The sequence below is a fragment of the Gallinula chloropus genome (genome assembly GCF_964237585.1).
Source record: "Gallinula chloropus genome assembly, chromosome: 2".
Lineage (NCBI taxonomy): Eukaryota > Metazoa > Chordata > Aves > Gruiformes > Rallidae > Gallinula > Gallinula chloropus.
The window spans coordinates 140,954,347-141,065,483 of record NC_140086.1 but is presented as its reverse complement, the minus strand read 5'-3'; the positions used below and the strand labels follow the sequence as shown (position 1 = coordinate 141,065,483).

General features: G+C 42.0%; 1 protein-coding gene across 1 annotated transcript; it reads left to right on the top strand.

Moving 5' to 3' along the window:
- Positions 1-20,950: 20,950 nt before the first annotated feature.
- On the top strand, positions 20,951-107,519 carry FAM171A1 (family with sequence similarity 171 member A1; the record flags this gene model as incomplete). Its single annotated transcript, XM_084279986.1, has 8 exons — positions 20,951-21,044; positions 73,058-73,285; positions 78,613-78,705; positions 83,811-83,969; positions 88,909-89,085; positions 102,509-102,625; positions 105,099-105,213; positions 105,818-107,519. The coding sequence occupies 8 exons, from the start codon at positions 20,951-20,953 to the stop codon at positions 107,517-107,519; spliced, it is 2,685 nt and encodes an 894-aa protein (XP_084136112.1).
- Between the last annotated feature and the right edge of the window lie 3,618 nt (positions 107,520-111,137).

Genomic DNA, 111,137 nt, shown 5'->3' with positions numbered 1-111,137 from the left:
CAAAGTCAGGCTTGATGGGGCTCCGAGCAACCTGATCTAGTTAAAAGTGTCCCTGTGTATTGCTGGGGGGTTGGACTAGATGGCTTTTAATGGTCTCCTCCAACCTAACACATTCTATGATTCTATGAAATGGTGTTTGTGGAGGGGAGTCTGTTCTGCCACTGACTTGCTCCAGATAATGCAGCATACGGTTTTCTGTGGAAATTAAACTAAGACACAATTCAAAGGTCTGTCCAAGGTCTAGGTTTAGTTGTTGGTTTGGGTTTTTTTATAATTTGTATGCTTAAAAAGAGAGTAGGCTTATTAAATTCACAGATGACACCAGGCTAGGAGAAACAGAAGAGTTGAGGAGGACAGGACTAGAAGTCAGAATGATCTTGACAAATTTAAAAAGTGTTCTGATAAGAAAAAGATCAAGTTCAGTAAAGGCAAGGTACTTAGGTAATCAGGTATTACTTAGGTAATCTTGCATCAAAAAAATGCAAGACAGAGCATGACTGTCCAGATAGCATTTTGGAAAGGAGGAAACATCATAGAGAATGACAAGTTAAACGTAAGTTACGGACCTAAAATTTCATCTCCTGAGCTGTATGAACAAAAGCATTGCTCCCAAAACATATGAATATTTCTTCTCTTACTATGTTGATGAGTCCTTGGCAAGGACAATTATGTCTGTTGTGAGGCAGCATATGAGAGCTGCTGAATTTTAAAACACAGATGACAGGCCTTTCTGGTGCTTCAGGGTGTGCATTGCCATTCAGACCTCCACAGACCTTTAGGGATGCTCTGACTTCCACTTTTGTCACAGCCACATCCAAATTGTGGCTCTATGCTGCTAAATGTGGCTCTGAAGAATGGGTCAGGAAAGCACCTGCAGGGTTTTCTATGTTTCAACCTCAAAACCCATGTCCCCCATTAAAATAAAGAGGAAACACAAGAGCAGGCAATATATCACGTGTCTTTAATAAGGCATGTGAGATTTTAGGCTTGAATATGGGAAATCCCACATTATAAGGCATGTCTGGCAACCCCGGTTACTTTAAGAATAATGTGGGTCATCTGGAAGGGATCCAAAGGAGGGCAGTAAGAATGATTAGCTGTCTGGAAAGATTGACAGCTGGAAGAAGACTGAGGAAGGAGACAGCAATAAGCTTCAAACATGTAAAAAGTCGCTGCTGCAGAGAGGAAGCAATCTGTTTGCCATGTTCATGTTGGATAGCACACAAATAGGAGGTTTATATGTCACTAAGGGAGATGTAGGTTAGATATTAGAAAGTGTCTGTGAACAGGCAGGGCAGCAAAGAACTGAAATCAGGTTGCCTGGGGAGTGATCTGGGACATACAGACCTCATCACCAGGGTGGCTGAGAACGGGCTGCAGAGACTGAGCGGAGCGTAAGGCAGAAGAATGGCGAGAGCGACCTCACAGGGTCCTTCCCAGCACTGGAAGCATTCCCAGTACTGTTTGTAAGTCTATCAACAGCAGCAGAAAGAGGTGTCAGCTGAGAGTCCATGGTGGTGTCTTGAAAAATTCATTAGCTCTTCAGGCAACAGGGAAGTTCCCACAGTGCCTCTTGGAAAGTACAAAATTTACCTGTAATACTCCGTGTTGCTTTCTTTGAAACAGGCTCAGTTTGGGAACAGTCTGAGCAAAATCAGTTACCAAATTCAAGTTAAAGACCAAATTTTGGCTTTTATTGTCCACCTTTCTTTGCAGATATTCATTATCTACCACATCAGGGAGCGCAGATTGCGCCTGATAACATGGTAAGGAACAGAGACAGCTTGGTATTTTTTACTGCAGTGTTGACAGTGATATTTTTTCTTTAGGTAGTGCCTTGTCCCTGGATTCTTTGTCATACATCTGCCCAAGAAAACAAGATTTCATTATAAATGGATAGGTATGATAACCAGCGTTCAGACTTCACCAAATGTATATATGTAACTGGAGACACTTTAATTTAGACAGGTACATTTCCTTCAGTCTTTGTAGGGTTAGAAATCCCATTTGCATAAAAAACCATGTGCCTCCATATGGAGGTTCTAGGGCCAAATTACCAAGAGTTCATTACTCTAAAATTGAAAACCACCAGACTATAAGAATAATATACATTCATCAAGAAGGTACTGTCATGACTATAATTATCATTTTAATTATACTGCATGATGAAACAGCTATATTAAATAACTTTACTAATGACTAAGCTGTACAGTACAAGCTATGGTACGATTTTTCTTTAAGACATTAATTTTATCTTAAGACTTGATTTTTTTCTTCTGACTCAGGTAATGTTTCTGCACTGACATCTTCATAGTGCAACATTAATTATATCTGGGCAATCAGAGATGAGTTTCTGAATTTCTTTGAATTTTATTATATTCCCTTTTTAATATTTGAAGGGACCATGAAAAATTATTTAAATTTCTCACTCTTTCACTGCTTTGTTTCCTTTTAAAGCAATACACATTTTTTCCAGGACCTAATAAAGGAGAAACTGTTCGTAAAAGACTATTTATATGCTTTTCCATTTTCTGTATTCAGTCATATAAAGGTGATATCATTACCCTGTGGGGATTATGTTTTTTGTTTGCAGTGGCACCCCAGGGACAGTACAAGGATGCATTTACATAGCCATTGCCCTCAGAAATGTCATATTATCAAGTTTAACTTACCAAGCAATAAATTCTTACCAGCTTTCAAATCCAAAAGGGGTAACCTGGGAATTACTTTTTATATTACATCTTTAAACAAGAATTTCTTATATTTTCTAGGTGATAGAAAAATTACAGTGATGTAGGGAGGGAGGAAAAGGGAAAAAAACAATAATCTGACTCATGGCTGAAAAATTTGAAAGGGTCATTTCATGTTTCAGGCCTGCTAGCCTCAGGGCATGTATTTTCTCTGCTTTACTTTTACTGGTGCTTTTGAGATAAGGCAAAGATTCATCCACCTTTACAATGCAGTTCTGTTTCTGGATGAAGATAGGACTTCTGAACAGGAATAAATACTGTGGGAAGATGCTTTCAGCCAAGTCCTCCAGACTTCCTCCTTCCATTCTCTTTTCTGACACCAGATTCTTCTTCTGACACCAGATGCTTGGGGAGAGGAACAGTTTGGATCAGTTTCCTCACCCTGTTCTCAACAGCTAGTTAAACCTTGACTGGCGCCTGGTTTTACCTCACCAATAGATTTTATGCACAGCCCAAAGGAAATCGACATTTTAGCTTTGTCTGTTCAGACACATAACCTGTCCTGTGGTCAGCTTCTCTCTCTCCTTCTTAGTGTGACTTTCGATGGCAAATGTGCACCCAAAAATTAAAGGTGTGAGTATGGACCTGTCACTGCTCAGTTCTGGAGTAATTACATTTAAAATTTTAAGCACTCAAAAGCCTAGAAATATTCAAATATAGCCTACTGTTGATCTGCGCTTTCTACATCCTGCTCGTTCGTCATTTGGTAGTACTTACAGCTACAGCCTGCAGATCCCCGCTGCAGCATCAGGCAAATCTGCAGCTTGGCCAGTGGGTGGCAAACGTGTTTAACTGGAACCCTGATCTGCCCTGGCTCGTGGCCCCCAGCCGACAGTATTTTAGATATCTATTTCAGCACATCGCTCTCATCAGAGGTCCTGCTATAGAGCTTCGGTGCCTGTCCTGCTCAGAGAGGCAGCTCTAATCCTCTCGCTTGTGGTCCTGGTCCAAGACCTCACTTCTTCCACTCTTAATAGAGGCCCCAAGATCAGTATGGTCCATCATGATGACGAATGTACTGGCTCCAGATGCATAACGCCATAAATATCCCTAGGAGGAAGCTCTAAAGTACCTGCAGCAGAGAAAAAAGATAAAGCCTCTGAGACAAAGTCATGCCAGAATCCCATACATGAACGAGTAGCTATTGAACAGGGGAAGAATGTCCTCAGTGCTCCGCCTCTCCATCCTACCTGCCTGGCAGGAGGAGGAGGCTGAAACCTGCTCCTTCACTCCCTTGATCTCCAGATACATGCCACTGTGACAAAGTTAGTGTGGGAGGGGAGCTGTCAAATAACCGTGTTGGCAGGATTTCTCCAGTTTGGCAAGTGCTTTAAGTATCTTCCCACTCTTTGTATTATTTCTCCTTGATTTTTTTCTTTTCAATTTGTATATGAAACAGCAAAAGTTAAAGGATGCTGTAGAAGGAAGTTTAGAAGCTTCCTGAAACTCTAGGGGAAAAAAACCCAAAACAGCAAATACAACTTTTTCATTATTCAGAAGAAACAGATATGTAGCATTTCTCATTCCTTAATGTTCTGATGTATTAAAACCGTGATCATCTCCAAGACTGCTACTGGTCTGCTCTAAAATAAAAATGGTTTAACAGCTAGGTACTGTCCTTAGCCAACTACATCAGGTGACAGTGCACCACCACCATCTGCTGATCAACTGGCTGTACTACCAACAGAGGCCCCCACTGGGACTGATATGGATTTGCAGAGGGTTTAATTCACAGATTAAACTTCTTATACTGCACCAGAGATTGTCACATGTTGCATTTGCCTGAAAGGGATGGCAAGGACAATTAAATGCAGGAGTCCAGAAGAATCATGAAACTGAAAAATTTCAGGGAGCAACTTTAGGTTTTTTTAATAATGTTGAGCTGTTGCTGGGAAAACTGCAGATTATTCAAACAGCATTTTGCTGTCACTTACAAATTGTAGAATCATAGAACTGTTTTGGTTGTAAAGACCTTTAATCATCGAGTCCAACCATCAACCAAGTCCATCACTAAACCATGTCCTGAAGCACCACATCTAGTCTTTGAAATACCTCCAGGGATGGTGATTCAACCACTTCCCTGGGCAGCTGTTTCCAATGCTCAGCAACCCTTTTGGTGGAGAAATCTAAACCTCCCCTGGCACAACTTGATGTCATTTCCTCTTGTTCTATCACTTGTTACTTGGGACAAGAGACCAACACCCACCTGGCTACAACCTTCTTTCAAGTAGTTGTAGAGAGAGATAAGGTCTGCCCCCAGACTCCTTTTCTCCAGGCTGAACAACCCAGTGCCCTCAGCTATTCCTCATAAGACTTGTCCTGGTTTTGGCTGAGATAGAGTTAATTTTCTTTCTAGTACCTGGGATAGTGCCATATTTTGAATTTAGTATGAGAATAATGTTGATGTCACACTGGTGGTTTTAGTTGTTGCTAGCTAGATGTAGCATCTACACTAAGTTAAAGACTTTTCAGTTTCTCACGCCCCACCAGGTGCACAAGGAGCTGTGAAAGCACAGCCAGGACAGCTGACCCAGACTGTCTGGAGAATATTCCTACCATGTAACAAACATTATGCTGTGGATGCAACTGGGGAAGCTCACCAGGAGGCAGATTCACCGCTCAGAAACAGACTGGGCATTTTTTTTGTCTTTGCATGTGGTGAACAATTGCATCTGTGAATCACTTGTATTGTTGTTATTGCTCTTACTTTGTTATCTTTCTTTGTTATCCTATTAAATCGTCTCTATATCAATCCACAAGGGTTTTTTTTCTCATTCTCCTCCTCATCCCCTTTTCGGGCAAAGGAGTGAGTGAGCATCTGTGTAGTGTTTAGTTAAACCATTGCAGTCCTTCACCACCTTCCTTGATCTTCTTTTGATGCACTCCAGCACCTCAATGCCTGTATTGCAGTGAGGGGCCCAAAACTGAACACTGTACTGGAAGTGTGGCCTCCCCAGTGCTGAGTACCAGGAGAAAACCTTCTTTCTCATGCTGAATTTTTGCTCATGCCAATGAAAATCATCAGAAATCTTGTGTAGAAGATCTTTGGCAACTCTTCCAAGGTATTCAGCTATCTACACCCATTTAAAGAGCTCAGTAATGTAAAGTGTTACATTGCATAGACACACACTTTGTTCTTTGTGCTAAGCTCAGAGCACATTTGTTAGGAGGGGCTAAACTGTCACTTGCTTTTCAGTATGTATTCTTGAATTTGACTATATAAATGAAAAACTATTACATGGCAAGGCATTGTTATTATGTAAGAGCTAATTTGATGCAGTATTTCTTAGCTTACAAAGGATTATTTTCTTTCATATTCTTTACAATATTGATTGTTCTTTTTCTAACCTTTCAAGGCCTCTATGTACTTTGACCATCCTTTTTTTAAGATGTTGCAAAGAATTTGGATCTGAATCTGTAGCAAATGGAAAACTTTTACTGGAAAGGTTACTGGCACTGAAAGTGTGATCTCTCAGCTTTACTTACACTGTTGAATCCTTTTGGTATGACAATGCTGTAAAGCAAGTCACTGTAAGTGAGGATTAGTGGAAGTTGTGTAGAAGTGGAAGACTATTAACAAGAATCCTGTGGGGTAGTTTGGGCAGTACCTACACCTCTGCAAAGGGATCTGTCAAAAATAAGCCGCTGGAGCACAGAATTTCACCTCTCCATGTTGGTATAAATGTGCATTGTGTTTGAAGACACAGGCTGGACCTCAGAGACATCCTTTCTACTTTGGGTCTGCTGCCTTTGTTAAAGTGCTCCATATGGCTACCTCTTCAATCCACTTATCTTCTTTTGTCTGTGCTGATGGAGTTGTGCCAACTTACAGCAATAGATAATACAGTGTTCCATTCTGTACAAGTGTTACATCTGTGTTTCACTCTGCTGTGTCTGTGCACTAACTTTGATAGGTGTTTGGGGCCAGTCACCTTTGATTTACTGTTGGGAGTGCCATGCACACCTCTGTCACTGCAGACACAATAAATAACGTGATAATAACAACTTGCTCCCATTGAACACAACGGCAGACACATTACCTAGTGGGCTGTCTTTGACTGCAACCAAGGGAATTTACAGCTGTTCAGCTGGCCACAGGAGGGCTCTCATATTGTTCCCTAGGTTCGGGTAGGAACACAATGTGAACAAAGACCACATAAATCAGATCAGACAAATTCTCTCTCTTCCTAGATTATGGTCCTAGCTTAGGAAAAATTAAGGTTTTTATAGTTCTTAAAGAAAGCCTTTCCATTATGTTTAAGGCCAGCTGGGACCATTAGATCATGTTACAGAATATGAATTCATTGTTCCCAACATTTCTCTAGCCAGAACTCCCTGCAGCCACCTTCTCTACTTTCCCAGTCCCTAGACTTCATCTTTTGGTCCTTTCCAATTCTGTTTTCCTTGTGGTCTCCCTCAGTTTAATGTCTCTTAATGGCAATAGCAGGGAGGTCATGCTAATTATCCCAGCAGGGTTTATTAGCCTCGACTCCAGTCACTGCCATACTTTGGCTCTAACATCATGACCCTACCCTGAAACACACCTTAATGACTGGAAATTAAGAACATGATCTGTACGATTTCACCAGTGGGATTTTCATTTGTCAAGAGGCTTTTGCTGAATGTGCAATGTTTGTGTGCCTTTACTTAGTATAGTTGTTTTTAAGGAATGATACTAACTCCCCAGAGTCTAAGGTGAACAAAAAATTAAAGCTTTTGACTCTGCTAATACTTTTCTTATATATATATATAATACACACACACACACGTGTGCACACACACAAGTGTGAGCGCACATACACACACACACACACACACACACACACACACACACAGAGAAGCCTACCGGTGGCATGCACAGTCACATTTCTATGCATACATATATGTATTTATGTATCTTGGTATACCACTGTTGTGGTTGTGCCCCAGCTGGCAGCCAAGCACCACACAGCTGGTTGTTCACTCCGCCCACAGTGGGATGGGGGAGAGAATTGAAAGAATAGAAGTGAGAAACTCATAGGTTGAGTTAAAGACAGTTTAACAGGTAAAGCAAAAGCTGCACACACAGGCAAAGCAAGACAAGGAATTTATTTACCACTCCCCATGGGCAGGTAGATTCAGCCATCCCCAGGAAAGCAGGGCTCCATCACACCTAACGGTTACTTGGGAAGACAAATGACATCACTTGAAATGTCCTCACACTTCCTCCTTCTTCCCCAGCATATAAAGCAGAGCATGATGTCATATGGTATGGGATATCCCTGTGATCAGTTGGTAAGCACTGCTCAGCAGTAACAAACATATCTCTGTGTTACCAACACTGTTTCAGCACAAATCCAAACCACAGCCCCATACCAGCTACTAGGAAATAAATTCACTCTGTCCCAACCCAGGCAGCACAACCCCACATACACAAAGTACATAAAGAGTGAAAAGGCCAGAATCCCACAGTGACATTGTGAATACATAAACAAATGCTTTTCATGGAGGGGAAGTGCAACAAAAGCAGGCTTGATTGTACAACTTCCCTGTTGGTACCACTGAATTTCCATTTTCAGTAGTTTGTGTGTCCACATGCATGTGCATGCATACGTGGTTAAGCCTATATTTACAGAGTTCCAGTTTGAAACAGTCAACATTTCAGTAGTGCTTATGTAGCCTGTGACAAGCCTGAGTCCTTAATTTTAATGGAAATTGTGTGTCTAGACTTTCCTAAGGACGCTGTGCTTGACAATACTGAAGTCTTTCACCCCAAAGCCAGCATATCTCAAGACCAGGCTGGCATGCACTAAGCCAGACTGAAGTAGACTCTGCTTACAGCAGAGTGGGGTGGAGTTGATGACCTTTAAAGGTCCCTTCAAACTTAATGCTTTCTATGATGCTGTGATTCTATGATGCTACATTCAGTGCACATTTGGACAGCACAGCTTTTGGGAACTAAGTCACTCTCATGCTGAAATGTCCACACAACCAGGCCAAAGACGGGGCTCCCACTGCACTTCTCCCTCTCTGCAATTGTGTGATCCAGTTGGGGGATTGTCTCTTTTCCTTGGGCCAAACCCCCTCATTTTCATCTTCATTTTCTCAAACTAGATAAAACCACAGCATCATAAGGTGTATGTGATGAGTTCACATCTTGTTTTCTGTGTTTCCCCAGAAAAGTTACATTTATCATGCTCTGGAAAATGTATTTCAATGGATATCTTTTAGTTGGCAGAGTGTTTTCAGTTCAAAGCAGAAACGTCATGCATCTGGTTTTGTGGCACACTGGTTCTGTGCTCTGTTTGATGGCAGTACCATCTCTGCCAGTAAGTGATCTCAATGTGCTTTCCCAGTTCCTGTCTTCTGTGTTGTTCTTTTGCAGTGTAGGACGGGGAGTAAAAGAAATTGAGTAGTCCTTGTGTCCTTGAGCCTTGCTCTAGGGAAAAGCCTGGCTCACTCCTATCTATGGACATTATTCCACAATCACATGCTCACTAGCCCCATAAGGTGGGAAAAAAAAAAAGAGCTTTTATGATTTCCTTTTATTCTCTACCCTGTTTTCCAAACATATGGCTACAAACTGTCTTGACTTGGGTAGTTTTTCTCTGTGTTGGATGTAGAGCTTTTTTTTCTCTCTTTACAGCTGGAGGACTGTTTCTGGAGCAGCATGGGGTGGAGGAATGCTCAGTGAGGGGTTGTGAATGTTCTTCAGGAAGCAGTAAAGGTTTCATGTAAGATTAAAACATGTAATCCCTAACCAGAACAGGCATATGGTGTGTCACCATGGTGGGAAACACCAACAGACCAGGCAGAGGCTGTTTACAGAGCTAAGGGGAAGGGCCTGTGAAAGCCAGAAGTTTGCTGCCTTTCCTGGAAGCAGCTGATCCCTTCAGCTTCAGTGGCAGCCGTGGTTTGCTGCTCCCAGGAGTCTGCTCTGATAAGCAACTATCCACTTTGCCTTTCTGAGAGCCAGTCCTGCTCACATCAGTCTTCAAAGGATTCAGAATGCCAGACACAAAAGCAATTTCACAACACTTCAGCCCCGTCTCCTGAGGCTTGTGCCTCTTGAGAACCTTCAATATTTTCCTAAGTAATCATGGAACGAGCCCCTCCCAGCCAGTGATATTTACGATGAATTACGACGCCTGGTCTTATGCACTCCTGAGACAAATAACACGGTCCTGCCCATCATTTCAGGATTCTGCATTTCACTGTGTTTTTCTTGCATGCTACTTAAGCTCTGTCTTTTCCAGATGATGAGTAATTCAGGCAAAACCACCTGCAGATGTTCCTTCTCTCATTGTGCTCCCCTCCCTTGGAAATCTGTGGTGGCATCTGTTTCAGGCAGCCAGTCCTCCAAAAGAATGGGAAGTGCTGATCCTCAGATAGCAACTGAGACAATAACCACGCTCCTATCTCTAACGCTATTTAATAAAACTTTCAGCAAATGTTCAGTTCTAGTACATTTGTAATCAACAACACAGATGTCAGGCTTAATTAGCAGTCAGTGACAGGGTCTGTATTTGTGCTTCAGTCAATATGATCTGGTGCATATCGAGTACAATGCAAACTTCCAGTGAAGAGTGCTGCAGTTCAAATGAACAGACTGTTGGGCCATATCTGCATACTCTGGGCAAATACAGGGATAAAATGAAAAGGAGAAAACAGTGCAGACAGAGTGCTGTGCATCTCTAATCAGCATACAGGGAAATACAAGGGAAGATATGCAAAACCTGACCTGGAAAAGCCCTGGCACAAGTGTATAAATATTTGCCAGTATGATAATTAACTTCTTGCCTGAATCTGTGATACATAAAATGTTCAGTCTCAGTGCATTCAGAAAAGAAAGGCAGCAGACCTGAAAAAAAAATAAAAAGGAAGAGCATTTAAATATTATAATGAATTCCCTTAATTTTTTTAGTCTTCAGGTAAATCCCCTTCATTTTTAATTTTATCATTTGTATTTTAAATGCATAGTGAAAGAGGTGCTATCTCCTTTTCACTAAAGGAGGGGCTGAGTTAATTCTATGCTAAACTCTGGCATAGGGAACACCATCATCTCCTCTTCCCCTGGCAGGCAAAACCACTTACATTGTTCATCAACCCTTTGGTCACCTTCCTCCAAAGAGTTTCTGGCTTTCCCTCCCCCCCTCCCACTGCACCTTTGATACTCCTTCATGTACTTATTCCCATTGCTTCCTCCCTCTCTGCTATGCAGAGAGATCAGATGTGCTCAAAGTCTTCAGGGGCACCTGAAGGCAGCCGCACCGTGACTGTCTTTATTTCCACGTGTAAAGGTTGTGGGAAATGGCAAAATCTTTGGGGTGATGGGTTTGGCTTTTGGTTATTTCAAAAAAAACGTGAGATGGGAGAAGGAAAGGGCACAAGTTTACCAAGATGCTTCCTGAGACAATGAGCTGTGGAATTCCTGTGACTCAGAATAATAGCGAATACAGCATCAGAACCATTTAGAAGCACAAATACATGTGAAAAAACAGTTTCCACATATTAATATTGTAAAATTTAATTTGTAAAATTTATGTGTCCCATGAAACAACATGGTAGAAAACTGTGAGCTTGAAGACAATAATGGTGTAGTGATAGAAGGAAGAAAAACAACATTGCCATGTGCATCACGCTAATTGTGGTGGGAGGGACACAGTTTAGCACTAGCTAATTCAAAGCTGGGCCCTTGGGAGCCAAGAGACTAGTTGCATTTGCTGGCACAGCTGTAGCTGTCTAAAAGATTACTGAGCCATGTCGGGATGTGTGCGGTGATCAGATGCAGCAGACCAGTCGCTTGAGAAAACCGCTATCAAAAATTGCCTTGATATTTTGATTTTAACTAGGTAGACAAAATATTCCTAAAAACTATTTCTAGTAAGGACTGGTGGTAAAATATGGTGAAATGCACACCTGAAATACTTTAAAATTCAAGCTTAGATAGAGCCAGGAAAGTTACACTTTGCAGAGGTTCCAGGATTACAATGTCTTTGTAAATTACCAATAACTGTGAATTATTTTAAGCTGCTGCACGATTGTGTTTGAAAAAACCCTGAGCTTTAACTTTTGAAATAGTGAGTCTCCAGTACCTGTGAAGAGACAATGAGTCAAACCCATGCAGCATTGCCTGTTTGAGTCAGCAGGTGTATTGACACCAAAGACAAGGGGTGAATTCGGGTCAGCCAAACACATTCCTCAATTTAGATCAAAGAAGGAAAGAGGTTGGAGGAGGAAGGTGGGAGTGGAGGGGCTTGTAGTAACTGGGATTAGGTAAAGCTGCTTGAGCAGGACTGTGGCAGGGGGTATATTTAGCATAAAGCAAAGTTTAGAAACGTGTACTGGGATAAATGTATGGGATAAAGCAGATGGGAAGAAAGAAAAAAGTGAAAGTGGTGCTTAGAAGTGTGGGTGAGAGGGAATGGTAAGCAGGTTTGAAATGGTAAGTAAGAGGACAAGGGTTTTGAGGAGAAGGTTGTAATTTCCAATTGTAAAAGTGATGTGCTTGAAGCTAAAAAGCATAGGTAAGAAAAATTTGGAGCAGAAAGTTAAATTATTATTTGAGTAATGTATGTATGCAGTAGCTGAAGCCATGAGAGTAAGTGAAGTGTCCTGGGTGAAAGGAGGTCTGAGAGCAGAGGTGCCAGGCAGATGGGAGGAAAGGGAGCCCCAGAAAGTCACAAACGGAACGGAGAACTTCAGTGAAACTCACTTTTTAAAATGTTGCTAACTTCATGGCTTCTGGGAACAATGTTTGGCAGGTTTATATTGATTTGTGGAGTTTTTATTTTTGGGGAGGTGGGAGTTTTAGTGTTGGATTTTTTTTCCTGAAAGACTAAAATCTGTACAGAAATTCTAATGGCAGCTCAAGACCATTAAAGCAAGAGTCTTTGGCATTTCATTTTTGCTGACTCAAAGGAACAGAAGGGACTGTCATCAGGAGCATAGGGAAGCACAGGCACTGACAAACACCCCATGCAAAACTGTGCCTGGCTAGGTGTTCCTATCTCCATCAGCTTCTAGAAGAGTTGGACTGCTGCAGTGATGTGGGGAGACATCTGAGAGCAATGGTCTGACTCAGCGGCAAGAAACTCAGGTCTAAACTGCTTTGAGGGCATTTCATCGCGGTGAAGGTTCTTAGACTTGGCCATTAAGAGCTTTAGGGAAGACAGCAGAGTTAGCACAGCATAACACCAAAATTACACTTTGGAAACCTCTGTTTTGCAGGCATGGTTTTGCCGTCCTTTGCTCTAGCACAAAGATAGTATGGTTTGCTTAAATCTGACATTTATTTGGTAAGAACTTTGTGGCAGTTCTTACTAAGTAGCAACTAAGTTGCTTACTAAGTAGTGTCACTCAGAGTTTAAGTCAAGCCTAGTTTGTGTCTGAATGATAGTCATCTCATCACTTAAATGGAGCCATAATTACAGAAAAGGGAAAAACAGGATTTCTGATCTGAGTAACTTCCTCTTAATTATAGTCTCTGTTAGCCTTATAACAATCCTTAGTGTGAAAGTTGTTACCTTTTCCCATTTTATTGAGAATTTTCTTATGTTGGTGTTGCTACTAAACCTTTAGCTCTCAGACTCAGGGCCTCATTTGGGACTCTCAGATATTTGTCGTTTGCTTTAAATTCAACTTTCAGAAATGCAGGAAAACATAACTAGCCTTGAGGTTAAAAAAACCCACCTTTGCCAGGCATGAAACATGCTGAGTTTGGGGATGTTTTGGGGATGGGAGGAGGATGTTTGGGGATGGGAGGAGGTGAGGTGTCTGGTTTTTAATTTTTCAGTGATACTGAAAATCTGAAATGAATTTAGTAAAGATAGAGAAAAATAAGCATGTGTGTGTGAGTGTTTGCTGCATTACCCATGGTGTTACCTTTTCAGATATACAAGAACTGAATCTTAAGACCAGGACAGGCTTAGCTTCTCAGCATTAAGCAAGTTTTGTATGTTTGTTTGAACACTGGAGAAGGAACTGGCAGGGCTAAAAATACTCATAACTACAGTTCTGTTCCAGAGCATTTGCAGTTAGATCCTAGGACCTTGGTTTGCTTGCCAGTGTTCTAATTTTGGATTATCCTAATGTTTTGTCTTTCAATTAAATTAAATCCCTTTAGCCTGGGGCTAGTAGGTTCTCACTTGTTAGTACGCTTTCCATAAAGCTATATACCCTCTCTGGCCTGTCATCTGCTCTTATAAAACTTCTTAGTTTATAAAATAATGATTTGATTGTATCCCCACATGTGGATTTTAGCATCTCCCAATGTTTTACAGAGAGACTTCCAGCTGCTGGACGCTCAAATACATACTGCCCTTACTGGGTGGCTGCAAACTGACATATCCATACCTGCCTTGCCAAGACATGCGTTATCACTGTGAAATACCTAGGTACCAGGACTGTCAGACCAAAGCAAAATTTACAGATCTTTTTCAGTCTCTGCCTAGTCCTATCCTGGTAGTGCCTACAAAGTAATTATTGGTTTATGTAACAGAGAAATAGGGCAATGAAACCTACTTTTGGCTCTAATATTTATTGAAGCCTTGAGCTGGTCTGCATCCATTTGTCTAGTGAGGGATTTAGTGTGAAGTCAGATATGGGGGCGTATTTCACACATGTTCCACACTGACTTCCCTCTGTAAACAAGGACTTGGTCCCACTTAGGTAAACATTTCTTTACCTTATGAGTGTGTATAGGCACTAATTTACTTTCCTATTAATAGCACAGCATGTGTATGTCAATATTGAAATGATCTGAGATCTTCAGGGTGAGAGAGATTTATGCCAAAGATAGCATTATGTTTATATAAAGCTATAAACATAGATAAAACAGCAGCTGTACTCAAAACACTGTTAGATTTTTGGTAAGGATGAGGAGCTCAAGGAGCTACTGGTGTCCTGGCTATAAAGCTTTCCTTTTTACTTTGAAAGATCCAGGACTAAATAGCTTCTACAGTTTTCATGTGCAATGTTGAATACCACGTAATCTGTAGCTGGCTCAGCTTACCAAGAGCATTGCAAAATAATCTTCAGGGCTTTGTACTCTGACATTCACTTTATCTTTCTTTCTGGTTTTTTTTTTAGATTTAGTTTTGTGTGATCTTCCATATGTAAAGTGACTTGTGCACTGGTAAACAAGGACTCTGCTAGAAATGAAAAAAGCACTTCAAAGACATTCCCAATGCATATACTGATGCTACCAAACCGAAAGGCTAAATAACACCTTGCTAGAGGTATGTCTTTATTACAAGTGTTTGCAGGTCTTGCTATATAGAAAATATTTAATGGTTGATCCATTACAGAATTTTTTGTTGGCTGTCTGAGCACTGCTTTCATAATTTGCATTACTGTACATGGAAATAATGCCACAAGAAAAACACTGTATTAGTTGTAGAACTAATTAGCCTGAATTTTTGCTTAGGCATATTCAGCATACAATTCAAAAGTGTCTGTGAAACTACCTATCATGAAAATTTCAACTATAAGCCTAACCTCAAAGTAAGCTGTATACTTTTCAAGGCACTCTCTGAACATGTCTGTCTACTAATGGTTTGCCGGACCCGAAGTTTTGCGGAGTCAACTCAGATCAATGGTATGAAGTGCTGAGCTCCTTTATTGAAACACACACAGCTTATATAGGTTTCTGTATCAGTACATGAGTTACATTACATTGCTATAGGTTAGATGCTCTGCTCACCCGCCTTACATGCGTCTCACTATTGCTAATAATTGATTAAGACTACACAGTCACTTTGTTCCTTTTTAAGGCAGTTGTTAGCATTCTTGCAGCTTGTTATCTCATGGATTTTCTTGCAAGCTCCTGTTCTCACAGAAATCTGCTCTCCTGTTACTGCATACTGATATGTCCCTGCCAGCTTCCCCAGGCCTGATTATATGGGGGTCAGCAATAAATCTGGATGGGCCACGAAACCCACCCCTCTCAAAATGCGTTGCAGAAAGGAAGAATTTCCTTTCCCACCTTGTGTTAGGACTAGGTCCAGCCACCTAGTTCCCACTGCATTTCGTGTGCTAGGGCTCATGTATTCTTTCTAAATAGGAATCACAGAATCACAAAGTGGTTGAGGTGGGAAGGGACCTCTGGAGGTCATCTGGTCCAACCCCCCTTCTCACACAGGGACATCTAGAGGCAGTGGCCCAGGAGCATGTCCAGGTGGGTTTACCGCAGGCTGAGGTAAACTGGCTCCTTTTTTCTTTAAAGGTGTCTAAGCCAATGGGTATCAGTGAACGAGGCATGAAAATGTGACTGGAGCATAACTGATATGTGCTTCAGTTTGAAGAGGATTTGACTCGAGCTCTAAGACATGAACTATCCCAGAGAGCGTTCATGCAGGAATCATTGGCTTTGCCAATATGTCACTGTTGGATGCTTCATTGCTCACTGAAGCAAGGGAGAAAAGATCATTTGAAAAGAAGCTATTTGGAGGAATAGCTCAGTTTCATGACATGAATGGGTGCATCTATGAGAGTGCTGCCATATAATTATATGTATAAATTTAGCTTATTCGTCGAGCCCCATAGTCTGTAAGTATAGCTGGGCTGAAATAGAGGGCTAATGCAGGGAGTGTGTGGCATTTACACAGCTTGTGTTTTCAAAACCTGCATTGCCTATTTAGAGTCAGGTACTGCTGTAGTTCTGTGTGGCTGGGTTCTGGTAGAGAAGGGGGGCTGCAGGGGTGGATTCTGAAAGAAGCAGCCAAAAGCTCTCTGCAGGCCTGAGAGAGTAAACACCAGTCGGCTCAAGGCTGGAGTCATTGCTGACCAAGGCTGAGCCCATCAGCGATGGTCACAGCACCTCTGGGGATCACATTTAGGAGAAAAAAAAATGATAGCAGCTGCTTTTTGCCACCAGAGAAGGGAGTGAGAAGATGTAAATAACGGAGAGAAAGATGCCACTTCAGCCCATGGAGAAACCCATGGTGGAGCGGGTGTTCCCCTGCAGCCTTTGGAAAAGGCTGAGACCCCACCTGCAGCCCGTGGAGAGGCCCCATGCTGGAGCAGGTGGAGACATACAGAAGACGCTGTGACCCACGTTGGAGCAAACCTCTGCCAGCACTTGCAGCCCATGGAGAGAGACAGAGACACAGAGCAAGAGAGAGAGATCTGTGCTGGAGCAGCAGGTTTGCTGGGGGTAGGAAGGCTTGTGACTCCATGGGGCTGGAGCAGCCTGGGCCTGAGAGACTGAGAGACATTCTATGATTTACGACTGCACCCCATAGCAGTGACCCACACTGGGGCTGCTGGGGAAGAGCTGAAGCCCTGTGGGAAAGGACTCATGTTGGAGAAGTTTGTGAAGGACTGTCTCCCATGGGTGGGACCCCATGGTGCAACAGGGGAAGGGTGGGAGAAATGCCCCCCTCAGCGAGAAGTAAAACAACTCTTGAAGAACTGACTGAAACCCCCATTCCCCCAGTCCCTGCCCCTCCCGGTGCCACAATGGGGGCAGATAGGGAGCAAAATCATGGATAAAGTCAAGTCTGCTAAGAAGGGAGGGGTGGGGGGAAGGTGCTTTAAGATCTGGTCACACTTTTCATTCGACTTTGGTGTCACTGTGTGTGCAGTGTAGTGTAATAAATTAGTTTCCTTTATTCTGTGTTGAGTCTGTTTTGCCCATGACGCTAATTGCAGAATGATCTCTCCCTGTCCTTACCTCAACTCCTAAGCCTCTCGATAGATATTCTCCCCTATCCAGCTGAAAAAGGGAGTGATCTGGCATCTGGCCTCCAGCCAGGGTCAAACCACCACAGGTACCCACATCTCACTTCAGTAGGTCAAAATATTTATGGGAATATGATGAAAAAATAGGGGTTTTCTTTTCATGCTTTGCCATGTTATTGTTAGATGGAATACTGTAATATCAAGCTCTAGATACTAACTTACACATCACTTGAAAATAAGAGATTTGTGCATAACCGCTTTCAAAAAGCTTTTCTCCTTTCTTCATGTCTGATTAGCTTTTGTGAAGTGGTAGATGCCATGTGATGCTATTTCTTAGTAATGGAATCCACGTAGGTGTGCTATATTTGCCAGGCTAAATAAAACCCAAATGTTATGAGACCACCAACCTAATAAAGTTGAATTTCATATGTTAGGTAGCAAAACAGCATAGGAAGGACAAAGCAGTCTGTAATTCCAATGAGTTGTGGTAGTTCCCAATACATGGCCACAGGAGAGGGGAAAGTGCTATGGCGAATCGCTCCAAGTGGTATTCTTTCTTCTTTGAAGGAAGAAGGCAATGATGAAAAGTCACCTTTTCATATGCCTGTAGCTTGTAGTATAAATTAGGAAACATCTTTTTCTTGAGCTGTAAATCCATTGCATAATGGGTCAAGTAAGCAGATGCATCCAAAACTGGGTTTTGAAACAGACCATTTGTTCACTAATGGTAAAGCAAAATTTTCTATTTTTGTAAAACTAAGTTAAGGGAAGGGCCTGTGCAAATGGCTGCTTTCTTAAGTGTGAATTCTAGACAAAATTCAGTGCAATATCCTATTTCTCACTGCAATATCTCATTTCCAGCTGCAATCATTATGTGCTGTTCACTGATTTTGCAAGGACTGTGATGTCTGTTTTCTGTTAAAATAATATACCTATATTCGGGAAAAGTCAGATTCTTCTTAGTAACAAATTGCTCTAGCTTTCCTCATGGACAGAAATAGGTTTTATGTAAGTTTCTAGCTATGAGCTCATCTTATTTATGCTAATTTAAATCCATGGACATCCAGAGAAAGGGAAATGGCATCTCAAAAGATGCTATATAATGTGTGATCATTTGCCGTGTGGCCAACCTTCTTTCTTTAGGAAAGAGTTGCCTCAGTCACTAGCAGCCCCTAAGCTTTCATCCGTTTTGCTATAAACCCACTGGGCTCCTCCATCCCTGCTTGGTACAGGATAATGGTTTAGATCTGACATTAGTTTACAACGTTGAAATCATTGTTTTATGATAAGCAGGACTAAGATTAGGTGATCTGTATTTGCTTATTTGGTCTGCTGAATGGAACAGCCTTTTCTTACAGGACTGAGCTTTACAAATAAATCCTCTAAATCATCAGGGTAGAAAGATAAAGTTGCAGTGTCAACACCATATTTATAAAAGCTCAGAAAATGTATTTGAACAACCACGGTAAAACCAGAGTGAAGTATGTCTGAAAGGGAACCAGCAAATAATTTTTTAACACTTCCGCAGCACAAGAATTCTGTAAAATTCATAGAAAGAACAACCTGTAGCTCATGATATGGCTACTCTGGTCAAATACTGAAGAGGCAAAGTAAACAACTGTACTGATTTCTAAAAATAAATGTATAATGCATTGCATTTTTATGACAGATTTTATTTAAAAATAGACATTACAAATCCAACCTGAAGACCTCTGTGAGAAGTTAAACTTGTAGGTATACAAACTTCAGCCTTGCAGGCAAGCTGAAGCGTTGGCAGTGTTTGGGAGCAGATCGTGGGAAATCTGCGAGCCAGTGGGGCAGAGGCTTTGCTTTGCACAGCTGTGTAAAGACTTGGCCATAATAGCTGTCTGCAGCAGCAATCTCTGTGCTGGAGGAAACATGAGGAGCGCCTGTTCTCCCTCCCCTAGGAAGGATAATGCTCACCAGAGCCCACGAAGGGAGGAGTGAGTGCTGTGGCCTTGTATTCAGTCTCCTCTAGCCTGCAGAAAAGTACATCAAGAGATGCTCTTACAGACCATGCAAACACCAGTGACAAGAGCCCCAGGGCGACTGTCCCTGCCCTTGCTACAATTTCCACAGTGCCGCTTCTCTCATGCCCTGTCTGGTGCAGCAGTGGGAGGCCACCATGGTGCCCCCGGGGTTCCGCGAGGCCATGACAGACCTCAGCTTCAACGCCAACATTTCAAGGCCAAAGTTTGCCTTTCTTGCGCAGCTTGCAATAGCATCTAAAAGTTATTTTGTATATATATATTAAAAAAGTAGGATGATGTGTTTTCTGTTGTTTTCTGGTTGGTTTTTTTTTTTTCATTTCTTTAAAGAAGCATCTCTGTTTGTAAGGGCATGTAGCAATAGGATGAGGGGCAATTGTTTTAAACTAGAGCAGGGTAGGTTTAGATTAAATAGTAGGAAGAAGTTCTTCGCTCTGAGGGTGGTGAGACACTGGAACAGGTTGCCCAGAGAGGTGGTGGAGGCCCCATCCCTGGAGACATTCAAGGTCAGGCTTGATGGAGCTCTGAGCAACCTGATCTAGTGAAGATGTCCCTGCTTACTGGGTAGGGGTGGTGTGTTGGACTAGATGGCCCTTAAGGGTCCCTTGCAGCCTAACACATTATCCGATTCTGTGATTCTACACACAGCAGGAGGAGGGGACCAGCCCAGGTGGGCAGTGGACGGGAGCGGCGGCTGGGCGGCGGGGGGCCCTGTGACTCCACGCGTTTCTAGCCGTGCCGTTATAAGCCACAGCGTCCGTCTTCTCCCCTGGTCCCTCCCGCTGGGCTGCGGCTGAAGGCAAGCAAGCCACCGCGGCGGGGGACAGTACCACCGAGGAGGCCATTTTGCAACTGCTGAGGGAGGGAGAGAGAGGCCGGGGGGCGGGAGAGAGGGACCCGGCCCCGCTGCAGGTAAGCGCGGCAGCACCTGGTGAAGGGGGGGGGGGGTGGGAAGGCTGAGGTGTGTCGGGCTCCTGGTCGGGGTACACGCTTGCCCCCGGGCGGCAGCCGGTCTTGCACAGCGACGAGGCTCGGCAGGGCTACCCGGCAACCCCCCCACCGTCCCCCTGGGAGCTGCGGCCCCTCGCCGCGCAGAGGGCCGTGAGGGCAGGGCAGTGCGCGGCCGGCAGGGGGCGCTGTCCCCCCGGGCCCGGCGTGCGGGGCAGCGGGTGCCGGAAAGGGTTAAAGGAGCGGTCGGCGGAGCCTGGCTGCCCCTGCCGGGAGACCGGGAAAGGGTACGCAGGGAGGGGGGCAGGAATTAAAGAATAAAGCCGGACAGGCGGCCGGGGCCGCGGAGCACTCCCGCCTCTCCTTCCCGCCCGCGGGGGCAGCGCGGGGTGCTGAGGCCGAGGCGCAGCGGCGGGACGACAATGCAGCAGGCGGAGAAAGCAGGAGGGGCAGCGCGCGGCAACATGGAGGGAGGCGCGGAGCGGGCCAGCCCCTGATGCGGCTCTTTCTCCTCCTCCTCCTCCGGGCAGCGGCTCCGGCGGCGTTTCCCTCCCTGGCGGTGGCTGGCGGCGGCGGGTGGAAATGAGCAGGTCGGCGGCGCTTCTCCTCTGCCTGCTGGGCTGCAACGTGTGGAAGGCGGTGACCAAAACCTTAGGGGCGCCCGAGGCGGCTCAAGGTCGGTTGCGGGAAGGGCGGCGGGACCGGCCCGCTTTGTGCGGCGGCCCCCGGGGCGGCGGGAGGTTGCATTGTGCGGGCGGTGGCAAACTTGGGGAGGCCGGGCCGGGGGTTTTGCGGCGCGGGGGAGCCGCGGTGCGAGACCTCTCCCTGCTCCCATCGCCCGCCGGCCGCGGGGCGCAGCGGGGGCGCCGCCCGCTGCAGACCCCCTTCCCCCGCCGGGCCCCGGCTGGCGAAGGCAGCCCCGCGGTGGAGGCGGCTGCAGCCCCCGCGGCTGGAGAGCTTTTGTTAACGGAGGGGGCAGGGGCTGCCGCTGGCCTCATTGTGCTGCCCTCTCCCTCCCTCAGCGCCACCGGAGCTGTTGCATTGCGTCCTTCTCCCGTTCTCCCCCCTCCCCGCCGTGCAGGGCCCGACGCGGCGGTGAGAGGTAGGCTGAGGGGCACCGGCGCCGGTAGGCCCAGCCCCCGGCCGTGCTGGACCGCCAGGCTGCGGGTTCGCCCCCCGGGCTGGGGGCACTGCTCAGCCCGCAGCCCCGGGACGTTTCCGGGCCTCCGCCGGGCCTTTTGTTCGGCGCGGTGGGCTGCCCGCCGCTCGGGCGGGGGCCTGTCACGGCGCCTCGGCAGCTGGGGAGAGACACTTTCCCGGCCAGGCAGGGTCGTGCTCCCTCTCGCTCGCCCGGGCGGGAGCAGAAGCTGCAGCGGGGCGATCAATGCAAGAGCCCCCCGGGAGTGCACGGCGGCTTCACTGATGCCTGGGGCTGCTCCTGGCTCGGACCGGGGTCCTGTTGTGGGCTGATGTGCACTCATCCTCACAGCGGCCGTGGTGAGGTGCACCAGCCCTCCAGCCCCGCGCCTCATGTAAACCCCATCGGTTCCCTTGTGTCCCCCTTGCTCCCGGCCTCACGTTGGTAACAGGAGGGCTACCCCTCCATCGGCCTCTTCCTGACAGGCTTCGACAGGGATCCTGCGGCCGCATCTTACCCGCTGGGACCATGGCTATGTTAGGAAGCAGAAAACTTGTCTACCTGAGGGTATGAAATGCACTAGGAGGAAATGCACCCTCCCCGTGGTCCATGTTAGCCTTGTGCCATGCGTGGTGAAGCGGCTAAAAGTGATTGCATGCTGGCTTAGCCATCGTGGCAATGGTTGGCAGTACCCTCCCCTGCGGTGGGGTGGAAGTACACCACGCAAACAGCACACTTACGTTGTGTGACCCCTGAGCCTTCCTGTCTCACATGTCAGTAACAATCAGTAAGTGATGCTTGCCATAGAAAGGAAAATGTTAAAAGTAACCTTTTTAAACTGTCTTTTGTGGTTATATTTGCAGTATAGTAAGTGAGATCTAGGTGGGTCTATGCTCTCATACAGAGTATTAAAAGAATATTGGTATCTTGTCACAAAACCTACCATGCTTGGCAATCTGACATAAAATGTAGTGTCAGATTCTGCTTTTGTTTTAAGGACAAAACAGTAGTGATTCTGGAATAAGAGGTACTAAATTGTAAATCAGAAACCAGCAAACTTGGGGCTGTTCTGAGTTTATCATTAAGTGTGTTGATCCTTGAAACCAGCGCTTAAGATACTGAGATAATATCAAAACCTGTTGTTGTTTCCATATCATAGGGAAAATCTTTCATACATGTGGTCAGAGTGGTGAGGTATTGGCAGAACTAGTGCCTTTGAACTGCCCTGTTGATCTCATCTTCTATTGTTGAGCTCAGTTCATGGTATGTGGAAAGACCTGGATCTATAGCTGCTACATCCACATCAAGCCTGATAGCTGATTATTTAAGCAACAGCACAGATGTCAGTGAGTTGAGAACACTTCTATCTCAGTAGAATGGTCTAATTTTATCTTCCGTGAAAGAACATCTGAGTTTTTGTAATAGCATCATTTTCCAAAGTCTCATTACAAGCCTAGTCTTTACTCTTTGGGCATTTACATTGGCAAGTGGATATTATTGAATGTCTATTTGATGCCAGCTTATAGCCTTGAATAAGTTATTAATTATCGAGTGTGAACATCTTCTGAGGAAAGGATTTTTAGTACCAGGCAGGTTCCTTGTTTGTATGCTGAGCAGAGTAAGTGCTGATGGTTGTAAAACCTAAACCAACTGTTTTTCCCCTCCTGCCCTTTTAGCACCATGGTGGTATTTGTAGTGATAGGTGAAGAGCCACCGCCAAAGTTCAGGGATGTTTACAGATGCCTGACTTCCACTTCTGGGTGGGAAGAGACTAGTGAAAACCCAAGGGATTGGAATGAAAGTGGAGGTGAGGAAGCCAGAGGATGCCATTGGAGAGTAATTGCTTCAGCTGCAGTATTTGTTACTGGACAGGTTACAAGAGATGAGGGTAGAGAAGGAGCCCGCCTCTTGGTGGGACAGGTTGGATGAGACTCAGTTAGGATATTCCATGCCTCTGTTAACAGACCAAATAAATAGGTCTTGGATTTGGAGCTATTTAAAGGTGGGATTTGCAGTCAGTGTTCTTGTTAAGGAAGGGATGAGAAGTGATGCTTTGCATTGAGCATTTCTCCCTTTTGCTGTTCTCAGCCATATGTTCAGACAGTCCCAGCCTGAAACTGCTTGTCCGGACTGATTACGTAATTCGTGAATATGGAAAGTACTGGTAATTAAGCTCTGCATTTAGCACCCTATGTAGAAAACTGGATGGCTTTGGCACCTTGTTACCTTATTTGATTCATTATGCAGATCTGTCACATCACAGAGGTACCCTCTTAAGTGTCAGTAACTTACTTTCTTTAATATGATAAAATCCACACAGATGAGTTGTTTATTTCTGTCAGTGCTGATGTTTAGAGCCCCAGCCGTGAGGTTGTGTTGTGGTTTAACTGGGCAGACAGCTAAACACCACATAGCTGTTTGCTCACTCCTCTCTCCCGACCAGTGGGATGGGGATAAAAAGTAAAATTTGTGGGTTGAGATAAAAGCAGTTTAATAGGACAGAAAAGGAAGAGAAATAATAATTAAATATACAAACCAGGTGAAACACAATGCATTTGCTTACCACCCACTGAGTAACACCCAGCCTGTCCCCAAGCAGGGATACCCTGCCCAGCTGAGTCCCCGCAGTTACATGATGTCATATAGTATGCAGTATCTTTGTGGTCAGTTGGGGTCAGCTGTCCTGTCTGTGTCCCCTCCCAACTCCTTGTGCACCCCCCACGTTATTGCTGTCAGGGCATGAGAAGCTGAAAAGCCCTTGACTCAGTATAAGCATGGAAAACATCAATGCATTATCAACATTATCATCATCCTAAATGCAAACCACAGCACTATACTAGGTATTAGGAAGAAGATAACTCTATCCCAGCCAAAACCAGGATAGGTTGTTCGAAGTCCATGATTTAGTCCATGTTTTAGGATTGGTAATTCTCCCAAATACTTAAAAACTGGCAAGTGTTCCAGATGAAGACTAGGCTATGGTTTTGGGTCTTTTTGTTTTGTTTGTGTGGGGTTATGGGGCTTATTTTAATTGTTCTGTCAGGTATTTCAGAACATAAATTGGTTTGAATGCTGAAATGAATGTGTGGAAGTTTTAATGATACCAAAAACCCAAACTCACCCGTAAGCTGCATTCCTCTTTGGACCTGGCGATCTGACTGAGCACAAAATACACAGAGTTTTCTTCATATGAACAGGTCCCTTTTAAATTTAAGGAGCCTTGGCCAATAGGAATTTAAGAGTGATGTGAAGAGGAGGTGCTCACCCAGGGACAATGTAAGCAAAGACCGTGTAATTTGAGAAGGGGTTAAATTTCTGTGTCCCCTGTAAACTTTGCTTTGCAGTAGAAGAGGAAGATGATTCATTTGTAAATGCTGGGGGATGCTCTTTTAAGAGAAATCCCAGAATATTGTGCTGCAGTGCAGAAGTGCTGGTATGACGCTGCGGCAGTGGGTGTTAATTCATGTCTTCATTGGTCTTCATATTTCATCAGTTCTTCCAAATGAAGAAGTTATGAATACTAAAACAACATTTGAGTAATAAATAGCACCCAGTTCAAGGGCTAGGCTGCTAGTAGATGAAAACAGGTAGGATATGCCACCTTCACAGTCCCAGAATGACACCAGGCGGATACTTTTTTTCTAGTATGATGGCGAATAAAAGTTCAGCTGCTGCTGCTTAGTCAGAATCCGCAGTATCGTCTCCTTCTGTGTGCACAGAGGACTGGAGGGTTAAGTTGATGCTTGAATGCTGCTGTTAGGAATTGCCTGCTTGCCTGCAAACAGCCATTGTATTACTTGATGTTGTGAAAGGTGATTTCACCACCATTTCAGCTGGACATTTTGTAAAGGCTTCTTGTCTGGACAACGTGGTAACAGCTGTGAGAAGACCCACAAGTTCTTGGCTTTTTAATTTTTTTTTAAGCCCATTATCCCAAGCTTGCAGTTTCAGCCATGATGTTAAAGTTTAGATGATGCAGAAATAAAGTCTTTCTCTCTCTCATCTGGCACTGCTGTACTACAGCTTCTCAATCAGCTGCAAATTGCTTATCACCTTCAAATCCTAACATTTATTTCATTGAGACCACAAATGGACACCTAAGAAGCTAAATTGCTCTGAAGCAGTACCAAGGATGTTGTTTTGTTTTATTAGAGGAGCAAATTGTTTACTTAGTACTAGATAGCATTGTGAATTCTTAATGAGGGTGAGGTAGTGTGTGGGTTTGTCAGTTATCAGATCCAGGTAAGCACAGGATTTTTTTTTCATGTTTACCGTGAGCTATTAATTCCTGCAAATGCCTGGTAACTGATTCCTGAGTCACAGAACAAGTTGTCTAGGTGAGCTGAGGGTTTGAAACTGCAGTCTTCTGCTAAACATTTGTGTTCACCCTTCTGACTTGTAATACCTTGCAGTAAGTGATTCAGTTTAACTTAAATAATGTGTGTATGCACTTGGCAAGTGACAACAAATTCGCATGTTGGCTTTCCCTGTGGTCGTTTGTCCTTGTGTCTTGACACTGTTAATTGCTGTGTATTACCTAACCCAGAGGTTAAAGCAACGTTTTCCCCCTCCCTCTTGTCTCTCTCTTTGTTTTGTTTTCTTTTCTTTTTTTCCCCTTTAAACCTGGCACTGACACCTCTTACTGCTTGAGGCTGGAACCTGGTTCATGAAATTTTGAGGGCTGGCTGCTTTCAGTGCCAAGCTCTGGCCAAGTGAATGGTTTCAAATAGCAGTCACCTCTCTACAGGAGAGGTTTCTGGTAGCAATGAAATGCAGTTTTACCATGTGCTTGTTAAATTAACAGAAACCTGGGTGTATGTATTTGTGTGCTGGGGAGGAAGAAGGATTGTGCTTTTAGGTTGTTGGAAATCTTAGAAGTCTCCAGTGGTTTTGGTGCATAGAGGAGCAGAAATGTCAGACTGCCTCCTGTCAGTACAAACTTTTAAATTAGTTTTATACTCATATTCTGTGGGCAATGACTAGCCACAGTCTTGGTGTGTGAAGCAAACGTAGTGGAAAATGCATGGCACTGAAACTTGGTGCATAGGTTGTGTCAGTATATGTATGCATGGTACCTGGCAGCTTGGTGGTTTGCCTTTAATGGCACTTCTTAATGGTCCTGCATGAAGTCTGGCTGTTGGATAGCAGAATGCTTGGCAATGATGCTTCTTTTCCACATATCTCAAGTTACTGTGGTGCATTTGATCAATACAATTGTGTCGTGTACCCTGTGCGTATAATTTAGGGAGTTAGTTACTTTTCCAGTCAGCCAAAGGCAAACTAAATAATCTGTCCAAAATATCTGCACCTTGAAATCAAAGTGTGCACTTCCAGTATTTCTGTTACTCGGTACACTGATTACCTAATACAAACTGCATTTTTCTGTAGGATTAACTTTCCCTTTGCTCCAGTATATATCATTTCTCTCAGAAGCTGCCTTTATTCCTGTCTAAAGGCAGAAGTGCACTGTTGGTATTCTGCCTCTCCCAGAGGTCCCAGTGACTTTACCACTTACCTGTCAGGGAGCACAAATAAGGTTCAAGAAGTCTGCATAAATGTCTGTGTTGCCTAGGATAAATGAGCTTAACAATGCAATTACAATACATGCTATTAACATACACTAAAACATTTAGTTTTGGGAAACACCAGAGAGACCTGAGTGCTGCTTTTTTTTTTTTTCTTCAGAAATTCCAGAAACATTTTCCTGTAAGGTGGTTTACATTAAGTTTTCAGTTCATTGTAGAACGTTTTGGGTTGAAAGGGACCTCAAAGATCAGCCTGTTCCAAAGCCCTGCCATGGGCAGGGACACCCTCTACTAGCCCAGGTTGTCCAAGGACCCATCCAACCTGGCCTTGAACACTGCCAGGGAGGGGGCAGCCACAGCTTCTCTGGGCCACATGTTCCTGTGTCTCACTACCCTCACAGGGAGGAATTTCTTAGTATTTAATCTAAGTCTACCCTACTTCAGGTGAAGGCCATTACCCGTTGTCCTGTCACTTCATGTCCTTGTGAAGATTCCCTCTCCAGCTTTCCTGTAGGCCCCTTCATGTACTGGAAGGCTGCTGTAAGGTCTTCCTGGAGCCTTCCCTTCTCCAGGCTGAAAAAGCCCATCTCTCTCAGCCTGTCCTTATAGGGGAAGTGCTCCAGCCCTCTGATCATCTTCATGGCCCTCCTCTGGACTCACTCCAACATGTCTGTCTTCTACTGGTGATCCCAGAGCTGGACACAGTACTGCAGGTGGGTTCTCACTAGAGCAGGGTAGAGGGTAGAATCACCTCCTTCAGCATGCTGGTCACTTGTCTTGTGATGCAGCCCAGGATATGGTTGGCTTAATGTATTACCTGACTTTTGCATGGCTAATAGGCATTATACACATGCTTTTTACAAACACCATCTTTAATTTTATTGGAAACTGGGAATATATTTGTTCATGCAGAGCCATAAGAATGTGTGATCATACAGTAATTTCTTGGGTTTAGTAACTGCATTGAATCTTCCACTTTAAAATATTAAGACAATCCCATTTGTCATAATGGAGAGGCTGAGCCCTTTAAAGTAGTAGTAAAGTATATTTCACCATGGAGCTACATCTGATTTCATGTAAGATTCCAGTGTTCTGGTGAAGATATACCCATGTTAGATTTTTGCCAGCTTGAAGAACCACCAAGCTTGAGATAACCTGAAGGAAAAACTCATTTATGTACAGTCTGTAAATTTGGCTCCCTCAGCAGCTACTTGGGGGATTTGGTATTTAAACAGAACTGCTGTGGATATAAAGTATGTTTTGAACAGAAGCAGTCTCTGCAGGCAGGGCACAAAAGTCCCTGGAAATCCAACACTGAAGCTGTCTTTCAGTTGTTCCTACTCTTCGCTTTTGCAGTTCTGTGAGCTGTCACTGCCTGTGCCATACCATGCAGGCTTTACTAGGGAGTGAAACCCTGGCTTTGTCCCCTATCTGTATGCCTTGTGCTGCAGGAGATGACACCTCACTGTCACTGTGAGTAGGAACCTGCACCGTGGAAAACTCTTCTGCTGCTGTTATGGATGTTTTTCAGATGGAGAGGCAAGAACACATAACAGGACCTCACCTAAGTCTTGCTGGATTTGGGGTGACTCTTGCAGGGATCACCCTCAGCTTCTCTGCCTTGTGGGAGCCAGGCTCTGAGGCAACAGAGAGGCAACTGCGGATAGCAGGGAGGAAGTGGAGCACGGGAGGGGGAAGCCAAGGGGAAGGAAATAGAAGCATCGTTTTGGCTTGGGGACTATAAAGGAGCTGAATCCAGTAAGATGTAAAATGCTTCCAGTCGTTTTAAGTTCTAGCTGCAAAAATGCACTCACTACTAAACAAAAAGATAAACTAAAAATGCAAACAAAAAACCAAACCACCAAAACTAAAAAATAAAAAAGAACTAGTGTACTGTATGGTTGGAGTGAGTATACAATAGTAGTGTTTAATAGTCAAAGGGTGCTTACCTTGACAGTCAGTAGATACTGAGATAGAGGCATAAGGTGCTCCTCCTTTGTTAGAGAAAACAGAGGCCTTTCCTCTTCATGCAACGATTAACAGAGGTGATAACAGTGTTGGGAGCTCCTTTTTCATCCCACCTTTGTGGTCGTCATTACTGAATAAAGGGTGTCTTTCATCCTTTATAAGCAATGGTGTCTACTAATACAACAAGTATTTCTCAAAGATGTTGTGAGACTTGCTAGATAATAAAGCAGCAGCAGATTTGGGTAAATGCTGTATTTGGACTAGTAGGAAATTAATGTATCAGCAGTTTTCTCCAGAACTCTTGCTCTACTGTGAACAGTTGTGCAAAGTGAAATGTTAAGATCTAGACTGAGAGATGAGACGTTTGTACTTGATAGGTGAAGGCAAGGCTTCTCATGCGAGGGATATGCAGTTGTCATCCAGGGTAGGAGACATCTCCCCTATCTCAAGGGCTCTACGTCTCAGCTATGGTACTCTCGCAGATGTGAACATCTGATCTGTTCAGCCAATGGAGCTGAGTCGTTCCTGTCACCTGGACTAAATGCATTTGGTCAGATGAATTGTGCTGTGTGGGTCTCCTAATCAGTGTGGCAGCCTGAACAGTGATCTTCGTACTCCCATTTATTCAGCTGAATCTTCCCTCAGATGCTGTAACTGCAAGTTTCATCAGCGCCTCTGGCTTGGCCTTAGAGCTGCTGAATATATATAGTCTAATAAATTATGTGAAAGAACACACGCTCTTGGATTACCTGCCTGGGTTGTCATGCATTTCTCAAGACTCGAGTTATTGTCTGTTTATATTTCTAAACCATTGTCTTTGTAGTATTATGCTTATGAGCCTAAGTGTTTCACTCCCAAGAGTAAATAAACAAAAAGAAAGGCTTAGAAACAAGTACGGAGGCTTGCAGAGTTGTTTGGGCTTGTCTCTGTGTGTTTTTCATGTTTTTAATTAGCTTTACATTCCCAAGAATTGATTTATTCTGGATTAAGCTGCATTGTTATTCTCACCTTCGTCTGTTTTCTCTTACTGGCATTTGTGTAGCAGCGTGGTAAACCAGGTCAAGGAAGTTACCCAACTGAAAATTCCTGCATGCACCAGTTCAGTCTTCACCTGGATCACTTCCCGAGCTGGATTCATTGTGAATTGCACAAATGCTGGTGCAGGGGAAAGGGCTGAGAGGGGCTGATAAGGGGAAACACAGGCTTCATGGAAGCACTGCCAGTTGATACAGTTCTGCAAACAATTTAATCCTGCAACATAAGGTGTAGGGTACAACATTTAGCAAGTTAACTGTTTTAAAGGAGACGGCTATTGTCTGCAAATGTGATAGCACCCCATTGCTCAAAGAAAAAGCATCAAGAATTTCTTGAAAACTAATTTGTCTGCAGTACATGAAAAAACTGTGAGCAGTGAATGCTGCCAGGTGCAGACTTAGGTACTGGCAGGTGCTCTGAGGGGCTTTTAGTTGTGACAGTCTCTGTCTCCATCAGGAGATAGTTTGTACCCAGCACAGGAGTTTAAACAGAACTTCATCCACAGTTTCAGCTCAAGTGAACTGTGAGATGTAGTGTCCATGCATGTGTCTCCCAGTTGTGGAGTAATGGTACCTGAGTCATTTTTCTCTGCTCTCTGGATGTCCCCAACCAGTTGAGAGGAAATTATGCACTTTGGCCTGTTCAAACACCAAAAAAATGTGGAAGGAGGTACTGGGTACTTAGCATAACATTCTGGTATGGTCACTGCTGTCAGCTGGCCATGAGTGTATGATTGAGATGGAGCATAATTAGGGCATGACGCCTGGTAGTGTCTGGTCGCTCCTCTGAACTGTCAGCCAGAGCAATTCCCACTTCCCTCCAGATAATTGCCTTGCTTTCCTTAGTTACTGTGCTTCTTATCTCTCAGCAGACACCCTTATCTTGGAGACATCAGTGTAGAAGTTTTCACTCCTTATCCTGCCCTTCCTGCTTACCTCCCTGTGTTGGCCCTCACAGATCTTGAAAGGCTTGGAGTACTTCTGCTGCAGACCTGCAGGAGTATTTGCTAGGGAGGGTTCATGGATGTTTCTTTTTTCTGTTGGGCAAGCATTGCTAGAGAAGTAAATGGATCCAGGAGCTCTGGAGACAAGGGGTGAGGTGGATGAGGGCAGGAACACGCCGCTGGGCAGCAGAGTGATTAGACTTGTCCAGGCACTGGATTGTGTTTGCAGAATGCATGGCATCAGTTTAAGATGGGAGCAACAGTTGTTCCCTCTGCTTCCCTTTGAATCCTGCTCCTGGCAAGCTCTGAAACCTGCTGAGTAGCATGCTGACCTGGACAAATATTACAGTAGCAAAAAAAGCTACTTGTAGTAATAATGTTGACAGACGCAGTGAAGCAGAGCAATATACTTGCTCTTTTTGCTTCACTGCTAGTACTTCAAGTATTCTTGCAACTCAGCTTATTTCAGTGTGTGCAGTGAAGGTCCTGGCAAATAAGTTTAAGCCAGTCTGTGGGTTCATGTTGATTTACAGGAGCCAGGAACATAGACATTGGAAATGAGCTATGTTCTTGTGTTTTGCAGAATGTCTGTGCGTGGGGACTGTTACTCTTTTCCCTACTATTAAAACTTTAATATGAAGAAGCTAGTTGTCTTCAAAAGTTTCCTTTGTTCTTACAGGATAGCTATTTCATTCTTTAGTATACTGCTGGTTAAAACTTTTTAGAGGGAGCTATGGCATTAAACTCACTTCATGTAAATATTGTTCTGTGAAGATTAAAATTGCACTTGCTTTGAGCAGCCTGAAGCCGTAGGAGCTGGGCTGAATTTCAAGTTTACTTATTGCTTCGAGCTATTGAGTTATAACTGTATCAGGCTTTGGAATATTAAACTAGTAAAATACTTTAAAAATCAGTTGTGGGAGGAAGAGAACCTAATGTACTAAAATTCACGTTGAAAGCTATTAGTTTTTCCAGACATTTGATTAGATAAGGACTTCACCTTTAGATCAGATATGAATAACTGTCTGTTCTATGAAGCTTTACCTCAGCAAAAACTGCTTGGCACTCTTTAGCTGGAGGTCTTGTTTTAGTAATTTTACCTGTGAGTATGTAGCTAATCTTTCAGTAGCATTCTCTTTTTCCTGTTTTTAAAGCATGGTTTAATCGCTGTCGAAAGAGCGGAGTGCGCGCTCAGCAGATGTTGTCATGAGGAAGGGGACCGAAGCGGTGTCATGTCATAAGCTAACGTTCTGCACAGAAAAAATCCCCGGGTTTTGAGCAGTGAGGGGATAGGTAGTTTGTGGTGCTGTCCTAGAAGGGTAATGGCTCTTTCCACGTGGAAAGTAATGGCGCATTTTAAGTGAATACTCCCTACTTTCATAAATCCTTCTGAGGTGAAGGAAAAATATGAGAGTCTATATAAGCTCTCGAGATCAAACTCTTATAAATAAGTGATAACCGTATAGATTCCTTCAGAGCAGTAGAGAACCTTTGTTTGCCATGGATGACCATAAGCAAAGATGCTTTTAAATATATGATGCATTCAACTACTAAATTTTGCATCAGTTAGCTGCTCAAAATGATCAAGTGTCATCTTCCCTTACTCCTACTGTAGTTGCATGATGGAGAATATGAAAGCTTGAATTCTTCTGGCCAAACTCTCTGATCTTTTTACAGGTACTATTTAATCTGTGTCTGTGCCTTATAAAACTCCGGTGATTTTGGCGTTCCCAAGAAGGTATATATTGAATTGGAGGAAGTGCAAATGCATAGCAGTGTTTCCTAATCATGAGGCTGAAGTGGGGCAGGAATTTCATTGCCTTGCTGTTATTTTATGCCATTCTGTCTACTGCTATGCAGGTTAACAGCTGGTAAGGATATACTCTAAATGGTGGGTTATGAAAGAGCTTTAATACATTGCTGGACTGGCTGTAAACAAATAGTATTTGACAATGCCAGGTTACAGGACTGATCAGTGCTTACTTTCTGGTGTGTCTTCATATAGCCTGAATTACTCCAAATCTTGTTAAAATTTTTGAGGAGTTTTTACCAACCCAAAGTCTCTGAAGGAGCTTCATCATGTTTGACAAAAGGAATAGCACTTCCTCTTGCTGAGTTGCATCTCAAGTTATTCTTACAGCATTTTGAGTGCATAATAAAAGTTAGTATTAATAAAAGGGTACATCTGCCTTGGAGAAGAAACACTTCATAGAATCATCGAGGTTGGAAAAGACCTTCAGGATCATCATGTCCAACCGTTAACCACTTATTGCTTACTCTCCATTCACAGGGTGGGAAAGGTGCAGAAGAGACGGTCAGGAGTAGAGAGAAGGTGCAGTGACCAAGATGACACGCTGTCTGGGTCGGGGCTGGGAAGTAAGCCAGTGCTGCGTTAGAGTTGGGTCTTAATGCCACTTCCACTGCAGTGAATTGGGAAGGATTTTAACTAATTTACTGATATTCAGCCATGGCAGTTTCTTCTTGGACCTTGTGAAGTAATACTCTGCTTTAGTCACCCTTTTCTTGCCATTCCATGTAGTTCTTTGTCACACTTGCCTGAGCTCTAAGGGTGGAGTGAAGGAGGTGCCTGGCTGTGGGCAGTGCAGTGCTGTGTTGGCAGTCTGGGCTTGCTTTTGGGCTCCTGGGCAGGCAGACAGCCCTCACCTGCTATGGTCACGTTCAAAGATAGTTTTTTTGTTTGTCAGTACGTACCCAATTGTCCCCAAAAAGGATGGCAAGCTTGGTTTTGGAATATATACATATATATATAAAGTAAGGTGAGAGAGGAAAAAAAAAGCATAAAGGTGACAGGATGGCGCATTAAAGTTCCTATAGAAGTTCCTATATAGGAAAGGAAGTTTTAATGTGTTCCAGCTACAAGTACTAAGAAGCTTTTTCCTTGTGCTCCTTCCCTCACCTTCCTTTCCCTATTGAGTTTGGCTTAATTTTTAATTTTATTTCTGTCTCCCAGAAGACAGCCTACATTTTCAAATGTAGTCATGTAAACAAATCAGTATGTCATACATACTTGCAAACTTGATGTTGCTGGTAACATCAGAATCTCATTTCACATTCTTAAGCATCAAGAAGATAAAATGCCTCAAATCTAGGGTGCTGCTGAAAAGTCAGAACTTGTCTGTAGTTACAGTGCAGAAAGTACCATAAAATGCAATTGTTTGAATTCAGAGAGAGAGGCAACACAACACATGTACATGTTGATTTTGTAGGAGTTTGCTGCTAACTAACTGAACTTGTAAATAATGTTCTCTGTGCTCCTAGTATAATATTTGGTTTAGATTTATTTTTTTAATATTAAACCCAGACTGATACCTTTGATTTTGAGGTAGCTGTGTTTTCCACTCACTGACCTCTTTGCCTGAGGGCGGAATAAAAATATTTTATATTTTGTATCACATTAAACTGAACAGGGGAGAAGAAAATATGTCCATTGATCTCTTTCCTTGTCATGAGTTGTTCAAATGCTAGGAAGATTGGTCTTGTTAGTGGGTTTTTTTTAATGCCTGATGATGAGGAGGACAAATCCAAACAACTAGGTATATTGATGCTAGGTGTTATCCTCACCCCTTTATCTCATTTTCTGTTAATTACCAGGTTTCTGAGACAAAAATGGTGAGTCAGTATGATTAGTTTTTCTGAATGACTGAAAACCTATGAAATTGGTGTTTGCTGGAATCCTCCTGCTTTCTTACTCCTGCTGGAAAACGAGCAGAGGATGGATACAATTGTGGCTGGAACGCCGAGGTGTCCACGCACACATGTGCAGATGTGCGCACATGCTTGTTGTGCAAGGCCATATGGTATGAATCAAAGCTTACCTCACAGTAGTAAAACTGTAATGCATTTTCCACCATTTTCAGTTTTGTGCTCATGGCATGATATGCTGTACTTTGAATAACTTACAGCAATTGTCCTTTGTAAATGGCCATTATACTATGGAATTAATGTGTTATCCAGGATACTTGGCTTCAGTTTTGTCCTTGGATTGCTGTGGCTATTTCAATAACACCAGAAGTTTTTTTTTCTGCTCCCTTGCTTTGTTCAAAGCAGCTTTGGCTTGCAAACCTGTACAGATGTGTTTGTTCTTTCTTGTTCATGGCAATAGATTTGAAATAAACGTTGCTAGCAGATCGAAGACACGTGAATTAATCGAGTCTATGAGTGTGTGTACTGCCTTGTTCAAGATTTTTAAACAGTCTGTTGAGGCCTCTTATTAAGCATCATTGGCTTTGGGTCTTTTTTTCCTGCAGTTTTCATGGTATTTGTATACTGTTATCAGGAGTTCTTACAGATTTCCAATTCTCTCAGAAGTAGTGGATTTTAATATTAAACTTTTAAATTTTTTATGTAAACCTGTATTGCTTAGAAACTTTCTCTTGTTTCAGTAGCCTAAGACAGTTCAGCCTTTCATCTGTGATGGTGCTTTTGATACTACTAAAATTACCCTTTCCAAAAACACCAGTAGGCTTAGCATTAAATCAGAGAGCTGACCTACATTGTGTCTTTTTAATCTACGCTAATTAGGGTTCCAGAGGTAGTCAAGACACATTTGATTCAGCATCTGGTCAGTTTTAAGGGTGTTTTCCCAGGACCAGTGAACTCTGTGTATTTATATTTCTGTTTCCCAGCCCTTTCTAGCACAGTGGTGCTCTGTGCTAGAGCTCATGTGATTCTGTGTTGATGCTTTGTGACCAAAGAAAAAAAAAATCATACTTCTGAGATTATGTTACCCTGATGTAAGGTAAGATCTTCAGTGAAGTCCACAATACCTTGTAACAAGAGAATGAACATTCTGCGGTGGTTCTTTATACACGTAACTAATGTCTTACTGTCCAAGTTACACTAGTGAAAACCAAAACTAATAGGTGGTTCTTGTTTGGTAGTGGTGGTAGGTCCTTGGTTTCTAACTGCTCTTGTACTCTTGGTATACCTGGTTGGAACTGATCCACTGTTGTTTTTCTTTATCAGAAATATAAAGTATCAAATAAAATTATGCTTATTTAGGTAATAAACTTTCCTACAGTTTGTAAACAGTCTAATCCATGTCTGTAGAGTATGTTTCGTGGCTGAATCTTGTGTCATGAGTGTCATTTTGACAAGAGAACTTACACTGACAACACTGTGGTACAGAAATTGCCCATAGTGGAGTGGCCACTAACTTCACACAGTCATGACCACCTTGGATTTCAGAGGAGGTGAATGTGTCCTCCTCAGCATGCTCCTATGCCTACCTTAGGGCAAGGAGCACATTTGGGCCAAAGTATGGAGGAGGAGTTGAGTTACCTCAAATCCCCAGTGAGCTGAAGTATGACTTCCGTAGCTGTTTCCTGATTCTTGTTTCTGGAGGCATTTTATGCTTTGTCAGATTCACTTCAGCTTACCTCTGACCAGTGTTTCCAACTGTGCATTATAAAAGTGATATTACCTGAGTGTTTACTCATGAGTTAGTTCACCCTGAACAATTTGGCAGTGTTTCAACCAGGCCTTCCAGTTGCTTTGAAATACAGCTGTATTTCAGCTTCTGAAATACTGTCATCTATGTGTCTTGTTCTTTTTCCAGACTCTTAATCCTCATCAGAAGTGATTGAGAAGGATTTGGTTGCTCAGTGGTTCCTGGAGAGAGATCCTGAATGTGTAGGCGGAATAAGGCATTTTACTGGCCTGTAATACCGAGCAGGGATGCTCATGGATGGGGCTGTAGCTGGAACAGCGTGTCTCTGTGTGTGTTTTTCCTACCTGGTGGAAACTTGGTTAGTTGGACAGCCATGGCGGTGTTGCATGGCTTCTAGCTGCTGTGGTGTTGATCAGTCCGTTGTGTTTTTTGACATGTTGCATCCAGACTTAGCAGGTCTGTTGTGTTGGGTTTCGGCCAGCTGAGGGTCCTAAACTGCAGCTTCTTCAGTGTGGGCTGGTGTGTCAGAACACAGAATAGTGAGCAGGCTGTGCTCCTGTTCTTCACACTCTTCCCAGCCCTGCTGGTGCTCTTTGAGTAACTCTGTGTCCAGATCATATGGACCCGTACAATAATTAAAATAGGATGATTCTTACGAATGTTTTGTGAACTCATTGGGGGAAATGAAGAAGCAAAATCATCTTATTGGCCTTCACTCAGAAGAACAGTGGCTGCTGTACAGTTGTTTTTGCCTTGCTGCCTCAACTTGGAACAAATGTCTCATTGTTTTGTTTTCAGTACTCACAGGAGGCAGATGCTGGGCTTGCACTGCCTGTCCCTGCAGTAGCTTCTTGCTAGGTTATTCTGTGCCTCTAAATAGCAGTAGTGCATGAGGGCCCCAGCTTCTGGCTGGGGTTCTGCTAGGCTCTAACCTGTTGACTTGTTCCTTTTTTTTTTTTTTTCTCATTTTTCCTTTGCTGGGAAGCTGAATAGCAGAAGTTCTACTTTGACCCATTCAAATACTGAAAGCTGTGCTGTAGAGAAAGGCAAGTAATGAGGAAACAGAGGGAAAATAAAAGTTCATAGCAAAATGGAAGTAATTGGAACAATTAAAAGTGGAAGAGGATACATGAAAGGTACTAGGCTGTGCCTTAATGGCTTTGGATGCTTGTCCTAAACTGGTAAGCGAATAATGGGCCTACCCTTATTTACCAGACTGACGTGCTCAGGACTCTTTAGAGCAGTGCTGAGTAGGAGCCGGAGGGTAGTTTACTGTTCATTAGTTCTTGCTGACAGCTTGGGGTTGATGGAAGTGGATACTTTTAGAAGGAATAAATTTAGTGCAAGGTTATGAAATGATGGGGTAGTGGTTTATTTATCTTAAAATGTATGCTTCTCTGTCTGTTTTGGGCTTTTCTGCTTTAAGGGAGGGTTGCCCAGATATAGGGGCTTAATGATATAATAAGTGATATTTGTGTGATGGAATAGCCTTTCTCTATAGGTGCAGAAAAAAGGAGCTTATAGGAAAAAAGTCATTTATTTGAAGAGTTATAAACGTAACTTCTGTTTCTCACTTAATTGTGCAAAAGCTTGTGTCCTAGGCATTCTCTTCAGAAGCAGTTTCTGATTGCTGTGTGGCACTTCCCCTGCAGGTCAAGCAGTGCTGATCTCCTTGTCTCTGATCCGATTTCACTGTAGCTGGGTTTTAGTGCTATACCTTGCTCTTTATTTTCTGAACACCTTTAAGAAGGAACTGGTATGTTGTGTGTTCAAATATCACCTCAGAGTGTTCCCTTTTAATAACAGTGCCCAAGGTTTGCGTTGTGTGTCCCTATCACTGTAGTGCCATTGGTTCCTCTTCTTTGTGCATCTTCTCTCTAAGAAATCATACTGCTTTTTTCAGCCTTGCCCATGGCTTCTATATAGGTCATGTCTGATTCTACATACTCTTTTAATTTTGGTTGTCTGTCTGGTCTCAGTCAGCTCCTGGCTACACTGTAATTTATTGCAAGTGACAGATTTGGAGGAGGAGGTCCTCTGCTGTGTCCTATCTCTGACTATTGTACTGATGGCAGATGATTGTGCTGTGACATTCTTCTGCTTGGGTGTTTTGAAAAAGTTCCAGGGTGGAGGAATTGACATGCTCTGCAAATTATAAAACCCAAAGGAGTTTAAAGTAACAGCTGCCAAACAGCTTTAACTCTTAACTTTCCATCTTGGTTTATATTGTGAATGAGGAATAAAGTTACTATTTTAAAATAAGTAATAAAAAAAATGGACTGCCTTGTGAAGTGATGAGAATCAGATGCTAACTTTTATTGTGTGATTCTTTAAAGAGTTATAACATGATAGCAAGGGTGTTAATCTAGGAAATGTCTTCTGTTCATGTTTTAAGCCCAGCATGAACATACATGGATGTTTTTAATAAAAAGACAGATATTTAATTCCAAGAAATACACAGGGTTTATGCCAGAATAAATGCAATTTGTGATTTCTGGTTACTTTTATTATTATTGTTTTAGAATTATTTCCCTGGGGATCATTTGTAGTCTTTGGAGCACATCATAACTTTCAGTAACAGTCTCAAGATTTTGTGTATTACATGAACTTCAGATTTCCTTGCTGATAATCTGTGTTTATTTGAATTTGACAGCTGTTATAGGCACCAAAAATAGCCTGTACTTGATTTATTTTTTAAATTATTGATTATTAATTTTTTCTCTTTAACCGCCCCACGCCCCCCTACTTTTCCCATCTAACAAGTCTGTCTTGTCTCTTTTGTTTTTGACCTGGAGCAGGATTTTTGTTTACTGTAGTACACGAAAACCAGACTTTAGCTGAAATTAAAGGGAGGCTGTCTCATTACTCCTTTTTGGTGTGCAAAGTGCTTGCATGGTGGTTTTGGAGTAAAATGCTTGATCTGCATGGGTGCCTGTTGGTGCTTGCATGCAGAACAGACGTGGGGACTAGGTGAAATTCCTTACTGTTACTTTGTGGATCATACCAAATGGCCCTTCTGCCATCCAATCTGCAAACGTATTACTGCAGGAATTACAGGTGGTGTGCAAGATGTGACCACAGCTCTCTTTGTAAATGGGGAGAGGTAATGAAGCACAGCAATATGTTAACTTCCGTGTTTGACCTAAATATATTTGGAATGCAGTTTTGAATATGAATTGTGAACCTGATGAAAGTGGGAACAGAACAGACTGGATTGTCATCTCCATAGCAGGTGCCATGTGAGTTGTTCATGAATTTGATTGACTTAATCTCAAAACCAAGTTCTGCTTGATGCCACCATTTCTGAATGGAAGGGTATTTCACAGTGTTCCACTGTTATTAGTAATGCTGTACTGTCCTACAGATTTTTCAGTGCTTTTTGTCTGTAATGGCAACTAAAATTTAATCATGGCTCATGAGTCACCTAACAGCTTGATGCCTCAAGTTGTTAGGTGAAAATATCAATTATACAAATGCCCTCATGTATTAAAAAAATAAATATAGAAATACATATTTTTACAAGCTAAATATTGGGCACATGGGGCTGTTGCCAACAGAGGTGTTGAAAACCTTTTATCAGTACAGAGCTGTAAGTGTTCAGAAAAGAAGGCAATTCCTGCCCAGGTGGTATTCAGGAGAGCTTGGGTAATTGAACTGTAGTGTTAAGCTAGTCTAAACCTGATAGTCCCTCATGCTTTCCTCTTCCAGTACATACTCCAAATGAACGTAGCTTGCATGTGGTCCTGGTTCTTAAAATGATAATATTTTAGACCAACTTGTGAAGTAGAAAAACAGCAGACAAGCTTGCAGACATAAAGATTTTATCCATGTCTCAGAGTTGACTTTCCGACTTTAATTTGGTTAATATTGAGACAAGTTGCAGGGGGGGAAAGAATGGTTAACATCTATCAAATTGGGGAAATGAAGGCACTGGAAAAGTGGAGGGCTAGAATCATAGAGTGGTTGAGGTGGGTAGGCACCTCTGAAGGCCATCTAGTCCACCACCCCCCCACCCCCACCCCAACCCCCCCATCCCGTCATGCAGGGCCACCTAGAGCTAGTGGCCAAGGACCATGTCCGGGAAGGTTTTCAGTATCTTCAAGAATGGAGTCTCCATAACCTCCCTGGGCAGTCAGTGCTCAGTCATCCTCACAGTGAAAAAGTGTTCCTTCTGAACATCAGAAATCCCCATCCCTGCATCTCTTGCCTCTGGCCCTGTCACTGGGCACCACTGACAAGAGCCTGGCTGTCATCTTTAAAACAAAGCAGGAAGTGAGAAAAAACTGTAATACATGGTATCAGCGTAGTTACACCATGGTCAAAGCTGTCTCTTTCCAAGTTGAACTTGGCTGGAAGGTGGTGCTGCTGGTGCTAAAACCAGGACAGGTAGAAAGACTTTGAAAAATTATTAAACTTTTACTAATTATTAATTTAGTGGGTGCTATCTGTCTTGGGAATCAAACCTTGCATGTTTCCTCAAAATTGTTAATTCCATTCTGGAGCCAAGAAGTTGCCAGTATGCCAGGTTATCTGGAGTGTAGCTGTATTGCTTTTGTAGCATTTGCTGGTAAACATGAACCCTAAAGGTACAGGGTGGACTGGCAGAAGCTTTTGGTGTCTAGCAGTTGTCTGTGATCTCAAGTGTCTCAAGGGCAATGTTTTCACACTGCAGCTGTCTATCCAGAGCTTTGGCTGTGTAGAATATAATATCCAGGGAGTTGTGGTAGTACCTGGCGTGTGTGGCTTTTTAGTGCATTATGTGTGGGCATCTGCATCTTGTTTGATAAGCAGTCGTCTTATATTCTGTTTATACTGTTTACTCCTTACAGGTGAGACACAATCACGTTAGGCTTCCAGATCCATCAGAGTCAGCTTTGGATGCTGCAGCAGTTCGTGAGAGGTTGCTATCCTACGGTGTGGATAACTTGAATTGATTTTCACTGAAAACCTGTCAGCAGTGTTGGAGGGTGGAGTCACTGCCTGGCTGCTTTTGTGCTAATACAGATGAGATGGGCTAGTAATGCCCTGCAGCTCTAGGAGTAATATGCAGATGAGGGGTGGTGCTAGGCAGCTTGGGTGTGAGCATCTTCATCTGCGATTGATGTTTGTGATTATGCTGTTTCATATGCCTTTGGTATCCATGGTGAAGAGCTGTTCTAACAGTATTTGATCCCATTCAAAAGACAGTCTTGTTCTTTTGTCTAACGCTGTCTCTCATGACATCCTTGTAAGCAAGCTTAGGAAGCCTGGGCTGGATGTATGGACAGTGATGTGGGTTAAGAACTGGCTGGATGGCAGAGTCCAGAGGCACAGAGTCTAGTCAGAGGCCTGCAGCCACCAGTGATGTGCCTCAAGGGTCAGTGCTTGGTGTGCTCTTATTCAACGTATTCATCAGTGACCTTGACAATGGGACAGAGAGTAGCCTCAGCAAATGTGCTGGTGATACAGAACTTGGAGGGGTGGCCGACACACCAGAAAGCTGCTCTGCCATTCAGCGAGATCTTGACAGCCTGGAGAGCTGGACAGAGAGGAACCAAATGAATTTCAACAAGGGCAGGTAGAGGGTCCTGAACCTAGGAAGGAATTTCCCTGTGCAGCAGTACCAGTTAGGGGTTGACCTGCTAGGAAGCAACTGTGAGGAGAAGGACCTGGGAGTTCTGGTGGCCAACAAGGTCTCCATGAGCCAGCAGTGTGCCCTCATGGCCAAGAAGGCCAACGGCGTCCTGGGGTGCATTAGGAAGAGAGTGGTCAGCGGGTTGAGGGGGGGTTATGTACCCTCTCTACTCTGCCCTGGTCAAGCCACATCTGGGGTACTGTGTCCAGTTCTGGGCTCCCCAGTTCAAGAAAGACAGGAGAGAGTCCAGTGGAGGGCTACAAAGTTGGTCAGGTGACCGGAGCATCTACTGTATGAGGAAGGGCTGAGGGAGCTGGGTCTGTTTAAATGGGGAAGACTGTGAGGGGATCTGATTAAAGCCTATAAATATCTAAAGGGTGGATATCTAGAGGATGGGGCCAGACTCTTCTCAGTGGTGCCCAGTGACAGGACAAGGGGCAATGGGGCACAAACCGGAACAGATGAAATTCCCTCTCAGTATGAGGAAAAACTTCTTCACTCTGAGGGTGATGGAGCACTGTAACAGGCTGATGCCTAGAGAGGTTGTGGAGTCTCCTTCTCTGGAGATACTGAAAACCCACCTAGACACAATCCTGTGCAACCTGCTGTAAGTGATCCTGCCCTGGTAGGGGGGTAGTCTAGATGATGTCCAGAGATCCCTTCCAACCCTTTACTATCTTTTGACTCTGTAATCAGAAGTGAATACTATTTACCTACACAGAAGAAGCTTTGTGAAGACACATGGGGTTGTGTTTATTCCCTTGATGTCAGTTGTGTCACCTGGCACGACTCCATCGCATTCAATTTTTACTCCTTTCCCAGAAAGGAGGAAACAGGCGCTCCAGGCCTTGAATAATCATTTAAACATGAGTGTGTGATGACTGAAGATAATAAATGAATTATTAAACTTTTATTTCTTGTTTGTGTAAAGTTCGTTGCTTCCTAGCTTTTGAACTACAGATGAACTTGCTCAATCATGCTTTCTTTTTTCTCATGGCATAATTACCTTCATTTTCCTCTAGTACAGATTGCTTGCATAAATCATTTTATACAGTAGATTGTATCAGTGTTTCAGACTATATATATTACTGTGTTCTTTTTTGACTTTCATCTTTTTGTGACCTAACGCTGTCTGTTCCTGAAAAATGATGGGGGGGGGGGGGGGGGTGTGTGGAGGGCAGAAAAAGATTTCTTAATTGAGCTGGTTGTCTGAAGGCCAGACTCTGCCATCCCCAGCTTAATCTATATGACCTGCTACCTTGCTTTAAGAATTTTGGGAAAGATTTTGAAAAGAGCAGGTGCTTCAGCTCCTGATTGGAGAATGTGCTGGGTGAGTAGGTCTCAGCAGAAAGGGTGATACTAATGCTGTTGCAAAGATATGTAACACAATTGAGATTGTGTTTCTTATTTGGAAAATACTAGTTCAAATGTGAGAATACCTTTTAAGTTGAGAAAGTAAAAGAGGATATATCTCAATCAAAAAAAAAAAAGAGGGGGGAACTTGGCAAAATGAAAAGTGAGATGCTATTGCTCTCTGCAGATATAGAGGGAACCTGTTTTAAGGAAAGAATAACATTTGACACTTCGGGCATGAGAGAAATACGCAGGTTGAAGTAGCCACTGAGGACTGGGGTTCTGGCACAGGAGCCAGCTGCATAGGGGTGGGAAGATATGTAATTACCTTTTTGAGATGTAACTTGAGCTTTTCAAGTGCTTTTTTTGTATGTCTCTTGTGGTGACAGAGGCTTGGGTTTGGCTACCCACAAGATTTCTTTATGTTCTTTATTCCTACAAAGAACACAGGAGAAGAATAGAAACACAGAAGGGCTGTAATAGGACAGTGAAAAGCTAGCTAAAATATTTTCCTTTGTTTTCCAGTGGAATACTGAAAAAAAATTCTTTTCTAAAAATGGCCTGAGGTGACTCAGTATTTAAATAAAAAACTAAAGCAAACACAAAGTTAAAGTGACTCTGATTTCTTGAGATTTACACTTCCTTTTGTAGTTATATTGCCGTTTGTTAGGGATTGTATGCTAATAATTATTATAATTTCTATATCGATTACTTGGTTTTGAAAGTGTAAGTATTTTTTTGTCCCTTTTTACTGAAAGAAAACTTGTACCCTATTGAAAATAATTACAACTTTATTCTCAGTGCACATGGCAAGTCTTTAATGTGTGGATGAGGGACTGAAAAAGTAACTGCATTTCAGTGCTGTTCTGAGTGACTCTTGAATATGGAAGAATTTGATTCCTCATTTGAGCTGGGTTTGGTTGCTGTTAGTCGCTAATACAAAATGACCTCAGGATATCAAGAGGAATATGAAAAAGGAACAAAAATTGTACATGAAGCTCCTCATTTTGGGATGAGTTAAATGTCTGTTAAATGCCTATTCTATGACCACACCAAAGGTGTGACTGCTGTGGCTGGTATGGAATGGGACTTAGATGATGATGGCTGTGTTCCTGATCAAACCTGCTTGCAGAGCATTAGTCTGTGGGTTTCTTTGTGTGCCCATTTGTACTGTAAAAGACTGATGAAAAAGTGACAAAGGTTGAGGCTTTAAATAGGCTTTTCAAGCATTCCCAATACTTGGATAAAAACAGAGAGCACCTCTGAGTACAGAGAGTGAATGGATGCAGTATTTAGCTGAAGTCTGTTACGACTAGCAACCATGATAATTTAGAATTTTAATAACATGAGACTTTCCGATGCAAAATGCGTATTTTTTTAAATAAAGCTCAGTTCACTTAGTATACAAATCAAATTGCTTTTGAGAGAAAGTGGTCAGATTTCTTTCAGGAAGTCTTCATTGGTTCTTTGCCATTCACAGTGTCAAAGATGGGACCCTGAGAGAGGTATTGATTTGGGAACATTGTATTGCTCAACTTTTCTGCATAGTTCTTGGTGGGAATTGCACTTCCAGTATTTTTGCAAGAATGCTTTGGGTTATGGAATATTTTTTTCACAAAGTCCCACACAAAGCTAAGCCCAAGTTTACTGCAAAGAACTATTAAACTATTTTCAATAATATTTAATTATTTTTCAGCTAAAGAATGTTCTGTTTCTCCATTTGTTTTGACAAAATCGGTGGTTATTGAAAACTGAGCCCAAGTGAAACTGCAGCAAAAGTAGATACCAGAAATGAGTCCTTTTACTGCTATGTGGCCTTGTGTTGTGCCCTGCTTGCTGCTCCATTGTCTTACATATGACTGGTCCACTGTGACTTTACTGCAAATTACCTTTTCTTGGATAATTCTCAAGTGGTTTCCTATTTATTTTTTTTTACTGGGGAGGTAGGTTGGGTGTTTTCTGGTTTGTTTCTTATCTGTTTTTTTTCCTTGCTTCAGAATTCTGCTGGACCTCAACAGACCATACAATGCCATCCCATGGCCACTGTGTCCATCTACAAGAAAAGTAGATTTTTTAAATTTTTTTTTTTAAACCTAGGTCAGTCTGAACTGAGCAGTTCTTTACCTGAGAAAGATTTATTTTAAAATTCTAATAAAATGGATGGGGGATTATTGCCTGATTATCCAAATAACTTATTTATGCAGAGTTTCATGATACTCATGAAATGTTGTGAAGGATGTATATTTTGAGTAGCTCTTCTTATCTCCCAAAATATAAAATTGAGCAAGAAAAAATAATGTGCTCTTATTCTTGTATTGTGCTCTGTGGAAATTGAAGTACAACTCTACTGTTGTCTTCTCTACCAGCTTTTGGCTGTACTGGTGCCACTGACATAACACATCTGTGACTTGATCTGGGTTAAGACCAAATCCTCCCCGTTTCAGGTAAATTTTTAACTAGGGTTCGTTTTCCAGCCCATGAATGTGAGGAAGTAGAGGTGTCAAAGAACTACAGAATTTTCTCCTATGAAACAGTTAAATGTATACCAGGGTATCTTCTTGAACCCACTGGATTTGCCCCCTCCCACCAGTTCTTTCAAAATTCCTTTGTCCAGTCTAAGTGTTTGACAGACGGAGCCCCATCTGTCATGATACCATTATCTGTTCTATTTCTAATTTTTTTCTAAATTTGCTCTTGTAGTGCTTGTGAGAATACTTTGGCATTGTTCTTAATTGTTCCTTAGACTGCTTGCAGAGTTATGACCTTGAACAGTTTATTAATTCTTGAGGAAAAGGTGTAATTTAATATGTGATTTTATGTAAGACAATACTTTTCCCCCTAACCTTTACTCTTTCTGTTTCATTGTATGTTACGCAACTTTTTTTCCCTTAACATTAGGCTGCCTTTGTCACTTTCTTGCCAATCTGCAGCATCAAGCCAATGCCAAAGGCAAATACCATGTTAGATGCAGATACCACATCAGATACCGTAGTGATACCTGATCTGTTGTGGCAAATCTTACTTCCATTCTTTAATGATTTAAAAAAAAAAAATCTGTTAATGTAAAGTCCAATTTAACCAGATCTGAACTGCAGTGAGGTATTGTTAATTACTGTGTAATAGCTGTATATTTGGGGGCTGAGTGTAGATTAAGCTGTGTGGAGAAGCATAAAGTAGTGTATGGCCTTTAGGAGTGTCAATATAATGGTTTAATCAGGTGAATGGGTTTAATTATTTCAGTAGTCACGCTAGTAAAATGCAGAGCCCAACAAAACATAACAGAATTTATAGTGTCACTGGCCCATAATACATCATTCAGGAGCTCTTGATCTGTGAAGAAGTATTTGCTGCTGCCATAAAAACCCCCATCACACAGTGCCAGAAGGCACATTCTAGTAGTTCAGCCTCATTTCTCAGCGTTGATACTTTGCTTTGGTCGAAGCAGTGACTGAGTTCTGTCACAGAGGATCTGTGAGGTGGAATGTACCTACCCTCTGGCTCTGGATAACCCCACATTTGTATGGCTACAACCCATCTCAAACACACAATCAGAAATCAATGGATTAGTCAATTCTCTGCCTTGCTTGTTGTCAGTTAAAGGCACTGTACCCTGCATTGTAGTAGAGGAATAATTGGCAAACATTTGCTGAGGACAATACAGTCCTGTTGTTCAGAATTTTCACTAGTGGAGTTGGTTTGCTTCTAATATTTTGCATAATTTCTGTTAATATCTTGAAAAATATGAAATGACTGGCCAATGACAAGGATACCTGGTTTTAAGTGGTCGGTTGAGGAGGTTGATGATAATTCATGCTCTGTTGTAGCTGTTGCTTTCGCTGTCAAGATACAACTTAACACGCTTGACAATGACTTGCATTGAACTTGACTTCATACACTTCTAGAACTGCTTGGGGCATAGTTTTCTTATTAGATAGTTTTCTTATCTGGAGTAAAAGTCCTTCAAACACATCTAGCTCAAAAGGCTACAACCTTCCCCTGGTTCAGTGACTTGAATTGGGATGACCAGTTGTCTCCTTACACAAGCAAATGTGTTAATTTTGTGCTCTAACCTGATGAAGTCTTACTCACTGGCAAGATGATTAGGATGTGCAGAATACAGAAAAGTTGATGTTTAGAGTCACTAAAGCAGCTATCATGACTCATAACAGGGACATGAATCTGTAGAGTAGATGTGAGGACTATTCATATGTTTGTATCTGTGTAACTCCGCAAAGGTGCAGCCCATGAGGTACTTTTTCAGAGTCTTCTCTGTCTGATAACCAAAGATGAGAGTTGAAAGCCATTCACTTTAATTGTAATAACTTTTCATCTGCCCATCCTTGCAACTGTGGCTCTTTTGTAGCTCAGGTGGATGCTATAGATATTACAATGATACTGAGTCCCATCTTCTCGTGGTAATGTGTATGTGCCTGAAGTGCAGAAATTGGACTTTCTTCGTAGAATCAACACCAGGGAAGCAACAAGTTGAGTAAAATGAAGGAAAAGCTTAACTCTTTGCTGGTTTTTAAATGTAAATGATGTTGCTAAGAAATAGAATGAAAAATAGCTTATAGTTGGACATATGAAATAAATCTTTCAATCTGGAAGAAATTAAGGTTCTTTTAGACCAAGTCAGAATCTCACCTGGAACCTCATGGAGGTCTTCATGCATCAGTATTCATAGCAGGTTTCCCCCCTCCTTCCTCTTGCTACTCATACTCACTCTTTCTATTAACAAGCCAGTGTTTGGAAAAAGTAATAACTGGCATTCCTGAATCCAAGATGTGTAGCTCTCCTCATAGTGTTACTGTGAAGTTGGAGAACTGCCTCATAGGATCATGAGGGTACTCAAAGGATAAATGCCTTTATTTGAAGTGCCCATGAATATTAGCATTCTTAATGGTCATTCTCCTGTGCAGACAGTATAGCCATATTCAGGTAGCATTGATGAAGTTACAGAGCAAGACACTTGCTGAATAGACAGATTTACAGACCTTCTAGATCTTTATAACCAAACTTCTGTTAAAGGACAGCCTCAATGGATTATCTCCTTGAGTCATCTTTTCTGTGGTGTGTGTTGCCTGATTTGGAGTCCCAAACCAGATAGCATCTGTGTGCTGTTGCAGAAAGAACTTGGAATAGTTCTGATACAGCTAAGTATGGGGCTCTGTCTGTTGCAAGTTAACTTGCTTAAAATGCCAGTTGAGTTAGTGCTTACCTGTCATCGATATCTTGGAGAAAAATGGGACCCGTTTTAAAAACTGGGAAAGTAGGTGAATTATGCCTCAAAATCCTGTCTGCTTTGCTCCCAGTGATAATTGCATCAGTGTTGTTTTCCAGTGGTCTATGCCAAGGGGAAGGAAACTCTGCACATTCTTTCCTTTTGTCCCTTTCCCCAACCCAAGCACAAAGGCAGATGAAGGGTAGAGAGCTACACTGTTCTGGTTGTATACTCAGGAAGAAACATCCCTTCAGTCAAATGTTCAGGCACATCATTGGAGATGTTTTATCAAGATTTCAGTTAGCTCTTTCTTTGGTCATGTCACTCCCCCTCAATTCCAGAAGTTGGTTGTCTGAACTGTCTTTATATGCGCTGGGTAGCATATAAACACAGGCTAATGACGCTAGCAAGTCTTTTCTATGTTCAGCAAGAAAGTCTTACTGAAGGCATCCATCCAATAGCTTTCCTAAATATTTACCAAAATTGTGGAAGTTTTGGTCTTACCATAATGCTTAAATTAGCTAACAGTCCTAAAAAAAAAAAAAAGTCAACCAAAACAACCCCCAAAACCCCCAATGTTTTAAAAAGGCCACAAAAACCAAGGTAGTGGTCTAAGCCCATTGAAGTTGGCTAAATGTGAAAGATTATAGGCAGCATTTGGAAAAAATACAATTAAGCAATGTGGCTTTGATTCATGTTATCCTTGGTGGGTAAGTGGTGTTGTTTTTGCATCACTATAGTGCCTTTTCACTTGCTTGTATCATGTTGACTTGTGAGCAGCCACGGTAACTGTACTTGGAAGAGAGCGTTTGGTTGCTCTCTCGGCCCTGTTTGTGCACATGGTGCTCTTAATGAGCATGCCTGTTTAACTGGGACAGATTGAAAACAGGAGGACTCTCACAGTGGAAAAAAAATTGTAATTTGAAAGCTTGCCCACTACTATCCTTTGTTTCTGAGGCTGTGGCAAACTAATGCAGTGTTACAGCTCTGGCTTCTGCTTGTGGTTGGGCTTTTTTGTTTTGTTTTGTTTGAGAGAAAGGGATTGGCTGTAATTATGGGGATATATCCTTTATATTCATATGTAGGAACTGTTAAGTAAGGTACTTTTACCTTCAAGTAACATTTAATGTGTAAGTTAACTCAAATGTCAAACGAAATTGAGGTGCAAATGCAGTTGTTATTAGAAAGATCTTGAGGAGGCATCAGGAGTGAAAGCACTCCAAGAAGAAATGGAATCCAATTGATTTTAAAAAGTGGCTTGATGACAATAATGTTCTCTGTTAAGCATAGAGGAAAAACAGATTGCTTTTTAAACCAGTTTCCAGGTTGCTTTAGTGTTATGTCTTTTCCATACTGCCCTTTCACTGCATTTTCGCAAAGGATGTCTTTCAACAAGATTGCTCTTTCAAGATAGTTTAAAATAGGGTAATTTATTACAGCACAATCTGAGGGAGGAGTGTTTCTTGCTATATAAAATCGTACAGCATCCACTTTGCTTTCTCTTTTAAACGCAGTGGACAGCAGGCAAAAAACATGGTTGTGAGATGTGACATCTCGACTAAAATTCCAACACTGTTCTAGGTGTAACTAAGGAGAGAGGGGAGCATGTGAAATGCCTAAGTCCTGATTTTGTAGGCAGACTTGTTTGTTCTCAATATGTTTGTGGGACTTAATGAAGATTTTAAGAAAGCTGGAATTGGACCATATGAAATCTAGAATATTGCTTAACTTCATTGCCTCAGTGTATTCTTTTAATTGGGAGATGATTTTCCTAGAAAACTAGGTGGGGTTTATGCATTGCTCTCACCCTCATAGTGCTATCAGTATTGATAACAAGCTGATTAACTACAATTTTAGTGACTTTGTAGTGGTCAGAAAGCAAAGTGAGATAATACCACTGAGGGTTAAAGACTGCTTTGTGAAACTCTGAACTGATAAATAATGGTTTGCTGTCTTTGACATCTGTTAAATAAATGAATACAGATGAATTGAAGTCAGCTGAAGGGAACGCTGCTCTGTTAATCAGTCTCCTTTTACTCTTTGCTTACCAAGTACTTGGAGAGGCAGTTTGACTACAATTTTTTTCCCCAATTGCCACATGCTTTTTACCTCATAAATCTTCATGTAGGTACATGGAATGTTTTTCCATATAAATTTTAAACTGGGTTGGGCATTTAACTTGCTTGCAAATCAGAGTACTGGAATAAGCATGCTGTATTCTTTGCATTGTTACCACAGAAATGGTGACCTTCTTTGGAGGCATTGCCCACCTAAGCAAGATGTTGTGAACCCCCCCGATTTACGTCTCCAGTGCAGGATTTCTACTGAGAGCTTTATCTGATAATTTCTTTTAATCTGCAAAGAAAATAAGTCAGAATCAGATGAAAGGTGAGTAAAAAGCCAGGGAACAGCAGTCCTGTGTGGAACAGCCCTGTTTCTTTCTGCTGCTGCTGAGACCTCCAGAGACCCTGAGGAGCTGTAGCTATTGGGAGCAATCTCGTTGGTCTTTGGCTGCCCTCAGGTCTACTGTGATCCAGTTGTCCTCTTCAAGGCACTGTCTGTTGCTGGTACCTGGTGTCTGGTTGACAGGGGGAAGGGTGGGTCTTCGTTGAGTTCTGCTTCTGGTGTGGTTGCTACAGGACTTTACACCGAGGTCAATTTTGTCAGCAGACATGCTGTGTGTGGATGGTGTGGTTCAAGCAGCCATGCCATGTTGTTGGATTTACCCTGAGGTATGAGATATTTCGGTTCTTAAACATATTGTGTTCATATGCTACTGAGTAAGTATTCCTGATTTTGAGCTACAATCCTGAGAACCTTCCAGACCTCTAAATGCCAGTTTTTGCTTGCCACTTACAATGGAATAACTGCCAGACTGAATGGTGCTGAACTACAGTTTGTCTAAAATTGTAGTATGGTTGAGGCCTTTCTGGTTGGGTTTCTCAGCTCTGTATTAGTACCATATGATGAAGCGTTCTAACCCTGAAACAAAGCCCATGTGAAGTGGAAGCTGTGGTTTCTTGATTTAACTGTGAGGTTTGTCCACTCTCCTGTATGCATCTGAGCCAATACTTCTATTGAAGATGTACTGCATAAGGAGTGTAATGTATAAACCCCCCAAATTATTGTAGGAAAATAATCTAATTAAGAGAATACAGAATACACTGAGGCAGTGAAATTAAGTGATACTCTAATTTTCAGATGTTTCAATTATACTTTGTCTAGGCTGAAGAAAAGTATAAATTTCCCATTTAATTGTTTCCTTTTTATTAAATGCCTCATCTTACACATTCTTTCCTTCTGCACAAAAATACAATTTTAAGATAGGCAGTGTGGTGGTATCACGAGTAGCTGTGAACTCTACGAGGGTGTTTACTAATAAAACAGGTTGAACTCCTGTGGTGGCCAAGTTTTATTCTGCCTCTGGCTCAGAGGGTGAGAAAGGCACTTGATGTGCAGCAGTGGGTTGCTAGTGCGTGTCTTGCTGGAGTGAACTGCTGCCTTCTCCTCCCTGTAGCCACAGATGCCATAGTAACCTCAGAAGGGAGACTGTTGCTTTTAAAACACCACCCACAGATTGAATTTTCTACATTGCAAAATCTCAGTAACCTATTATCTGTTTCACTGGCTGTCAGGGTATTGACTGTGAAAGTTTATAATGCAAAATTAAAAACTCTATATCCTTGTAGACTTGTCAAAAAGCTGCAAATCTATTACAAATAAAAAAAGCAAAACATAATTAGATGTCTCAGTGATCTGCACAGCCTGTCTTTGCTCTCCATTTCATTGGATTTTTTGGTTTGGGTTTTTTTTTTTTTTGTTGTGAAGTGAAAAGAGGCAGCAGCATCTCTGGGCAGCCCAAACCCCAAACCTTGTTTTTTCATTGAGGTGCCATTTAAGTTTTATAGGCCTTGCAGTCAACCAAAGGCCCTATTGAGAAAGAAAGCAATGATTTCCTCAAAGGAGAAGAAAAGTCAAGCTTATTTTTGTTGTATAGTATGGCCATGGCTTCAGGATGGCTGTTTCCTTTTGACTGGTTGTGCAGTATAACCTGGGGCTCAGTGAGCTGCTGAGGCTGATTCACTGAGAAGATTCACTTAAAGAAATTTTTTTTTTCTGTTGTGATAAACCCAGAATAACTCCTTTATTACTCTCTTGATATCTTTGCCCGGTTAAATTAAAAGGGCACAGGTAGTTCACAACTCATCCTTGCCCACAAGTCAGAAAATAACCACTGATCAAAATGAGCCAAGTCTAAAGCAGGACAATGCAGTAATCAGCTTAGATTTTTCAGTGGTGCCAGTGTGGTGTGGGCAGGGGTGTGGGGGTGTATGTTTTGAGGCTGAGTATGGAGAAGAGGCTCAGACTGTGTCTTTGAGACGTGAGTGTGGTATCCCCACAAGGTGATAGACAAGTGGTTGTTGGTTCCCCCTCTGCTGGTCTTGGTTTCAGCAATGTAAGGAAATCCGTTTTCAGCACTCCCACATGATGGTTCCCGTGTTGCTGTGGCAGCTAAGCAGGGAGAGGTTGGCTTCCAGACAGGCACATGAGGGGTTCTGTGGTGAAAAATCAAGGCAGCAATTAATGCGTCACCACATTCCTGCTGGTTCTTGCAAGGAGGTTGTCACCCTCAGCCCACTCACCCAATTGTGAGCTCTCTTGAGCGAGCTTTGCACAAAAGAGACATTGTGAACATGCTTGCCAGGGAGGCAGTCTCCCTTCAGCACAATGAAGAAGTACTTCCATGTGGTCACCACGCAGTTCACAAAGTATCAAGCCCTTATAAATCTCGTTTATTAAAAACTAAAATAGAAAAAAGGAGGTTAAAATAAACATCTGTTCCCCTGCAATCACCTGGTTCTCTGTTGGTCCTGTGTGTCATACCGTAGCATCTCACTCTTCCCTGGAGGAGCAATGTGGGGAACAGCAGGTTGGGTAGATGTGCAGTACAGTCAGGCTCCTCCTTGGCATGAGGAGTGTTGTCTTCCATGTCTGCCCATGGTCTGTCCCCTCAAATGCCAGATGTGCTTGTTCTTTCTTCTTAACAAAACTTCAGCCAGTCACCTTCCTGCTTCCTGCCTGACTCTGTTTCCCATGTCTGGGCAGGGGAGGGGTCTGGTCACTTGGAGAACCTCACAGCTGGTTTTCCTACATTAAAACTACTATTAAAGTGGTATTCTTGGAATTCAGTTTCATACGCATAAGATGATTTAGGGTTTTTTTTTATTTTTTTGAAGATAAGCTCTGGTAAGAAAAGATTGGTGGTTTTTTTTTTTTCAAGATGGGAATTATAAATACGAATGTAGGATTTTTCAGACCAGATATAAATAAGAATAATTTTAAATTCCCTACTTTGTGTGATTTTTGAAGCTTTTTTTATAAACTGTGAGTTTATTGCGGTGGTTCTATATATAAATATAGGTTGATTAAATCTTCAGACGGTAGTGTTTAAGACTTGAATGACATATCTGTTTAATAATAAGCTGTCCTCACATGTCTATTCATTAATAAGCAGCCCTCATTAATGGTGCTTTTGAATTTCTCAAATATCCTGATATAGCAAAAGCCAAAATACTGCAAATGAAACCCACGAGCCTGTAGAATGTAGGCATGATAGGCAGTGCTTCTCACACTTCTAGTGCTGTTGCTGACCTTGGTGGTGGTCTTCATGGAGCTTGCTTTTCTGGGCCCTCATTTATAGCGGCCTGGCAGCAGGATGTGAGTAGGGTATAGAACAAGAAGCAGCCTGGTAAGCGCTCTGTATTCTGTATGGTCTCCAGCACTTCAGAGTAAAATTTGATTCGTTTTAAGAATTATTTTTTTTTCATGTGCTAGCCATTTGAGTAACTCAGACCTAGTCTTAGATGTCTGCATACCAGAGTATTCAAAAATTAAAGCCTAACTTTGCACTCCAAATGTTGCTTGACGTTTTCCCAAAGGTAAGCTGGTAACACAGGAGTGTGAATCCCTGCAGTCTCTGGAGTCGGGGCGGTGTGTACAGAATGCTTAGAAAACTTCATTTCCCAGACTTGCTAAAGCTTGGGGTTTCTGAGGTAGCTTAACCTGGAACTGAGAGAGTCTTGCAGCTTTCCTTTGCAGCACCAGTGAGCGTTTCAAATAAAACCAGTGGAAAGTTTCTGTGCAAAAGCTAGCAACATTTTAGTGGCCATGAGGAATGTAATTAAACTAATGTAAAAAAAAAAAAAACAAAACAACAGTCTATGATCATCTGTAGTTATTTAAAATCAAAAAGACCACAAATATTTTTTGAGTTAAGGTGGGATAGGAAAAGCAGCTGTAGCACACCTTTTGCATTAGCATACCGTTTTTACTAGTTTTCACTTTAGATACTGCTTCATATCTGATTGCTGATGTGTTTTAAAGATGTAGGAGATGTCCATCACCACCACTCGTCACTGTGAGTGACAAATCTGTTCCATTCAACTTTTTTTGTCTCTCCACCAGTTGTGCAGATCATATTCTAGCACTTGCTTATCTGCTTAACCCACGGCTTACTTAAATGTTTGCAGGAGCTGTTTCAGATGCCTTTCTCATTGCAACTTGCCCTGGTTTTATCTTGCAAACTACAGCAAGTGCCCCAGATGCTGAGAGCTGTCACACAAGCTGCACCAAAGCTTTGGCAGGGCAACGGGTCCTTCATGTGCCTTGCAGTTCTGACCAGGGTGGGACCCAGATGGTTTACAGCTATGGCTTGCAGGAAAGCAAATTGCAGGAGTCAGAGGGGGGTGGCAGTACTCCTAGGTCTCCTCACAGCACAGGGATCAGCTGAAGCAGTGCATACAGAGCCAAGAAATTTCTCTCAGTCCTATAGTGGAATGCTGGAGTTGGTGTTTCTGCACAACTCAGGTATTTTCAGGGCACACTGTTCAATATACATCCCCCACCCCCTAATGCCCTGCTGCTGGTTTTGATGCTTGCGTGATGTGAAGTCAGCGCTTCTATGAGTCATTCTGTGTCTCTGGGGGGAAGGAGGGAGGGGGAGAGGGGTGTAATATTCCTGAAGTCCCTGAACACCATCAGAGCACAATGTGTGGGTAGAGAAGTGTTTGTATCTCTTACAGCCTGTCTTGGCTGCTGCAAAAGGGAGAAGGCAGAGCTTTGGATTAATTTTGCTCCCCCCTCCACCTCACTTCCTTACCAGCCCTGAGATGGGGGTGGGGGGGTGGGGGGTGGTGTGAGGGTGATGTCTGGGAGGAGATAAGAGCCCAGGATGACCCAGTGGGCCTGCAGGGAGGGTGTGCTGGTTGCTGAGCAGAGTTGCCCTGTTCTGCAGGCTGGCTCTGTGACAGCATGGCCACATACAGTGGTGTCTTGGGGGTAGCGGTAACACAGTCCTGTGCAAGCCAAAGAACAGCCTGGAGTCCTCAACTTGCTGTGTGGGTTTTGGGGTTTTTTTTAATCCCAACACCCCCATCCAGGGGGAAATGATACTTTGCATATACAAACCCCGCATGTGGAGGAGTATCTTAAACTTGAACAGCCAGCTGCTGTAATAAATAAAATGTAGCAAATGATCCCAAAGAGAAAGGGGAAATGGGAGTCAAAAGGCCATAGTGTTCTGGCCTGAAGCAGATGTTGGCAGGATCTGGGGTGGATGTGCTGGAAGAGGAGCAAATCTCTGACGATGTGAATGAAGTGTGTAGGTCCAGTGATGTGGGATGGAGCACCCCTCCCCCAGCAGAGCACTAAGGAAGCCCAGCTGCTCTCTGCAGGGAACATAGCTGTGTGCTTTCTCTGCTGTGGTACACCTCAGTCCTGAAGAACTCAGCAGGTGAGAAAGTGGAGTGATGGGTATATCTGCAAGCAAGGCCTGGGGCACAATGTAAGTGTTATTCTCCCAGTACTGCACCAAGGGAGTATCTTGTTTCTCTTGATACTCTTGGGGCAATTTTAAGGCAGGTCTAAGGAAAAGCCAATTGCAACAGTGAAATCTAGAGCTGATAGGAATTACTGGAGTACAATAAGGACTTACAAAGGAAGGAGGGTCTGGTATTCAGGGAGAAAAACATTTTTTTTTAATGCTCTATCAAGATGGAGGGACAGCATCTGCAGACCTGTAACCTTCCCATAAGCATCACTCTCATTGTCATTTTGTTCTTTCACTGGATGGAGAATGTCAACCACTTCTCATATCTTCTTGTCCTTTCCCATCCTGCCCAAGCTGACAGACATGACAGGTGACCAGGTAGGCTCCCAGCTGTGTTGGCTGTCTCTGCCTGTGGTGGTAAAGTCCTTTCCTAGCCCCCCCTACCCCAACTCAGCCCAAAGGCTTTTCCCTTCACTAGGATACATTCACTCACCTGTTTTAACTAATAGGAAGTGAAAGTCCCACGGAATACAAAACCTTGTGTATATCTTCTACAAGCTGACAAATTGTTAGAATAAATTTATTCATATTTGACTCATGTGAAAGCTAAACAGATGCTGCCCTGTTTTCATAAAGTTTGTGAATATTTGCTTCTTAAGCACCCCAAATCAAGAAGCAGCCCCACTGTCGTCATAATAGATTAGCATTTAGCAATGTGTTTCTGCCTTTCTGCTTTTATGAATCCTATTAAAAATATAAAAAAATTACAGTAGCAGTAAAAATGCCTGTAACACCGCTGTTGGCCTTCATGGCTTGCTTTTTTAAGACTTGCTCTTTTTCAGGTATCATTCATGAATTTCATGACTTATTCTGTGGGTTCAAGGGCCTTGTACAGAGCTGGAAAAATACAACAGTGAAAACCAAAATAGACGGGTAGGTGATTGCTTTTCTTGAAAGGGAGTAGGTCAAGTACCTGTCTGTTAACTGTTGTGAGTGGTACAGAAGAGTAATTAGGGCTGCCCACACAAAATGAGCGGAAGATGCTGCTTTTGTTGAGAGTCTGCTAGAACCTGTCTTTCCTTACCCTAGATATATGAGCTCCAGAACTCTGGAGTACACAGTGGCCTTCCCGCTGGTCTGATTTTCATGGTCATACCGCACCCCAAATATTCAAAATACTGCACTGCCTGATTTTGTGAGCTGCTTTTAACTCTGGATTTCATCGATTTGGGAAAAAAAGTTTGGTAACTTCAGAACTGAGCTGCCACGCTTGCACAGCATGCCTGCTGTCACTGAAGTAAGCAATCTAAAGAGGATGTGTGTTTTCAGGACTCTTTGGGGAGCAGAGTAGCAAGGGTTGAAATCAAGCTGTTCAAAAATTAGTAGTCAATTTAAAAAGTGATTTCAAATTTCTGTGTACTTTGTAGGATGAGCTTCTGAAGCCCTTTTTTCTCTGCAGGTTTGAGACAGCCCATCCCAAATTTCACATGAGATTATACCACCCTCATGTGAAATTTGGGATGGGCTGTCTCAAACTTTTGCACAAAGACCCAAAAGTAAAACTTGTTTTCTTGGGTTTTTTTTAACTGTGGTGGGATTTGGGGGTCTTGGTCAACTGCAAGTTAACCGTGAGCCAGCAGTGTGTCCAGGCAGCCAGGAGGGCCAGGCATTTCCTGCGATGCATCAAGCATGACATTGCCAGCCAGTCCAGGGAGGTGATTGTCCCGCTCAACACTGTGCTGGTGCAGCCTCACCTCGAGCACTGTGTGCAGGTTTGGGCACCACAGTTCAAGAGGGACATAAAACTATTGGAGAGTGTCCAGAGGGGAGGGCAACAAGGATGGTGAAGGGTCTGGAGGTGAAGTCTTCTGAGAAGAGGCTGAAGTCCCTTGCTTTGTTGAGCCTGGAGAAAAGGAGGCTGAGGGAAAACCTTGTTGTGGTCTATGGCTTCTTGACAAGAGGGGACAAAGGAGCAGGGGTGATCTCTTGTTTAAACTAAGGAAGTGGCCACAGCACCGAGCTTGACTGAGTTGAAGAATCATCTGGATGCTGCACTCACTCATAGGCTCTGACTTGTAAAGCCAGGAGTTTCACTTGATGATCCTTATGGGTCCCTTCCAACTTAGGATACTCCGTGATTCCGTGCTGTTTCAACATATTTGCTATAATTGGCTGTGACTGCCATTTAAATAGAATTTACAGGACTCATTGCTCTAGCGTAAATGCTTTTGTTTCAGGTTTTAATTTTAATCAGTTGAATTAATTTTTATCAGAGCTTTCTCTTTTTCCTTTTAAAAATGTGTATCAGTAGGTGATGGAACTTTGGAGTGGGACAACAGCAGGGTAAAGGTACCTAAATACAAAACAAGGTGTTTGGTAAACAGCTCTGAAAATTCATAGCTGAGGTACTGAACATGTCTTGTCCAGGCTATTTCAGCAGTAAGCCAAGCTTGTTTTAGGACTGGAGCCTAAGAGTGAATCCCCAGACTGGGATTCTTGGATGAGACCATCACCTTGTTACACTGTGCCAGGCTGGGGAAGATGCTTTGCAACTGCTGTGCCTGCCAGAGGCACTTCCCAGCTCTGAGTATGGCTGCCTCTCATGGACCCTTTCCATCCCCTCTGACCTAGCCTGGGCAGCAGAAATGAGAGCACTATCAAGGCCACATGTCTTCAGAATCCAAGCTTTGATACAGCTGATGTCACAGGTAGTCCCCAGAGCATTTGGCCAAGAAACACCTCTAATTGGTGTAAAAGGATAGGCATGGTGCAAAAGTAGGTTATGACCCCCAAATCCATCTGTTCCTACCACTGTTTGTTGATGGGAAGTTTAGTGCTGCACCCCTAAGTGAACCATGAAATTTCACCCGTTATGCTACACAGGTACCTATTTGATTTTCTACAAGTCCTTTCTGCCAAGGGAATAGGAGCAGTAGCTCTGGGAAGTATGTTTGCTGGGGTTCCTAATTGAAAAGAGATTTTAAGAAATTCCACCCACCTTACTGCAGCTTTGACACGTCAGTAACAAAAAGGAATTTCAAAAACGACAGCAATGTTTTGTGTGTAAGCAAACCCATTAAAAAGAATGACGTGTATTTTGCTTGGCTTTGATGCTGCAGGTAACAAAAATCATCTGAGTTTGCATATTGCTACTTATGATCCGGAGGTTTCTGTGATCCATGTGAACACAACTGCAAAATAATTTCCTCCCGGTTTTAGTCTTAATTCAGTGGCCAGAAAGATGAGTTTATAGTTCAGATATTAAAGGGTGCTGCATTGGCATTAACTATTAATGACTGTTACTTGCTGCCCTATTTCTCTTGTTAAGTACCCACTCAGTTGGGAGTATCTGGTTGAATGGTCCTACACTGAAGTTAAAATCCTTGTTCGCATTGAACATCTTGGCGTTAGTGTAACTCAGCCATTTCTGGGAGAAACTTGAGTCTGCAGATAGTGCTGTTCTACGCTGCCATTTAAGGCAATTTGAAATCGATTTTTTAATTATTTTGTCTTCTATACTGCATCCACATGTATGCTGGTAGATGATGTTGATGTGCCTGTGTAATTTTGTCGTGCTGGTATGGTAGCACAAGACTGCTTGGGAATTTGGGCTGGCTTTGAGCAATAATAGCAATCTGCTGTCCTTTCATTCTTCCCTTTAAGTAATGTTGTATCCTCAAGGGAGTAACTGGCCACATGGGTTATTAGGCCAGTTGTTGAAATAAATACATCAGCTTTCCTGTAAAACTGCTTGCTGGATGCTGTGTGTGTATGCACACACACATATCCATTGGGTGATGGGCTTAGGTTTTTTTTCCCAGGCCTTAATGTGAAGGGGGGGGGGGGGGGAAGAAACTGAAGAGCAATCTTAATTTAGAACATATGTTTAGCAAATCAAGAGGATTACCGTATTTTTGTATAGCAGAATGTTAATTTCCCAAACCACAGGATGTGTTGAAATTATCTGAACTGTAAAATTAAGTGTATAGTGGTTCAGAGAAGTGTATGTCAAATACAATCCATAGCATGAAATGACACTGAATGTATTGCTATTTATAGATATTCTAGAGCTGTTAGATTTCAGAAGGAAAGATGAGGGTTCTGTATCTCTATTTTATGTATTTACAAGGTGGCTGGCAATCCTGCAGTACTCACTGGAATTGTATTTATGACTAAATATTATAGAATGTGTTTTATATTTATTGGGTTGGTTCTTGTAAAATTTTGCTTAACTGTTGTGCACTTATTTTTCTTAGCAGTTCCTTTGTAAGTGTGAGAGGATAATTAATTGTAAGGGGGGGGAGAGATTATATGCTTGTGTGAAAAGCGTATTTTCTTAACTACAAGAAATTATCTGTGAGCTTCTTGTTAGAATGGGTTTCAGGGTAGTGATACAGACTGATAGTGTAGAGGAAACTTTAAGTAAATGCAGTTATTTTAAGTCTGATTATCTGTACCTGGTATTTTCAGTTTAATTTAGCATACATTTATGTGCGCATGTATGCATACCGTACATGAACCCTGCATCAGCTAACATATTCATCTTGGACACAACATAATGGAGTATATTTTGCTCTTTCAGAAGTTGATTATTGGTACTTTTTTGTTGGCTTCCCAGCAGATTCCCCCCCCAGCACATCCTGTTAATGCAGCTCATGTATATAAGTTTAGTGCCCGTGTGATTTGGTTATATAGAAATCCCTTCCTCCTGCTTCCCCTTCAGACATTGCTTGTACGCAGCAGATCACTTTCCAAACATACAGCTGTTTGTTTAAACCAGTATAATACTTTAAAATGCTTGCTTAATGCATAGACTAAATGGCCTACAAAATATTCATGTTGCTGCCTGTGCCAAGGAAGCAGAGAGCGCCACTGGAATGTTTTCAGTGCTATGTATCTGCTTGTTAATGGGAAAGTGGATGTGTTTGTCAGACTATGAATGCCAGCAGCCCTTGGTGGGGGTGTTACTTTTAAACAGATGTGTGTTTTGCAGCACGAGTATAAGAAACAGAAGAGGTAAAATGAAAGAATCTGAGGGTTTCTGTGCTGCGGGAGAGAACGTAAGCAGAGCAATGTTTGCAGCTGTAAATATCTGAAATGGGTGCATGCCAGAGTGTAAGCAATAACTGCTTTCTGTTGTCATATGGACAAACTGGTAAATAATACGAGCATTTGTCAGGAGACCTGTACTCTCTGATGGGTTTCTTTTGGGTAGGCCACACGTGGAGGGTATAGTCTTTCACATGTAGTGCACTTATTTGAAGATACTTAATGCTATGTGAAATTTTTTGTTTAGCAGAGGGACAAAAAATATACTGAAATAACAATACCAATGTGATTGCAATTAGCAAGTAGGAAATATGCAATGGCAATAACAGTTCAATCCCAGCAGTGATGTGTGATACCTGATGCTGGTCTCTATAATACACTTGCTGTTATGATGCTGGGCATCACCAGCTGCCCAGAGGGAATCCATGGGCTGAAACCAGCTCAAGCCCATTGCTCTCTGAATTTATGCATTTCTGTTGTTAATTGCTCAGTTACACTCTGTGCTGGGATGAGCCATGTATACACTCCCTCCCCATGCTGGTCTGGGAGACATTCTCAACTTAATGAACTCACTTTTAATGAACTTTTTAATGAGAAATATTTTACCCTCTCAACTGTTGTGTAGTCAGTGGGTCCACTCAGCTGCCATGGTTGTTCATTGAAAACAAATGCCACCCTTGGGTCCCATCTGTGTGGAGAGAAAGTCAGCTCCTGCGCAGCAGCCCTGCTCTGTCACACCCTGCGTTGTTCCCTGAGCTTCAGGGCATGTCGCCCTTGCCTGTCTCCTCCCTCCATCCTTTGTTGGCCAGTCACAGCATTTTACTTTAAAATTTATCTCCAAAAAGAACGGTTAATTCACCAATTTGTTTGATCAGCCATTTCTGCTGTGGTTTGTTGGGTTTTGATTTGTGAAGCCTAGGAGTCCTTTAGCAGAGTGCCAACCCCTTCAGCACCCCCACTGCAGGCAAGCAGTGATACAGCCTAAACAAACTTGCTTCTCCAAGACATTTTTGCACATTCCCAAGGCTTGGACCATGGACCTGGACCATGGACCTCCAGGTTGAAAACCTTGGTTTCCTAGCTGCAGTGGTAGTGTGGGACTCTGACAAGTACCACAGGGAATCAGAGCTGCAAGGGGACCAAGTAATATGAAGGTATGCTCCAGCGTTCCTTCCAGACATGGAAAACAATGTAAGCTGGAGGAGCAGCAGGTCAAACCCCTTGTCATTGGCACTTTTTGTTTTTATATAAAGTGACTTTGTACAAAAGATGAATGTTGTACGTGTAACTACAACTGTACTTTCCAATTATGATGTGAATTTGTAGAAGACCCAGTAATTTTTGATTTGCATAATTGACTTCCAGTGTAGGTGAATAGAAAGTAATTTTTTTAAAAATTCACATGGTTAGTCTGGTTAGAAATTTTATTTCTCACAGAATCTTAAAAGCCCTAAAATTAACCTCCTGCCAAGAATTGAGATCACTGTGGCTGCTGTTGTAATTTAAACTGAAGCAAGTTTTGGTCACTGAGTCAGTTGTTATGTTCTGCGTATACATGCAGTCATCACAGCTGAAATATTGACAGTACAGCAGCCTGGTTCAAAAAACATTAATTGAAAAATTAATTAACTTGGACGAGAATGCTGCCTCTGTGTGACTGAGATTGGATGAAGGAGTAAACAAAGGGTAATGGCAAATCAGATGGCCGTGTGTCAAGCTGGGGATGCTTTGCAGTGAAAGGAACTGTAGCAGGTCCTATTTTATTTAAAGTCTTCATTATCTGGAAGAAGACTTAAATCACAGGTTAAGGTGGGGGTTTTTTGTTTGGGTTTGTTTTTTTTTAGTTATTCCAAATGAATGAATATATACATTGATTTGAAGAGAAAAATACTAAAATTTTGAATTATATATAATAAATATTTTTTGAGGATAAAATAGGCAAAACATAGTTTCAATATAGGCAAGCTGAAGTGAGGAGAAACCAGAAGTCAGGGCAACTGGCATGTAGAGATGCTAATGAAAGAATGCTTTTTAGGGTCAGGAGGAATCAACAGCAACCTCCTCCCTCCACCCAGACAGAAATGCCAGCTATGGCGGTAGACACTTTCGGGTATTCAAGAGTGGCGGCAAACCCCGCATAGTGTCACTGTGCTGCTCCAAATTAAGGCTTGCCCTGGCACTGTCCAAGCATCCTGCCTTTATGGAGTCAGGAGATGTTACTGCGGGGTGCTGGTACATGGAGGTAGAGGTACCACGGTTGGGAAGTGGCCAGCCTGCCGTTATTTGGGATTAACATGGAGTGAAGGCTGGCAGCAGATATTCATGGCAAATGCTGACCTAAAGCTTGTCTAAACCAGGAGAGGGATAGGCATCCTTCCAGTGTGACTGCAGGGGTGCAGTTACTTGAGGAGGACTCCTGGGCTATGGTTAGGTGGTACAGCTGAGCTGACCTAATTGCCTGTGAACCAGCAGGGTGGTCCCAGTTCCTCTCTTCCTCCACCAGTGTTGCACTTGGCCAGAAGACTAGATGCCTCTCTGCCCCCATACCTGCCCGTTCTGCTGATTTTGGCACTTGGGGCTGTGTTGCTTCAGCAGTTCAACCTGATAACCTGGCAACAAGCTATTTGTTTTGTGAGGCTGGTGCTGTGCTGGGACAGTAAATGGAACCAGTGCAGTGACAAGTTCAAGGAGTAGCAGAGCAGTGCCAGAGGAAGAGCAGAAGCCCCCAGCCAGGCCATGGAGCTGGGAATGGAAGGGATGCTCCTGGTTTTGCCCCAGAGTGTGCTGGAGTGGGTGAGCAGCAATACTGAGCTCACCATCACCCTGCAGAGCTCTCTGCTCAGGCTGGCAGGGCTGCAGGAATGAGGTTGTACCATGTGTGGCCTCACTGTGCTAAATTTTCCTGTCAGCTAGCTGGGGATAACCTCTTCAAGGAGTGTAAGGAAGTGAATTTAAATTGACTTTTTTCAAATATAGTTATTTGAAAAAAAGAGAACATGTAAGTGCCTGGATGCAATGTTAAGGCAAGAGTTTGCCTGTGTACCTGCATTAGCTATGTCAGTGGGGTGCTGAGGTGAAGGTAGAAGTCTGCTCTGCAGACTGCAGCAGGAATGGAGACAGACACTTGAGCTGGGTTTGTTTGAATTGGTACGTTAGTTTGTTTTAAAAAAACAAGTAAAAATACACACTTCCAAAGTGACACCTAGCTTTGCTTTCACAACAGGATTTGGAAATAAGTAGAGATTAAGCCTAAAATTAAAGCTACTGGGAAATAAGCAAAAAAAAGTGCTTGTCTCCTCCCTGCCCCATTGCACGTACACTAGTTCGCTTAAATGTGGAATACATCTGCTTTAGATTTGTTTTCATCAGATGCATACTGTTACTATTAGAGTTAGAGAAAAGTTTTTCCAAGCAAATCTAACACGTCCATTCATGGCTAAGTAAATCCAAGCTTTCCCTGACTGCCCTCCCCCAAACTGAACCGGTGATGCAGTAGGTATAAACTGTGCAGAGGCTGAGCTCAGTGTGTTGTTAACCTCAGAGCTGATGTTGCAAAGTCAGCTGTGGTCATGTTTGAGTCAGTGGAGAGCTCTGATGCTCAGCAACTGAAAAATATTGGTGCATTAACTTTTCATTCCATATCGATCTCCAAACAGAGTTTCAAAGGACTCTGTTGGGGGGGCGGGGGGGGGGAGGGAGAAGAGGGTTTTAAGCAGGGATTACTTCTTCATGTTTTGTAAAGCATGCGTTATGCGTGTGGCAAGCTAAAGCTTTGAAACTCAACTTCCATCTGCACTCCGTGACAGTATCTTTTATAATTCTGTGTATGAAAGACAAGGTTTGGAAATGAAATTAGTTTGTGTCATGCACAGTTCCTGTAGAGATCAAAGGCAGACCTGTTAATGCAACTATTGCTATTCATGAGTTTCATAGCTGTGTGAGTTTCAAGTTAATTATAAGTGCTCCTTTAATCACTTAACAATAGGGTATCAGAGTCTCATCTGGGCATTATGCATATAGCTCTCACTTTTTTAATTAAAGGAAATTCCTACCTTTTTTTTCCAAGAAATTAATTTTGGTGGTGATGCTCTAGGCTCTAGCAGGTCAGGTTATGCAAAACCTCTTTTAAAGGTTGGACAGTTGTGTGATGAATGTCTTTATTACCCTTTAACTGCCCCGCCCTCCCCCATGGTTGCCTGGTAGTCTGTTTGTCACTGAAGATGGCATAAATCACTCTAGTTCTTATCTGAGAGTTTCTTTTGTGACACTTTATTAAAATTTGTGTGCATTATCACTAGGAGATTACGTATTTCGAGATAAACTATTGTATTTATCATTTTAGTTTCCAAATGCTTTGTGTAATGGATTTTAAACCTGAAGAGGCAAGTAGGGCACCTGTCTAAGCTGTCATATCACAGACCACTGTGCTTTATTTGACTATTGAGGACTGAGTCTAATTATTTTAGTTAAGCTAAACCATTTCAGTCCTCTGGAAATTAAATTCTTGTGCACTAGAGGAGCCAGCCTCAGTGCCAGCATTGCCTGAGGCACTTACAGTGGCAAAGGAGATGCAGATGAATTAAACTGTTGCAGAGAAGGAAAAAAAAACCCTTAAGTGCCATCCAAGAGCAGCCTCCTCCACAACCCCGGATCCTGCTTGTCTGCCGAGATGAGGTGAGCATGATGCATCGGTCGGGTGTCACAGGGGCTTCTCTGCACCAGCAAAGAGACCAAACTGCGCCGCTCCTGTTGCACCAGGTCTCTGCTGTCCCTGAGGAAGAGCAAAGGAAATCAATAAAAGAAAACCTGAGAAGTTGCACTCAGTTGAGGTAGAAAAGTTTTCTTGACTTCTGAGGTGCCAGAGTTAATTATAGTCACACAGAGGGCTGTGCTGATAGTTTTCCCCATGACCTGTAAAGCAGAGAAGTGTTCAGCAAGTTCAGACTGCAGTGCTAAAAAGCAGCACTACAGGCAACCATTTGAGCTGGCATTGTATATGTTCTAGAATCAAACATTAATTCTGTTAACTCCAGAAGAAAACATGAATTGTAAGTCTTAATTAAACACCTAGAACTGAAATGAAAACTATTAAAAAGTCTTCCCATAGTCATTCAGTATGAGTAAGCTGTGCTCTTGTTGCTAAGAAATGATGCCTGAATTTGCTTAAGTTCAGTGTACAGCTGTTGGGTCACACTGTACCTCTGTCAGCAAGACTAAAGGGCTTCAGCTAACTTTTTTTCAGTTTCCCCATTACACATAGTGATCCAGCCTTCTCTTGCAGTAACTGAAGAGGTCAGGTTCTTCAGGTGACTTGTCCCAGGGCTGCTTCCCTCTCCCCTGGACTTCTGTGTGTCTCTTCTCTGAACCCCTCTGCTTTATAAGTCTGTGCCAGAAAGCCAAGCCCTGTCACGCAGTCTTTACTGACCAGTGCAGGGGACACAAGAGAGGATCTTTCTGCTTTCTGCCAGGGACTGCAGAATCTCAGAGTCTCTGAGCAGGTGATGAGCAGAAGCAGACCTCCCACATCCCATTTCTCTGTGGTCAGGTTCCCTGAAAACCAGTGGCAGACGCTCACTCAGGTTGAGACCTTGGTCACCTGTGGTGAAGGGGAAGGCTCTGTAGCGCTACTGGTTTTCCTATAACATGGACCAGAGCCTCTTCTGAACAGTGAATGGCATCATCTTTGCTGTGAGTCTTTTGCAAGCATGCATAGTTTGCCATTTGAGGTGGTACATGTGAACTTACTTTTCAGGTGGCCCTGTCAGTGAAGAGCAGAGTCTCCGTGTTTCTGGAGGGATTTTACATACATGTTTCCCTTTTTTGTCATATGAATTAACTCTGCTACTATTTTGAAGCTTAATTATCAGTAGAGCTTTCTTGATGCAGTGTGTTAGTGCTCGAGTTAGCATCTGTGGCTAGGGGCTGGGGAACACTCCTCGTTTTCCTTTAGATAAAGGAAAATCCTATTGTTTGGCTAAGGGGTGACCTTGCACATGGGCAAAAGGTTAAGAGGCAGAGAGGCTTATCCTTTTGGCACGTAGGATTCAAAACCAGGCATATTGCCAGTAAGCTCAATCAGAGCAGAGGATACAGTTTTATTTTAAATAAAGCTCATAATGGCATTTTTTAAATGAGCAGGAAGGTTTCTTTCTCTAATCAAAGCCCAGATAATTTCAATATCTCTTTCCTGACATTATCCATGGGTAGGGGAAGCCAGAGGAAAAGATAAGTGGTAACGGCTGCATGTGTCAGCCTGTTCCCAAAAGAGATCATCTGTCCAGCAGACGTCAGCGGGACTCTGCCTGGTGGAGGGGTGTGTGCACAGAAACAGAATTGCAGGATTGGGACCTAAATAAGATTGTAATCTTTGACTTCTAATCTGTGTCATAACTTTTCTCTGTTTATTTCAGTATTTGAGATCTGACAGTTTGCCATCGCTCAGGATTTTTCTTTCTATGTAACATTTAACTTTTATTAAAAACCCCAAACAAAATCCCCAACAAAACAAATCCCAAATGATGCTTTTCACATTTGAGGAGTTTGGTTATAGCAGACAGCACTAATGATACCAGTTCTGAAGGAAACTTCTCCCGAACTTGGACTTCACAGCAATATAAAAGGCAGTTGTGAATCTTAAGAGGGGTTTCAGCTGCAGAAGTCTTTGTTTTAGGGTTACTTGTGTTTCAGAGGAGGCAGTGTGGTTCATAAAGCAGATGGCACAGGAAGGATTGCTCAGAGAAAGTTTAGACTTAGTAAAATCTCAAAAATCAGATTAAGATGACAGATGGGATTCTGGATTGAAACACCAACATGTAAGGGGTTTTTGGTCTTTTTTTTTTATTTCACTTTCACAAATTATAAGCGTGGAGATGCTGGGGTGGTTTTATATAGCTGACAATAAATTTAGTACTAGAAAACTGGGAGTTGCACTTAAGCAGCTGTTTTCACTGTAAGTAGTATTTTTGGTTTGTGCTTGTTTAAAAAGCAAGATGTGATTGCTGAAAGAAGACAAAAGAACATAACTATATGAGAAGAGATTTAGGCTAGACTGCTTGTTTGAGTACATGTGGACAGCATCCTTTATCTCTTTGTGGGATGTCACCCTGGATTTGCTGTTTTCCCACTTCCCTTCTTTTCCCACTTTGCTTTGGGATCCACGAAGCCAGAGTTGCACAGAAGACCTGAGCTATTTAACATTTGTGAGCAGTGCTGGACAGGGACATAGGCTTTTTGCAGATCCAGATGGGATATCTTTTCCCTGTGATTTGTCTCTTGGAAATGATCAGTTAACATAAGTAGCTCTCGCTTTGGACATGAAACGCTCTTGTAGGAATATAATGGCAGGGCTTGTGCTGGTGATGCAGACAAATGACCCTGGCTCTACCTATGCCCATCTGTGGTGTGATCCAAGCCAACTGGGAACCATGTGCCAGACAGCCCAGGTCTGAAGAGTCATGGTCACACCATGCTGGTCAGGAGCCAGGTATATTATGGTTACAGGCTTCGGCATAGCTGTCCTGAATGAAGCTGGCCTGTTTGGGGCAGTGAGAGACATCACAGCTCTCCTGGGTGAACTCATCAGTCTGGGGTCTGGCCCCCCAGCTACCTCTGCTTCACTCTGCCATGAGGAAACATCAGCACTGTGCACCTTCATGTCACCTTCCTTCCTGCAGCACCTCACTGGTAGCACCGGGCAAAGCTCTTTCAGAACGTAGTCAGTAAATATTCCTGCTGTAATAAATAATAGAAAGCACGACAGTACCACAAATCAGTGGGAGAATGAAGCACACTTCTCTTCTCTTCAGCAGTTCATGTTCTGGGAGTTCATCTTCTGTGGTGCATTCGGTTCCCTGCCTCCCTTGCATTCCTGGCTTAGGTGCAGATGTCCTTCCCTCTCTGAGCTCGTGTATCTTTCGTTCCGTGAGAGCTCCTTGCTGTGGGAGGCTGTAAAACTGAGGAATGATGTATCAGCCAGGTATTTTAAAACATTCTATTCCTTAGCTTTATGAGTCTTCTAAGCATCGTTTTCTAATTAAATACTTCTTTAAATTTTTCTAATGCTTTGGTCTAAGACCTCCCCGTGACTTTGAGGTCAGACTGATCTTGTGTCGCTTCCTGTCCTTACTCAGCTCTCTTCTTTCCCTTCTTCAGTCCTGCTGCTCCTCAAGAAGTGCCTGCAGATCTCCTGACAATTCTGAAACTTACTGTGTAGCTTTTAAGTTTTTATAGTAGTCTCTGTAGATTGTTCTCATCACTCTCAGTGTTTTAGAGGTTTTCTTCTTCAATTTCTCTCCAGTTTCAAGCTTGTGATCGTTCTATTGCTGTGGAAATTACTGTGATAATGCAGGTTTAGTGTTCATGACTTCACTGCTGCATTAGATAAGAAGCAAAAGGAGCTGTTGCGTGGGAGAAAGCCCTGAATTAAGCAAGTTGTGTACGTTTCACGTGTATGTCAGGGAAGACAGCACACAAAAAGGAATTAAGCTTGTTCACACAGCTAGGATTTTCTGCATCTTCTCAGAGAGAAAAAAAAAAAAAAGGCAAGTCTAAATATTAAAGAGGAGGAGAGAAAAGCGCAGTGTCTGATCTACAGACTGTGATCTGGTGCAGGAGTTCCAGTCTGTAGCCTTTCAGGACATCAGTCTTCCATCTTGGGTGATGATCTTAGTTGTTTCCATTTGGAAAACAGGGCTTTGGAAACCCTTTTCCTTATCCTTCTTTATCAGAAAGAGAGAAAGAAGAAGAAGAGAAAGAAGATTATCAGAAGAAAGAAAGAGAGAAGCCCTTATATAGCTGTAGAGTAAAGGCTAAAGGAATTTCCAGCTGGAGATACCCGTGGCTAGCTCTCTTGTTTGGGAAGAGAGAGCTGGATTTATGTATACACAGAATTTTTGTTTATAATTTTTATCTCTTGATCCATTTTAGCAGTAGTCCCAGTTCTAAAACTTTGGATGCCTGTAAGGGATTAAATAGATTCAATACTTCTGCTGTTTTCAGATCATCCTTCTTGATTAGTATTTAATATTCTGGAGCTCCTTGGTTCTTTCTTATATGTGATTGTTTTAGAAAAGGCCAAACTTCATGTTACTGAAATTGCTAACCACAACACTAAGCTGGTCATGTTCCCCTGCTTTTTCTGCCTTCTCTTCAATGCACGACCCATTACTCTTAACAGCGTCTGTTCTTCAGACCTCTTTGCTAGTCAGTTCAAAGCAGGAAACACTAACAGCACCACTCTCTGGCTTTGGATCCAAGTGTCTTCTTCCTGCACATTTTGAAAATAAAAACTTATATTGGTTCTTGCCCTCACATTTGTAAATACACGTACAGTTTGTAAACACACAGAGGACATATGTGTTCCTCCTTTGATTAATGTGGCTGCCTTCATGTGCACAGGATTTCACAAGTAGCTTGGTGGTCAGGGCAAGGTTTCTAAGGAGGCATTCTGCACATGCACACCAGGGTGTATGGACACTGTTTTTCAGTATATGTTTTTTCTTTGACTACTAAATGCAAAACTGGGAACAAATCCAGAATCTTTAATAGCTAGAATTTATTTCATGCTGATCCCCTCTAAATTGGCATCCTCCCTTGCCAAGTTATGAAGTGAAGGCTGCGATGATGATGAATTTCTCTAATGGGGTTTTTGTTCAGGGCTGCCTGATACTTACATTTTCTGTACTGTAGGGTTCAGACAGAAGGTCTCCGCTTCGGGCCCAGTATCTTTCTGGTTGTAATGCCCTTAGGACAGAGGTGCTGATAGCTGTGTATTAGGCCCCGACATCCTTTTAAAATGTTACATTGTTGCAATATGTTTCTCAACCTACTCAGTTGTGTCATTTCACTGTTCAGATTCACAACAGATTTTGTTCCCTTCTTTGCTGTTAGTCTTGCTGGCTCAGGTCTTAAACCAAAGTCTGAAAATCCTAATGCATGGTAGTGAGATAAAAGATCTGTATTGCTAGTGCTGTTCCGTAGGAGCTAATGTATTGTTTCTAAATAATTCTGAAGAGGAGATCCTGGTCTCTTTTCTGGGCAATACAGGAAGAAATGAGTTGTGCATGGAGTGTGAGCATCCTGTTTGTTAGCAGCTGAATTCCCCTGATGCAAAAAGGGAGTTTGCAAAATATCTTCTACTGCCTTGGGGAATAGAGTAAGCTGAGTTAGGGGACTCCACGCAAAAACAACAGAATTTCCAAAGATATGGGATGAGAACAAGAGAAAGGGGAGAGTGGGAGAGAAGAAAAAAAGAGAGGGGTAGGTACTCATTTAGGAGAACAATTTACAGTTGCCTTGACTGTAAAAAATCCAAGGCGTGGCATGGTGGAGGCACTGAACCATTACTAGGTCTTTTTAACACAGCATTGCATTTATATCATAGTTACTGAAGAAAGACAACAGCTGCTACTTGAGAGCATGAAGCAGAGGAACTATTGGAGGAACAGAAAAACAGTCGTGGATATGGAGGAATGCCTTCCAGAGGGACTGTCTTGCACAAGCCACTCCACTTTATGTAACAGAAGCCTGGTGACACAATGCATGGTTTAGTTGTAGGAGTGCCCTGCAGTGGACAAATACTGTACATCTGGAAACGTTTAAACAAGTAATTAGTTTCTGGAAAAATTGCAAATTACTCAAGGAAAATGTAGACATGTAGCCAGAAGCCAACAGAATGGTCTACAAGATTCTCCTGACTGCCTTAGCAGTTACTTCTTTGTTTCTTACACCCACGTGTCTTTTTTGGGGACAAGCAATACAGTGCTGTCAGGGCTGACTGCTAGTATCAGTAGGTTTAGTGGCATTTGCTGCCCCTTGGGCAGAAGGGCCAGTGAGCAGAGAGGCGGGGGGAAGTGTTCTCTCACTCACTGCTGCCACGCTGCATCCCACTGCGTCATCCTGTGCTTTGTGTTCAAGGACCTGATCCTGTGGGGTTTCGCTGCCTTGGTTAGACATCACCAGGGAAGTGCTGTGTCAGCTGGGGCAGTCTCTCCCATCACACAGCCCGCTTTGTTGCCTGCTTTCTTCCTGGGCTTCCATCACAGCAGATTTCCTCTTGCAGAAAGAGAAATCTTTTCGGGAAGGGGTGAGGGAGCACAGCCTGCTTCCAGCCTTTCCCTCTTCCGCACCGCTGCTGGAAGCAACTGGCTGGAGCAGAAGCACGGTGAGGCAGGGACCTTGCAGAGAGTTACGATGCTGTGCTATCTGTGACTAAGATGTGATGATCGATTGCACGTGCATTTAAAATTCTGATGCTACTGTGAGATTGATACGTTGTCCGTCAAAGGGAAGAGTGCCTGCCCCTGGTGATGTGCTGCCCAGCTGCATGTGGGTCATAGGTGGAATATAGATGCCACCACAGTGGGAGCAGGGCAGTAATTCAGGACCTGGTCTGGCTTGTGGTAGAACCCGCAGCGTCTCTAGATAGTGATTGCCCAAATTGGAGAAGTTCAAGCCAGGACAGGGGGTCATGGTTGACACCAGAGTATGAGAGGTTAGCACTGAGCCCCGCGTCTCTTTTTGGTCGTTGGTGTGCTAGCATGTTCTAATTGCTGCCTCCTGCAGAAGCTTTTTGGACGATAATTGCTGTGGTTGTTTGTCATTACAGAAGTAACGCTGAAGGTCCAAGTAAGCGATGCCAGCACACATCAGCCAGTAACTGAAGCCTTCATTGAGATTTTTACCAACCAGATCTCCATTGCATCTGGAACCTCGGGAGCAGATGGCACTGCCTTCCTCAAGTTTCAGTATAAGTTGGGCAATCAGCTGATAGTGACTGCTAGTAAACATGCATATGTGCCAAATTCTGCACCATGGAAACCTGTAAGATTGCCTGGTAAGAGATCTTTATTTTTGTTCTGAGGTAAGAATTTGCATCTAAAGGAAGTTACACAGTTCTGTATGATGTGTTTTAATGCTTGTGATCCTGGGTGGGAGGAAGAACATCTGTGTGTTTCAAAAAAAAGCAGGGTCTCTTCCTCAGTAAAACTGTGGCATCAGGGCTGTGCAGGGATTTGCTTTCCTCCTGGCTGTCCTTGATACAGTGCTGTGTCAGTTTTCAAACAACTGTTGGTGCTCTTACAGCTCCGCAGAACATACAAATCTGTTCCAGATCTTCTTCTTTATGGGCACTCTGTTTCCAAGTGCTTTGTTTCAGCAGCTGTGAGGTACTTTTTCCTTTCTCTCCCAAGGTGGAGGTACAACTGTTGCACCATAGGCTGTAGTGTACAAAAAATTCCTGGCCTTTTGGTTCTTGGCCATATCCATAGGACAGTTTTAATATGCAGTTATGTTATCCAGATGTAAGGATTTCTTTTCTAACTTAATTAGCATGGTTTGTTTCTTCCGCAGCAAAGGGATATAACAGTCATGCTTACATGTTAGTTCTAATCACAGTGCCTCAGAGCGGGGAGTGGGAGACTTTGCATTAGCTGTACAGGAGGGGCAACTGAGTCATGCAGACTATTTCTGTACTGCTGAATAAACAGATTGAGGGTGGCTTTCAGACCTTGAGATACAAGATCTAGATGAAGGTCATATCCCCAGTTTTCATCTGCTTTTTCTCTAATCCCCAGCCACATTTAGGGTCAAAGTAGTTTGGAATAGTCCCAGGCTTGTATTATACCCAAATCACACCTAAATATCACCTCAGATTTGATAAAGCCCTGGTCAGGCTTTAAGTGCACTAATATAGTGGTATAACTGATCACAGGACCCTGTTCAATCCCATGCCTTGGCTCTCTTCTATTTATTAATATCAGTGTAGCCAGAGGGACTGTGTGGCTTGCCACAAGGTCAACCAGCAGACATATATTCACATGGACAGAGGAATTCTAATTTCTTCTAACCCAGAATTGTGCAAAAACTTGCTTTTTACTTAACTGCATTTACTTGCTTCAGATAAGACTGACTTCTTTCACATTTTCTCCACTGTTTTCTGTCACATGTCCCAGCTATCTAATGGAGCTATAGCAAAGACTAAGCCAGGCTTGTAGGTGTGTAGTGAAAGAATAAGAAGCAGCTCAAATGAGTTGCAGCAAGGAGACTTAAAGATAAATAGAGGTGAACCATTCTTTACAGCAGGAGTTGTCTAAGGTTGCAACAGGTTGCCCAGAAATTTGTGAAATCTCCATCTTTAAAGGTATTCAAAACCCAACTGGACACCGCCCTGCTGGGTTGAAACAGGTGACTTCCAGAGGTTCCTTCCAACCACAGTTGTTCTGTGGCTCTCTTTAGAAATTTCCTTTGTGTTTTGTTCTGCTTAAAGTGAAGTGCACCTTCCCCAACATACATCGTGTACTTGCTTAAGACACAATTGTCTGTGATAAAAGCAAGCCATAACCTTTTCTTGCCTTGTATCTCATATCTTTTCTGATTCATACCCCAGATCTTTTGAATGCAACATACTCTTCAATGACCTGAAGTTTGTTTTGTTAGGGTTTTTGATTGTTGCTTTTTCTTAAATACTGATTTGGAGGGAAGGGAATCAAGCATGGCATTATTGTTTTGATAAGTCATTGAAGTTTAAAGAGCAGTAATTGTATACAGCTTCCAGAAAATCTTTCTTTCTGCAGCTGAAATATGAGCTTAATTTGGAAAGTAGATTCCTTTCACCTCTGATCTTCCCCCATTGAAGCTGTCAGACAGTTTGCTATCTATTTAATTAATTGGTAGTAGAATCCTTTATTTTGCTTTCTGTACCTTGAACTTAGTACTTTCTTTGATTAAAGAAACAACAAGTTACAACTTGATACACCCCATGTAGATTTAATGGGGTTGTTCTTTGAATTACTCCTTCAAAGGGACATGATATAAAAACTTCAAGGCCAAGATACGTAGACTGTTATTTTTTGTATTGACTAAGATGCCTATAGTCTTTAAAAAACTTTCCAAGAACTGTTCTTATTTAAATGCCCTGTATTTAAATGCATATCGGATCATGCTTGTACCCAGCACACTGCGGAAGTTTTGAAAACCATGGAGGTTTTGTTGCCTTTTGTTATTTTTAATCTGGGGTGAGTGATGGGCAGCAGGCAGTATATTTAAATCTCAATTCTGCAGTGGGGACTTACTTAGAGAGGCATCCTCATTTCCCAAAATGCATTTTGAACAGTACTAGTCATTGTCACTGTACAGAGCAGATAACACCATTCTGAGCAGCATCCCACGTACAGTGGTGGCTCAGGCTAACGGGCTGCCCTGTGTGCTGTGGGAAATGAGCTATGGACACATTTACTTCAAAAGTGGAAATGCTGACTGTGAGGAGGGAATAGGTCTGAGAGCTGTAGGGTGGTGTTGTGTGAAGTGCTGTAGCAGGACTGTGCCAAAGGATTGGGAATCTCCCATGACAGTCAGTTTGCATTAGTTACATATCTTGCACTGAAACACCATGCAGCCACTGAACTCATGATGTTATTGTAGTAGTTTTAAGGGGTAGGCATCAAGGAATTTCTGTTCTCATAATTTGTCAGAAACGAACTTTTCTTATATTAACCAAAATAATTACTAGCTCTTAACCACTTAAGTAGGAGGATTATTTATTTACATAGTGATAAATGGTAGGAGGAAAAGATTAAAGATCTCTTCTTCCATTAAACTATTTATCAGCAGAGCCATGACTCCACTTATTAACAGTTCATTAATTTAACATCACTTGAGTTGTTGAAGTGTTCATGGGAAGATGTACTTCTCTATCTGTTCTTAGTTATGTGTAGATACAAATAATTTGGAAGAAGAAAAAATGTGCCTGGTTGTTCCTATTTAAGAGGACATTTTTCTGAGCAGTGTGTGCAACGAAGAGAGAAATTGCTGATGCAGCGCAGGTCAAGCTGGCTAGTAGGGTCAGTCAAAGCTGGTATTTGCTGTGGTGAAATGTAGTTCTAGGAGGGGAAATGCGTGTGGTATTTCTGGGAGAGGAGAGCTCATCTGGAAAGCAGTGACTCTGCAGAAGACATGTGAGTCATGGTAGATGAATGACTGAAAATAACTTCCCAATGCAACACTGCAGGAAAGCAGAATAATCAGATTCCTAGCTGTAAAATAAAGATTGAGAAGGTGGAGTATAGTATTCAGAACTTGTCCTTGGTTCAGCCACTCAGGGAAATAAATGTGTGTCCAGTTCTGGATCCACGCTACAAGAAAAATGTTTAAAACTGCAGGGCTATGACAGGAGTGATTAAAAGATTAGAAAACAGGGCTTACAAGGAAAGATTGGAAGTGCTTAATTTGTTTTGTTCACCAGAAAGTTCATGGGGTAACATGATCATAGCCCATCAGTGCCCGCATAGAGAATAGGAAACATGTAAGAGAGAATTCTTCTGTCTAGCAGGCTTGTATACAAAGAAGATCAAATGGCTGGAAGTCTAACCTCAATACATTTTGATGGGTAAAAGGCGCATCGTTTAACTACACTTACAATTATTTAGTGGAACATTGATGTTGTGGTGCATTCTTCACCACTAGACACCTTTAAAATAAAATTTTATAGATTTTCCTACAACATGCTTTCTAGTTTAAGCAAGCTATTGAATCTGAAGCAGTAATTAATTCAGGGAAGGCTGCAGTTACACAGGAGTAAGACTGGATCATCACAGTCATCCTTCTGGCCTTACAAACTATGACTTTCTGCATTGTCATGCTGAGAAATTATTGTGCAGGAAAGCTCAAGGGAATTTGAGAGATTATATATGCATTATAGTCTGGCATATATAGATGATGATGTTGGCATGGTTTAATGTATTGAGCTCCCCAGGGTGTCTAAATTATATTAGCTTTCTTCATACAAATTAAGTTATTGGAGTAAAGACAAACAAGTTCTGTAATTGTGTGGCCTTAGTGCTGCTTACACTAGGCTTTCTTTCTTGCGTTGCCTGGTGTGTCGATCTGTTTCACATGTAGAGTGGTGGAAAGAAGAATCTCAGCAGTGCTTGTGATAACTCATTTGGGTTTTTTTAACGTTCCTGTATGATGTTAAGACCATCTATTAGATGGCAGTCCTTATTAGTCTGTTTCTCCTAGTTTCTTCTTTCTCCTATATTTCTCCCAAACACTAAAATTTCCCATCTTTGAAAAGATAATATATTTTCTTAAAATAGAAATAGTCTACAGTCTCCCTATTTGTAGCTAATATCTGTATGGTCTCTTGGATTAAATAATACCTATTAATTCAGAGAAAAATTATGAAACTTGAAAAAACCCCAGAAAATAGTATGCTGTTCTTTTATTAATCGATTCTGGAAATCTCTTCCTTAGCTTGTGGTCACTTCAGAATGGCATGAATACTTTCCAGGAGAAAATGTGGGATGTTGCCCAGTTACCAAAAATTACTAGTTTGCATTAAGCTTCTTCGGCTTTCTGTCTTTGAAAGCCATGCAGTAGACTGCAGTCAGGTCTACTTCTTGCTGGTTTTGTGGATGTGGGAGTCAGGTGTGCTCAGTGGCGAATTCCATACATATTTCTGGTCTTCTAGGTCTGAACAACTCAGCATGAAATTGTATCGTGTTCTTTGCTCTCCAAAGATGTGTGTGCTTGCGGACACAGCCCCTGAGAAATGTCAGTACCAAGTTGCAAAGGAGGTTCTTGCAAGATGATTTCTTGCACCAAATACCATTTACGTGTCCCCTTTCATACCAGTAGTTCTTCTATATATAGCACTTCTGTAGCGTAGGTGGTGACTTGGTAAGGACATGCTGTATTTTAAAGCAAATTATTCAGATTTATTCATCATACTTTGCCTTTCTGTATAACTTTTTATGTAAGCATCTCAGAGTATTTAAAAGTTAAATTTCACTAATATCTTCCTGAGGTAAGAAGTGCAGAAAAATAATTCAGTCAGACTGAGTTAGTGTTTCACTCCTCTTTATGTAATGACAAGTCTTTCTGTGGAGCTGGGAGTTATAACCAACACCCTGCTTTATTATACTGCACTCCTCTGCACTGTGACCGATCATACATGGCTTGCAGGAGTCACAGAGTAGGTGATGTTCAGTTCCATAATATTTGCCTGGTTTAAAAAATGCACATGGTTTCTGCCATGTATCTAATACGATTGTAATAGTTTTGGTGGCCTGCTTTTGCAGAAATGTAGAAGGAAGGAAGTGTTGTTGTTGGGTTATGTTTATAAAAATTCAAATGTACCCCACTGAAACCCCTTCTCTCCCACAGTGTTTTCTTCACTGAGTCTCGGCCTTCTTCCAGAACGCTCAGCTACTCTGATGGTCTATGACGATGTCGTCCAGATTGTCTCAGGATTTCAAGGTATGCTGGCTTTTGGAAGTCAGAATTTAAATTTGAGGGACACTAAACAACAAGCCTGACAGCTTTCTGAACTCTGTCCCATGGGTGAGACTGGTATTTCATGGGAAGCTCTGAGTTCCCCAATGAATGCTCCCCTGTGGGAAGGTTTTACCAAATTGATTAAGCGCTAAATTTATCCCAAACTGCTGTGACTAGGGAATTTGAGTTACTTGGTAATAAACAAGCTTGGAGTTTAGTGTGCCATTTGAGAGCTAGAGATTAAATTTCTTTGGCTGTTAGTTGTTTTTTTCATCCAACCTCATTAAACTATCCTTATGGTGAAATTTTCTGATGTTCTTTTTGTCTAAGATTTTTCTTGATTTTCATTTTGTTTCCTGCTTCCTACTGTGAATGCCTTAGAAATTTAGGGCATAGAAAAACTTGCTTTTCTGGAGTACTTCCTGCAGACTCTTTATCAGACTGCCTGCAAACCCACATACTACTGCATGAAACCCATTGCATTAGAAGAATAACGTTTTGAATCGTCTTTTTATAAGGCCACACACAGAAGTTAAAGCAGATGTCATGTCAGTGAGATGAACGCTGAGTTTCTTGAATTACACAGTAAACAATAAAATGCTCATCTGACCTAAGCATCTGGCCTAACTTTGCACAATTGATGTGACAGCTGAGATAGATCTGTTAACAAAATAACAGAAGTTGTTCAGAACACCTTGCTGAACCAAGACAAGGGGATGTCCTCCCTCTGAGGACTCTTCCTGTGCATAAACTGTGTCGTATTCACATGTATTATGATTACCATCATTTAAAATTCTACCAGATAGTTAATAAAGCAGGAGAATGCTACCTTCAGTAATATTCCAAGATAACTTTGTTTTATCTGAGGGAATATAATACAATTATGCTTTCCTGACATATTTTTTTTTTACCGTTAGAAACCATCCAGACACAATAGGCTTTTCATTAATGATAGCACAAGATACGACTGGAGCTGAAAAGGCACTAAACAAATTAGGGAGCTGATGGAAGGCTCAGAAGGAGCTGGAGAATAGCACAGATGCTGTATGTATATTCTGCAATTGGAGAGCTGACATTATCTAATGGGGTAAATTAGATGGACTCGGGATTCCATTAGACAAAACATGAAACTCTTGTTTACTAACAGTATTCTACTAGCATGGTGTATTAAATATCTGTATGCAAATGTGCTGTTATTATGCAATTAACTTAAAAAGAACAATCTTTTCATGTTTACAGCTTCCTTTCTTCAAAAAAAAAAAAAGGGAAATGTTAAAGTGCTAGAGGGACATTTAACAGCCCAGTGACACTCATAAATATTTTTCTACATTACCTTACTCCCTTCAGTGAATTAATCCAGAGTGTTTCCAATATATGTAAATCAGAATAATACAACTGGTTCTGATGGTGTAGCAGAGAAGGAGAATAAAGGAAGCACATGGTACCCAGAGTAATATAGGGGTTGGAATTTGAACACTCAGTCTTGCTCAGTAAAAACTATTTTATGGGACCAGCCTACAGTTCATTTCTTGGGTGTTCTCTTGTGATGAAACCTAAATGAAAGGCAGCCCAGACCAGACATTGTACCAGCATTTGAATGGAGCCTCTCTAGTCTCAATCCAAAATCCTCATGACCTAGTTTTTCTCTGTTACTTTTCCAGTTTACTGCCCAGTAACTTTGAGCTGCTCCAAAAGAGCTGATCCGGAGTTACCTTAGTGCAAAAATGAGAGTACAATTTGAACTGTTATGCCAGGAACAGAGTGGGAACACTGGTGTTTGAAGTACCAAAGGGAAAGAAAGGCTTTACTAGTACAATAAATTACCAGTTGCTGTTGAATAATTAAGCAAGCGGCTTACTATGCAATTGAGAAGTTTCTCTGAATTGATGCAGCCAGCTTCATTTCCATGATGGCACTACAGTCTGCTGCTGCGCCCTGTCAGTAATTATGAGGGATGGAGCCTGCCAGCTTGGGTCATTTAAGTTATGTAATACCAGCACAGTGATGAGCTGAACTACAGCCTTCGGTGAATGGGAGCTGTCTGGGTGCCCTCTATCTGCCTCTGACGTGAGCAATCAGAGCATGAGTTGGTGCTGTGTTGGACTTCACATAGATTGAAGCTCAGATACTAGTGTGGTGCTACATATCATGCATCCAGCATGGTAGGAGATGCCTTAAATGGGCTCCTTGAGATGGTTACATCTTCAGGTGTGCACTGGCAAACTGGAATTGAAAGACAGCTGGTGTGTTGACAAGGTGATACATAAAGAAGACCAGATTGGTGCTTAGAAGTCCTTTAGGTCATGGCACTCGCCAAGTGGGGAGAGCTCACATGCCAGTTTTATGCTTGAATGTGTTTGGGTTTTGTTCAGGTTTCATAAGTCAAAACTGGGTGTCTTCAATAAGAGAAGCAATAATAATCATCTGTCCTCACTGACAAGTGTTAATGTGTTGAAAAACACTGTAGGAGTCTGGTCAGCATGTCTTTTTCTCCATTTTACTGCTTCCAATTCCTTCAATAAATCTGTTCCCAACCATAGCTGAAAAATGCTATATAACCTCTGCTAAAGGATTACATAAGATTGTCTTCCAAGCAAGGTGGTGAGAGAGGGTGAAAGCCTTGGTAGCTGCCTCCCTGACGGACCTTTGCTGGTAGCTCCTTGCCTTCGGCCCTTTTGAAGTCTCTCTTGCCAGGTTTGAGGGGACCAAATTGAGGAGAAAAGGGGAGAGGCAGGCTGAGTGAAAGGTTTGGGGTGAGTATTAGTATCGGGGGTTTGTTAATCTAGGGTATGAATTAACTACTCTGCACCAGTGTTTTGGTGGTTTGGTGGCGCCCCCCCCCCCCCCCCCCCCCACACACACACATCACCCTATATATATGCACTATCTGTAAAGGAAGTTGTTTCTTTCACCTTAAAACTTTTATCTGAGTTGATTGCTGTGCAGGTTTCCTGCCAGGTTTGGGGCGCAGCCACAGGAATGCTTTGTGTTGCCTGTAGGATTCAAGAAATTGAGGTTGGCTTTCTGAGCCTTTCCTATCTAGTTAAAATTTGGCAGCTCATGGCTCACCCAGTGCTACAAAACAATCATGTTTTTATAGAAAACCCCAGAGCCTCCCCATAAACTACTGTTACAGACTCAACAACAGTTTCTTTGTTTTTAATTCTTAATTAGTTTGAATCTTCAGCAATATAATACCAGGTCTTGGCAATTTGAGTAATTCATTGTAACTGGAGACTTAGCAGAAAATCCTGTAATTTTACATTGAACTGTTAGTGATAATCCTAATGATGGTTTCTTTGTTGTGGGTTTTTTTCTTCCCTGTTTTGTTACTGTGGATGTTTATCCCTAGGGGCCGTAGGAGCCCTCTCACCAGTGCAGTCCGAGGTTCCCAGTGCTTGAGCAAACCTGTCCCTGTGGTACAGCAAGCTACTACAGTATTGCAGAGCACTCAGGATTTAAGTCATCCCTGAGTTCATTGCAGGCAGTTTATTTAGCCTTTCATGTTGTTTTCCATTTAAGCCTTGAAATTGGGTAAGGGATATTTCTTCTCGTTTCACACGGCATTGTTTAATGACTGTCTTAAACACTTAAGGATGCTGCCAGTCTTGAAAGCTGCATACTGGAGTGTTTCAGAAATCAAAAAAGAAAGTGTGTTTATAGATTTGTCTTGTAGAATTACCAAAAAAATGGCAGCTAAACAATGATCAGCCTTTTGGAGGTACTTGCCTGCCTACGTAGCAATTTCTGTTGGCCATTTTTGTTGGCCAGGACGAAGTTTGTTCTGTGGAATTCTGTGTTTCTCATAGCTAAAGCTCCTGTTAGAAAATAATGTAAGAAAAGATTCTAGTCTCCTGGTTAATGACATCAGCAGTTAGAAAGCTTAGGAGTTGAGTTGAGCTCTTTAATCTTTCTTGCAGTGAAGTTGCATGTAACCTGAAAGTGCTGCCAGAGACTAATAGCGAAAAACAAGCAAAAATGCTTTGAGTTGACATCTTTGAACTTCATAGTCAAATGAGAATTAAGAAAAAAACTGCTTGCCTCATGATTTTGTGCTGTGTGGGGAGTGTTCTGTGAATATTCAAAATGAGCTCCAGAGAATACAATAGCTTTTGATTTAAAAATTAATTTGCATGTTGCAGACACAAACTTGCAGATGGAGTCTCGCTGTGTGCTGCTAAACAGTATTAAGGGTGAACAGCCATTGAAATAAAGCTACTGCCTTTATAAACCAGGATTTAAATGAGGTATGAAATCATAGAATATACTGAGTTGGGAGGAACCCGTGAGGATCATGGAGTCCAAATGTGTAGTACATGAAACACTCTTAAGTCATGTTGCAGCAAAGACCCTTTAATTAACACCTGATGATCACAAAAAAAGCCACTGAAACTGTACAAGACAGAGGAAAAGGGATAAATCTGGCATGCAAAGTAATCTGGTTCTGTTTAGGTGTGTTCTTTGTGGGGGAAAATACAGAAACTTTTTTACCCAGACTTTGACAATTGAATCTTTTTATCTGATGATTTAAATAAAGAGACTATTATCTCATTACTAGACATAGTTAGCATTGCTAAAACTTAATTTTTATGAAGTACTGAAATTCCTGACGTTACTTTGGGCTACAGCTAGAATTGTCTCGTAGAAAAGAAATTTGAAGAGAATAAAACATGTTTATCTTAATATTTCAGGAGAAGCAAAATTTAAACAAATATGTTGAACTGCATGTTTTTCTAAGCTTTCCCACCCTTTCTCTCTAAACTGAGTTTTAGTTTCAGTTATATTAATTAAGAAACGTGATTGAATTGGAGGTGATCCAGGGAAATAACTTAGCCAGAAAAGCTTCTGTCATTAGGTACCTTTGCAATTTTGCTCAGTGATACTCGTGGAAAGATAATGGCAATTGCAAAATAAATGTAGAAGCATTGTTTTTCCTCCTCTTTCATAATAGCCTTCTGATGTCTCTGTCCTTCTGAAGCTATTGCAATGTAGAATGGAAAAAACCCAACTGTAAATGTGCTTCCATAAATACGAACACATAAATGTTCTGCCTGCTTTGGCTACAAAGTCACTTTTAACTTTTTTAGGTGCACGGACTCAGCCACAAGTTCACTTTCAGAGAAGATCTGTGAAATTACCAGAAAACACAAGCTACAGTGACTTGACAGCATATCTGACAGCAGCCAGTTCACCTTGGGAAGTGGACAGTTTTCCCCATTTACAGGGATTAGATGGAAACGGAACAGGTAACTCACTGCTTCAGTTTTGCTCGGATTTCATATTGGACTGGGGATCAACTTCTGACCATGGCATATTTTCCATTCCAAATTCCAGCAAACATTCTTTAAAAATTGGGCGATGTGACAGGTTAAACTGCCCTACTGAAACGCTATTCCATTAAGCAAGAGAGCAAGGTCCTTTCTCCCTTCAGTGTAGCCACTGAATAGCAAAGATGAAGACTCCTTGGCCTTGGGAGGTCATAAAAGTTTGTTACACTTGTAGATTAGAGCTGAGTCTCCAAATGTGTCAGCTATTCACATAGGGAATGGAAATTAGTGTGAAGGGTCAAAAGAAAATTTCACGTGAGATGCTGTAGAATTCTTGGTCAATTAATTTTTTTCTAAAGATCAGTAAAATGCCTGTAATCTCAAGGATTTAATACTCTGTTGCTTCAGCTAAGAGTTGATTGAATGTCTTTGTTAATACTTTTGAAACTAACTTCAGCCAAAAATGTGTAACTTCATACAGCACCAAAGGGAAAACAATGAAAATTCATAGAAGAAACACAGCCACTGTTAAATTCAAAGCTGTAATAGATCTTTATGACTGTAACTGCCTGTTACTCTTCTTCCATTTCTCATTTAGTCTCGATTGGAATAGTAGGTGTTGTGTAGGCTAGAGAAAAATCAAAGAATTGGTCACAGAAGTCTTGAAATTCTTAAAATGATAGTATGAAATGGAGACTTTTCTCTCTGTCTGTATTGTTTAGAAAGCAAGGAGTGGAGTTGCAGTGCAGCAAGAGATTCAGACTAGTGATTAGGAAAGTCTTGTTATGGTTTAGGCTGTAGAATCAGTTGCGTGAGGGTGTTGGACAAAGTTAGATTATCAGCTGAAAGGATGGCATAGGTGTAGCTGAGCCTGCTTTGAAGCAGCCTAAATAATGCCTCAAGGTCCCTCCCTGCTGTTTCTCAGGATACATTTACTTGTGATGTGTTGATCTGTGTGTCTTTGAATGTTGTGTCATGTATGTAAATGGTATGTACTGAGCTTGCTAGCTTTACCTTAAAAAAGGGGGGGAGCGAGGGAAGTAAAATAGACTTCCACTTCCCTTTGTACAAATCTGAATATCTCTTTTTCTATTACAATTGGAAATGTGTCTGCTCCAGTGAGTACATCTCATCCTGTTTCATCCTATCTTTCTGTTGTTTGCCTCTTTGCATCTTCAACCTTTGGCTTTCTCTGGCTCTTCATACTCAGACATGATCAAATATCTCTCTATCTTTTTTAAAACAAAGGAATGCACTTGATCTCTCTTGTTTGTCTACTTCCCTCATCTCCTTTCTTTTTATCTTTAAACCCACTGAATAAACTGCTGACAATGTGTGTGGGATTCCTCTCTCCCAAGTCTTTCCTTAGTACTCTGCAGCCCAATTTCCACCTCTGCATTTATTTAGTGAAAACAGGTCTTGCCAAGGTTTCAGATGATCACCTGTCATGGGAACCACACAATGAGGACATAATCTTTCTTCTGTTTTACCTCCTATCTTCCTTAAAAAACAGAAGAAACCTTCAGTCTTCCGTATACTTGCATGACAGGAATTTTTCTACTTGAGCATGGAGGATTTGACTTTTATTAGCCTTCACATAAAAATATGTCACAAAAGACAAAAATGACCAGCAAAGAGATAGGGTTTGAGACACTGAAGAGCCTTGTTTTCCGAATACTGTAGTACTCAGCATGGTATAATATAGACTGCAAATACAATATATTTGTATATGTGCTATAGTATAGATGAAATGCCCTCTATCTGCAGAAGACATTTCTCTTGCTGTGAAAACAAAACTTTAAAATCCTAAACTAGGATTTGCTTCCTTTTTCTTCATCTCCACGTGACTTGGTGAAGCTTTCACCTGAGCAACTTTTGAAGGAATAAAAAATGAGGTCAGTACCTGATGGGGATTTTATAATATTTGTGTTCTCAAGAGAAAAAGGAAAATGTACAAATTTTAGAATTCAAAAAAACCTTAGTGTTAACTTGCATGAGAAATTTTGGAGTATTCCTGAACACTTCCTCTTCTCCCCTCCCTCCCACCTCTTTTCCCCATTACTCCTCTATTCTTGCACGGTTTATTTACACGTCTGTAGAGTTTGGAGAGGTCTTCCCATTTATTTCAGTCAGCTCACTTCCCTAGCTAGTATTTATCCAGAGTGACTTTACAGTTGTTTTAACTAAAACTTCCTCTCTGAGTTCAGTGGTTTTCACAAAAACCCAGCTGGGTGATGTGTAGTGATACGGAGCAGTGAAAATTCATTGCATGAATCGGAATGTTCCAAACATAAAATTTGATAGAATTCAGTGACAAGCCTGTATAGTGTTAGCTTATTGTTTGTATTAATCACCAATTGGAGAGCAGCAGGATGGTTTCACAAAATCTTGTCCTTTAACCAAACTAAACAAAACTTTGTCATCTGCAGTAATGGACCAAGCTGGCTAATAACCGTTAGTGCTTCTCGTTTTGTAGGCTGGCTGTTTCAGTGGAATTTCCTCTGATTATTTTCAGAGCTCTTTACAGGTCACCAGATGACAAAAATGACAAGAAATAAATGAAAGCTGACATTTATTGAAGTCCATTCCCATTTAATCTGTGTGTATGCTTATCAGTTTTATAGCATGTGAGAGTTTCATAAGCGTTGATTTTAATTTACCTTCACAACAGAGAAAAATGTATCTCTTTAATGAGCATTTACATACTGTGCATGGTGGCAAACTGGAGGATTATTTCTTCTTGCCAGAGGTCAGAGGATTTCAGAAACTTCTTCATTTTCTAATGTAAGCTGTTCAGCCCAGTACTGTGCAAAGCTTCAGTGCATCTTAAGTAAAAAAAGTTGCATGCAGTGTTTTACCACCAGAATGCTTTTTCAGAGGCTGTATTTTTACAAGTATTAGGCAGATATGCTTTGTCAAGACAGTGATGAAATCGAAATACAAAATTTTCAGTATCTGAAAGTAAGTAAAATACAAAATATAATTTAATCTCATATATGAACCTAAATGTTTCTAAAATCTTCAGTTATACCTTTTGTTATTGGGAACTTGTATATGCCAGAACGTGGTCAGGTTATGATACTTCGCAGCAGGAATTTATTTCTCTGATACCAGCTTCAGAAACTTAGTGGCCCAAGACCAGTGGCCTGGGGACGAGCATCAGTCTGACAGAAGTTATAGGTGTGTGGCCGGAGCTATGGATTGAACAATCAGGAATAAAGGAACATTTTTTTTTTCCCTTCTCTATCTCTCTGGTTTGTATTCCGAGGCTGTAAGGGGATGATACTGTGCACCATTGGAGCCTATAATACACAGATGCACGGGTAGGCTGGCAACCTTTCCCTAGCCCTAGTTGAATTTCCAAACCTTATTTATTTCTTGCCTTTTTTTTTCCCTCTCCGTTAGCTCTGTGGCTCTTTTACATGGCTATCTTCAGAGTGCCTGCTCTCTCAGCACCATAATCCCTCTGGAAGATATGCTTCTGCCCCTCTGGTCACAGCAGATCAAAGCAGCATTTATGCCCCTTGCTTGTCAGCTGTGCAGCAGTGACACTCGCCTTGAAATCTGGGGAAAATGTGTGTCAGAGTAGACACTGTAGTAAATAAGCAGCATGCAGATTAAATTCTGGTTATTCTCCATATCTTCAGTTTGGCACCTTTTGCAGAATCCAAAATATAAAATTCTGAGTTTTGTCTCTTCCTTTTTTCCTTCCTTTGCCATTTCCTCTCTCTCCACCCCTCCCCTTTCCTGGTGATGTCTTAACGTTGGTGAGCTGTTACTCAGAGACATTGAATTTAATAAAGGCCATTCCTTGATACTTACTCACTGCTAGGAGAAATCATAAAGGTCTTAATGCTTTCCCCACCATTCCCTCTAATGTACTCATCCTAACAGTGTCAGTGAGAGAGCGCATATTCCTGAGGACGCCTTGTTGTGCCTCAGTGTCACAGATGGCATACCCAGTGTACTGGCGCTGGGTGCCACTGTGCTGTTTCAGGCAGTTTGTGCTGATGTAAGGCACCGGGGTTACACTAGAAGGGGTGGCACCCTGTCTCTGCCAGCCAGACACCCCTGTTTCTTCTCTCAGATCAGCCCCGCAGCAGGATGAGTGGGGCAGGGTGCTCCCGGAGGCAGCATCAGGATGGACCTGGGTGGCTCAAGCCCCTTGCAAACATGGAAGCTCCATCTCTTCTGATTCAAACTACTATCACTCTTGCTTTGAGCTCCGGATCTTCTTGGTTTTAAACCTCAAGGTTTTTTCCTCCCCTGAACACATGTATATGTCTGTGGTATTCTTCCTTGCCGTTGATTCATTTGGTTAAATGGTTGAAGGGTTGTAATGCTTTTTTAAATTGTGTTATCATGAAGTAATGTCCCTTAGCATGTAGTTTAAACATGAAGAATAATTTTTCTCTTAAACAGATAAGAAGATGTCACCATGTATCCTCAGAATCTATTTAGCTTCATTTATTTAAGTGAAAAGCCAAAAGAAATGCATCGTGGAATCCTTAGTATATAACCAGTTATCTTTGCAGTGTTATCAAGGCGTGTTGGGGTGTCTGCTAGCTATAATATCAGCATGTGAGGATACAGTGAAGGTTTCTGAGATTATTTTTTTTTGTTATGGCTGTGATACTTGTACATATTTGTTTAAGATGAATTGAGAAGATATAGGGAGGAGTTTTTTGCATTGTAGTCTTCTTGTCTTCAGAACTTTTCAAAATTAAGTGAAAAATATAGAAGTATAGACATCTTGTGAATTCTATGAGGTGGGAATACTGCCATAATTCCATAAGGTGAGATACTGCTACCATCCCCTGTGAAATATGTTGTACTACTGTGGTGTTGAACTGCATGGGTGTATCTTAAATTCTGGGAAATTCTGTTGTCTCAGTGTTCGTTCATGCTCTCTTGGCAGGAAACAGCACTAGGTATGACCTCACCCCTGTCACTGCAGTCAGTGTTCATCTCCTCAACAGCGATGGGACTCCAATCCCCGTGAATGGCCCCATCTATGTAACAGTGCCTCTGCCAACAAACAGCAACTTGAAGCACAATGCACACGTTCCAGCATGGAGGTTTGACCAAAAATTTGGTAGGTAACATCTAACTCTGATTCCCTACGTGAGTTAAGTTTGTCTGGAAACCAATGTCTCGCTGCATTATTATGGTAATATATTACTGTCTTCATTGGAGTATGCAGAGCTATGTTTTCTATCCAAGGGAGAGAAGCCTGAGTTTTCTTGCTCAACTAATATGCAGCGTATATGTAGATACACTTGAGTAACACTGTGTGCTGCTTCTAGACAGAATGTTTTTTGTAAATGTAATATTTTTCATTTATGAAATATTTTATGCAAAAACTGTCTTGAGAGGACTTGATTTAACTCAGAGACTGAGAAGTGGAGTGTGGCATTGAATTGGAAGTCTGGAGAAATGGAAACTATCCTTATCTTTGCCAGCAGCCAGCTATCTGACCTTTGCTCCGTCTCTTGTCTCTGGCTCAGTTTCCTGCCGGTCAGATAGGAAACATAATACTGACTTCTTTTGTAAATCACTTTGAGATTGTCTTGTACTATCAAGAAGGAAAGTACATATGAATGATTTCTTTTTTTTTTTTTTTAAAAAAAAGAAGCAAGCAAAATTCATGAAATATTTTAAAAGGACAGAATGACTAATCAACACCAGCTGTAGAATGTACTCAGCTTTTACACTGTAGGATAACGTGCTGTTGTGAACAGAATTTTTTTCTCTGTTTTGGTTTTGGTCTTTTTTTTGTTTGTTTGCTGGCTGGTACACTGTGCTGGCTGCCTTTGCACCTTCAAAGTGTGAAGGATTAAGGGCCACATAAATCTTGTCCTGGTGATTGCCTTCCAGTTATTGCATTTCCCCTTCTGAAGTACGTACCAGATGGTTGGGAATTAAAAAACTGGGGTGGGGGTAGAAGAAAAGAATGGAAGGTGAGAAAGGTGGAGGCTTTGAGGAAGAGACGAAGAAGGAGCCAGAAATGTGTAGACAATCAGTGGGGCTTTGTCCCTGCAAGGCAAATGTTTTGAGCCAGTTTATGATCCCATCCAGAAGTAGAACAAGGAGCGTGAAACCACTGTGTTGGAGGAAGGGAGGGGAGGGGGAGAAGAGGGAAAAGGAGGAAATAACATTTTTGTTTCCTTCCTGCCTCTGTTTGCTGAAAAAGGTTATGTATTTTCAGACAGCATGCCTGATAAATCTTTTATCAAGAGAAGGCTGTATTAGAGCATAAAGCACCTGGAGTTAATAAAATAATTTGAATATGATATAAAATTGAATAGTAGAAAAAGAGTGTGATGCATAGTTTCGGGGTTTTCCTTAACTGTGGGAGCACAGCATTTTCTTGTGTTGCCCCAGCAGTAAGTTTCGCTACATCCTTCCTGAAACTGATTTGGATTTGTGATTCTAGAAACTACTTTGTTTTCTCTTGTTCAAAAAAAGATGGGGAAGACTGACTCATGTTTACTTTCTCCACAAGTCCATCCCCAACCTTTCCTGTCAGCCGTATTACAGCCCGCCTCATTGCTAGTTACTCACTGTTAGTATAATGGGTCTGATTTTTATTATGCAGCTTTCTCATTTATGGCCAAATTTCCATGCCCCTGCAGTGGGGCTGCAAAAGCTCTCTCACTGTGGAATATTGTTTTACTGTTGCGTGTAAAGAGCTAGTTACCCTATTGTGTGCAGTATATATTAATACAGATCACTACGAGTTACTTAGTCAATTTAGCACTGCAGGCTTGAGGCCTCCAATCTTGAGACAAGTTCAGCCTTGTTTGCTTCCTGACAAAGTGCTGGAGCACTTATGTAACTGGGGAGGGAAGGCATGAAGACCACTAAACAAAATGCGTCTGTATTGGGCCTCTTAGCTTCACAAAGCCACAGAGGGGAAGGTACTGAAGATGTTATGCTTGGGCTCCAGCTCACACTTCAGCTGAAGTAAGCGTCTGCCCATGCAACCAAAGATGTTGAACAAAGATGCATTTAAGCCCTAACTGCAGCGTGCCAGTTCTAGCAGAATTTTGGCCACATCCCAAGCGATTTAAATTAGAGTAGCCTAATTTAATAACTAGAGCAGCCACTCTGTCTTGTGCGGGCTACATAGCACCCTGAGGACTGTCAGACCAGTGCGAACACGGTGGTACCCTGACATTCCCCATCCCGTCCGTTCATGGAATGTGAGGGAAGGAGGGTGAATGATGACTGGCATGGCTTCATGCTGGAGAAGTCCTTGACTGGCAAAGAAGTTGTAACTCGTTTGCACTGCCAGATCTGTGCCTTGTCAGGATGGGCCTCTAACCTTGTAATTCCGGTTTTGTCTTTCATTTCAGGGGCAGGTGTTTTTTCAGTGCTGGTTACATTGGGGTCTCTCTGTAAGAGGTTTTCAGTGGCTTAAATTTACACACTTGCATCTCAAAATTGAGTAAATGCCAGAGAAAGAAAACCACGACTGTATTACCAGGAATAATGCAGCACTACTCTCTCGTGTGCTAGCAGTACAGTGGGCACTTGTTTGTGCAAGCTATTGTTTTTGTTTAGAATCCATGTGGTTGTCATCATTACTGCACAAAGTGTAATTTCTGCTCTAAAAAGCAGAAATACTTTTCACTTTTAGAGGAGGGAGTTGGAGAAGGGACAGAAATACTAGAAATAGATTTTAAGCCTCAATCTCATGCATTTTGCTGATCTCATGATGTACTAATAATATAAACCTCGTGGCATCTGATTGGAAATGCAGATTTTCATCGTTTCTACGGAAATTATGTGTATTTGCATATTGCGGCAGCCAAAAATAATTAATGGCTTTTGAGAATGTTTACCATAAACAATCTGTATTTTCATTGCCAGAGTTTCTGTCCTTGAGAGAGAAATGAGGAGAGAAGGGGGAGAAGCAGCATAGTCTTCGTAAGGCTGAGGGTGGTTCCACTGACACTGATGAAACAGCCAGCCAGGAGTAGCAGCCTGACATTAAAATAAGACAGTCTGCTGTATCTATTTTATGCTGTTCCAAATGAGATTTTGGTTACAAACACAACTTACTGCCTTGTGTGCACAGCAAGCAAATAAAAGCAGTGATACCTTTTTGAATAATTAATAAATGAAGAGCAGCTATCTATGCCCTGGGGAACTTTTAGGATAGACGAATACATCCAACATTATTCCTGTGTTGGAGATTCACTCTGCTGCCTTTCTCTGCAGCATTTCTTAGTGCTGGACCAGATGATCTCCAGAGGTCCTTTGCATCCCCTACTGTGCTGTGGTTCTCTTGGTAACAGATGTGTCAATGTTATGGAGACGTATATGCTAAAAAACAGCAATCATTCTACACTGACATACCTGTATCTCTTGTATTTCACACAGCTATGGGAGAGTGCTTTTATTCCATAGTGCACATTTAAAGGTTTGAGCATAAGAGATATGGGTTCTCAGTGTTATCATTTGGATTGGTCAGTGGGGTTTTCTGGGTTGTTGGCTTTTTTTTTTTACACAAGCACTGTCTTGTTTTTCTCAAAATCTGAAGGGGCTGAAAAACTTTACTCTTTTTTTTTTTTCCTTTATCTGTAAACAGATGGTTGGGATCATGACTTCTTCCCTGTATATTTGCCTTGATGTCAGTAGGATTTACAGCAATATAATTAATCTCTCTATTCTTGGACACCAAACTTCTGTCCAAGGCTGCTTCTTAGCCATGTCTTCTTCAGTTGGAAATGAATACTACAGATCCCAGTAGAAATGGAAGTTTTTACCTCCTGCATCATTTCCAGCTCCCACCAGCTGGGCTGAATAACACAGCACTCTCTCCAGCTGTGTTCTCCTCAGCCACCATTTGGAAGGTTTACACTGTACCTTAAGGTGTCTGTTTTTCATTGGATTCAGTGAGCAAAACTGTAAGACCAGCGTTCTCCAGTGTAAGTACTCAGTTTCATACCATGCGGTATGGAGGCATTATGCTGCACCTGGACCTCTAGATCCACATCTAAAGCTGTATGAAGGACTTGAAAATATTACCAGATACTCCAGAGTGCAGAGTGTGGGGATGTGATTTATTCTTTAGTGACACTATCAATGCATCTGCTGGCTCACTAATTCCAACAAGTAACAGGAAAAGCTTCAACACTCTTTTCAACCTTGTGTGGCAGAGGACTCTAAAGGGGTTAAATCTCCACTCTTCTTTTTCTTCTCCTTTAAGTGGGTTATTTCTTGGCACTATGTGTAAATGAAGTTTAGAGTACTGTTTCTCTGTGTTTCCTTCTCCCCAAACACTTGGCGTGCATCTTTGCTGTGACCTTGTTGTCTTTAAATTACTGGCTGCTTCACAGAGCAGGATGCTTCCCTTGTGCCTGAAATCTCAACCATGTATTAATACAAAGTGATGGCAGAATATGGAGTATCCTGGGGAACTCTTTTTATAGGTTTATAAAGCACAGTACTTTATGTACTCTGCTGTGCTTGGTCAGTGCTTTCTGACTGCATTTAATGCCATAATAGATTTCTAAATACATTTGAAAGTCTGGTCCATACTTTTTCTGGGTGACGTCCTGCCTTCAGTGGTAACATTTCCATTGATTTTTGTAGAGCCAGAATTTCCTGATGTTCCTTCCTCAGCAAAATGAAGATAATGTTGTCTGTGCCTGAAAGAAGTTTTATAAACAGTATTGGTGTCTACTTAAATTTGGCTGTGATACGGTTTTGCTGTTTTTCATGGAAGTGAAATGATGCTTGGGTTTTGTTCATGATGTTTTTGGGAGAGAATGACAGCTACTGTCAGGCAGAAACTGTAAACAGGTTGCATCCACCTGCCTAGTGTGCTACATGTTATTTGTCAACAAGTTGGTTTGTAGAAGTCTCTGCTTTAAGCTTCCCATGTCTTAGCAATGGTAATCTGCCCAAAGAAAAGGTGGATTTGTATTTTCATAGTTTCAAAATAAAAGGTGTTCATTCTTGTAATGAATTTGGTTACCTCCTGATTGCTGCAGCGTTCCTGCACTGCAGGACAGGCAGAAAACAACTTTGGCAGCCTGTTGTTTGATGTCACACTGGGTATGAGCGTGTGCCTCTGAGCTTGGACCAGTGCCCTGCATTTGGACTGTAGGCAGCTGTGCACATGCTGTGGGACCTCATGCCTTTTCTGAGTTTTACTGGGTTTTCTGTGTGTGAGAAATGGAAATGTTCAGGAAAACCTGTTCCCTGCCCCCAAAAGTTTGAATTTAATATAATCAGATCCTGAACATTTGGTTCTAGATTAGATTCACTGGTAATGTGGAGATTCGTTTGCAAATTACAAGCAGAAAACCAAGCTAGCATCAAGTTCATAGTTACACTATTCCTGTTGTTTACAAGTTCCTTGACAATTTGATTTTGATTTCCTTTTTTATCTCATCTGTGAAGGTGAAATTATTTAAAGATTAAATACACCGAGGAATGCAGATTTTTCAACTAGCTGCTCTCAAAGAATTTCATTTTTTGTATGTTACCATAGAAATGGCAGCTACCAAACCCAGCTTTTTACCATGTATGATGTCTGCATAATAGGTGCAGATATAATTGCAGAGTAGTAGACAGACCTCAACAGTGAAAGGAAAAGCAGCTCTTCCTCTGATGCCTCACAGTGTAGCTCGCTAAGGTATGTTCTCACCATCATGATTCCTCTGGAGAGCTGTAGTGGATCACAGGAGGCAGTTGTACTTATTTATCAATATGTATGTTTTTAGAATGGGTGTGTTACTTATACATGTGAAAGTGATGTGAATGGATTATTTGACCCTCTCCCCACCCCGTACACCATCTGAGTTGCATTTGTGGCAAATCAGACATGGTGTGGCATGATGGTGGCGCTTAAGAGGACATAGAAGGAATCTGGTTGGTGCCAAAGTGTAGTGATATATGCAAATAATCCACTGTCAAGGAAATAAAACTGGAAACAAATAATATACCTTCAGGGAACAGGTTTTAATAATGGAGTATATGCTGTATCAGATAGGTGGCCCTGTAGCTCCACCTATAGAAGTCATGCAGTAGGAGGTGGGAAGAGGTAGACACCAAAATTTCAGGAAGTGGAGAAAAGACTGCGGTGCTGGTGCAGTGCTTGAGGTGGAGATGGCTTGGAGATTGGTGGAAATACAGAAAGCTTGAGTATAAAGTGCCTGGGTGGGGCTGGAAAAGGTGAGGAGAATGTGGGACAACCTTTCTCTGCAGCCTTGGGATGGCAGATCAGATCCCAGGGTGCATCTGTTTCCATTTCCAGCTTGAAAAATAGAAACTGAGCATGAGAAGGTGTGAGGCTGAATGAAGGACAAAGGGTGGAGTGCTTGGAATGGCTTTGTGCCTCTATCTATTACTTATTGTAATAATTTTGTCAGTACCTGACTGAATGTGATTATAAATGTGATAAAGCAAATGTTAAAGGTAGTATCTATTGCATACACCAGTAACTAGGGATGGTGGTCCAGCAAGCATAACTAAGCTTTCCTTTTTGAAATATAATTATTAACCAATAATTATATATGGAAGTAATTTTCTTTAATAAATCTCTTCTGTTCTGGCATTCTGGAAGGAAATGCTGAGGGGACCAAAGCAATGCAAGCAGTTCTCTGGACAATGTGCCCTGCCTTCTGCCCAGATGTAATTAAAGTTATTAAATAATTAAAACTGGCATGTTCTCTTGTTAAAGGTTTGACAGGTGATTTAAGGGGAGGAATTAGTAGAGATAGCAAAAACGACAGAGCTTCTCAGACACTAGTAATAAACTGAGCTGCCAGATTTCCTTGCAAAAATCTTCAAGATATGATGTTAAAAACATTCTCTTATGGTACATCAAACAATGGTGCTGCTGCTGAAATAGTAGCAGGATTTAGCCCTTGGAAGCTTGTGCAATGAATTGTGTAAGAGTAGAAGAATAATGAAGGTAGGAACTTGGAGCAGGGACGTTTATTTTTTGATGTTGCCTAGCAACTTCAAAAACAAAATTGTAATATTAACTTAAATGCTATGAATTTTTAAACCCATGTGTATTGGTCAGAGGGGGAGAAAGTAAGTAATCTCTACCCATATACAAGAGGGGATTTTTCAACTTCTAATCTCAGTAGCTTTTAGCTTTTTAGAAAATGAACAAAAGTTAAAACCAAAAAACCCATCCTTTTGAGGTAAAACTTCCCATGCTGATACAGATTAGAGATGATTTTCAATTGGAAGAAGAAATCTGATAAGCAGCTTTCAGCCAGTAGAACAAGCAGCTACAATTTATGTATGTCAGAACATGCTTTAGGAAGTTATTTTCACAAACTTGCCCTTGACTAACTCTCCATGATAACACTGCCATTTGAAGTGTCTAAATCAATTACTTCTAGAAACACCGTTAGTATGTTTGAATATCCTTTGCTGTCCCACACTGTCTGCTAACAACCTGCCTCATTCCTTTTGACACCTGCATCTCCATTTAACTGTGAATCTCTGTCTAAGCAGAGCAATTTTACAAGGCATTGTAGATGTCGCAGAAAAGATTCGTGCTGAAAGAAAAGCACTTCTTGTTAAGGAATATTTATTTAAACCATATATGCTATTAAGTAGTACAATTAAAAGTATTCTTTTCTTCAGAGACTCTCTTGTGCAAGGAAGATAATCCTGTGAATAAAAATAAATTCATATAATGGGATTATGCTTAATTTGCTCTCTGGCTAATTAAATCCTCTTACTTGTCAAATGTATTGGATGGAAATAATTCATGCCGTAAATAGCAGAATTTTGGTTCCCTGCTTGAGTGGGATTGGATGATCCTATTGCCCCTTAAAAGAAAGAAAATAAAAAGCAAATGGTATTTGATCAGTGGAAGAGGTTCTTACCCAAAAGCTCATATGTAAAAGTCATTTATGGAAAAAACCTACCATGGCTACCAATATATTTAAACACTGGCGATATTTAGACTTTATGATTGTCCTTGGGGAAGATGCTGGCTACAGCACGCTCCTCTGACAGTCATTTACCAGAACTGTTTTGATCAGTGATAGGAAGAGTACGCAGTCCAAGTCAGCAGAAGTCACTGCAGCAGTAATGATGTGGGAGGCTCTTGAAACAGCCGGCTTGGAAAGTTACACCTCAAGCAAGCAGGATTATACATCCTCCCCGAGAGACCGGTTCTGTGCTGCCAGCGGGCAAACGCCCCTCGCAGCCAGCACGAGAGGGGAATGCTTTTGCCTTTCTTCTTGACTTCGGTCGGAGTCATCTGCGTCTCTCCAGAGCAGATGGCATGGTGTGGCAGTCCTGCCTGAACAAAGCACGGTCCCTGCCGCACGTCAGCCAGTACCAAGTTTGCCATTTGCCTGAGCTGCAGCAGCGCGGGATTGTCGGTGCGCACCGTCACACGCACGGCAGCCAGAGAGGTGTGTGATTCCCTGGGTTTCGCTACAGAGTAATTCAAAATAATGTCTGGCTTGAAAATCTGGAAGTAGGGCCTCATTCAGGGGCATCGTGAATCTAGGCTACAAGAGCAGAACCATTCGTGCCGCCTGGATCCAGCAAGCTGTCACACTGGGTAGCGTCTTTGAAGACAACGGGACGTCTCTTTTCTGGACAGACTGGCCGTACGTGCAGTGACCCGACTGTGCATGGAACTGGTCTGGAATAGCTGTTCCCTAACGGCTTTTCTGCGGTGGCTGCCCATCGGGGCACACTCCCTGCTGAAAGGGCTGGTTTTCTGTCCGATTGTGAAGTAAGCTTAAATTTAACTGCAAAAAGGCATGTTTAATGCAGAGTGTGTCGAACTGGCGCTTTAATGTGCAACGCTTTTGTTGTTAAATTTACTCGTGATAACCTCCTCTTGCCCCCATTGGCAGGTCCTAAAATGTGCATGAGACAAATAAGGATCAAAGTTACTGCAAAGTAGCAAGGTGCTTCTCTCTAGCAGGATTTATTTCTACTGCTCTGCTGAAATCTCAGATATTTGCATATGTTTTCCAGGCAGACAGACAGAGCTCAGTTTTCTTTATCTGACTGGGTTTTTTATTTGTATTTCTTTAAAAGCACTCTCATTTTTATATTCTTTGTAGTGTTAACACTAGTAGTTCTCTTACCTTGCTTTTAAGTTACATATGTGAAGGAGTGCCAGCTAGCTGTTCTACAAGCTTTTTAAGAAGAAATTTGTTAAATGGGGCCGGTTATTCCACAAAGTCAGTAACACTAAATATCATTTTGGCGAGGAAACAGTTAAGAAACTTCTTGGTTGTCCCCCTGCCATTAGTTTGAGCCAGGAGACAGCTCCCCTGACTTGAATCCTGGATCAGCATGTTGGCTCCACTGAGCAGTAATAGAGGAAAAAGAGGAAGAGAAATGTAAAAATGATCTATAAGCAAGAATGTCTCTATATATAGAAGTTTTCCATGAAGCACCAGACACTCTTTAAAAATTAATGGCAAATTGGCCCAAATCACACACTGCTTACAAACTATACCAAACTTGCTGTTTCTGCTCTGAAGATGCATTGACATGTTTTCCTTAGAACTACACAATCAGTCTTGAGCAAAAATGATCAGTTCCATTGCATCGTTATTTGTACTGCTTTTTATTTACAGTGCTGTATTGCTTGCTGCTTAGCAGTTACTGCACATGGTGTATGAAACTTAATAAGCAGCGAAGGTAGTTGATTGTACTGGCTTGGGAGGGGGGAAATACATATATTCTAGGATGCTTGGAGAATAACGAATTAAATTGTTGTGATAGGCATGTAGAGAGGTAAGACCTCTCTCTTCTCTCCTAAATATCCTTCTCCTTAGTTCTCCTGCAGTTGTAATCCTGGCTGCACAGGGGGGGGGGGGGGAAAGAATGCTGCTTGCCCTTACTCCATTTGCAAGGCTAGTGGATAGGAAAGGATGGGAAAATGGAAGAGGTTCTTCACTTGCTGCCCCTGAGTCTCCTCCCTTGCTTAGAAGAGCAAGTATGTGAAGACACAGAGGGTAATTAGCTGTGTTTTTAGAACAGGAAAGCATCTTTTTTTCCACTGCATGGAAGAATCTGGGGTGGGATAGGGAATTCATTCTTGAGGCTGTGTGGGAATGAACTGTTGCTTATTTGAAGAGCTCAAAATGCTAGAAGCATAGCCAGTAATTACAGTGCAATTGGATTTTGCTCAGTAGAAGGTCCAACATCAGTCATTGCAGCAAGACATTTTATGTAGGGACCTACAAGAACACTGCTTGGTGTTTAATGATAGTTGAAAAGCGACCAGGATATTAGAACCTATAAAGGACGAAAAATGAGAGCAACCTGGAAATGCCCTGATAGATCTGCAGAATCCTGAAGGCACATCAGTTCCCTCTGTGTTGGCTTTCGGCTACTGGATCACACAAGAAACAATACAGGACTTTGTGTTTCAACTGTTTCCACTCAAACCTGGTTTGCCACTACTGTTGTGAAGGATGGAGTTCTTTATTCAGTTTGTCCCACCGTGTGGGAGGATGATCTGTTCTATTAGTGGACTGTTGGTAAGAGACAGTGAAAGTATAAGAGGCAAGTTTATTACCGAAGTGTTGGACCAGGAAAGTGTCAAAGGGCAGCCGATGAGAGTGTGTGCCCATGGTTCCCAGGAACCCACACTTGGTGGTGTCCTAGTGAAAGGACTTGGGACAGTGACATTTAAAAAGTAATTCTTTTCTAGTGTTGTCACATACTAATGTGTAGGGTATGGTCAACCAAAGCTTTGTCACTCCTGTTTAAAGATGTCTGATATTGGATATATCTGTTACATTTTGAACCTCTTAACAGTCTATGACAGAGAGGGGGAATCACACCCTTCCCTGGCCTTACGCAAACCAGCAGGTTTCCTTGCGTATGTCCAGAGGTTCGCAAAAACCTGGCTGACCTCATACAGCAGATTATTGTTTCCTTCCATCACAAATGCAGGGATTCCTTTTGCTGCTAAAGTATGAGCAATCTGAGCTGCTGCTTGTTTGGCAGGATGGCAGCTGAGCTCTGCTCACAGTGATAAGAGTGCAGCCTCTGGCAGCTTCTTCATCGCTGCATTATGCAAGCAGAGTATTACCGAGCAAAAGGCTTGTAAAGAGGCATTTAGAGGATTGTGTTCATTAGATTGCGGTGTGATGTGAGTAAGGCAAGCTGGACACAAGTTCCCCCTAGTGAGGGAATCAGTAATAGCTTCTGCTCAAGAAACTAACTGTAAAAATAGGCAATGACTATAATGAAATTTGCTAGATTACATTTGTATGTGTAAGAATTAAAAAGAAAAAGCGTAGCTTAATCTATGGGGTGTTTCCTTGCCAAATGGCCTTTTAGGCACAAGAGAAAAGCTGGTTTTGACCCCATAGGCTGATTTTTCACCTTGTGCTTCAGAGCTATTAGTATGACAGTTCCCCCAAAAGAGTGTGGGTAGAAAACATGGTGGGAAAGTGAAGAAAAAGAATCTATTTCTCCAAGTTTTCCAGAAACTTCACACACAGCTCTGGACAGTTCAGTTCTGTCCTTCTTGATAAGACTGCCCTAAAAGAGATAAAGTAACAGCCATGTCAGCCTGTTCTGGTAAGACAGTTATAGGTACCATATGTGCAAATTCATGCACACAGCGTTTGGTCATCTTGGTACTGTGAATCAAAATAATTTATTTTCTATGACTGTATGAAACACGGGATTATCACCACCCTGTGCAGGCTGGAAATGATACTTGGAACACTGAAAATCACGTCAGTAATTCCTTAGCCCTGTTGCCCACAAATTCAGTTTGGTTTCAAATACGGAGTCTCTATATGGGAGTGATAGTCACCTAGATCCAGAAATTCTCTGAAACATGTATTTTTCGAACAATGTTCGACTCTGTCCAGACATGTTTATTATTTAGCTGAGGTTGGTGGAGTTCAAGGGTGTACTTACACAGGAAAAATGAGCAAGGAAATTGACAATCAGAGAGGAAATAAATATTCAGAAAAGCCATTCTCTCATGTACAAGGTTTGCACAGATGGATAATCTAAGAAACACAGAGTAAATCATCAGGATCTCAGTGGTATTAAAAAAAAACCCAACCCAACAGCAGCACCTCTTCTGCGTGTCCTGTTCTCACCACTAAGCCTGTGGATGACTCTGGTTCACAAATGCTCCTCCTTAGTCCTGAATGACATCTAGTGAAAAGCACTGTTCCTGGAGTTACATGCATAAGGCTGTTTAAAGGAAAGGGAATCACAAGCACAAGATGCAACCTGCCTTTAAAGTGAGCATTTGGAGCTGGGTGAGATGAGTGCAGCACTGTGTCCATGCTCTGTGCAGAAATACAGAGCTGCCCTGCAGAAGTGCAGAGGGGCTTATCCTGTCTCTGCACGCAGAGCAGCCGTACTTCTGGTGACCACCAAAGGGTCTGAAGAACCTCCCTAATGAGTTAATGCCCTCTGTTTTGGCACCCACCAGTGATGCCAAGCCAGGAGCAGAGCTTCAGGAAATGCTGCTTGGTGCAGGGGCATTCAGCTCACTTCTCCGCTGAGCTGAGGTGACTGGGCACACAGACCCATGAGATGGATCTGTTACCTGTAATCTGATTATTTAATTATCAGCAGAACAATCCTCTGTTTCTTTCAAAGAGAGGAATGATGGGCACAGTCTACAAGCCACACTGGAGGTTTAAAATTGCACCTTAGTTTCTGATATGTTTTCTCCTACAGCCCCAGAATCTGAGTTACAAAATTAATTACAAAAAGACAAATAGATGATTTGGTTGTAAAAGTTTTTCATAGCCCAATTCTTGCTACAAACTTTATCTTCTGCAAAAAGAACAGCACTCAACTAGTACACATTGTCAATCCAGACTATTTAAGAGTTTTGTTAACATAAACACAGTGCTTTAAATTGCCAGTCTTACTTCTTTCTAAATGATCTTTTGATAATTCTGAAAAATCTATTTCTTTGGAGAAACGTGCCTTAAAAACCTCATCATCCATTACGGACCAGTATTCACGGATGTGTGCATATCTGCAATGACTGACATTGCTGAATCAAAGTGATGGTGCAATTTCATTGCACAGTTATTGGCAGGAGCATTCATAAGCTTGCTTTCTGTATAGGAAAACCAACATTTTGAGGAAGTATTTTCTTCAGTCTTCCAGACAATGACAGACATAACTGCTAGAAAGGTGATGTGCGGAATTTAGGTGTGGTCTGGGAGATAATGATGGCTCTTCAAGTAGTTTTTGAGTGAACTGTCAACATATGCCCAGATTCGGGAGAATCCTTCAAAAAAGAGTAATCTATTATTTAATTATTCTAAGTATTGTCTTTAACCCTTTTTGAAGCTTGATGAGTTTTATTTAATCTGTTTATATATTCTGTTTAATCCTAAATGTTTTTTGTGTACCAAGCCCACGGGGATGGTTGCTTTGTGGGAGCCAAAAAGGCACGATCTCCCACAAAGCAACCACTGCAGCACGTCGAGAGGCTTGCTTTCCCACTTGTTTGCAGAGGAAAGCGTATCTGTAATGCCTTCCTACAACCTTTTTATTTACAGGGACATGGCTGAAGAGTAGTTTGGGCCTTGTACAACAAGAAGGAAATCAGTTGACTTGGACTTACATTGCACCTCAGCTGGGCTACTGGGTTGCAGCGATGTCACCTACTATCCCAGGTAAGATGGAATTTGATTTTGTTGATGTTCCCAGCACCGAATAATTATTTATTCATATATAATGTTTGTATTTTTCAGAATGACTTCATCTGAGATGCCTCAGCTTGATCAATAATGGATTATTAGAAAACAGAAATCTGAAAGTAAAGGGCTAAAATCTTTTGGGGAATGTGGGGGGCAACCCATGTGTTCAAAATCTCTGAGTCATTTCGATGGGAAACTTTTTTAAAGTGTTCCTGTTTGATGCATTTATGTCACTGCTGCCTAGTAGAGCCATTGCTAGAAAACAAGGGGAGTGAAAACATCAATTTATTGCTGTTCCAGCAGGTAGAAAAGTACATCCTGTGAAGTTTCTGTACAGAAACTCCCAAAGAAATGGGTCCACCTAAGACCAAAGCCATCCTGGGTCAGACATTTGCTAATGGATAGATTGAATGTAAAGGGGTTTTATTTTTAAACCACAGATGCCCATTTTACCCTGACATGTGCTTTGCATTGTCTTGCTGACTGATTAATTTATACCACAAATAATTTAGCATAGAAGTCCTAGTAAGTGTATTACCAGAGTGGCATTGGTAGGACTGGTAGCCATCTGCAAGTCTCTTGGCACCACTGTAGAAAATCACTTTGAACTAGATGCTGCACGCAGTTCTGTGCCTGGGAGGTTAAGATTGGCAGCTTGCTCTTCCTGTTTTCTGTCTATGGCTGCCTCATTTCTTAGTACAGGTTCTTCAGCCTCCAATAATCAGAGACACCTCTGCGTAAAAAAGAGACTATCCATCAAATAAAAAGATCCTCCTCTTACAGGTTTTCTTTATTAGGTTTCCTGGATGAAAACCAAATGCAGTAGAAATGAAAACATTCTTGCCTTGGCTGTGCAACTTAAATAAACCTTATCTAACCAACAAAACAAACTCTTAATGTGAGGACTGTTTTTAAGTCTGTGTATGCCATGAAGTTGTGTCATGACATTCAGAGCATTTGGAGGTTTTTGCTGCTATTATACCTTACACAAGCTTTTTATTTCAGGTTATATTAGATGAAACCACTTGAATATTCAACTGATTCATTGCTAAACAGAGTTTAGAGGCAGGTGCACATCTGAACAAGCCAGCATATTGAATTTAATGGAATTTTACCAAATAATTATACTTGAAGAAAAAGCAACTGCTCTGAGTCAGACATTTCCCAGTACAATTCTTCTGTCCCAAACTGTGAGGAGGTTGCACCAGTCATGAAACTCTGCATATAACTCAAGGTTAGAAGGCTGGTAGCAAACAGAAGGCTTATTTGTCCTTGCAGTCTAACTTGTATGAGAATTTCTATTTTTATTTTATTTTTCTTTCTTTCTGTGTCCCTAAAGCTTTGCTGCAATGGGAAGAACATTTTCCTGAAAAAATTCAAGTGATTTATCTCTTGTTCCATTTTGCTTAGTGTCCCAAAGCAACAGTGTCAATGATGTAAAGATAGTGGTGGGACAGAATGCAAAATATTTAGACTTCCCAAATGCACTATACTTGATGTTACTTTTAATCAGCTTCATGGGTGTTTTTGCTAATTTTATCTCTCATTGAATCTATTTAATTTCTTATTTCAAAAAAGTTGATAAAACCCCCAAGCTTTCTGTTCCTAGCAGTGGCTCTACAGAGCACTTAAGATCCACAGAGGAGCTTTTACAAGCCTCATGATCTAGAACCTTAATGTTGGCCAGGTCTGCTGCCCTTCACAGCACATGCATGTTACTCTGCCAGCTGGTGCTGTACCTCCTTGCCCACAGATGAAAATTTGGGCCTTCATTTCAAAATCATGATGAGGATTTTACAAACCAACAGGGTTACACATGCATAATTGTGAACAGATGCTGTCCACATGTGTGCATTCCTTTGTATGTTAGAACATTTAATAAGCATTGCTGAAACCTGGAGTTACAACACTGTTTCACCAGTGGCCTGTCGTTCAAAGCTGTTGAAGATCTGCTTGGCTTGGCTTGGTCTAGACTTCAGAGCACCAGCACATCTTCCAATGAATCCTGTACTGCACTGTATGTACCCCTGAGGGCAAAGCACCAAAAATGCTGTTAAAGAGAAGTCATTGGCCACATTGCTGCTACATGCACTACAGTGCTGGAAGATGCTGTGATGGCTTTTCTCCAGTGATGAGAGCTTTGGCGCACTGTGTCAGCATCAGGACCTGGAAGGCAGCATTCACTGATGCATGCTCCTGTTGACTAACTGCTTTTCCACAGAATTATCTATTTGGAGTTGCAGTCATGAAAACCAGCACGTGCTTTCTCCACAACTTGCTCCCTTCTCCAGAGATGGTCTGCTTGATAGGCACCAGGGCTATGAGTGGCAGCATTGGTCACTTAGCATCCTGATAACAAGGGAAGATTTCCCTCCTTCTGTTTGACATGTTGTTCCTTTTCCTGTTTGCAGGTAGTTACAGGTCTAAATTCTCTTTTCTGGCCTTCCAGGTCCCGTTGTAACACACGACATTACCAGCTATCACACAATGTTTCTTTTGGCAATTTTAGGAGGGATGGCTCTCATACTTCTAGTCTTGCTGTGTCTCCTTTTGTATTACTGCAGGTAAGATTCACCATCCTGGTTACTTACTTCATGTCAGAAATAGAAGCTGTTTTGTGCTCATGAAATTCAAAGCTTTGGTAGTGAAGCATTTTTACTTGGGGTGGTAAAAAAAAAAACGCAAGTGAGGAGTTGAAGAAGAAAGAAATAGATGAAATTGCTTATGTTCCTGGTTACATCTAGCATATCCAATCCCTGCCTTTGGTGGGATGGTAGTTGAATGAATCACACACACCCCTACCTGTGTTTTCCTTGTAAGATGCTCTGAAACTTCCTCTAGAGCAAGTGATCTTTTTAATAGTCTTATATTAAAATGAACTTTTATCAGCAAGTGTGTACTAATGAGTGATTTTGTATTTGCCTCCTCCACACATTTGCTCCATTTTGTAATTGGTGCTTGAGGTAATTCCCAATTGACATTAGTTATTCTTTAATTTTATCTTTGCTGCTGGGATAAGCTTTTGATTGTTAAGTTACATAATAAAAGCTCAATTCCCTTAGTATTAATCACTGCTTTAAAATCTCCCATTAAGACACACTTGCTCTTTCTTGCTTCTGTGTACAACAGTCACAAACGTGTAACTTCTTTTGTTGCCGGCTTTTATAGAAGAAAATGTTTAAGACCACGACAGCATCACAAGAAACTGCAACTTTCCACAGCACTGGACACTTCTAAGAAGGACCAAGCGACCTCTATGTCCCATATCAATTTAATATTCTCACGGCGTGAGTCAGAATTCCCTGGTGGGCTGTCTGTCGCCAGCAACGGACACGCTGAGAACTCAGGTGCAAAGGAACTCATCAGTGCTGTCCACATGGAGATGGTATCACCCAGTGGAGAAGCAGATATGCACACACCTATGCTCAAACACTCTTTCAGTACTTCTCAGGAGTTTAGCTCCCGAGAGGAACTGCTCTCTGACAAGGAGAAAGACAAGAGCAGAATTTCCTTGGATGACCTGACTCCCAGTGGGTCTCTGAGGAAAGACTACCACAAATCAGCAGACAGCTTTCCTTTAAAGCCAAGAAAATCTACAGAAACAGCCGAAGGCTATGAGTCGCCTATCAAGGACGAGTATAGGAGAAGTTACAATGCTATGCTGTCTCAACCTTTATTTGACAAGCAGGAGAGAGAAATCCAAGTATCTATGAACCATATTGCTACTGGAAGTAAATACAATATTCAGGAACAAATATACCCCACACCTTCAGCCCCTGAGAAAGAGCTGCTGGACTGCAGACCCACTGATTGTATGATGTCTCGTTCAGTTGATCACCTTGAAAGACCTACATCTTTCCCCCGACCGGGTCAGTTGATCTGCTGCAATTCTGTTGACCAAGTCAATGACAGTGTTTACAGAAAAGTTTTGCCTGCATTGGTCATCCCAGGTCACTACATGAAATTGCCAGGAGAACACCCTTTTGTTAGCCAGCCACTGGTGGTCCCAGCTGACCAGCAGATTGATATAGAAAGACTTCAGGCTGAGCTTCCTAACCCTCACGCACGGCTTTTTCCACACCCCCCACAGCAGCTGCAGCCCCAACAGTTAGCATCCCAAGCAATATCTCAGCAGCATTTGCAAGATGCAGGTGCAGCTGAGTGGAGTCAACAGAATGCTTCCATGTCTGAGTCCATTTCCATCCCTGCCTCACTTAACGATGCATCCCTGGCTCAAATGAATAGCGAAGTGCAGCTTCTTACAGAAAAGGCTTTGATGGAATTAGGAGGTGGAAAGCCGTTGCCTCACCCTCGAGCATGGTTTGTATCTCTAGATGGACGCTCAAATGCTCACGTTAGACATTCATACATCGATCTCCAAAGAGCTGGTAGGAATGGGAGTAATGATGCCAGTTTGGACTCTGGCGTTGACATGAATGAACCAAAATCTGCCCGAAAGGGAAGAGGAGATCATCTGTCTGCACCACAGGGTCACCCACCAGTGCAAGAGCACCAGCAGAGGGAGCGGAAGGTTTCAGACAGCACAGCTTACACACAGCTTGTGTACTTGGATGATATGGACCAAAGTGGCAGCGAGTGTGGAACAGCAGTTTGTAGCCCCGAGGACAATGCTCTACGATGCCTACTAGAAGGCACTAGTAAGAGAAGTGGTGTGCAGCTGCCCAGCCTGCAGGAGGAAACAAGAACTGTGGACACCAAACCAGAGCCATTAACTAGTCCTGAACACGGAACGTCGGTTCAAGATGAGGAGGAGGACGAGGAGGATGAGGAAGATGACCAAGGTGAAGATAAGAAGAGCCCTTGGCAGAAACGAGAGGAAAGACCACTAATGACTTTCAATCTAAAGTGAGCTATTGTGAAAATCCACCATTCAGTGGAGTATAAAATTGCCAAATATTCTTTCTGTGGAAGTGCTTGATTTTTTTTTCTTTTCTTTTTTTATTTTGTTGTGGAGAGAAAAGAGAAAAACAAACTGTGGTGAGCAACGTTTGAAAGAACTTTAATGCATTACTGTGTAAATGTTAGAAAAGAGTTTAAAATCATTCCTCTGATGTAATGGCTGCCTCGGGTGAGGCAGCTGAACCAAGAGTGTGATTGTTATTCCATATACTTGATATTGGTCATCCAGGATGTTGAAAATACTGACAAATTGTTTTGGTTGGTTTATGACCTCAATCTCCTTGTGAATGGGAGCTGGTAAAGCTTTTGTTTTGTAGGCCAATTTTGTGTTGATAATGCTACTGAAAGTATCTTAAAAACAAGAGTTTGACACACAGTGTCCAAAATTGTGCATTATCTCAATGAAAGGCTATGCATTGCTGCTTTTAGTACTATTTTGCTTATACTATGCTTTTCTTAATTTTACAAGTCGGTTGTAAACATTTTATGTCCTTTATTATGAACTACTCAGCAATTTATTTTAATGTAAAACTGCAGGAAACTTGAGTAGCATCCCTTAGCATTGAAGCCTTTTTATGAAACCAAACTGAACTTTGCGTCGACTAAGATTCCTCCAATTCTGGTCCCATTTACTCAAAGTGCCTTTTTTACAGTAACAATGAACAGTCCCTTCTTTTGCTAACTCCTTTTAATTGACCCCATTTGGGATTTTATAAACTTCTGAACTTCTACCTTTTATTTTAAGCTGCATGCCAAGAGTCCCACTTTGTGCTGAGCATTTCTCATTCCGATACAGTGTATTCTGTAGCTATCATGTATATTGTGGATTCTGTTTAGCCAGGATAGACTTTAGAAGACATTTTAAAGGGCCCAGAGTAGCCAAGAAGATAGATTCATTGACTGTATATATTGTTAGTTTCATCTGGAATCATATGAGCTAATCACGCTCGTATAAAATGGACTAGAGACCGAGCAAGTGGACTGAATGTGTCTAGCAAAAATTTTTGGGAAAAGAAAAAAAAAAAAAAAAAGAATTATGTACTATCCAAAAGTGCCAGAATGACTCTTCTGTGCTTTCTCCATACAGAGCTGCTTGGTTATCCAAAAACGATAATTGAAAATAAACTGCAAAAAATATCTTTGTGGATTTTTTCCTCTCTTGGTGGTCATCACATTATTTTGTGTTATTTAAGAAGAAAAATACTCTGGTTTCACTTCTGCTGTGCATTATGCTCGTGTGACTTACTAACACACCTTCTTCTGCAGTTCTCATAGACGTCAGTCAGTACTGAAATTCAGACCCCTTTTCAGCAAAGCATCCTCCCTACCTTGATAAATACCTAACTGTTTGCTGGAGTATCACTGAAATGAAACCCTGGTATCACCAAAATTCTCTGGGGAGTCATGCTTTCTCTGGGACCAGTTTTCTTTCTGAGGGTACTCACACTTGTTGCACACATCTCACTTCTTCATGAATTGGGTTCAAAGAAGGGAAAGTATCACGAGGAATCCTTCCCATACTTTCTGTTTATCATGTTTCATTCCATTATTTTATGCAGCGTTAGCAGCAGTCGTGCTTAATAAAGTGGTTAGAGAAAGTGTTACATATTTCCCTTTTAATTTTCAGTAATAAGCCCAGGCTCAGATTTATCACACTTTTTTTTTATTTTCCCCCCAGTAGATGTCAAGGTTCTCTCAGGAGGCCAGTGTTGTAATATCCATCCTTACCTGGGAGTCTGTGCTCAGGCCAGGAACTGGATCCCAGTTTCCTAGCTCCCAGTCTATTGTTCCTCTCTATCCAGAAAGCCACGTCACCTCTGTTTTGCTTCACGTTTGGAAGTGGTATATGTGGTAAAGAAATCTAAAATGATGTTTGTGGAGTGCGTTCAATGTTGAGGTCACCGTGTTAGCAGTAAGTCATGTTCTAGTCATCGTGTGCATTCCAGGTCCTTCCCTGTTCTGTTCAGGGGGTTTGCTGCTGACCACAGGTGAGGTGCCTCTGGGGTGTGGGTCACGTGTTGTCGCTCTGGTCCCTGCACAGAAGGGTACCACCTTACAGGAACAGCATTCACCCCATGGCCCAAGTGCCGGCAGTACAGTGTCACGCACTCATCAGAATGCTGCATCCACTAAATGTTCTGGGTAAAATTTCCATGTACTAGAATTATTTCACTAGTTAATTTTCAACTCTTTGTTGTCTTAAATCTGTCATTTTTTACTACATTCTTTTTCAGATTCCTTTGCAAAGTTTCCATCGTTGCTGTCTTGTAAAGTGAGATTGTTGCTATTAAACTGCAGTGTTTTGTTTCTTTACTTGTGTTGGGTTTATGTTCAAAACACAGTTTGATGGTTTGATGGTTTGTGGTCCTGATATAGCAAATACATTTGAACAAACACAATATGGGTATTTTGCAAATCTTTTAAATAGCATTTTTTAATTGCTGTGCTGCCACACCAGTTTGGCTTTGCAGAATACATAGTTTATGAAATGTAGTTCTCAGTATATCCAACATATCTGAGCCACACGTCAGGTGAAATTGGAACAGGGTGGCACAGATCAGATGCAAGCTGAGAATAGACTGTGTCCATTGTATGCACTTTGTCTAATCTTACAGTCCAGTGACAAGCTCTGTGGTAAGAAGATAATTCAGTGAAATATGTGTTGCTTATATTTTGCCACTGCACAGCGAAGCCAGTACTGGTAAAGGTACTGAAACAGAGAGAACAAAGTGTAACGGCACCAACAGCTCCGAGTGATCCGAGTCCATGGAGAAGGTAGCCTAGAGAGGCAGTTGTTTTCTTATTTTTTGATGCAAGTATTAATGGGGGAAAAATGTAAGATATTAATGACAGAACTTGAAGTAATTAAAATGCATTGGACTTTAAAAATACTAAGAACATGTCTTCAATTAATCATCAGTATTTGCAAATGGATAACGGGTGAAGGAGTAAAGATAATTATTAAATCTTGGGTTATATTATCCAGAGTCTTTCTATATCATAGGACCTGCTGGGAGTTAATATGTTCAGGAAGAGTCCCTTCACTCCATGGTTTTCCCAGCTCCCCCTTTGTTCCTGCTGAGATAGTTGCTTCTCAAAGTTTATTACTTTTTGTAAAGCCCCTTGACATACTGTGCTAATGACCTTTTTTTATTTGATTAAGAGAGGGGGTGAATGGTGCCTGCCTCAGAGCATTTGCAATGTTGCAAAGTTGCAAGTTTGTGAAGAAACCACCATTTAGAAATGGCTCGTGATGCTCCTCAGTCTTGCAGGAAGGACTGAGTAGCTTCACAGAGTGAAGTAAGCTCTCTTGAAATACCGTGGCAGTTCTTGGATTTTCTGCCCTTACCTGTGAATCCTCTGGAGGACCAATTTTATGTCAATATCCTCAACCAACATGGTTGAAATTGGTAAGAAATTACATGTCCCATATAGGGTTTATCCTATAGAACAGTATAGGTATAGATGAGCAAGCATTGGATTAGGTATTTACTCTCTCATGGAAGGTCCCTAGTAAGCAAAAAAAAAGCATTGTATTTTCTTAACCAAGGAGAATTCATCTGAGGGT